This window comes from Pleurodeles waltl, chromosome 2_1 (genome assembly GCF_031143425.1).
Source record: "Pleurodeles waltl isolate 20211129_DDA chromosome 2_1, aPleWal1.hap1.20221129, whole genome shotgun sequence".
In the NCBI taxonomy this organism is placed as follows: domain Eukaryota; kingdom Metazoa; phylum Chordata; class Amphibia; order Caudata; family Salamandridae; genus Pleurodeles; species Pleurodeles waltl.
In genome coordinates, this window is record NC_090438.1 from 495,157,898 (window position 1) to 495,302,076 (window position 144,179).

The following is a 144,179-nucleotide window of genomic DNA, read 5'->3' on the forward strand; positions in this document are numbered from 1 at the left end:
GTAATGGCCTACAAAATGAATGCAAATCTCTATTGAAGGCAGCATTCAACCAAAGAAGGATACAGACTTGCAGGCAAGCGGTGATTGCCTGTTTTAAACCCTCTGACGTTGTTTTAAATGCTAAATTCACCAAGTTTTAACGTTTAGCAATACAGTTAAAAAAAAAAAACTAATCTTAATTAGTACATATGTATTAGTTTTTATAGAATTATAAAAAATGTAAACCCTCTTAAAAAAATAAAAAAAGATCACTGTACAGTATTCATGAAATCATTCTTAAGCATAGTTAAGTAAGGTATAAGACATATTTGGGTAGTCTACACTGACCTCGGAAAAGGAGGTGCCTATTAGGAAATTCATATATAAAATTATTTTTGTGCATATTAGGGGTTACAGATTGATATTTAAAATGATATATATTATGATTTAGATATATTTTTGTATTAGATAGAAAGATGTGATGTATTGGTTTTGTTAACTATGCATTGAATAAATAAACTTGAACTTGAACTATGTGTGGTTCATAATACCCGTAACGGTATACCGCTGTGGTACTGGTATGTTGGAGGCGGTCAGCACGGGGGTAGGCGGCATTTACCGCCAATGTTGTAATGAGGGCCTATGTTTTCACGGTGTTTGACTCTACACTTGTTGTTCAGAAATGTTGTTGCTGCTAGATTTGTTATTGTCTTTAGATGTAATAATGCAGACTTCAGTAATACTAGCAGACCTTGCTGAGGAAAGTGCATCTGTACATATTTGAATCAGCTTCAGAAAGGCAGCCCAACCATAATCCTCTCTTACCTGTATGGGACAATACCCTACTCACCGGCCATCTAATCTCATTTCATCAAATGGCTGACAAAGTAGGAGTGTTTTCTACTCCCTGAAGAACAATGCATCCTCTTCAAGCTTCAAGGCCTGCTGCATCACCATCATGAATCAAGAACTGTTAGTCCTGCATGTTTGGCTTAACAGCTATTTGCTTTATGTAGCCTGTGCAACCCAAGGGACCCTGCTACAGCTCGATGTCAAGAAATAAAAAAAAGGGAAGTTAGGCAAGCAGCTTCTCTCTTTGTGCACCTACGATCTGGACTAAAGTCCTTGCATGTTAATCCTCCAATTCAGAAAGTATTTTAATACTGCATGTTAAAGTAGTGTCTTATTAATCACTGTTCTGGGACACTAGTTCATCTTGTGTCCATTCCTCCACTGATATCACAATATTACTCCTGTTCATTAGAGTATACAATTCTACACTGTTATCCTTGCCTGTGCCCTGGTTTGTCCCTTTTGTTATGCACATTGCTCTCCTGCTCCTCAGTTATGTGTCTACATATAAATATGATTTGTGGAATACATACTTAGGTCCATTTGTCATACTGAGATGTGTGCAAAACAAAGTCTGGAAAAGGTAGTTAAGATATTGAAAGGTAAATTAATAAGTGAAAGGTTGTGCTATAGAGGTAGATGTAAATTAGGATTAGCAGCCTTAGCTGTCAGAGAATCCAACACTGGAGGAAGACGTTGATTTAAATTATTGGAAAAGGAAGTTGAATAATGAAATGAGAGTGCAATAATGAAATGAGAGTATAACTACCTAGTGACGATTGCCACTAGGTAGTTATAGTCAGGACCTAGGTCCATATTTATACTCTGTTTGCTCCAGGTTTGCATTATTTTTTTAACGCAAATCCAGTGCAAACTTAACTCCATATTTACATTTTGACACCATCTAGCATCAAAAATATGGAGTTAACGTTTAGGATGCGTGTAACTGCCTTGCGTCCTTGAGCTGCAAGGTAGGCGTTCCAGTCCTAAAAATGACTCAAACACCTTAGCGCCATATTTATCCAACAGGGCAAAAATGACGCACAGGTTGGAGGAGGACCCGAAAATTGATGCAACGCTCGATTTATGTCTTAATGTAACACCTGGGTCAGAGAAGGCATTAAAAGGAGGCAAAGTCACCACTGCTTAAGGGAAACAGGCACAAGCAACAGGCCAGACCAACAGGACAACATGGAGGTGCTAGTAATGCAGCTTGCAAGATGACGCAGAGCACAGGACCAACGGCAGCAGCCACCACTACCCCAACGTGGCCCACAAAGGGAACGCAGGAGGCAGGAGAGGGTCTTCAGGAACAGGACGACTGCCCATGGCCTCAGGGAACAGGACATCATCCGGAGGTATCGACTGAACTGGAAAGCCATACAGCAACTGCTTCGCCATATTGAGCCGCAACTAACAGCTAACCTGCAGACACCACACAACATACCACCGGTGACCAAGCTGCTAGCTGTCCTGCATATGATGGCAAGTGGCTCCTTCCAGACAATTGGTGCCCTGGTCACTGGGGTATCACAGCCCTCATTTTCGGCCTTCCTGTCCAAGGTCTTAGATGCCATAATCTCTCTCACACCTCACCACATCAGCTTCCCCAACACCCAGCTCAAGTAGCAGGAGATAAAACAGGGCTTCTACCAAATCAATGGCTTCCCACATGTGATTGGTGTAATTGACTACACCCATGTCCGGATCGTACCACCAGCAGCAAGAGAGCACCTATTCCAGAACAGAAAGCACACACATTCCATCAATATGCAGGTCATAGTTGACCACCAGGGATTGTTCACTAACATCTCAGCAAAGTATATTGGGAGTGTACATGATTCATTCATATTCCGCCACAGCACGATCAATCAGCACTTCCAGGATGGACAACATGGCAATGGCCTTCTTGTCGGTAAGTTCATAAACCTAGCAATAGAAACACAGCACAAAAACCCTGTAGGACACACAAAACATACACCACTACATTGACATGTGGGCAGGGTGACATTGAGGTGTGACACTGATAGTTATTTTGTACACCCTGACACAATGGGATACACAACTCTGGACAAATGACAGCTGCCACAAACATTAGCTGCCACTCTAGAGCAACAAGGGACCAATGTCAAAGCCCACAGTGACAATGGCATGGGCTGCCCTGGAAGTGCAACTTGGAAAATGTAACATTTACAATTACATAAGGCCACATAGTCAATCCGACACACTCCCAAGCAGTATTTAGCGTGGAAGGGGGGTACAATGTGTGTTGCAGCAAGTCTAACACTATTAGACACAGCATGATGATGCTGACTCACATGTAGGTTACACGGAAATACTGAGGCAGTCCCAACATCATACATCACTCCTGGGGTGCCATTGCCAGGTAGCAATAAGGATGTAGACTGTAATATGAACACATATTGATGTGGTACGAATGCAAACTGCACACTGCTGCACACACTGAAAGAGCCAATTGTCCATTAAAATAGCATATGTACATGGAAATGGCCCTTCCTGCACAGATACATCCACCTCCACAAGGCAGTTAGCCAGGATCCCTGGAGCAAGTTTGGTAGTGTAGGTGCACGGTTGCACATGAGCTACTGGCAGAGCGAACAACAAAGGTTTGCCTAGAACCATGTCACAAATGGGACAATTGTGCATTGTCAATACTGAACACCTCAGTGCTGTCAACTTACGGAGATGTGTTGTGCATTGTCACCTAGCCAAATCAAAGGGCCTCACTGTTGCATTTCATATGTCTACATGGATGGGATGTCCAGGCCACGTAGTGCAAACATGTTACCACAACATCGGATTCTATTGTGTGTGTGGAAGTATCATGTTCCCTCCAGTGAAAGCTCACTTAAACATGTTGGACACTACACAACACACAGTACATACATATTGACCAACAGTTTGGAAACAAAATGATAGATCCCAGGTCAATGAGCCAATCACAAGTTGTCAAGTCAAACAGCCCACTGCAGAAAAAAACCTTACAGAAGCCCAGGATCTCACACAATACCACAAACACATGTGAGTCACAGACGACACAAGATATCAACTGCCATGCTACATGACATTCCTGTTTCAAGCACTAACAAAATACTCACTGCTATTATCTTTTGCAGTGGATCAGGGTTACAGGATCCAGCCATGGATCATGACCCCATTTCCCAACCCAAGGACAGCAGCAGAGCGTGCTTATAATGAGGCATATTGGAGGACACTCGCCATTGTGGAAAGGACCTTTGGCATCCTGAAGTCCAGATTCAGGTGACAGGACATCACAGGAGGCAGCCTCCTATATGCCCCACACATTGTGTGCAAAATTATACTTACCTGTGCTATCCTGCACAACATTTGTGTGAGGAGGAACATCCCTCTATATAAGCCAGAACAAGAACTGCCTGAGGAGGAGGAGGAGGAGGATGGTAGCTGGGAAAAATGAGGTCGAACAACAGAACGCAGCTGCAGGAATGCACGGTAGACAGCTAATTGTCCAGAACTTTTTCAACCAATAGTCACTCTACACACCCTGTTAAGATATAAAAATAAACACCTTACTTGATCACACAATCCTGCTCTGGTTTCTTCATTCTCCATCACATGTTCCTTAGGAATGTGATTATTACCTCAGAGAGCATGTTACAAAGACAAATCTGACTACTTATGATGCAACATTACATGTGATGCATATGATTGTACAGCAAACATCACACACATATTCAAAATACTGATCTTTTGAATTTCACATATGAAGGACACAATCAATGGACCACAGCATATGAATCAGATCCACGTTGCCAACATGGTCTACTGTAGCACATGACACACAACTATAGAATCTCCAATCATAAGGTAAAATACGCGCCTCATACATGAGGCAGTGGATGTGAAATATCAGTGGAAACAGGAATTTATGAACAGACCCCTGACATTAGTAAGTGTGACATTTGCAATCTCTGCAAGGAGCTTGTGTGACAAGAAGGGCATCTTTTGTAAAAATGGATAGCATGAGTGTCCCAGGTATGACAGGCAATGTTCACAACACATGCCCTGCACAGTCCATCCCTGGAAATAAGATCTGCTGCTACCATGTGTTACCTCTCTGCCCTCCCATCTCTAGGTGTCTCTGTAAACAAACTATCTGTACCCTGGTAATCATCATTAACACTCACCCAGACTCCTTTTCTGACTCCTGTTTGCTTCCCTTTTCCATATGGAATCCTATAGAAGAACTACATTAGCTTGCTTGGACTTCAGGTCCCATAATGCACTGCCCGGTAGACGGTAAGACCTGTGATCTTCTGTCCATTGCTTCCTATGGGAAAAGACCAGTTGTCCCTCTATACTGGATTCTCTCCTCCAGGACTTGTGAGAGACTGAAGCTGCACACACCTGTGACCTCTCTTGTGCAGGCCAGCCATGTGACTCTGCCCTGGCCTTGCTGCTGCCTGGAACTTCTTTGGAGCTGCCATTCCCTGAAGCTCCTCATTGTGCACTGGAGTACAATTCCTTTGTGTTCCAGACCTCTTGTTGGATTGTGTTACTGTCCTGATTCAGCCTGAACCTGCTCTCTGTTTACCCAGTCCTGTTCCTGCTTGTTACAGTCAGAGTCTGCTCCCTGTTTCTCAGCCTTGTTCATGTTTTTTTCTGCCAGATCCTGCTTTCTGTTTCCAGGCCTGATCCAGCCTTTGCGTCAGCCTGAGTGTTTTCCCTCTGCCTGGCTTTGCCTCCTAGATGGTTACTTCACTTTCTGTTTCCTCTTGGGTTATCATGTCTGGTAAGTGTCCTATCAGTCCTCACGTGTGTAGAAGTGTTTTCCTTTGTAGTTGGGTTGGCACCTGATTTCCAGGAGGCAAATCCAGCCCCATTCTTTGTCTAGTGTTGCATGTAGTCTTTAGTGCCTAACAGTGACAGTGAGCTATGGCTGTATTACAGGAATTGCCTCTGTGTCTCCAGCCGGACCCATAAGGGCTAGTCTTGTGTATGTAAGTACAATCCTTGTTTTGCCCTAAGGGTTCAGACACAGAATCACTTCTGCTGCCTCCTTTCTATGGGGCTTGTGTGGTGACTATCTGTAAGATTAATCTGCACAGAGGCACTGGCATTCTCTGTTGCTGTGGAAAGTTCTGAGCCCTACCCTATGTACAACCTTAGTGATAACCCCAACGTGTTTGTCCATTACTGTCCCATTCTATATTTGTTCAGACTAAGGTTGCTCTGCCTTCACATTTCTGTTTTCTCTGCCTTACCATAGTTGGCCCTTTCCCTTGTATGCCTTTTGCTGATTTTCTGCTTTGGTACACCACCTCCTTGCGAAATACTCTATGAACTCAAGGGGTGCCCCTAGGAGAGTCCTGACTAGACCCACCCGAAACCATAACACCATGGAGCCCAATCCTGACACAGGGTACATATGCCCACACACTTGAACTGGACACTTCTTTGGAATCCACATCTGAACATATGTGAAAGAATGCAGCCAGGGCAGCAGGTCCACCACAGCAAAACAAGTAACATAGGTAATTGTTAAGTGACAAACTGTCGTGTACCAAACATTTGATGGTACACGTCAGTTTAGGCACAGTGTCTTAAACACAGTACGTACCAAACATGGACTCATGTCCGATATTTGTGTAGTTCACACACAAGTCACAGAAGTCACCAGGAAGTCATAACCACCAATTAATGACAAATGAGGGGTAACATATCCTACATAGCACTCATCAGCCATCCTCAATCATCCCTGAGTTTTGTTTGTAGTGTGAAGTGTAATGTCCCCAAAGTCAAACAATCACACACATCAAATGAATCAACACATATTACAAACACATAAAATGACTGTTGCCATCAGATGTAGATACCCATTTGGAACACATTCATACATTAACATTATGTCCAATGTATTGCATGCCGTTCCTTCAGAAACACACATATTGTTGTTACAGATCATTCACACCCAAAACACACAGTTGCATGCTCTTCCACATGTAGCTAACCACTATACCACACATTGCACGCCATACCATCCTATCTTCATGTTGATACAGGCTGCATGCATGTTAAATATTTGAAAATCACGCAATCACAAATTGAGTAAAAAATGTTGACGCAAATGTGTCAAAAAATCACACAAACGCTAACTAACAATACATGGGCCCTTAGAGTGAATTCCACCTGCGCACCACACGCGTGCGGATATCCATTGAAATTGAAGCCTCAGGTAATGGGTGGTATTTTGCCGCACATATAGGTTATGTGTCGAAAATTTCACGTAAACATTGTATGCAGCAAAAAAATACACACATGATGGAAAAGGACCGAAAAGGGAGACAGGAAGTGATGTAATAGGAAAACCTGTTTACCGGCATGGTACAGTGGGTGTACTTTCACTTTCACTTTACAGTCTGTGCTTTTACTTGACTGTGTGGCTGTGTCTCGATGTTGCTGTTGTCTCGATTGCGTTTCTTGTATCTTGTGGTGACTCTCTTGTGTCTTTTGTGAATTCTGTTTGTTTATTGTACCTTTGTATGTGCTTTTGTGTAGCTTAGTGTCTTTCAGATTGTATTTGTACTGTCAGGTGTCTGTCTGGGGTTAGATTAGTTGGGTTAGTTGGGGTTCTTAGGTTTTGGGCTGTAAGTTTCCCTTATTTACATTTTTTCAGTTTTGATTTGTTGTTCAAGGACAAGTCGGGAAGGTTTGTTGAGTCATGTATGACTATCACTTAGTTCCACATGTACCAAGCTAATGGCCTCAGAATTTGAGTGTTTACGTCAAGAAAAAATATTTATTCCAATGCACATACCCAATTTTGCCATTCTGCAATCACATTGCCGAATCACAAAACAGGATTTTCTAGTGGCATTAGGAAGGGGCGTTCCCTTCCTATTTGCGAGTCGCAGTCCACTGATTGATTGTTTGGTGACCGTGAATGCCGTCACAAAACAATTGCAGTTACCACCAGTTTCAAGTTGGTGCTAACCCATTCCCAAAAGTGAAGGGGTCCCCATGGGATTACTTCCCATTTGTGAATGCATGCCAAAACATAGTTGCAGAGCAGGCAGTGGTTTAAAAAAGAATATTAAAGTTATAATATTTGTTTTTGACATGATTTCTGTTTACCCTTAATGAAATTAGGCTGCATTTTAACAATGAAATTACATCTTTGTTTGACAGCAGTCACAGACATGGTGGTCTGCTGAGCCCAGCAGTCCAGCATCCCTGTGAGTGCCACCATTCTTAAGAGGTTTGCAAAATGAGACCTTCCTCATTAATAGTCATGAGGCTACCCCATTTGTGATTTGCAAACAGTGTCATTGACAGTGTTGTACATCAGATTATCCTACTCACAAATTGCAAGTTGCTAAGTCTTGCAATGTGTAACTCACAAAACCTGATATTCGTACATGTGGACCTTAGTCACACATTTCAGGTGCAATGACAACACCTGTGCCCATGCATTCTGTTAATGATGATCAGGTAAGACACTGTCAGCATACCACATCTCACTGTATCAGGACAGCAAAGTGGCCAATCCATGTTTAGCGCTACATTCTCATCATCACACACACATGATCCCTGCCATTATGTTGGCAAAGAGGGCATACACGGCTTAGGGGACACTGCCAATGGGGCATTTGTTACCTACATACAGGTGTGCCACATCTGTCATGGACCACTGAATGCATGAAAATTGCAGACGAAAATAGAGCCACATGTCCATCACCCTGTAACTCAGTGTTCCTTGATGCACAAGCCACAATACCTAAGTCACTTGTATTACAGTGCACCAGGGAAGTGCCATTGAAATTGTCACCAAAATACAAATCATGCCATGGAGTACCAACTGAAATGGATTAGCCACAAATGGTTGTAGTCGGGTTTAGCACCACATGATTATTAGGCCCAGTGCATGTGTGCAGATGTGTGGCTATCACTCAGTGTCAATGTGAGTTTGCAGTGGTATGTCTGTTGTACTGTCTACATGCAGGATCACCAGCTCACTCATGTAAAATGTTACACACTGTGTTATGTTGTCCACACGTTTGTACAGTGTTCTGACATTGAGCGTATATTTCCTTTCCATGTCTTACAGGTGTACCTGCCCCGTATACCATTGTGGAAGTGGCTCGATTTCAGGATCCAGACGTATCCAGTAAGTGTGATCATATCTGTCCTGTGTAGTGATTGCAGCTGTTGTGTGAGTGACTCTTGTGTGTTGCACTCATTTCAAGACATGATGAGCTGCCACGTGATCTGATATATAACTTGGCTGGATGTTGACATAGTCTTCCGTGCAAGGGTTAGACATTCACAGGCAGAGAGTTATATCTTGGGAGTCTTGTGCTGTGCAATAGGCAGCAGAGTGTGAACAAGGTGATTACTAGCCACATACAGGCCCACATGTGACTTGGAAGTGCTCTAGTGTCAGTATATTGGCACTGGGTCATACCCTCATTCTCACAACATAGTGATGCATCAGTTTTCCACACAAAATTGTGCATCCCTGTATTGTAATATACATGTAGGACTGTATGGGTAACTGTCCCCCAGCATCTAGCCTCATAAGTTGTACTCCATTTATGTGACAATTATGTGGTATGTGTTAGGCGTGCATGCATGTCAAGGCCAGATGTGTGCTGGCATCAGTTGTGATGATGTATTGCATGCCCATCCACCGTGATGCACAGGGGTAGGGGAACAACATATATGTAGGTAGATGTGATGGTCACAGTGTAGATGACAGTCATCTCATTCAAGCATGCATGTGTCCAAACAACACTGACCCCTTATGATTAGCAACTGCATACCATCCTGCCAGTTACATCTACATTTCACTGGTCTTGTGTGCTTTGAAGTTGACACAAATGATAAAGATTAGTCAGGCTGGCCCATGTGAAGTAGCTGCTGCCTTTGCAATGTGACACATTGAACTATATCAATGCACAGATCACATTATTTGGTCCAACTCTTGTTGTGCTTTTATGTGGTTTAAAAGACATGATGGGTAGGCAGCGTTGCCATTACATTCATCAGGGACATTGTATTATCTGGACGGTGATTTGGACTGCATGTGCAAATTGAGGCAGAGTGTTAGATTATCATCTGTACATGCATCACATGTAAGTAAGCTTAGTATAGGGTAGTTAGGGCCAGTTGTGGGTAATGTATAGTAAGGATAGATTAGGTTAGTATAGGTGTGTCACATAGTTTTAACTTCTGTTCCGTACATAGTTATTAAACATTTAGGTACTCCCTTACTTCATGTGACATATGCTTGGGGCTCAGGGTCTTTGCTTGAGTGTGCAGTGCTGATAGTCTTTTGGCCTGTGAATTCCATCCTGCATCAACATCCCTCTCTTGACATGTTAATTCCCACTTCCAACTGAGCTGTCACATTGGCAGCTACAACAAATCTAAATCTCAATGCATCTGCCTTCTATTGTACCCACCACTCAACGTGACTATGGTTCCCCTGCACTGGGCAGATAGGTGTGCTTTTTAAGCTGTACTCGTTTTGATCCTGTGTTATGATGTTGGGCGCTGTGGGACGTCTGCCTGCAGCCTGAAGTTCATATGAACACTTCTAAAATGAGTGATGCCAATTTCAGATGAGGTCAAGTATACAAATGTCACGCCAATGTATTTTCCTTGTACTCCCAACTGACATTATTGGCCGAACACTCTTACACAGCCATTCCTGCTGTATGTTGTGGGTGAGGCATGTATGTTTTAAAGCAAATGTCACATACACAGTGACTTGCTTGTAGGGGATGTGGCCAGCATTGACGTTCATCTTGTAGATACCTTGTGCATATCTGTCCACATTATTTCTGCACTCTGGTATTGACACTCTTTGACCATAGACATGTAACATGCATCACAAATCTCCAGCAAAGTAGATGTGTTACATTACACAGAGGCAAAGTGGGTGTGTAGGTGCTGTTTATTTTCAAGTGCTGTAGTGCAATACATACATATTCCAGGTCTGTGACTCCATTAGTGTAAAGCCTTCTATTGTGACGCAACACAAGTGCAAGGTTGAGGGACATGTCATTGGACATGCTTGAGAGAAGAGTTGTTCAGTGCGGGGGAACATGAATTGCCAATTGAGTAGTGAGAGACAATTGCAGTCCATAGTGAAAAGCTTAACAGGGTGTCAGTGAAAAGTACATGTGACCAACTGTAGCAACACTGGCATGTTGTTAAGATCAGGACAAATGAAAATCAGTGCTCATGTGGCATGGGCTGGTGCTAGCGCGCACTCCTTCGGGTAAAGACGATCTGTTCCACATCGTCATCCTCTGATGTGTGTGTTGTCTCCTCTGCATTTGATTGTGTTGGGTTAGAGGGGGACACGCACACTTTAGTGGTTGGAGAAGTGGACACCAAATTCCTGGTAGCTGCCATCTTTGGAACTACATATGGCATCACTGCAGCAAGGAGGAGCTGCTGATTATAGACTATGGCAGCAACATCCCTGTGGTAGGCAGCCATGTCTGCCCTGTGGGAGGCCAGTTCGCGATACATGGAGTCCTGCTTGTTGTCATGCATGCAGCAGCAAGATTGGGAAGGCAGGTGTTGTGGCAACTCCCTCAAGGCAGTGGTTAGGTTCCTCCCACACTTTTGGACTCCTTGCAGTGGTGATTGTGTGACTTGTTTGGCTGCTGTCTGTTCTGCGGACGTCATCATTCACATGCACATCCCATCAAGGCTGGCTGCCATAGCTTGCATCCCCACCCGCACCTCCTTGGCCAGCTCCCACTGTACTCCCACTACTGTCCTCTCAAAGGTGGTCCCTGTGTCATCAGAGTCCTCAGCTGTGTTTGAGCTGGCAGGTCGTACTATTGGGGTGGTGGGTGGGACCACTGGGATGGCTGCTACATGAATACTCCTCCTTGCGACTGGAGGTGGTGTCTGGAGGGTTACCAGGACATCTTGGAGGGTTTCCTGGCTGATGGTTGTCAGCTGGTCATCCAGGTCATCAGGGTAGTCAAGGACAGGCAGATCCACAGGAGAGCCATTGTCCTTTGCAATGAGATATTGTACAATTAGTGTGTCTGTGTTGTGCCAGTTGCAATGTGATGTCACTGACTTGCTATTGGTGGTACATTATCATCTTGGTTCCAATGAATTGTTCCTGTCATTAATGTTTGCAGTCTCTCTGCCCTATGCCCCACCTGCATGTCACATGTAGTGTGGGCAGTTTGGGCAATTGTTTGAGTCACATCTTCTAGGTGTGGGTGTTGTCCAAATTGTGGCTTGCCACCTTCTTGTCCTCATCAACCTCCCCTTTGCTTCCATTTCCATGGTGAGGCCTTGCAATGATTGTTGGTGTGCTGATGCCACAGCACCACACATAACAATATGGCCCTGTCCCAGTCTATCATTTTTCACATACACCTATCCGGTGCTGGGACCTAGCACCACACCATTCATTACATTTCCATGAGACAATGCATGTGTTACCATTGGTAGTTTCTCATGTTTATGTTTGTGTCTGTGTGCTACATTGCATTTCACTGATGGACCTGGCAGAGTTCCATTTCCTCTTGTGACTGTGGGGGTGTGTTTGCCTTCCTACACACATATCTCCTCCCTCAAATGTAGTTGTCTTAGCACTACGATACCTGAGATGTTGCATAGTGGCATTGCAGCTATTGTGACACAGGCACAGGGGTGAACCCAGGGACTTGCAGCATGGGTATGAGATTACTGTTCTGTACATCATTATGTATGTGACAGTGCCTGATGGTTATTGAGTCTATGGACATGACCAGTTGACAGGAGTTGCACTTCAATAGGGATTGATGGGGATTGATCATGTAGTTATACTGAACCCTCATTTCGAGTGCATTTGTCCCATGAGCACCTTACTGTCATTTCCTAATGGACCAGCGCACACAGCACAGGTAGTTGTGGCAAATGATGTCAATAGGGAATGCCACTTGAGCCAATGGCCCGAGACTGGGCATTGTCCTCTAGTTTACATTCTGACAATACCAGCTGTCCTATGACACCAGACCAGTTTTACTTTGTACCCTACCCTCCTGGTCTGCTTCTGCATTTCCAGCAGCCTTGGCATGGTGATGTATCCTCATGCAAAGATTGTTCGTGTTGTGTTGTGCTGTGCCCCTGGATGCCTCAGCATAGCCCATGCACCTGACATGGGCAGTGCAGGGAGTCCCGCGCCATGCCCGTTGCAATTTCCACTGCCTGATTTGCAGGGCTGACATGCACTGTGTAGTAGGTATGTGCCTCCCACTTCTTGCACTAGATATTTACGCATTTAGGTCCCTCATGCAACTTACCTTGCATATGTGTTGTTTCCTGGTAGTCTGCGCTGTCCTGTCCTGCAATACCAGTGACGATTTCCTCCGGGATGAAGGCTGCAATCATCTCCTCCACCGAGTTCAAGTCCTCTTGCGGTGCTGGACTCCCACCTCCAGTCTGCAGTGCTGCCTTCCTGTTCCTTGCCATTTTTTCCTTTGTCCTCCGCTTGCAGTCATGCCAGCGTTTCTTGCACTCAGTGACAGTTCTCCTGACCTCTGCCACGCTGTTAATCTTGTCCACAGTCTGTTGTCAAATTGCCTCTCTCCTCCCAATTGTCAATATAGAGATGATGAAGAGTTGATGCTTGTGCTCCGTCACCTCTCTCACCAGTATTTTATGCTCCTTTGTGCTGAAGCAATACTTCCTCTGCTCATGTCTCTCCCCTGGGTCTTGTCTGTGTCCTCCTGGCTGGTTTGTCTCCCTGTGGTCTATCCTGGCTTCTGGGAACCATTTTGGTGCTCTTTAGCACTGTATGCTCCATTTGCGTAGCTTTTTGACGATATTGCAGCGAAAAATGAGGCGTATCCATTTTGCGACTTGTTTACATGTCGTAAACCAGATTAGAGTAATTTTTCTTGCGTTAACATCATTTTGCCTTACGACAAGGTACAATGGTTAGCGTCAGGAAAAATTACTCTAAACTATTCTTAGCTCCACCCAGCGTCTAAGTATAAATATGACGCACAGGTGAAATTAAGAAATGGTGCTACCCAGCTCTTAGGTGGTCATTACAACCCTGGCGGACGGTGTTAAAGCGACGGCAAAACCGCCAACAGGCCGGCGGTAAAAAAATTGGAATTATGACCAAGGCAGAAACCGCCAACAAAGACAGCCACTTTAACACTCCGACCGCCACGGCCGTACAAACAAACAGCGCGGCGGTCACCGCCAACAGACAGGCGGAGAACAATGTACCGCCCACAGTATCACAACCTACCAATCCGCCACCTTTTCCGGGGCGGATTCACTGCGGATAAAAACACAGCGGAAACAGCCATTTCAAAGGGAAAACGCTCACCTCTACACACTCCACGAGGAACAACGACACCATGGAGCCGGAACTCCATATTCTTCCAGCGATAGTCTTCCTGCTCCTATACGAGGATCATCAATGCCGGCGGCGAAGACCATGGTGAGTACTGCACCTACGACATAGGGGAGGCAAAAACACAGGGACATGCACAACCAACATCCCAACCCCCACCTCGACCCTCACCCACTACAACACACACACCAATGCATATCTATACATCACAGTAACACCCCCCAATTCCCCCGGAAGAATGCAAAGACAAAAGGAAATGAGTTGAACCATTGTAATATATCAAAATACAGTAAGCAAATATATACATATATATATACACATTAAACAAAATATACACCACAATTAGTAGAGCAGGTAATGCACCATTCATTGTCAGTGGACCACTGGGCCAAAAATGCATGGGCGAGGCCCACACAAGATACCTGATCAAAACGGAGAGAACACTGCAGGGGCATCAGATAGAAATACAACAGGCACCTCAGGGGGAAGGGAAGGGGGGGCACCTGAGCCGGATGAGTGCACCACTCCAGATCCACGAGGGGGCTCCATGCCCATTGATGTATCCTGGGGAGTGCAAAGCCACAGTCTCTCAAGGTTCTGCAGTGGGTGGGTTGCCCACTGTTCAATCCTGGGGAGTGCAAAGCCACAGTCTCTCAAGTCTCTACAGTGGGTAGTTTGCCCACTGTACCATCCTGGGGAGTGCAAAGCCACAGTCTTTCAAGTGGATAACAGTCTCCACTGGTTCTGGAGAGGGACTGGTGCCCAGAGTGCAGCAGACACCCCGTGACGGTCCCAGTTGCGTCACTGCCCCTGCCGCAAATGGGCTAGCGGTTCATTCCATGGCAGTCTTTGCCCTGTTCAGCGGTCCCCGGCCTGTTCAGCGGTGCTTGCGTTGCCAGTGTCAGACCTGTTCAGCGGTGCATTCCATGGCGGTCTTTGCCCTGTTCAGCGGTCCCTGGCCTGTTCAGCGTTGCTTGCGTTGCCAGTGTCAGACCTGTTCAGCGGTGCATTCCATGGCGGTCTTTGCCTAGTTCAGCGGTCCCTGGCCTGTTCAGCGGTGCTTGTGAAGGCGGTCCTTCATTTCCCAGCAGGGCTGTGGCTGGCGGTCCTTCATGGGTCAGCTGGGCTGTGGCTTGCGGGGCCCTCCTGGCCAGCTGGGCTGTGGCTGGCGGTGGCCTCCTGGCCAGTGACTCTGGGGCTGGCGGTGGCCTCCTGGACAGTGACTCTGGGGCTGGCGGTGGCCTCCTGGGTAGTGACGATGGGGCTGGCCTCCTGGGCAGTGACTCTGGCGGTGGCCTCCTGGCCAGTGACGATGGGGCTGGCCTCCTGGGCAGTGACTCTGGCGGTGGCCTCCTGGCCAGTGACGATGGGGCTGGCGGTGGCCTCCTGGGCAGCGGGGATGATGGCGGTCCTCTCCGCCGTGCTGCTCCTCCCAGACTTTGGAGATTTCTTCTGCCCCTTCCCCACCTTGGGAGGAGTCACAGCTGAGTCGACACTCCCCCAGGGACCCTTGTGAGCGGCTTTGCTGGCTGGAGTCTTCCCCCTCTCCCACCGGGCACTGTCCAACTTCTGGTGCTTCACAGGGGGGGGACTGGCTGTGCTGTGGCTCCGTGACACACTGGCATTCCTGGTGGTCGGTGCACTCCACATACCTGTAACAACAGGCACCTCTGGTCCCGGAGATTTTTTGGCTGAGGTGCTAGTACGGGACCTATCAGTTGGACGGGTGGGGGGTGGTGGGAAATAGGTTAAGGGGGGCCAGGAAAAAGTGGAGACACTGGGACGGGTGGATGGAGGGGTTTTGGGAGTGGAGGAAGAGGTGGTTGTAGGAGGTGTAAGTTTTGTGGATTTGGGTGCAGGTGCATGGGCTGGAGGTTGTCGTGAGGTGGATGGCTGTTGGGTGGGTGTGTGCCTGCGTTTGTGTATCTTCGGAGGGGGCATCACAGACACACTCGGAGAGGACACAGGGGACGTGTAAATGGGAGTGGGGGTGGTGAGTGCACGTGAGCGGGTTGTGGTGGTGGGTGTGCTGGTGTGGGACGTAATGGCTGTAGTGGTAGTGCATGCAGGTGTGAGTGTAGACGAGACTGGGAGGGAGGAGGGAGACAACGAGGAGGGGGACACAGTGGAGGCAGTGGATGTTGGTGTGTCTGTATGTGTGTGATGCTTGCGTGAGTGCCTGTGGGATGTGTGGTGCTTATGTTTGCTTGAGCTTCCCTTGTGTGTTGATGTGTGTGCATGCTGGTCTGTAGGTGTGCTTGGGATAGGCTGAGGCACAGGGGATTGGGTCGGGGTGGAGGAATTTGGAGGGGGGAGGCTAGACACAGGGACAATGGCTGCCATCAGTGCTGAGGCCAGAGTTTGCAGGGTTCGATGAAGGGTAGCCTGACCAGAATGAATGCCCTCCAGGAATGCATTTGTGTGTTGCAATTCCCTTTCTACACCCTGGATGGCATTCAAAATGGTAGACTGCCCAACAGTGAGGGACCTGAGGAGGGCAATGGCCTCCTCACTGAGGGCAGCAGAGGTGACAGGGGCAGGGGCTGAGGTGCCTGCGGCGAAGGTGATGCCCACCCTCCTGGGTAAGTGGGCACGGGGCGAAGGCTGAGGGGCTGCTGGGAGGGCGGTGCTGGTAGGGGGGGTGGTGGCTGTACCTGTAGAAGTGGGGGGCACAGATTTTGCCGCCACCACAAGGGAGCTCCCATCAGAGGACGAGTCCGTGTTGCTGGTTCCAGATCCTGTGACCGCTGTGGTGCTCCTCTCGCCCTATGTCCCACTGGTGTATTCCGAGTCCGTGGTGTGGGCCTCCATGGCCATGTGGGATGCAGCTCCCTCGTGCTCTGGTGCCACAGTACATCCGCCTGATGATGCTGATGCACACAAGAACTGGTAGGCCACAAAAATTGGGGGACGACAGAAGAAAGACAGGTTGAGTGCATGGCTTACCGCTACCGGACAATACAGACACAGCAGCCCTCTGCACTACGTCGCGCTGTTGGGCTCTACAGATGCAATTCCTGGGATATGGCCTACATGGCTATGGTCGACATATGCACACATAGATGACACAGGGGCATGAATACTTGTACTTGGCACTCTACAGAGGTGGGGTGGGGTGCCACATGGCCTGCATTACGGAGGGGCCTAGCCTACGGAACTCGCCCTGGCCTAGGGAAACCCACAGCCCTCCTCCCCACCCAGACACCTTCACTGCACGCAAAGTCCGCTGAATGATGTTGTACTCACCCCCTTGTGTCTGCTGTGATGCCCTCAAGCGCCCATCCAACTCTGGGTAGGCCACCGCCAGGATCCGGAACATCAGGGGGGTCATGGTTCGACGGGCACCCCTCCCACGTTGGGAGGCCATCCCCAGCTGAGCCTCCACCGTCTTCTTGCTCTAGCGGCGAATGTCCTCCCATCTTTTACGGCAGTGGGTGCTCCGTCTATGGTGGACCCCCAGGGTCCTGACGTCCTTGGCAATGGCACGCTAAATATCCTTCTTCTGGTGGGCGCTGACCTACATGACATGTACAGGGGAAGAAGAGAAGTCATTAACAACTGCACCGTCTAAGTGAGTGGCCCACATCCCTCACAGTCCTTCATGCACGCAGAACTGTGCCTCCTTCATTCTTACAACCAGCCCTCTCCACACAGGCATAGCCCATACAACATGCTCCCTGTGTACTTACCTGTTGGTCTGGAGGACCGTAGAGTAGCGTGTACTGGGGGAGGACCCCGTCCTCGAGCTTCTCCAACTCCTCTGCAGTGAAGGCAGGGACCCTTTCCCCAGACGCACGAGCCATTGTCTCTTCCCCGAGTTCACAGCAGCACTTGCAGTGTATGTCCTTTCCTGTCGAAGATCAGGTATCAAGTGATTGAACAGATAGAAAATGGCGGTCACGTCCGCGGAGGTCACGTCCGCGGCGGTCACGTCCTCGGCGGTGCATACCATCACCGCCGGCGTACATCGTCATTGGCTCCTGGGGCCCATAGGATCCAATGTTAACCAATGCAGCATTGCGCCGCGGTCTTCGACCACCTACCGCGACGGTGTACAAAGCCAGCGCAGTTACCTCACATCCCATTGTCCCACTTTAGAGGTCAGGCACCCGCCATTTCAGGAGCCCACATGCCCTAATTACCAACTGCGTCACACAGACCTAGGCCTTGTCGCACAACACAAATACAGGCCACATTTTGGGTATGAATGGTGTTCTGTGTAGACTGTGGGTACATACCTCTGAGTTGTTTGACTCTGTGGTCGCTGTTGTCATTCCTAGGCACCGTCTGCTGGGACATGTGAGGAGATGGCAGAATCCTCCGGTGTACCGACCGCTGGTGGACCTGTCGACAATAGAGCAAAGACATTTGATCATCACCTACAGGTTTGACCATGCCACAATCCAGGAACTGTGTGCCCAGTTGGAGCCTGACCTGATGTCAGCAATCCGCCATCCCACAGGGATCCCCCCTCAAGTGCAGGTGCTATCAGTGCTCCATTTCCTTGCAAGTGGGTCATTTCAAACAACAGTGGCCATGGCATCAGGGATGTCCCAGCCTATGTTTTCCAACATGTTGTCCAGAGTGTTGTCTGCCCTGCTGAAACACATGCGGAGCTACATCGTTTTCCCTCAGGTGGAGGATTTGCCTACAGTTAAAGGTGACTTCTATGCCCTGGGAAATATCCCCAACATCATAGGTGCCATTGATGGGACCCATGTAGCTCTGGAACCCCCCACAGGAGTGAACAGGTGAACAGGAACCGGAAGAGTTATCATTCGATGAATGTCCAGATGGTATGTTTGGCAGACCAGTACATCTCCCAGGTAAATGCTATGTTCCCTGGCTCTGTGCATGACGCCTACATCCTGCGGAATAGCAGCATCCCTTATGTGATGGGTCAACTCCAGAGGCACCGGGTGTGGCTATTAGGGGACTCTGGTTACCCCAACCTGTCATGGCTACTGACCCCAGTGAGGAATCCCAGGACCAGGGCAGACGAACGCTACATTGAGGCCCATGGGCGGACTAGGAGGGTGATCGAATGCACCTTTGGCCTCCTGAAGGCCAGGTTCATGTGCCTGCATATGACAGGTGGATCCCTATTCTTTTCACCAAAGAAGGTGTGCCAGATCATCGTGGCCTGCTGTATGCTTCACAACTTGGCTTTGCGACGACAGGTGCCTTTTCTGCAGGAGGATGGTCCAGATGACGGTGTTGTGGCAGCTGTGGAGCCTGTGGACAGTGATGAGGAGGAAGCAGAGGAAGAAGACATTGACAACAGCAATATTACCAGTGACACACACAAGTGAGAACACATTCCTGCCTACCACAAGTACTTTCACACTTCTACCCTTCTACCTCTATCCTGTCTGTCGATTTCAACCAGTATATGGTAACTGAGTTGTACATTTCCCTTACGGTTTCACAGGTGTGGTTTCCAACGTGTGTCATCTGCTTGGACTCCTCATGGACTTGAGATGTGTGACATAGGTATGTTGACATTACATTTGAAAACACATTTTGTCACTGTCATTGCTAAAACACATTTTCGAAATCACAGACTGACTCCAGATTGTTTTGTGCTTCAAGGGTGTTTATTGAAGTGCTAAATATTGGAGGGGGGTTGTAACATGGTGAAGGGTGATGGTGGAGGAATGTCCATGTCAGAGTCCAGTCTATTAGTTCCACAGTTGCATTGCCCATTAGGGCATAGGAAGTGGAGCTGGGGTAGTTGAAATATGGACTGGGTGACAAAGTGGGATGACAATCAGGGTAGTCTCATTTCTTGGCGGGGGTCTTGGCATCGTGCCCTGTCTTGTTCCTGGATCTCAAGGACCGCTTGCGGGGTGGTTCTCCATCTGCAGGGGGTGGGGTACTGGTGTGGTGGTCCTGTGGCGGTGCCTCCTGTCCACTAGCGCCGGCGGAAGCGGTGGGCAGTTCATCGTCCAGGCTAGTGTCAGGGGCCCCTTGTAGTGCCACAGTGTCCCTCCTGGTGTTGAGTATTTCCTTCAGCACCCCTACGATGGTACCCAGGGCGGAGCTGATGGTTCTGAGTTCCTCCCTGAACCCCAAATACTGTTCCTCCTGCATGCGCTGGGTCTCCTGAAACTTGGCCAGTACCGTTGCCATCGTCTCCTGGGAGTGGTGGTATGCTCCCATGATGGAGGAGAGGGCCTCTTGGAGAGTGGGTTCCCTAGGCCTGTCTGCCCCCTGTCGCACAGCAGCCCTCCCAGTTCCCCTGTGTTCCTGGGCCTCCATCCCCTGGACCATGTGCCCACTACCACTGCCCCCAGGTCCCTGTTGTTGTTGGGGTGGTGGGTTATCCTGGGGTACCTGTAGTGGTGGACACACAGCTGATTGACGTGTCCTGGGGACGGAGGTATGGGCCCGCTGGGTGGGTGCTGTGCTGGTGTTACCAGAGGGTGGAAGCTCTGTGGTGGCCTGTGACTGGGTGTGGGGAACCGACTGTCCCGAGGCCCACGATGGTCCGGGCTGGTCATTTGGATCCAGTTGGACAGAGCTGCTGTCATCACTGTGGGCCTCTTCTGTGGGTGGGGTGGAGATGTCTGGACCGTCCTGTCTGGTGACGTTGGATAGGGGTCCTGCAGGGGTGTAAAAGCATGATTATTGCATCTGTGTGTGTCATGGTGTGCAATGGGTGGGTGACCGTGTACCCCAGTGAGTGCTAGCATTCCTGTGTGGGGGCTTGTGTGATGATGGTTGAGGGGGGTGTTAAGGGTATGTGCAGTGGGCATGCTTTAGAGATGGGTGTCCATGCTTTGTTGTGTCATGCAGGGCTTGGTGTTGGGATGTGTGGTTTGTGTTATTAGTACATTTGTGAGGAGTTGGAGTGATAGGGGAGGGGGTGAGGGTGGGGGTGTGTGATAGCATGCAGGTAGGGTGGGGGATATGACAGTTAAGATTTGACTTACCAGAGTCCATTCCTCCACCGACTCCTGCGAGGCCCTCACGATGCAGAATCGCCAAGACCTGCTCCTCCCATGTTGTTAGTTGTGGGGGAGGAGGTGGGGGTCCGCCGCCAGTCCACTGTACCGCGATTTGGTGTCTTGAGACCACGGAACGCACCTTCCCCCATAGGTAGTTCCACCTCTTCCTGATGTTGTCCCAATTTCTTGGGTGCTGTCCCACTGCGTTGACCCTGTCGACTATTCTTCGCCATAGCTCCATCTTCCTTGCAATTGAGGTGTGCTGCACCTGTGCTCCAAATAGCTGTGGCTCTACCCGGATGATTTCCTCCACCATGACCCTGTGCTCCTCCTCCGAGAACCTGGGGTGTCTTTGCCGTGCCATGGGGTGGTGTAGGTGTTGTGTGTGGTGGTGTATGTGGTGATAAGTGTGGTGATATGTAGTGGTGTGTGGTGTTTTGTGCGTGGAAGTAGCCTGGTGTGCCTGTGGATGCTTGGTAGTAGTTTGTAGTGTCTCTCTCCGGCCTTCTTTCTGTGTTTTTGTTGTAGGGGTTTGTGGGTGATGTGGGTGTGTGTTTTATATTGTATTGGGTGTGTGGGAGTGGTGTGTGTATGTGTATCAGGTGTGTGTATTTTGAATTGTCCAATGTGGTTGTGTTTTGTAAATGTGTGTGTATTTTGAGCGCGGCGGTGTGTACCGCCAATGGAATACCGCGGTTGAAAGACCGCTGCGTGGATTCGTGGGTCATGATAGTGTGGGCGTATTTCTGTTGGTGGAGGTTTTCTTTTCGCCAGTTTATCACTGACCTTTGGTGTGGCGGACTTGTGTGGGTGTCTGGATTTTGTCAGATTTCAAGATGTGGGTCGTAATACCTGTGGCGGAATTCCACGGCTGCAGCGGTGTGTTGGCGGTCTTCTGCATGGCAGTAAGCGGCTTTTACCGCCAATGTTGTAATGACCCCCTAAATCTTTTGACGCAAAACTCTGTTAGTGCAGTTTTGTGTCAAAAAGTATAAATCTGGCCCCTAGTTTCCATGAAAGAAGTGTTTTTTTGTTTTGCAAATAACTTTGGCGACGTTTGAAAGAATCTTCACAAACTTTTCCAAAAAAACGTTCATGCTCAGCTGCTGTATGGAAAGTTTCAGGGTGATCTGTCAAGCGAGAGTAGAGAAAAAGAGGGTGTTTCAAAACGCATTTCCCCATTCATTTTTCCATAGGGATTTTGACCAATGATAGCACCAAAACCAATGGATAGATTTACACCAAATTTGCAGAAAGGAAGCTTTTGTTCCAGAAAGAGGCCTTTTTGTTCATTGGTGAAAATCCATTCAGTAGTTTCTCTAGTTATTAAATGAAAACCAAATCTGTAAACATAAGGACGCTCATCATCCTAGGATTCTCCATGGATTCAGAGGAAAAGCAAGGGCTTGATTGGCTGGCCGCAACCTCACAGAAAATTTGTGGCTGCCATTTTGTTTCTCACATTGCCTTGGGTGGGGGGCAGTGCAAAAAAACATAAGGGGTCAGGATACAGGTATATTGACCCCATAAGACACTATGGGGGGTCCCTTAGGGATCCCTCATTGGCAAAATAAGTGCCCTTTTTTTGGCCAATCCACAGATTCAAGAATCCTCCTTGGGTTCTTCTTGGGTTCTCCTAGGATCCTCTTTGGATCCTCCTCATATCCTGGAGAAAAGCAAGACCCTGACTGGCTTGCTGCAACCTGACACAAATATTAACATGTGTGTTAAAAAAACATAGAATAAACTGTAGCTTTATGCCACAAGTTATAGTTTTTTAACATAAGCATAACTATTAGTATAACTATAACTGCTGAATTTCAATGGTTTTGTAAGGGTCAACCATCGACCTAACTATAACGCCCCTATAACCTTTCGTTTTATCAGTGAATATAGAGTAATGGTGCGGATGAAAATGTGGGCAAGATCATTCACAACAAGCAAGGTGCTAAAGAGAAAGGATTAGAAATTGTGGATGAAGAAAAAATGAATTTAGAAACATGAAGGAGCTCTGATTTTGGAATCCAGAGAAATGAGAGAAATACTTGATTATAGGGCAACAAATTCCCAAAGGAATATGCTGAGGAGTGAAAGATATGAGTTTAAATCTAGACATGCCAAGATATGGGAGTTTTAGAATAGGATACACAGACCAATTTATATAGGCCTCAGAAACAAAACAATGAGCTGACATGGGATGTTCAGCAGAAAGTGCATTTGCACTGTGGTCAATAGCACTCACTAGGCTACAACCCAATTTTTAAAATATATTTATTGTGGATTTCCTCCTATGATTTCTATGGATTTCAGACTTTTAGGAATCTACAAAAGTCCCTAAGAGAGTTCAAATAGAGTCAGAGCTTTCCAGGAGATGTGTCCTACTTTACCATTTTGTGCACCTTGAGCAAAAAGTGTGACAGAAATGTACATAAGCCATGCTTTTGTTTTTTCCCCTACACCAGAATGCTGGCCTGCAAGGGACCTTGGGTCATTATCCATGTGTTTGCATTTCCAAGCACAAAACCTTTTTTTCTTAAACAGCTTGAGTTCCGTAAAGGAGCCGGTGCTGCTTTAAAAAGAATAAAGTTTTCTGATTGGGAGTCCCTCAGGGGAGCACACATTAATTCATTGATCCAGTACCCAGGTCCTCCTGAGGCTGCAAACACAATTCCCAAGGGGGAAGGTGTCCCAATGGAATCCCTGCCCTTTTTCAAATCAATTCAAATCTTTGATGAGTCAATAACTGGTCAATGGTTTGTGACCAGAATTACAGTTGCAAACCAATAGCACATACCATACTGAATTGCAATTTGCAAAGAACATAATTTCCGTGCCCCCACCAAATTTGGTATGAAATGTAAAGCCTATTTTACTAGTGGTAAAATCTTTCCTGACTACTATTATGGGTATTGTACATTAGAAATAGTTATTTTGTAGTTTCAAACTATGTGATCTTTTGTTACTTGCAGGGCTTACAGTTGCAAACTAACTTAATACATCTAGGCTCAAGTGTAAGAATGTCAGGTGGATATAGAAAACAATGTGCAATGTTGCAAATGGTCACTAACTTCCTAAAGGCTAACTGACTAGTTGTCCCTTGAAGATGCCTCTTATTTTAGCAATTTTGAGAGTATGACAATGGAATTTTGATTTAGGAATTATGCACCTATGTTGAAATTAAGCATGTTGTGAAAGACATGTAGCTCTGTTAATATCAGGAAAGGTTGTCAGAGATCAAAAAGGAAAAGACAGGCTTAAATACAAAGGCTCATTAAAGAGATAAGTGGCATGAGGGGCCAACTGATCTTTCTGAATAATCAGATTGAGACCAAGGTTCCGTGCAAGACCTGGAGAAGAGCTGAGATACGACAAATGGTCTATCATCAGATGATGGAAGACAAGAATTTAGTGACGAGATTGCAGGGCCTGTAGTGTATGGTTGAGATCAGAGACAAAAATGTATACTGGACGCCAGATACAGTTAATGTAAGAAAGGTTGTTGGGGCCGAAAAGTCCCTCGCATGGTGATGGACATGCATCTCTGCCCTGAAATCTGCATATGGTCATATGTGTGCATGTGAATGGTACAAGAATGTAGTGCTTTGCAGTGCATGTATGCTATGGGCATGTTATGGGTGTATGCGTACCTGTGGAGACTTTGATTTCCATTTTAGGAGGCCCAGGACTGACTGGAGGAACATGAGGAAAGTAGATAGAGTAATCCCCCACATAGTTTATGTATTGCTACATTCCTGTAAGTTAAATGGGACGCAATGGAGAAATTAAGAGACAGACTCTTCAGTGCACTTTATACGGTGCGCTTTGATTCAGAGAGAGTTCACTGGGAAGGGGCCTGGACACATCTCAGGAAGGAGATGGGGGTTTCAAAACAATTATAAAGAGGAGAACTGAGGCCCTGGATTAACCTTTAGATACACACAGCACTTTGACATGCTGGTTTGAACCTCTGGTCACTCCCATGGCCTATGTTGTGGGGTCAATTTTGCAGTTCTTTCTGCTGTGACAGACTGCTTTCTGGAGGAAGGGCAGAGAAGAGGGCACTTCAAAAGGAAGCAGATCCCCTAACATAAACATCAAAGACGCAAATGACTCAGACTCTAAATCACATTTGGTGTTTGGAAATGGACTATAAGAACAGGAGTTCAAGACCCCCAAAATTGGCACCCAGTCAATCAGTGCAAGAAGGAGAAGCTCTGCAAGAGTCTGCTAGTCTCCCTGCCAGGGAAGGGGATCTCAACCAAGGAATTTAAGATCACCTGCTTGTGGAGCCTGGAGCACTAGCGTCCACCTGGTTGCCAAGACCAGCACTGCCATATGAAGGAGAGGAGAGTGTTGGTGGGAACTGGTTCCAGTATGGGATCTTGGTGATCAGATCCCCATAGCGAGGTGTGAGGAGATGACTGGTGCAAGGATCAGGTTGTAGCCTGTGTGCATGGAAAAGTCGGTGACCCCTATATGCCACAGGAAGGCTGCCATAAAGTTAGCTGTGACCATTGTTGCTTTGATCGGGTCATTGCCCATGGGCAGGTACCAGGTCAATGACCCCATATGCAAGACTTGGCTGCTGTGAAGATTGTTGTTGTGCCGATTCAATAGTAACCAGTGTGATGGGCCAAGTCACCAAACCCATATGACAGAAATGGCCAATGTAAAAATTGCTGCTGTGCCACTTGGGCCATAGCTGATGCATAGAGGAGGAGCAGTGATCATGTATGCCAGGGACAACCGGGATCAGACAGTCTGGTCAAGACAGTCATTGGAGAAAGGAAACCACCATGATGACCCAAGCAGGCCTAAGCCATGATTGAGTACTAGCACCAGGAGCATCACATGCCCCCATCAGTGCAAAGTAACTCAGGAAACTTATCAGCAGCAGAGGAGCATCGAGAACCCAGCGCCCTCTGCAGGACTGTGTGTGAGTAACTGAAGTACATCTGACCTCAGCCCTCCCAGGCTCTGTGTGTGTAAGACATACTGAGAGCAGACTCTGCAACTTCAGCACCCTTGAAGGGGACACACTCAGAGCCTCTAGTTGCTCGGATCCAACTAGTGTGGGTAAGACTCATTGTTGGGCCAAACTGCCCAGTTGGAACTTGCCTGTTAGATAGAACTTCGGAGTAGAACACTTTTGACTTTAAAAAGAGTCAGAGTGGTACTCATGAGACTCAGACTACTACTGGGCTGAACCTGAAAGATGCTAACAGTGAAAGGGGGATAACCACTACCACTAGACAAAGGGGAGGAAACTGTGTGTGTTATTTGTGAATGCTGTATTTCACTGTGTGTCCATTTATAAATACTCCTTTTTTCATAAAAGCAAGTATTTGATCAGTGTTAGCCTTGGCATCCTTGGCGTAGTCTCCTCTAACTTTTTGCCTCTGTTTCCCAGGTTGTTGATGTGTGCTGTTTTTGTTACTCTGGGCACTTTACCACTGCTATCCAGTGCTGAAGTGCAAGTGTTCCTATGTAAAATGTATGTGTAATTGGATTTCCATCATTGGCATATTTGATTTACTGGTAAGTCCCTAGTACAGTGTACTAGAGGTGCCAAGGGCCTGTAAATCAAATGCTACTAGTGGGCCTGCAGCACTGGTTGTGCCACCCACATTAGTAGCTCTGTAAACATGGCTCAGACCTGCCACTGCAGTGTCTGTGTGTGCAGTTTTAAACTGCCAATTTGACTTGACAAATGTACCCACTTGCCAGGCCTAAACCTTCTCTTTTCTTACATGTCAGACACCCCTAAGGTAGGCCCTAGGTAGCCCCATGGGCAGAGTGCAGTGTATGTTTAAGATAGGACATATACTAATGTGTTTTATATGTCCTGATAGTGAAATACTGCAAAGGGTGTTTTTTCACTGTTGCAAGGCCTGTATCTCTCATAGGCTAACATGGGGGCTACCTTTAGATATGATTAAAACATAGATTCCATTTGGGAGCAGATAGACATGTGGAGTTTGGGGTCTCTGAGCTCACAATTTAAAAATACACATTTTAGTAAAGTTGGTTTTGAGATTGTGTTTGAAAATGCCACTTTTAGAAAGTAGGCATTTTCTTGCTTAAACCATTCTGTGACACTGCCTGTTTGTGGATTCCCTGTCTGGGTTAGTTTGACAGTTGGGCTGTTTGCACCTCTCGCTAGACAGTGACACCAAAGGAGCTGGGGTGTAGCCTGCATATCCTGATGAGCCATCTGTGCTAGGAGGGAGGGGAGGAGTGGTCACTCACACCTGAAAGAACTGTGCCTGCCCTAGCACAATGTAGTCTCCAACCCCCTGGTGTGTGTCTGGGGCCTGGCCTGGGCAAAGCAGGATCTCACAAACATGGGAGACTTTCCTTTGAAGTAAGCCTACTTCAAAGGCAGAAATGGGTATAAGAAGAGCACCCAACCCCCTGGAAATTAGATCACTTCTGGAATCAAGAGGCACCTCTGTCAGGAGAAGAGCTGAAGAGCTGAGAAGTGCTGCCCTGCCTGTGATTGTGCTTTGTGGAGCTATCTTGGAGTTGCTGATTCTGCCTGTGAAAGAGAACAAAGGCTGGACTTTTTTGTGCATTCCTGCTTGTGAAGAATCTCCAAGGGCTTGAACTGAGTTTGCCTCCTGTTGTTGAAGTCGCAGGGCCATCAAAGACTTCCCCTACCAGCAGCTGAACTCCCTGTTGAGACTCCTGCCCTGCCAAGTAGTGCCCTATCCAGTTCCTGGGCCCTTGAAAGGTGAAGCTGGCAGTCCAAGACTGAAAATCCACACACAGACCACCGTGGGGGGACATTTTTGATGCACCTTCTGAGACGCGGCTGAGAAATGACGCTTCCTGGCTTTGTGGCTGAAATTTATGCTCCACCTGCATCTTGGCTGGAAGATCGACACAACCCGCTGGAGAAACGATGTGCAACACCGCTAATGGAGGCAAATAATGACGCAAACCCCACGCAGCGTGGTTTTGTGATACTGTGGGAATGGATTTTCCACGCAACATCGCTGGGCACGGAAAACCAACCCAAAGCCTGCCCGGACCTGAGGTGCCTGTCCGGATCGACACATCACTCTCTTGCAGAAGAGGAAAAATAACGCACGCCGACTCAACTGGAGAATGAACGACGCACTGTCTTGCTTGCAAGTGAGAAATCCACGAATCACTGGCCTTTGCAGATGCGCACTCGCCCATGCAGTGTTATTTTGATGCTACCCAGGTACTTTTGAACGCCAACAAAGTTCTCACTGTTTTCAAAAGGATTTAAGACTCTTTTTGGTTTTTAAATTCATAACTTGACAGGATTTTTGTTGTTTTGGTCTTGTTTTGTTTAGATAAATATTACCTATTTTTATAAACCTGTGTTTACAATTGCTTCTGCAGTTAAGCCTGCCTGCTTGTGCCAAGATGCCAAGGTGGTGAGTGTGAGCGGGGTTAACTGAGGGTGATTCTCCTTTACCCTGACTAGAGTGAGCGTCCTTGCTTGGACAGGGAGTAACCTGACTTCCAACCAAGGACCCCATTTCTAACAATCAGACAATCATTTATTGCTGTTGCTGAGTGTGTTTTGAATTGTGAGACTATGTTCTCCCCCCTGTGTCTACATCCCCACCAAGAAGCCTTGGGCTGCTCGACACACATTCAAGTGGTGAAGAAATACTTGTCCAGTTGCTCAGAATTCATAGTAGGTTAGACTCTGGGAGATCAGGAGTAAAAGGCCTCAACTCCCACTGTTGAACACATTGGCTCTTGCTTTCCCCCTGGACCTCTGAACAGAGCTCTGACAGAAGTGCAGTGAAGAGAAAAGTGTACTATAAAAAGATTATGCATAAAATGTGCTATTGTGACACAAATATGTGAAATACACCTTATGTCAAAAGTGAACAATGCATTCAAAAGCACACCATCAATGTGAGTACCAGTGGATGATTTGTGGTTACTTTAGTATTTACACAGGCACATTATTTAGCCCTGGGTCTCAGGCTTGTGCCCTCTCAACTAGTTACATTTTGCTTGTATTCCTTTTATTATTTTAGCAAAGCTTCATTTTAGTGGAGATATTTTTCATTCTTTTATCAGTTACCCTTCCACACATAACTTGTAATAAATTTCTTTGCACAACATTTTCTCTTGTGCTCAACCAAAGGCTGAACACAATATTTGCCGGGCATTGCCAGTCCAAAGAGTACATTGTCTATCCTACACAGAAAAAATATGGTTTTCCACTTCAGGGCAATTTAACAGATGTGTTATTATAAACATCACACTGCCCACACAGGATCAAGTGGACATTCCAGCTAGCTTGCCATCTCATTCTACACCTCACCACAGTTTCTGCTGAAACCTTTTGGTTCCTCTTTGTCTGTGTGAGAGGACTCCCAGCCAACTAACAGATCTATTCTTCACCTCGGAGCACAGGTATGAGGATTGGGTTACCTTCTCCGAACCAAACAGGCAGATTAAGGCTATAGATTCTACTTACTCCAGTGTAGAAACTGTGTAGTATAGGTAGGGATGTTAGACATGCTTCTATGACAACAAGGTGGACTCTTCTTGTGTTTCACTTTCATGGTCACTGCTGTAATAACCCTATGTTTCATTATCATTATAATTGTAATCCATGCCTTTTAATGTGGAATGCAGTTGCCTCAATAAAATATATATTGAGCCAAGATCCTGCTTCTGTTTGTCATTGCATGTATTAGGCTTGTGTAACTGAGAGAGAGAGATACTTTCTGTTCCAGTATGGCTTCCATGAGGAGTCTGAGTGTCATGCGATAGGGTGCCACTAATCAGTCTTACCTTTGGTATTGGTGAGGTGCTGCTAGCAAGCTGGAAGGGTTAGGCCGACAGCTGTCACACTGTGTGGGATAAGACTCAGTCCCTCATACTCTGTGGTGCTTCTGCCCAAAAACCAGCAGTCTGGTTACTACAGCGGGAGTCTCTGACATGGAAAACCAAGAAATTATGAGAGATAGAGTAACATTACAAAAGAATTTAGGCAAAAAACACCAAACTATCAGTGTTTGAGGAAGACTGGAACAAATGAAATACTGACATTCTGTAAACTAGTGGAGCAATGTTGAAATACATTAAGCGAAGAAGTATCAGTTTTTAGCCAAAGTATGCAGACACTTGAATCACAAATGTATTAGGTAGAAAGCATTTATATCCTTTAAGACTTGCCACTTGTCCTTCACTGCCCTCAGTTCAGCAATCAAAACAAGGAGGCAATTTCAGTGATGGCTTGTGTACAGCGAGGCATACATTAAGTTTACAGATTGAAAGAGCTGGGAATAGATAAGGGAGTGGTTGGACAAGCGATGCCAAGCAACGCTGCTGTTCGTCTTATTGAGAAAATACACATTTATAAACTTCAAAATCCTGTTTCCAGGTACAAATGAGATAGATCTTTGCAATATTTCTAATCACCACTTTTGGAGGACAGCAATAAGGAGAGGACTGTGATGTGATTGATGCATCGGTAGCTTGGAGATGTGAAACGAAATTTTATGAGAGAGGGGAAGGAGACGAAGAAAGGAAGGGAAGTGAAGGAAAAGAGACATGAGAGCAGAGGGGTCGAGGGAGTAGGGGAGAGGGGAGGGAAGTGGAGGGGGGAGGAAAGGGAAGAGAAAGGAAAGGAAAGGGACAGGTAAAGGGAAAAGAGAAATGAAATGATGAATTTAGGGAGGGGTCTGGGATCCAAAATATGACTTGGGGAAACGTCTTCTAATACCTAAGCCATTGAGGCTGGTGATTGGCGGGTGCTTCTTTTACGACTGGGTAGCTTAGAGAGTACCAAAAAAGGGAAAGTTAATAGATCGAAGAAACGGGTATAGCAAAAATGAAAACATTTAGAGGAAGATAATGCTCAATCCAGGCAGCCATGGCTAACTTCTCATGTATGTTTATATGAAGGACTAATCTTGGTGCTTTATGCACACATGTCTGGAATCCTTAGAATGGTTTTCACCTTTCATGCAGGCATGGCCACTAGGGGGGCAGGCAAATAGATTATCAGAACGTCAACCTCGCCCCCGGGTACCATGAAGCAAATAGATAGCATGCAACTTCACCTCCAGGAAAAACTGCATAAAGGTCCATGCAGTCTGAGTTGATGTAGGTCTTCGGGGATCCAGCTTTTATTTACAGTGTGTGGATTTAGGATGCAGTCTTCTGCCAGTGCATCTATAGTTCGCTATGCCAATCTTGTTAGAGAAGGCTTTATATTCTGAAGAGCTATACTTGAATAAGTGTTAGATCTCTATTCCCAGACTGCATAGTGTTTAAAAGTGCAATGTGGCACCACTCTTGTACTTCTGCTCTCAGAAGGAATTATTTGTAATCTCTTTAGACAGGGCATCGAGACAAAAAAATAAGAAGATATGAAGAAAACAGGCGGCATTAGGCTAATCCTTACAAACATTTACATTAGTTTCGTTAGACAAACAACGCGTAAAATCCTCGTTTCCTGCATTGAGTGGACGAACTTTATACAGGAATTATCCCTGCCAGTAGTTACTGCACGCCGACAACCGCACAATGATTATCCCACCCTGGACACAGGCAAATGGGTTAAAGAGGTTAGACGGTCGAGACTGCCGAGCTTGGAGACCATGTTCATGTTTTTCTCTAATCTGTGCTCCACCAAGGTGCTGGAATTTAAGAGCCCCTCAAACCTGAGCAAAAATGCAACCATACAGATTAACCTCAGTGACAAAAATAGAATGACAAGGATAGGCCAGCTTCTCAATCAACTGTGAATTATTGTATTTGCAGGTAGGTTCACAGCTAAATATTTTATCAATTCCTGTTACTATTTATTTGGCCATAGAGCTACAGTTTTGTGGGTAGCTTTCGGTTAAGTCGCCACCGCCATTATACCAAAGGTCATTAAATGGGTCTTGTACTTTCGGATACTATAAAAAATGCTTTACTTAGGAGTCCAGACTTAAACAGACAACCCATCATATTTGGTTTTCAGGACCCTCTAGAATTCCAGGGAGCCGTTTCGTTTTTCTCAGTGTGTATTTTGACCTAGGATTTTGTCACTGTATATCTTTTGTCCGGAATAATACTCAATGACCCTGGTGTATGCTGTACGTCTGGATTGTGATTTGAGTTTTAGTGAATGTTCAGTTTAGTTAGCTATTTGTGCATTGAAGTTAAGAATTTCTTTGGGTTGTGCAGCATGTTTTAATGATTTCTGTTTTAGGTCCATTGAGACTGAGTCAGTGGCGGCTGGCAGTTTTAGGACGGAGGGGCACTGGCGGGAAGCACACTCACACTCATTCTTTCACACACACAGGCATGCATGCACATCCATTAACAACACTCATCAACATTCAAACATGCACGCATGCACCAAACATTCATTTAAAAAGATCACACACAGACACACACGCACACACTTACCTTCATCCTCGGAGGTACCAGGAGTGTTAGGACTGCCGCAGGGCTTCAACCTGAAGCACCCAGGTCGAAGTCAATGGGTGGTGCTTCCCTCGTCACCCGGGAGAGGGCCTTGAGGCACCTTTGCTGAGCCGAGGAGGTTACACCCACAGGAGCTGTGACCTCTTCAGCAAAGCAAAGTTCAGCTTAGGCAGCCAGGAGTCTGCGCAAATCGTGCATGTCTGCTCCTGGCTGCCTGACCTGAACATGAAGAGTGTCTGTCAGGCTGGCCTTTGTTCAGCCTGACAGCCACTCTTCATGAGGGGCAAAAGGTGGGAAGGTGTGTGGCCCCTCCGCCCTAAAGGACGGGCCATGCCTGGACTGAATGAAGTGACTTAAGAATTGTAATTTGCCCTGATATTTTCAGGCCTAGAATAAGTCTTGCAGCATGATATTGAAACATCTGAATTTGCATTTTGGTATTCTGGTGAGGTCATGGTATATGTTAGTATTGCAACCCCGGTAGGATTCGGCCAAGCCATTAATTATATCCATTGTGTTGGCTAAGCTAAGCAAAGGCGTGACTGTGGTAGGAATCAGATGAATAGCGTGGTAGTTTTCTTTTGTTTACCTTTCTATAGGGTAACACATCAGTCTTCAACCCACTAAGACGTTGTTGGTCACAAATTACCAGACACACTCAAAATATTAGCCCAACTTAAGTTTTATGATCCAAACAGTAAGGATGCGTAGAAACCCAATGGAGTCTAAGGCCCTCATTACAACCCTGGAGGTCAGTGACAAAGTGGCGGTAATACCGCCAACAGGCCGGCAGTAAAAAAAAATTGAATTATGACCATGGCGGAAACCGCTCACACAGACAGCCACTATAACACACCGACCACCACGGCGGTAGCAACAAGCACCACGGCGGTAACCGCCATCAGCCAGGCGGAAGACAATGTACCGCCCACACTATTACAACAGGCCTATCTGCCACCTTTTCCAGGGGAAGAACCAATAACATAAAAAGCACTGTAGAAACAGTGCACAGAAGGGAAACGACTCACCCCTGGAGACTTAAGGAAGAACCACGCCGCCATGGAGCCCGAGTTGCAGGTGTTCTCCATACTCGTTTATCTCCTTCTTCACCATGAATACCAATGCCGGCGAAGACAACCACAGTGAGTACTGCTGCCTAGCACACATGGAAGGGGGAAGGAAAAAGAGAGTGACACTCACACGCCACAAGCAACACCCCCACTCCCAACACCATGCACACAAACAGATGAAGTAACATTACATATTCACCCCGTACCCCTCAGGAATAATGCAAGGACAAAAGGAATTGATTAAAGTGAGTGTAGTAAGATAAAATACGCGAAATACATCCTTCAAAATCAAAACAGTATATACATAAATACAAATGGAGGGACACAGCCCAGTCCACAATGTCCGTGGGCCACAGGGCCACATCACATGTGCCAAGGCCCCACTTGAACCTTGCAACAACACGGAGAGAACACTGCACAGGCATCAGGTCGAAAATACACAGGCACCTCAGGGCGACGGGGAACGGGTGGTCACCTCAGCCGGAAGATGGAACAACATCACTGGTCCTGGAGGGGCCTACATGCCGATCCCACTGTCCTGTGGAGTGCAAAGCCACAGTCTCTCAAGTGAGTGGTCTTCCCACTGCTTGGTCCTGTGGAGTGCAAAACCACAGTCTCTCAAGTGGGTGGTCTGCCCACTGATTGGTCCTGGGGAGTGAAAAGCCACAGTCTCTCAAGTGGGTGGTCTGCCCACTGCTTGGCCCTGGGGAGTGCAAGGCCACAGTCTCCCAAGTGGATGGCTTCTCCACTGATTCTGGAGGGGGCTTTGTGCCCAGTGTGCTTCATCCTGGCAAAGAGGGGGTGAGTGGATGCCTTCTTCCACTGGTTCTGGAGGTGGCTTTGTGCCCTGTGATGCAGCATTTGGGGAGTTCAAGGTCACAGTCTCTCACCTGGGTGTCACACCCACAGTATGTGCATGGGCCAGGACGCACCACAGTCCATGGAGGCAGGTCTACACACTGCCCACTGGCGGTGATGGCTGCTCAGTGATGGCAGTGGCGTGGCTGGTGTCGGGGATGCCAGTGGTGGGGGGGAGGCTCCTCCCTGACCCCTACATCCTCGGACACCTGCCCACTGGGTTTGCTGGCGGTGCTGGCAGTGGTGGGGGAGGCTCCAGCCCGTCCCCTGCGGCCTCGGATGGATGCCCACTCGGGCTGCTGCTGCTGGCACTGCTGCAGGCAGTGATGCTGGTGTTGGTGCTGGTGGCGGTGCTGGTGTCGGGAATGCCCGTGGTATGGAAGGCTCCAGCACGTCCCCTGCAGCCTTGGACTGCTGCCCACTCAGGCTGCTGCTGCTGGCACTGCTGCAGACAATGATGCTGGTCGCGGTGCTGGTGTTGGGAATGCCCGTGGTGGGGGGAGGCTTCAGCCCGGCCCCTGCAGTCTCGGACGGCTGCCCACTCGGGCTGCTGCTGCTGGCACTAATGCAGGCAGTGATGCTGGTGGCAGTGCTGGTGGCGGTGCTGGTGGCGGTGTTGGTGTTGGGAATGCCTGTGGTGGGGGAAGGATCCAGCCCGTCCCCTGCAGCCTCGGACGGCTGAACCGCGATGGTTGGTGGTGGGGGCTCAGATTCAGTCCCTGCACCAGGCCTCCTGACCTTCCTGCCCGCAGGGGCAGGCCCCTTGCCTTTCCCAGCTTGTGGTACCTCTTTGTCCTTCACCTTGGCAATCGGTGGTGCCTCCTTGCCCTTGTCCTTCACAGCTGGTGGTACTTCCTTGCCCTTGCCCTTCACAGCTGGTGGTGCCTCCTTTTCCTTCCCTTTGGCAGCTGGTGCAGGCACACTGTCAGTGGTTATGGCTGGTTTCCTGGAGCCTCTCCCACCTGCAGTAGATGCCGACACTACTGTGGCCGTGGACTAGGTTGCTGAGGTGCTAGCCTGGGTTCTGACCACCCTTGTCCGACATGAAGGACGGGGAGAGAGGGGTAGGGAAGAGGTCAATGGCGGAGAGAAAAAGCTTCTTAGGGACACTGGGGTGGGAAGAGGGTGAAGGTCTGGGAGTGGAGGAAGAGGGAGTGGTTGTAGGAAGGGTCAGTCTGCTGTGTTTGGGTGCAGGTGCATCGGCTGGATGCTGTTGTGACTTGGATGGCTGTTAGGTGGGTGGGTGCTTGCGGTTGTGTACTTTGGGAGGAGGGGGCACAGACACAGTGGGAGAAGACACAGGGGACGTGTGCATGGATGTGGGGTTGGTTACTGCCAGTGAGGCGTGTGTAGTGATAGTCGTGATGGTGATGGAGGTAGTACATGAAGATGTATTGCACACAGGTGTGAGTGGAGACGCTACTGGGAGGGTGGTGGATGATGAGGAGGAGGGGGACATAGTGGACACAGTGGATGTTGGTATGTCTGATTCTGGAAGGTTTTTGTGTGAGTGCATGTGGGATAATGTGTGGTGCTTGTGTTTGCCTGAGCCACTCCTGTGTGTTGTCTTAGGTGCATGCTGGTCTGAATGTGTGCTTGGGATAGCTTGGGGTTCAGGGGAATGGGACTGGGTAGAGGAAGTTGGAGGGGGAGTCTAGAGACAGGGACAATGGCTGCCATCAGGGAGGAGGCCAGAGCCTGGATTGATCTCTGTTGGGCCGCCATGCCAGAGTGAATGCCCTCCAGGAATGCATTTGTTTGTTGCATTTGGGCTGCCAGCCCCTGGATGGCATTCACTATGGTTGACTGCCCAACAGAGATGGATTGCAGGAGGTCAATAGCCTCCTCAATCAGGGCAGCAGGGCTAACTGGGGCAGGGCCTGAGGTGCCTGGGGCGAAGGAGATACCCACCCTCCTGGGTGAGCAGGCATGGAAAACTCACAGAGGGGCTGCTGGGAGGGCGGTGCTGGTACGGAGGTGGCGGCTGTACCTGTAGTTGGGTTGGGCACAGAGGTGTCTGCCCCCAGCAGGGAACTTCCATCGGAGGAGGTATCACTGTCAGAACTGTCCCCTCCTGTCTCCGCTGTGGTGCTCCCCTCGCCCTCCATCCCACTGGTGCCCTCACCGTTGGTGGATTCGGCCTCCTTGGCCATGTGGGATGCAGCTCCCTCCGGTGCCTCTGCTCCTCCGCCAGATGATTCTTGTGCACACAAGGACAGGGTGACAAAACAAAAAGGGGCGGAGACAAAGGATACACTTGGTCAATGGCTGCCCCAACACCACGTTTGGCATACAAAGCACACTCACACAGGAAACAGGCCTAGCACTATGCAATGCACTACAAGTCACAGTGCTAGTCACCAGCCCTAGGACAGGCATACCTAAGGCCAATAGCAGCATACCTGAGACCTACAAACCCCTGCCAGTATTGGAGACCTACTAGATTGGTTGGAGGACTTTCACATCAGAACCCTGCCCAACATGATACCTACCATGCAATGTCCTGCCTGGCCTAGGGGCACCCATAGGCCCACATCCCTCACCCGGAGACCACCCCAACAAGCGCAATTTGTAGATTTAGAAATTGTACTCTTGTGGCTGCTGTGATGCTGCCTCAAGCGTCAATACAGCTCCGGATAGGCCAATAGGGGGGTCAGGGTTTGTTGGGCACCCTTTCCTCATTGGGAGGCTGGACCTCCGCTGTCTTCCGTGCCCAGCGTCTCAGGTCCTCCCACCATTTCCAAAAGTGTGTGCTCTGCCTGCCGTAGACCCCCAGGGTCTGCACCTCCTTGGCGATGGCACGCCATATACCCTTTCTCTGATGGGCGCTGAGCTGCAGACAAATAAACAGACAAAAAGGTATCAGCTATTTTGTCCGGCCTTTACACTCATGGCCCACCATATCCCTCACATCCCCTTACGCACAGACATTGCCCACCATACATGCAGCACGCTGCCCAGGACCCTTCCACCCAGCTTACACGAGGCCCTCACACACAGCACTCCATGCATTAATGCCCCATGCATCGCACTCACAGTGTACTCACATGTTGGTCTGGAGGCCCATACAGCATTCAGTACTGGGGTAGGACCCCATCCACCAGTCTTTCCAACTTCGCAGCAGTGAAGGCAGGGCCCTTTCCCCAGTGACACGAGCCATGGTCAGAAGCTGACTTCTATGCAATGGGACATATGCCTATTATTATTGGGGCAATTGATGGTACACATATTGCCTTTGTCCCCCCCTGAAGAAATGAACAGGTGTTCAGAAAATGAAAGAATTTTCACTCAATGAGTGTTCAGATAGGGTGCCTGATGGACCAATACATCTCCCATGTCAATGCAAAATACCCTGGCTCTGTGCATGATGCCTATATCCTGAGGAATAGCAGCATCCCTTATGTGATGGCTCTACTCCAGAGACACCAGGTGTGGCTAATAGGTGAGCCCATGGTTCCCACCCAGTATATATTGGTGTATGGGTATGGGGTAGGCCCTAAGAATTAGTATGTGTCTAACAGGTATCCCTCTATAGTTGCAGGTGACTCTGTTTACCCCAACCTCTCATGGCTACTGACCCCAGTGAGGAATCCCAGAACAAGGGCAGAGGAACGTTACAATGAGGCACATGGGCAAACAAGAAGGATTATAAAGAGGACATTCGGCCTCCTGAAGGCCAGGTTTCGGTGCCTCCATCTAACAGTGGTTCCCTGTGCTACTCACCCAATAAGGTCTGCCAAATCATCGTGGCATGTTGTATGTTGCACAACCTTGCCTTACGTCATCAGGTGCCTTTTATGCAGGAGGATGAGGCTGGAGATAGGCGTGTGGCAGCAGTGGACCCTGTTGACAGTGACAAAGAGGAGGCAGAGGATGAGGATGAGGACAACAGGACATCAATCATACGACAGTACTTCCAGTGACACACAGGTAAGACACTGTAACTTCACCTTCCATTGACAGTTATGTGTTTGATATTGTCACTGGCAGGCTGATTTTCCCACTTCTATGGCCACTTACTGTACCCTTTGGCATTTCTATTTTCAGATATCTGTGCCCCCACTCTGGCTCCTGGTGTGTTGACTGCAGCCAACTACAGGTCATACCTATTTATACATTACTGTACAGTTGAATTGCAATGTTTACAGCTTGTTAAACAAATACATAGTTCAATCAAGTGTAATTTTAACAAGGGTATTTATTTATGTGCTAATAAGTGGAGGGGGTATTGCAATGGGCTGGGGTGGTGGTGGAGGAGAGTCCAGGGTAAAGTTCCAGTCTATTTGTATCAGAGGTGCACTGTCAAAGGGGGCATAGGAAGTGGACCAATGGCAGTTCAAGGTGGACAAGGTGACAGAGTGGGACACAAGGGTGACATTCAAAATTCTCTGGCTTCTGCCCGGATTGTAACGACTGTTCGCTGGGTGGTTCTCCTTCTGCAGGGGGAGGGGTGCTGATGGCCTGTTGTTCCTGTGGTGGGCCTCCCGTCCACTAGCGTCAGCAGAGGTGCAAGGCTGTTCATCAGTTTGGCTAGAGTCAGGGGCCCGTTGGTGTGCCACTGCCTCCCTCATGGTGTTGGCCATGTCTGTCAGCACCCCTGCAATGGTGATCAGGTTAGTGTGGATGTCCCTCAGGTCCTCCATGATCCACAGGTACTGTCCCTTCTGCAGCTGCTGGGTCTCCTGCAACTTGGCCAGTATCTGGCCCATCGTCTCCTGGGAATGGTGGTATGCTCCCAGGATGTTGGTGAGTGCCTTGTGGAGAGTCGTTTCCCAGTGTCCTCCCACTGTCGCACAGCAGTCCTCCCAGCTTCCTTGTTGTCCTGTGCCTCTGTCCCATGGACTGTATGCCCACTGCCACTAACACCAGGTCTCTGATCGTCCTGTGTTTGTGGGGTGGCCTGGGGTCCCTTCAGTGGTGGACACACTGCTGATTGACGTGTCCTGGGGACAGTGGTATGGGCCCGCTTGGTGGGTGCTGTGCTGGTGTTTCCTGAGGGTGGAGGCTATGTGGTGGTATGGGACCGTGGCAGGGTAACCGACTGTCTGGAGGTCCCTGATGGGCCAGGTTGGTCATCCTGATCCAGGTGTGCAGAGATGCTATCATCACTGTGGGCCTCTTCTGTGGGGGGACTAGATGTTGCTGGCACCTCCTCTCCGGTGACATTGTGTGGGGGACCTGTGGGGATGTAAATGCAGTGTTATTGTTTCTGCTTATGCCATCTTGTGCATGGGTGTGTTGCCCTCTATGGTTGTTATTGCCCTGGCAGCTTAGGCTTGTGTGAGTGGTGATTTGGTGGGCTAGGTGATTGTCTCCAGTGTGCATGCTTTGGTGATGGGTGTCCATGCAGGTCTGTGATGGGTGTCCATGCATTGGTGTTGCATGCAGGGCTTGGTTGTGGGAGGGGTGAGTTGTGATGGTGGGGTGTGTGGGAAGTGTTAGAGTGATGGGAGTGAGGGTGGGAGTATTGGGATGGCATGCAGGTAGGGGGGTGAAAATAGTAAAGATTTTAGTTACCAGATTCCAGGCCTCCTGCTACTCCTGCCAGGCCCTCAGGCTGCAGTATTGCCAAGACTTGCTCCTCCCATGTTGTTAGATATGGGGAAGGAGGTGGGGAATCACTGACAGTCCTCTGTAATGCTATCTGGTGTCTTTCTACCACGGAACGTACCTTCCCCTGTAGGTCGTTCCACCTCTTCCTGATGTCATCCCTTGTTCTTGGGTGCTGTCCCACGGTGTTGACCCTGTCCATGATCCTCCACCATAGCTCTATCTTCCTGGCAATGAATGTCTGCTGCACCTGTGATCCGAATAGCTGTGGCTCTACTCTGGATGATTTCCTCCACCATGACCCTTAGCTCCTCCTCTGAGAACATGGGGTGTCTTTGTGGTGCCATGGGTGTAGTGTGTGTGGTGAGTGTTGTTGGGGTGATGTGTTGTGGTGTGTGCTGTAAGGTACGTGGATAGTGTATGGGTGATGGTGTTTTGTGGCTCTGGTTCTGTGGGTGCTGTTGGTCTGTCTCTCTCAGTTGGCAATATTTTTGAGTCGTAAGGGGTTGTGGGTAGTGTGAGTGTGTGTTTTATAGTGGGCTGGGTGTGTGGGTGTGGTATGTGTATGTGTGTGTCAGGTGTTATTCGAATTGTCCAATATAGTGTTGTTTTGTTAGGTTGTGTGTATTTTGAGCGCAGCAGTATGTACCGCAAATGGTTTACCATGGTTGAATGTCCGTCACGGTGATTCGTTTGTCATAATGCTGTGGGTGTAGTTCTGTTGGCATAACAGTGTGGGTTTGGATACCGCCAATTTAGCAATGACCTTTGGGCTGGCGGACTTGTGTGTGTGGCTGTAGAGTGATGGATTGTTATGTGTGGGTCATAATATGAATAACGGTAAACCGCTGTGGTGGAGGTATGTTGGCGGCAGCCGGCATGGCGGTAAGCGGTCCTTACCACCAATGTCATAATGAGGGCCTAAATCTTTTGTTGGCATGTGGCAAAATCCATTCTTCCAAATATACACATTCTTTCCTCTCCAGCTGACAAGTGTTTCTTCACACCTGTGACTTTTTCAAGGCTAATGAAATTTCAAGACCGGTCGTTTCCTAAATCGCATAGAAGAAGGTGAAATTGAGCAACTCCAGTTATACTTTACCACAATGGTAAGAATACATGTCCTCACCTCTTTGCATGAGTTAGTGTGGAGACAAAAAAACTGGAAACAAGCCGAAGTCAACGCCCTGCTCAAAAAACCCAAGGCAGACCTACCGGCCCATTTCCCTCCTCCCCTTCCCAGCCAAGGTCATCGAGAAGATAGTCAACAGCCAATTATCCCGCTTCCTGGAGGACAACAGCATGCTCGACATCTCCCAATCCAGCTTCCGCAAGAACCACAGCACCGAGACTGCTCGACAAAGGTGAAACCATGGCCCTCATCCTCCTTGACCTCTTCTCAGCCTTCTATACCATCTGTCACCACACACTCCCTGATCGCCTCTACGATGCCGGGATCTGCCACAAAGCCCTGGACTGGATCACATCCTTCCTCTCCGGTAGAACTCAGAGAGTCCGCCTCCCTCCGTTCCTGTAGAAAGCCACCAAGACCATCTGCGGAGTCCCCCAAGAATCCTCTCTCAGCCCAACCCTTTTTAGTGTCTACATGGCGCCACTCGCCAACATCGTCCGATCACACGGCCTCAACCTCGTCACCTACGCGGACGACACCCAACTGATCCTCTCACTCAATAAGGACCCCGCCACCGCCAAAATCAATCTCCACAACGGACTTCATGCCATCGCCAACTGGATGAAGATAAGCTGCCTCAAACTGAACTCGGATAAGACTGATATCCTCATCCTCGGCTCCAACAGCTCAGCATGTGATGACTCCTGGTGGCCTGCCACACTAGGAACCACACCAACTCTCACCACCCAAGCATGCAATGTCGGCTTCATACTGGATTAATCGCTCACCATGACCCAGCAAGTCAACGCTGTCTCATCCTCATGTTTCAACACTCTCCGCATGCTTCGCAAGACCTTCAGATGGATCCCCATCGAAACCAGAAGAACGGTCACCCACGCCCTCATCAGCAGCAGACTGGACTATGGCAACGCACTCTACGCGGAAACAACAGCCAAGCTCCAGAGGAAACTTCAGTGTATTCAGAACACCTCCTCACGCCTCATCCTCCACCTCCCACGCCACGAACACATCTCCACCCACCTCAGAGACCTTCACTGGCTCCCCGTCAACAAGAGGATCACCTTCAAACTCCTCACCCACGCTCACAAGGCTTTCCACGATGCAGGCCCTGCCTACCTCAACGAGCATCTCAGCTTCCACGTCCCCACCTGCCAGCTCCGCTCTGCCAACCTCGTCCTCGCCACCGACCCCCGCATCTATCGTATCACAACCGACGGCAGATCCTTCTCCCACCTCGCCCCAAAAACCTGGAACTCCCTCCCCATCAACCTACGTCTGACCCAGGACCTCCTGACCTTCAGGAAACAACTCATGACCTGGCTATTCGAACAGCAGCAGACCCCCCCCGCGCCTTGAGACTGTAACGGATGAGTAGCGTGCTTAACAAGTAATTGATTGATTGATTGATTGAATGTATTATCCTTAGGTTTACACTACTGAATTTCTGGACCTATTTTAGGGGAAAGTCTGCCACAGGTCATTCCATATATAAGACTTCTGCCTATGGTATGTAGAACTCTAAATTGAAAACAATGGGGAAACAGTTGGAATAGGAATGTCCTCTGCATGGATCTGTGTGCATCTCAGCCATATGTTACCCTACTGCAGGCCTCTAGTGTGCTTTTCACTTTTCTAGCATCAGTGCACATGATAAACAATTATGTCTATGAGGACCGTATAGTGAATGTGGTAAATGATCCACAGAGAGAGAATCTGTGGAATGGAGGACCACAGCAAATGTGGCTTCTTTATGAAGAGTGAGTAGTGTCCTTTTCCGCAGTAACATGAGCTTAGCAGTGGTAGATTCATGTGTTTTTAAACATAGTCAAAGATCATGCCTTTTTCTTGGATCTCTGACCTGGGCAAGTGCCTTTTAAGCTCTGCCTAAATCTTATGTGGTTGGGTCCCTCACTATATCCTGTGCCCCTGCATAGTATATGTGTTGGACTTGACTCTATCTGCAGGGTCACCTCCCCACATTTTGCCTTCACCCTCCTGTTTTGTGAACCTGTTTTTGTGGCTTTAGGACTCTGTATACTTCACCACTGTTCGTCAGTACTAAAGTGCTTGTGCTCTCTCCTCTAAGCATGGTGAGGCTGGCTTATACCCCTTTGGCATATTTGATTTACTTTTTTACTTTTTAATTTGTCTTAGTAAAGTGGTACTATGGCCCTCATTACAACCCTGGCAGTCGGTGTTAGAGCACCGGTAATACCGCCAATAGGCCGGCAGTAAAAAAAAAAACATGGAATCACAACCACGGCGGAAACCGCCAACACAGACAGCCACTTTAACTCTCCAACCCCCACCGCGGTAGCAACAAACACCACGGTTACAGACAGGCAGAAGACAATGAACCACCCACCCCATCACAACCCGCCCATCCGCCAGCTTTTCCGGGGCAGTACCAACGCCATCAAAAGCACAGCAGAAACAGTACTTGGAAGGGAAACCACTCACCTCTCGACACTCAACGAAGAACCAGGATGCCATGGATCCCGAGCTGCAGGTCTTCCCCATGCTGGTCTACCTCCTCATCTACCAGGAGTACGAACGGCAGCGACGACGACCACGGTGAGTACTGCCCCTAGTACAAAAGGGAGGGGGGAAGGAAAAAGAGAGTGACACACACCCGCAACACACAACACCCCCACCCTAACCCACAACACCATACACACAAACGCATGCATCAACATTACATTCACACCCCGTAACCCCCTGGAAGAACGCAAGGACAAAAGGAATAGAGTTAAATCAGTGATATTTTAAAAATAGTCAGATATGTGTAATAATTTGAAAAACAGTGTTTACTAAAAATATACAAAATGTACATAAGGCGGTACATGTCCACTCAAAATGTCCATGGGCCACTGCCCCAAAACATATAGGCCAAGCCCACACTCGACTTCTGCCTCAATACGGAGAGAACACTTCAGGGGCATCAGGTTGAAAACACACAGGCACCTCAGGGGGACAGGGAAGAGGGGGCACCTCAGCCGGAAGATGGAATAGCCCCAATGCTCCTGGAGGGGGCTACATGCCCACAGTGATGTCCTGGGTAGTGCAAAGCCACAGTCTCTCTAGTGGGTGGGTTGCCCACTGCTTGCTCCTGGGGAGTGCAAAGCCACAATCTCTCTAGTAGGTGGAATGCCCACTGCTTGGTTTTGGGGAGTGGACAGCCACATTCTCCCTAGAGGGTGGGTTGCCCACTGCTTGGTCATGGGGAGTGCAAGGCCACAGTCTCTCAATTGGATGGCTTCTAAACTGGTTCTAGAGGGGGATTTGTGCCCAGTATGCTTCATCCTGTCAAGGATAGGGTGAGTGGATGCATTTCTCCACTGGTTCTGGAGGGGGCCTGTGCCCAGTCTGCTTCATCCTGCCAAGGATAGGGTGAGTGGATGCATTTCTCCACTGGTTCTGGAGGGGGCTTTGTGCCCAGTGATGCAACACTTGGGGTGTGGCAGTTCACAGTCCCTCACCTGGGTGTTTGAGGCATGGGATTTGCAGGGACCAGGTTGCATGATAGTTCATGGAGGCAGGCTAAACTCCATCCGGCGGCGGCTACGGCTGCAAACTGTTGGTAGTGCCGGTGCTGGTGGGGGTGCTGGCAGTGGTGGAGGGAGGCTCCAGCCCTTCTCCTGCAGACTTGGATGGCTGCCCACTAAGGCTGTGCTGCTGGTAGTGGTGCTACTGTCAGCGGTGCAGGTGGCGGTGCTTGCGGCGGTGCTAGCGGCAGGGCAGGTGGCGGTGCAGATGGCGGTGCAGGTGGGGGTGCTGGCTGTGGTGCAGGTGCTGCCAGTGGTGGAGGGAGGCTCCATCCCTTCTTCTGCAGCCTCGGACGGCTGCAAACTGGGGCTGCTGCTGCTGACAGTAGTGGTGCTTGCGACAGTGCTAGCGGCGGGGCTGCTGTCAATGCTGGCCGCGGTACAGGTGGCGGTGCTGGTGGTTGTGCTGGTAGCCACTAGGCCTTCACCTGCAGCCTCGGACTACTAAAGTGCCTTGCCTGGTGTTTTGTGCCCCTTCGTCACCTTGGCAGATGGTGGTGTGACCTTGGGTCTGGCAGCTGGAGTCTTTGAGGTGGACTTGCTGCGAGGTTGTGGCTCCTTCCCCTTGCTGGATGATGTCCCCCTCTTCACCTTGCCAGGTGGGGGAATGGTTTTGGCCCTGGCAGGGGTTGGTGGCACTCTGGCTGGTCTGACGGGTGCCCCCTTTGAGCCTTTGATAGCTGCAGGAACCAAAGCAGACGACAATTTTGTGGCTGAGGTGCTGGGCTGGGTTCTGGCCACCCTGGCCCGAGGGGAAGGATGTGGGTGAGGCGTAGGGAAGAGGTCAATGTTTGCCAGGAAAAGCTTCTTAGACACACTGGGGCGGGAAGAGGGAGAGGGTTTGGGAGTGGAGGAAGAGGGAGTGGTTGTAAGAGGTGTCTTTCTGCTGAGTTTAGGTGCAGGTGCATGGGCTGGATGCTGTTGTGACATGGATTGCTGTTAGGTGGGTGGGTGCATGTGTACTTTGGGAGGAGGGGTCACAGACACAGTGGGAGAGGACACAGGGTACGTGTGTATGGATGTGGGGGTGGTGACTGAGGTGTCCCCTCCAGTCCCCGTCGTGGTGCTCCCCTCGCCCTCCGTCCCATGGTGCCCTCACCGTCGGTGGATTCGGCCTCCAGGCCCATGTTGGATGCAGCACCCTCTGTCAACTGTGCCTCTGCTCCTCCGCCAGATGATGCTAATGCACACAAGGACAGGGTGAGAAAACAAAAAGGGGGAGAGAAACAGAGGATACACTTGGTCAATGCCAGCAACACCACTACCGTTGGCATACACAACACACAGGGAGAAGCCCTATGCACTAGGCCATGCACTACCAGTTCCTAAGATAGTCACCAGCCCATGGGGTACAATGCCTAACGCCAATAGTTGCACACCTGAAACCCACATGACCCTCCCCAGTAGTAGATGCCCACTAAGACTATTGGGGTAGGAGTGCTTCAGAGCCTGCCCAACAAGGGTCCTACCCTGCCATGTTCGCCCTGGCTTAGGGGCATCCACAGCCCACATCCCCCACCCAGGTAAACCTTAAAGCACGCACAATCATGATTCAGATTCTGTACTCACCCCCTTGTAGCTGCTGTGATGCCTTTAAGCGCCCATCCAACTCCGGATAGGCCACTGCCAGGAGGGGGAACATCAGGGGGGTCAAGGTACGACAGGCACCCCTTACTCTTTGGGAGGCCAGCCCCAGCTGAGCCTCTGCCGTCTTCCTTGCCCAGTGGTGCAGGTCCTCCCACTGTTTGCGGCAGTGGGAGCTCTGCCTGTCAAAGACCCCCAGGGTCTGCACCTCCTTGGGGATGGCACACCAAATATCCTTTTTCTGGTGGGCGCTGACCTGCATGGAAAAGACAGCAGAAAAGGGAATTAGTCAACCATCCGTACCGTCACACTAATGGCCCACCAGATCCCTCCCATCCCCTGATGCACATACATTGACCACCATACATGCAGCACTCTGGCCAGGATGTCTCGGCCCCCCTACATGTGGCTTACACACACAGCACTCCATACATTCATGGGCCATGTATCATGCTCACAGTGTACTCACCTGTTTGTCTGGAGGACCGTAGAGTAATGTGTACTGGGGTAGGACCCCATCCTCCGGTTTCTCCAACTCCTCCGCATTGAATGCAGGGGCCCTTTCCCCAGACACATGAGCCATTGTCGCTTCCAGACACAGGTCACAGGAGCACTTCTGGTGTAGGTCCTCTCCTGTTGAAGGTCAGGTAGCAAGTGAGTGAATAGATAGAAAATGGTGGTCATGTCAGCGGCGGTGAGTACCATCACCGCCGGCGTACATCGCCATTGGCTCCTGGAACTCATAGGGCCCAATGATAACCAAAGCGAAGTTGCAGGGCAGTTGTCGACCGCCTACCGCAACGGCGCACAACGCCAGCGCAAATACTTCATTTCCACTTGTCCTTCTTCACAGGTCAGGCATTTCAGGGGGCACAGGGCATGGCACCTAACTGCATTACAACAGACTTTGGCACAGCAACTGACTCTCGGATTCACATACTGGTTCTGTAATGGAAAAGATGTATCATTATTGCTATAGATGTGTGAATATGACCCTCTGCTCACCATTTTCCTCCATAGGCTTCAACCGCTGAGGATGAATATGAGATGGCGACATCCTCCGGTGTACAGACCTCTGGTGGACCTTGCGACAATGGAGGACAGACATATTATCATTACATACAGACTTGATTGGGCCACAATCCAAGCACTGTGTGCCCAATTGGAGCCAGACCTGATGTCAGCTATCCGCCAGCCCACAGGTATCCCCCATCTAGTGCAGGTCCTGTCAGTGCTCCATTTCCTGGCAAGTGGTTCCTTCAAAACAACAGTGGCCATGGCATTAGGGATGTCTCAGCCAATGTTCTCCAAGGTGTTGACCAGAGTGTTGTCTGCCCTGCTGAAACACATGCTCAGCTACATTGCATTCCCCCAGGTGGAGTATTTGGCCACAGTGAAAGCTGACTTCTATGCCCTGGGACATATCCCCAACATCATTGGTGCCATTGATGGTACACATGTGTCATTTGCCCCCCGAAGAAATGAACAAGTGTTCAGGAATATAAAAAGCTATCACTCTATGAATGTGCAGATGGTGTGTTTCAGTACATCTCCCATGTGAATGGCAAGTATCCTGGCTCTGTGCATGATGCCTTTATCTTGAGGAATAGCAGCATCCGATATGTGATGGCTCAACTCCAGAGGCACTGGGTGTGGCTAATAGGTGAGCCCAAGGAGCCCACCGAGTATATATTGGTGTATGGGTATGGGGTTGTCCCTAAGGGTGAGTGTGTGGCTAACTGGCATTCCTCAATATTTGCAGGTGACTCTCGTTACCCCAACCTCTCATGGCTACTTACCCTAGTGAGGAATGCCAGAACAAGGGCAGATAAACGTTACAATGAGACACATGGGCGAACAAGGTGGATTATTGAAAGAACCTTCAGCCTCCTGAAGGCCAGGTTGAGGTGCCTCCATTTAACTGGTGGATCCCTGAACTACTCACCCAAGAAGGTGTGCCAGATCATTGTTGCATGTTGCATATGCACAACCTGCCCTTGAGACACCAGATGCCTTTTCTGAAGGGGGATGATCCTGGAGAGGGTCTTATGGCAGTGGTGGAGCCTGTGGACAGTGAGGAAGAGGAGGCAGAGGAAGAAGATGTGGACAACAGAAGTAATATAATATAGCAGTACTTCCAGTGACACACAGGTAAGACACTGTATCTTCACTTTACTTTTCAAGTTTTCTGTTGGACATTGTACATGGCAGCCTGATTTCCCTGTGTCTGTGGCCACTTACTGTATCCTTTGGCATCTCTAATTTCAGATCTCTCTGGTGCACTCTGGCTCCTGGTGTGTTTACTGCTGCCCACTAAAGGTCATTTCAATGTTAATTTAACTGTACATATGATTTGTAATGTTTTGATAATGTTGTACTAATGCATATGTGAATCATTTGACCGACTCCAGATTTGTATTTGTTCCAAGGGTATTTATTTAAGTGCTCATAAGTAGAGGGGGATGTGCAATGGGCTGGGGTGATGTTGGAGGAAAGTTCAGGGTAGAGTCCAGTCTCTTTGTATCACAGGTGCATTGTCCAAGGGGGCATAGGAAGTGGAGCAATGGCAGTTCAAGGTGGACAGGGTTATCGAGTGGGACAGAATGGTGACAATCAGGAGAGTCTTATTTTCTGGCAGGGGTCTTGGCAATGTTCTCTGGCTTCTGCCTGGATCGCAGGGACTGTTTGTGTGGTGGTTCTCCTTCTGCAGGGGGTGGGGTTCTGGTGGCCTGTTGTTCCTGTGGCGGGCCTCCTGTCCACTAGCGCCGGCGGAGGTGGAGGGCTCTTCTTTGGTGTGGCTAGTGTCAGGGGCCCGTTGGTGCCACTACCTCCCTCATTGTGTTGGCCATGTCACCCAGCACCCCTGCAATGGTGACCAGGATGGTGTAGATGTGTTTGATGTCCTCCCTGATCCCCAGGTACTGTCCCTCCTGCAGCCACTGGGTCTCCTGCAACTTGGCCAGTATCTGGCCCATCGTCTCCTGGGAATGGTGGTATGCTCCCAGGATGTTTGTGAGTGCCTTCTGGAGAGTGGGTTCCCTGGGCCTGTCCTCCCCCTGTCGCACAGAAGTCCTCCCAGCTTCCCTGTTGTCCTGTGCCTCTGTCCCTTGAACCATGTGCCCACTGCCACTGACCCCAGGTCCCTGATTATCCTGGGTTTGTGGGGTTGCCTGGGGTCCCTGTAGTGGTGGCCACACTGCTGATTGATGTGTCCTGGGGACAGTGGCATGGGCCCGCTGCGTGAGTGCTGTGCTGGTGTTTCCTAAGGGGAGAGGCTCTGTGGTGGGTTGGGACTTTGGCAGGGTAACCAACTGTCCGGAGGTTCCTGATGGGCCAGGTTGGTCATCGTGATCCAGGCGTGCAGTGCTGCTGTCATCACTGTGGGCCTCTTCTGGGTGGGGACTGGATGTTGCTGTCAAGTCCTCTCCGGTGACGTTGAGTAGGGGTCCTGTGAGGATGCAAATGCAGTGCTATTGTATCTGCGTGTGCCATCTTGTGCATGGGTGTGTTTCCCTGTATGGTTGTAATTTCCCTGTCAGCTTTGCCTTGCGTGTGTGGTGATTTTGTGGGCTAGGTGATTCTACTGGGCATACTGTGGAGATGGGTGTCCATGCAGGTCCGTGATGGAGGTCCATGAATTGTTGTGGCATGCAGGGCTTGGTATGAGGATGGGTGGGTGGTGATGGTGGGGTATGTGTGAGGTGGTGGAGTAATGGGAGTGAGGGTAAGGGTAGGGGTATGTGATGGCATGCAGGTTGGGGGGATGATAGTAGTAAAAATTAGACTAACCAGAGTCTAGTCCTCCTGCTACTCCTGCGAGGCCCTCAGGATGCATTATTGCCAAGACTTGCTCCTCCCATGTTGTTAGCTGTGGGGGAGGAGGTGTAGGCCCACCGCCAGTTCTCTGTACTGCTACCTGGTGTCTTGCAACCATGGAACGCACCTTCCCTCGTAGATCGTTCCACCTCTTCCTGATGTCATCCCTTGCGCCGGGGTGTTGTCCCACTGCATTGACCCTGTCCACGATTCTCCACCACAGCTCCATCTTCCTAACAGTGGACACCTGTGATCGGAATAGCTATGGCCCTACCCGGATGACTTCCTCCACCATGACCATTAGCTCCTCCTCAGAGAACCTGAGGTGTCTTTGGGGTGCCATGGATGTGGTGTGAGTGATATGTGTGAGGGTGTGTGGGGTGCTGTGTTGGGGTGTGTGGTGTGAGGTGCGTGGATGGTGTATGGGTGATGATGTTTTGTTGCTCTGATTGAGTGGGTGCTCCTGGCTTGTCTCTCTCTGTTTGCTATCTTTTTTTTTTGCTGTAAGGGGTTGTGGGTAATGTGGGTGTGTGTTTTATAGTGGTGTGAGTGTGTGGGTGTGGTGTATGTATGTGGGTCAGGTGTGTGTAGTTTAAATTGTCCAATGTGGTGTAGTTTTGTTAGTGTGTGTAATTTGAGCACGGCGGTGTGTACCGCCAATGGTTTACTGTGGTTGAAAGACCGCCTCAGTGATTCATGGGTCGTGATACTGTGGGGGTATTCCTGTTGGTGTAATGGTGTAGGTTTTGCTATTGCCAATTTATCACTGACCTTTGGGCTGGCAGACTTGTTTGGGTGTCTGCATAGTGGCAGATTTCTTAGTGTGGGTCTTAATAGCCGTAGCGGAATACCGCCGCAGTCACGGTACGTTGGCGGCCGTCAGCACAGCGGTAGGCGGCATTTACTGCCATGGTTCTAATGATGGCCTATGTGTACATTACGCCTGCAAACTGAATGCTATCAGTGGGCCTGCAGCACTGATTTTGCCACCGACCTAAGTACCTCTTTCAAACATGTCTCATGTCTGTCATTACATCCTGTGTGTACAGATTAAAACTGCCAGTTCAACCTTGCAAAACAGAATTTTTTCCAGGCCCAAACAATCCTCATTATTAACATATGACAACTGAAGGTTAGGCCCTACACAGCCTGAACTGAAGGAAGTACCACATTTAAAATGTTGGACATGTAGTTTTAAGTTTCAAATGTCCTGGTAGTGAAAAACTCCTAAAGAAGTTTTTTTCATTTCTGCAAGGCCATCCTCTCCCATTTCGTAACATTGGAATTAACTTATTACATTTAATAAGCTGAAGTTTCCAAATGGGAGCATTAAGATAGATCGAGTTTGGTGTCTACAGAATTGTAATTAAAATCCCTCTTTTAATGGTAAGTCGGACTTTTGATCACAGTTCTGAAGATGGCAATTTTAAAATTTTGCATTTTCTTGTCATAATTTGGTGCCTGCAGAGTGTTCCTGGTCATGGGGCTAGCTGTAGTTGACAGTTGGTCTTTGTATATTGCTTCCAGACAGGAGGTAAATGAAAGAAACGTGTTGGCAGGATGGACTACCCTATGTTAACACGAGAAATGAGCTGTCATCTAACACACTTGCACATCACAAAGGTTCTGCTTGAGCACTCTCAGAAAGAGTTTGACACTGTCTTTTGTGAAACCTAGACAAGCTGGGGCCGGGGCACAGAAGAATAGGATGTCTGACACCTCAGGGGGGTGTAAACCTCTAGAAGCTTCTGCCACTTCAACGTGGGCACCAGGTATAAAGCTTGAACCTCAGAGACCAACTCTTCAGCACACTTGTGGATCTGTAGACCTTACCAAGAAGAATGACTGATGTGCTGCTGAAAGAACTGCCACTGTGGTGGACTGCCGCTCTGAAGGACCGATGCTCTGCTGTGCTGGCCTGATGCCCTGCTGCCTTCTTGGTAAGAAAGATTGGATCTACATCTCTAAACCCAGGACCCCAGAGTGACTCCAAGGGATAGTTGACTGGCCTTCTGATCAGAAGCCTTATGGAAACATCAGGCTTCAAACAACCTTGAACCCAGCAGCTGGGCTCTGCCATCTGTGAGTCCTTCGCTCCCAAGTGAGTGATTCCACCATAGTCCTGGATGTGCCAGAAGGTGCCCTGTCAAGCCTACCTGTTGCCCCCCTCTGAATGGACACAAAGTGATGGGAAGCCCGCAAGGTCTTGCCACACAGCTGCCAGCCTCAAGGGAATCTATGCCCAATAACAGAAAGCCATACAAAGTCTCACTGCACAGCTGGCAACTCCATCAGAAATGGCACAAAGCCCAGCTAACCTATGCATAACCATGAGAAATGCAAATTTGTAATTACATGCTATATTTTGGAGCAAATATGTGTCCTTGCATCCATTTATTTTGTGGGGAGACAATTAAACAATGCTTCACAAACAACAGCTTTGCATGTTCTACTGTTCCAATACATTTGTGGAAGCCTTATAGTTGATGGGGCTATACATTGCAACCTTTTACTGCGAATTGTATGTAAATACACAATGTGAAGTAATAGCATAATTTTGATAATTTTGAGTAACTCCTTTTCAAAGTTAAACAGATTTTGTACATTGCTTGAAAAAGATTGGAACTTGTCCATTGACCCCATACTAGACAGATCAGATCACTCAGACCTTCACAGTAGTAACAATTATAATCTGTTCAGAGATTTGCCAGACCACATGTTGTTGGGCCCCTGGTATATCTTTCACCTAACCATTTGTGCCCTTATGGGATGGAAAGAAGTATTGATTCAGTCTTGTCAAACATGCTCTCTAATATGCTCCATAAACCTGTGGGTGTGAAATCAAACCAGAGGGAATATCAGATCATGCCCTGATCAAATCTCTACTGAATCACCACATTATTGTCTCTAAAACAAATATCCGGAGAATTAACACTTTGAATTATAGACAACCTGCGAAATTAATGAACATACATGCCATGTATAGGAATATCTGGAGCTAAACAAATGATATATGAATTTCATGAAAAATGCAAAGCATCCAACACAAGGCAGAAGTCAGCCAGTTTCGAACGAGACACCAAGGTGATCTCATAAAAACACCCTATTACTCTTAACGGTGAAGAAATATGAGTTTAATACATTGATTCCACCTATTTTAGAAAACATCCTGCACAAAACCAAGGAGAAACATTATGAGCAAGGTGAAAAAGCAGGTACAGTACTTGAACTGCAATCCAAACAAAGAGAAGTGAAATCTGCCATTCTGGTTATGCTGCGTAATTGGACTCAAAAAATTCTCTCCTAACTGGTCTTTTAGCAATAGTAATTAGTTTCCTTTTACAAATTTTTTTAAACTACAGCAGCAAGGGTAATAGGCCAACAGGAAAAATAATTTATGGACCATCTATCCATGGTAAAGTTGCCAGCAGCCCTGAGGCATGACCTTGACCAAGAAATAATGGATGAAGAAATAGAAGATGCAATCAAGTCAACGACTTCATGGAAATCACTTGAGGAAGATGCTTTCCTGAAAATCACCACTAAGATAACAACAATACTGGCACACGTTTTCTTTGAAGCAATAGAAAAGACCTGTCCTAGCAAGCAATTTAACAAGGCATATACCTCAATGATATTGAAAACCTGCAAAGACTCTCTTTATTGCACAAACTACATGCCTATCGCACTCCTGAACTATAGTAATGAAATCTTAGTAAAGATACTTGCCAAGAGAGTGAGAGTGATCTCACTTGTTACACATAAGAATCAAGTCCATTAGAGTGTTGAGAAACCTGTGGCTCAACCTAACCCACCTACTATCACGGACCAGTAATGATAGTGATGAACAGGTTTTCTTGTGGGGCTACCTATTTTGGGTCATGCATAGAATAGATTTTGGCTGAAGATTTGTAGAATTGGTTTACCGCTTGTGAGAAATTAGCTACAATCCTTTGCAGGGTGAAACACAAAAAGTCACTAATTTAAACTGTATCTAACCCTGGGTAGCTTGGCACAAAAACAGTCAGGCTAAATGTAGAGGCAATGTGTTAAGTATTTCTGCAGCATACAAACAGCAGTATAGTGATAACACAACACAATTCAGATCCCATGCCAATTTGGAGATATAGAGGAAATTGTAATAACTTATTTCACATCAAAACAATCACAATTCAATTAGTAGAACCAGAGGTATGAACTTTTAATGTCTAAGGTTCAAAATAGCAAGTCCTTAGTTTTAGAAAATGGCATCTGGGCACTTTAACACCAGAACCAATGGTGCAGAAGTGGATGCAGACCACTTGGGAGATCAAGGCTCACTTAGACTGGGTCCAGCTAAAGGTTCAAGATAATGAGAGCCTGTTATGTCCCTGTGGCTCTGAACAGGAGGCCAGCTAAACAAGCCCTTGGAGTCACTTCTGAAGTCCTGGGTACTAGTGAAAATACAGGGGTCCACAACATGGCTGGTCTCTGAAGGTTCAAGCAAGGCAGGCTCTGGGCAGCAAAGGAGTCCTTCCAGATACAACAGCAGTCTGGTAGAATAAACAGCAGTCAGTACTCTGAGAATCCTTCTGCAGGTCCAGAAGTGAACTGAAGAGTGGGTCTGAGAGCCCTATTTTGATACCCTAGTGCCGTGCTCCTAGCAGTTGTGAGAAGTTTTCAGAAGGGATCTCTGAAGTTCCACAGGACCTTCCTGCCTCCCCTGCCCTGGTTCATAGCTGGCTGTACTGGCAATAGCAGGTTGTCAAGCCTATTGTGTGGTGGCAGAGCCCAGCCTATTTCGATGCAAATGGGGCTGCGCTTAGCTCTGCCCCCCTATCAAGTCAGTTAATGGCCCATTCAATCTCTCTTAGTCCTACTATTGTGCGACTGTCCCGGGTGAATTCACAAAGCCACAACTGTCAGTTACACCCAGTCATGTAACCTAAGGTGGGCTGCATGCACAGAGAGCTAAGGGCAGGAAAATGGCAACATTCTGAAAGTGGCATTTTCAAACCTTTAGTGATACATTCAACTTTGATGAGGCTTTATCATTACAGGTTCATAGGTACCATACATACCATCTTCTCGAGTTGAAAAATTACATCTTATTAAATATGATAAGGAATTCTCAATGTTATCCTATGAGAGGTGTAGGACTCACAGTAGTAAATACGAATTTGGAAGTTATTCACTACTAAGACATGTAAAACTTAAAAGTACTTGTCCTTCCATTTGATTGCACAGCACCCTGCCTATGGGCTACCTAGGGCCAACCTTATGAGTGACATATATGTAATAAAGGGGGGGTTTAAGGCTTGGCAAGTAGTTTTAAATGCCAAGTTGAAGTGGCAGTAAGCTGCATACATAAGCCCTGCAATGGCAGGCCTGCGACATGGTTAAGGAGCTACTTATGTGGGTGGCACAATCAGTGTTGCAGACCCACTAGTAGCATTTAAAGTTGGAGGCCCTGGGCACATGTAGTGCACTTTACTAGGTACTTACAAGTAAATGGAAATGCCAATGGGGAATGAGCCAATATTACCATGTTTTAGGGAGAAAGCAACAAGCAAAAATCCAGCAAAAAGTAGGGGGAGGAAGGCAAACTGTTTGGGATGACCCTGTAGTAGGGGTCATTTCCAACACTGCTATATAAAGATCACACAGTGAGAGTAATTTGTATAAATTTATCTCTGACAAGATCCCAATCAGCCGAGGGACTAAGCAGAATTGTTCCCTGTCTACACTGCTACTCTTGAAAGCACTAGAGTATTTAGCAATAGCAAATAAAAAACAAATCCTGCCATGAAAGACAATCAATCAATCAATCAGGAATTTGTAAAGCGCACTACTCACCCATGAGCATCTCAAGGCGCTGGGGAGGGGGGATGGAAGAAGTGGGGGGAGGTGCTGCTACTGCTCAAACAGCCAGGTCTTGAGAAGTTTCCTGAAGGTAAGGAGGTCTTTGGTCCAGCGCAGGTGGGTGGGAAGAGTTTTCCACGTTTTAGAGGCGAGGTGCAAGAATGATCTACCGCCAGTTGTAGTTCTGTGGACAGGTGGAACGGTTGCGAGGGTGAGGTCGGCGGAGCAGAGATGCCGGATAGGGGTGTAGAAGGAGAGTTGTCTGTTGAGTTATTCTGGTCCGGTGTTGTACAGTGCTTTGTGAACGTGGGTGAGGAGAATGAAGGTGATTCTCTTGTTGACTGGGAGCCAGTGAAGGTTTTTCAGGTGGTCTGTGATGTAGCAGTGGCAGGGGAAGTCCAGGATGAGGCCTGTGGAGGCATTCTGGAGCCTCTTCTGGAGTTTGGCTGTGGTTCCTGTGTAGAGGGCATTGCCGTAGTCCAGCTCGCTGCTTATGAGGGCCTGGGTGACTGTTCTTGTGGTTTCGGTGGGTATTCATTTATAGATCTTTCGGAGCATACGGAAGGTGTTGAAGCAGGAGGAGGAGATGGCGTTGACTTGCTAGGTCATGGATAGTGAGGGGTCCAAGATGAATCCTAGGTTGCGTGCGTGGTCGGTGGGAGTCAGAATGGTTCTGAGAGTGGCAGGCCACCAGGAGTGGAGGGGGTGGAGACGAATGTGAGGACGTCCGTCTTGTCGGAATTGAGTTTGAGGCAGCTGCGCTTAATCTCTTCGGCGATGGCCTTCATTCCTTCATGGAGGTAGGTCTTGGTGGAGTCCTTGGTGAGGGAGAGGATCAGCTGGGTGTTGTGGGTGTTGTGGGATCGGGCGATATTAGCGAGCGGGCCATGTATACGTTGAAGAAGGTCGGGCTAAGGGACGAACCCTGGGGTACGCCGCACATGATCTCGGTGGCCTCTGAGCAGAATGGGGGGAGGCGGACTCTCTGGGTTCTGCCTGTGAGAAAGGAGGTGACCCAGTCCAGTGCTCTGTTGCAGATTCCAGCATTGCTGAGGCTTAAGTGTAGGGTGTAGTGTCAGACAGTGTGTAATGAGGTCGAGAGGTCCAGGAGGATGAGGGCCACGGTTTCACCGCTGTCCAGTATGGTTCCGATGTCGTGGGTGGCGGCGATGAGGGCAGTTTCGGTGCTGTGGTTGCTGCGGAATCCTGATTGGGAACGGTCCAGGGTGCGGTCTCCTCGAAGAAGTGGGTCAGTTTTCTGTTGACAGCCTTCTCAATGACTTTTGCCGGGAAGGGAAGCAGGGAGATAGGCCGGAAGTTCTTGAGGTCCTTTGGGTCCACCTTGTGTTTTTTGAGGAGGGCATTGATATCAGCATGTTTCCAGCTCTTCGGGAAGGTGGCGGACTCGAAGGAGCTGTTGATGATCTTCTATAGTTGGGGTGCGATGATGGAGCTTGCTTTGTTGAGGATGTGGTGAGGGCAGGGCTCAGATGGAGAACCAGAGTGGATGGTGTTCATGATTTAGATTTGTTGTCGTTGACTGGGGTTCAGGAGAGCAGGAGGTTGGTCGGAGGTGAATCTGAGGTGTTGGTGGTTGCCAGGGGGTCTGGGTGCTGAAGGTGTCATGGATGTCTGCAATCTTGCAGTGGAAGTAGGAGGCTAGGGAGTCGCAGAGGTCTTGGGATGGCGGGATGTCATTGGCATTGGAGCTGAGCTTGGAGAGTTCCTTCACGACGTTGAAGAGCTCCCTGTGGCTGTGTGCGTTGTTCATTTAGTCTTTGAAGGCGGTTCTCTTGGTGGCTTGGCTGAGTTGGTGATGTCTGCGGATTGCGTTTTTAAAGGCTGTGAGGTTGTCCAGAGTCTGATCTTGGCGCCACTTTCTTTCAAGTCTTCGGCAGCTTTGCTTAGATTTGTGGAGGTTGGCAGCAAACCAGAAGGCCTTTCTGTTGGTGAATCTGTTGGAGGGAATCTTGATTAGGGTGAGAGTATTGGCACAGGTGCTGGCCCATTGCCTGAAGTTGCAGGCAGCTGCATCAGTGTCAGTGGTGTCGATGGATGGGGACTGGGTGAGGGTTGCGATACGTTGGTCTTCGGTGACCTTGTTCCAACTGCGGTGGTGGAATCCACTGTGGGTGGTGGTGTGTTGTGGGTTTCTTAAAGGAGAAGTGGATGCAGCGGTGGTCTATCCAGTGGAGTTCAGAGGTGTGGCTGAAAGAGATGTGATTGCTGATGGAGAAAATAGGGTCGAGTGGGTGTCCTGCGCAGTGGGTTGGTGTTGTGATGAGCTGTTTGAGGCCAAGGTTGGAAAGGCTGTGGAGCAGGGTGGTGGTGTTGTTGTCGTTGGTTTTCTCAAGGTGGAAGTTTAGGTCTCCGAGGAGTATGTAGTCAGTGGATGCGAGAGCGTGCGTGCTAATGATGTCAGTAATGGAGCCGATGAATGGTCTGTTGTGGGTTGGGGATCTGTAGACGAGGGTCCCTTGGAGGGTGGTGTTTGGGTCAGTGTGGATTTGGAAGTGCAGGTGTTCAGTAGTGCTGAGGGTGCCTTCGGTGTTGGTCGTGATCCTGAGGGTGTTCTTGTGGATGATGGCGATGCCTCCTCCTAGTTTGTTGGGGGGGGTCCCTGAAGGTGATCTTGTAGCTGTCCAGGATGGCTATGGCGATGTTAGGCACTGAGGAGCGGTTCATCCAGGTCTCTGTCAGGAAGGCAACGTCTAGGAAGGCTGAGTCGAGTAGATTTCACAGCTGTACTGCATGCTTGTGGACAGAGCGGGTGTTGAGGAGGATACATCTGAGATGGTTGCGTCCTACCTTGGTGGGTGTGTAGTTGGTGTGGAGGCTGGTGAAGGTGCAGTTCCGACAGGTGAAGGGTCCGCGGGGCAGCTTGAAGGCAGGCGGGAGAGCGGCCGGTGTTGAGTGCACAGAGGGTGGCGGCGTCATGGTGAAGATGTGCGTGGTGGCAGTGGGGGGGACAGGAGCCAGGGGTTCTGGCGCTGGGCACGGACTGCGCCTTTGGCCACCAGTGGCGTGCCTGCTGCAAGGCCACGCAACGGCTGCCATTAAGTAGGAAGGTGGAGGGGGAGGAGACGACCGCTGGGAGGTGGCAGGGGGATGAAAAACAGACCAAGAAAGGGGGTGGAGCTGAAAAAGGAGGCAGGGCTACAGGGGCAGCAGCAGCAGGGGAGAGAGAGAGTGGGAGAGTGAAAGTGAGAGAGAGCGGAGTGAGAGAGAAACAAGGAAAAGGAGCACTAAGGGAAAGTAGAGAGCAAAGCAAAAGGAAGGGAGAGGCAGAAGGTAGCCTAGTAGGAGAGCAGAGCTCTCCAACTAGACACCAGGGATGAGGCGCAGGCAGAAGCCTGCGGGTGGAGGAGGACCTCGAACTCCAGACAGGGAGTTCAGAGGAGCCAGGGAAAGGGCTTTACTTACAGGGTGGAGCCATGGGAGGCAGAGCAATGCACTGAGCAGATCAGTGGTATTGCTCAGCCTACCACGCAGCAAATGCTATTAAGTAGGGAGGTGGAGGGGAGGAGAGGACAGCTGGGAGGTGGGAGGGGGATAAAAACGGCACGAAAAAGGGGGCGGAGCTGAAAAGGGGCGGGCCGTCGGGACAGCAGCAGCGGGGGAGAGAGAGAGCAAAAGTGAGAGAGAGAGCGGAGTGAGAGAGAAACAAGGAAAAGGAGCACTAAGGGACAGTAGAGAGCAAAGCAAAGCAAAAGGAGGAGAGAGGTAGAAGGTAGCCTAGTAGGAGAGCTGAGCTCTCCCACTAGACACCAGGGATGAGGCGCAGGCAGAAGCCTGAGGGTGGAGGAGGGCCTCAAACTCCTGACAGAGGTCAGGGTTCAGAGGAGCCAGGGAAAGGGCTCTACTTACAGGGTGGAGCCACAGGAGGCAGAAGAGTGCACTGACCAGGTCAGTGGTATTGCTCAGCCTACCACACAGAAGGCGCCATTAAGTAGGGAGGTGGGTGGGAGGAGGAGAGGAGAGCTGGGAGGCGGGTGGGAGACGAAAAATGGCGCAAAGAAGGGGCAGAGCTGAAAAAAGGGCGAGGGCCGTGGGGGCAGCAGCGGTGGGGGAGAGTGAGAGGGAGAGAGCGAAAGTGAGAGAGAGAGAGCGGAGTGAGAGAGAAACGAGGAAAAAGAGCACTAAGGGACAGTTGAGAGTAAAGCAAAGCAAAAGGAGGAAAGAGGCAGAAGGTAGCCTAGTAGGAGAGCTGAGCTCTCCCACTAGACACCAGGGATGAGGCGCAGGCAGAAGCCTGCGGGTGGAGGAGGGTCTTGAACTCCAGGCAGGGAGTTCAGAGGAGTCAGGGAAAGGGCTCTACTTACAGGGTGGAGCCATGGGAGGCAAATCAATGCACTGACCAGGTCAACCTACCACGCAGCGACTGCCATTAAGTAGGGAGGTGGAGGGGAGAGGACAGCTGGGAGGCGGGAGGGGGATGAAAAACAGTGTAAAAAAGGGGGCGGGCTGCGGGGGCAGCAGCAGTGGGGGAGAGGGAGAGACGGAGAACAAAAGTGAGAGAGAGAGCAGAGTGAGAGAGAAGCATGGAAAAGGAGCACTAAAGGACAGTAGAGAGCAAAGCAAAGCAAAAGGAGGAGAGAGGCAGAAGGTAGCCTAGTAGGAAAGCAGAGCTCTCCCACTAGACAGCAGGGATGAGGCGCAGGCAGAAGCCTGTGGGTGGAGGAGGACCTCGAACTACTGACAGGGGTCAGGAGTTCAGAGGAGCCAGGGAAAGGGTGCTACTTACAGGGTGGAACCATGGGGGGAAGACCAATGCACTGACCAGGTACATACACAACTGGTGGATTGAAGCATATGCTACATAAAACAACATCTTTTTGACACTAACATAACCCAATTCTTCCCAAATTGATGGATGCAACAGCATTCTCATATTTTTTGGGTTATAATTGAACTAGACTAAAAGTGCTGCTATGCCTATGATATGTACCAAAAAAATAACTATCACTTCTAGGTCTACTATTCAAACCGATAGATCCCTAATGCACTGAAATATCTAGATTTCTCAGTCAATGGAGAAATACATTGAATGGTACAAGACAATATGTGAGCACTAGGGAATCAAATACACTTGGACTTTTCTAAAATAGAAAGGCCTTCCACACTCTGGGGTAGAATACAGACCTTTAAATTTCATTTATATATTTAGCAAGTTACCAATCACCATTCTACAAGTGCTGCTGCACTCCATAGCTAACAAATTAAAAACTACATGTGGGCACAAAAAAGCCATCAAACAAAACAGGTTGAGGTACCACCCGATGTGGCCAAGGGTAAGTCCAGACTTAGGTCCCTTGCTCACTGTACCACTGGAACCAACCCACACCTGACTAAAGAGCCTAAAACAGAGTGAAACCTGTATTGGGTTGCTTGTGCTTTAGGTTTGAAAAGGACTTGGATTGGCAGTTCAAGCTGGACTGTCGCAGCAGGGTCGAGAATGATTTGCATATGGCTGGGTCTAATCTGTGGAGGCATGGTGGGCAAAATAGCAGTGGGTTGTAATGCTACGTGAGCATAAGCCAGTGGTTAGGTTTGTTGCAAGCACTCTCCTATCACCTTTTGTGTGTTCAATGCACTGCCTGAAGTGGCCAAGGGAATGCCCAGATGATGGTCCCTTGCTCATTGTGCCACAATAACTAAGATACAGCTGACTGAAGGGCCCCAATCTAGGTAAAATTGATCTTGAGTCTCTTGCATTCCCATTCACGCAGGACCTGACTTGGCAGTTTGGGCTGGACTGATCCTATTGGAGCACGGTTAAGGCTGTTTTGCATATGGCTAGGTCTAATCTGAGATGGTATGGTGGGCTAAAGGACAATGGTTTGGAATGCTACCACAAGTGTAGGAGGCAGGTCTGGCTTGTAGTGGGTACCAATGGTACTTGCACCTTATACCAGGTCCAGTTATCCCTTATTAGTAGATTGTAGTAGTGTTCTAGCAGCTTAGGCTGATAGAGGTAGCTGTAGCAGAGCAGCCAAGGCTGAACTAGGAGACATGCAAGCTCATGCAACACCACTTATATCATATAGGTACTATATCATAAGAAAGACAGTACTCATAGTTACTAAAAATAAAGGGACTTTATTTTAGTGACAATGTGCCAAAAATATCTCAGAGGATATACTCCCTTAGGAGGTAAGTAACATACACAACTAACCAAATCAGGTAAGTAAAACAGTGAGAAAGTAGTGCAAACACTGTAAAACACAATAGGATGCAATAGGCCTAGGGGCAACACAAACCATATACTAAGAAAGTGGAATGCGAACCACAAATGGACCCCTAGGCTAGTGTAGTCTGTAGCACTGAAACCATGCCTCACCCAACAAAAGAGACCCAGGAAACACAAACCCAAGCCTTGGCTTGCTTGCGCTCTAGTTCAGAGAGGACATTTAGGCAGGGATGTTCCCATGAGGAGCAGGGTCAAGTATGATTTGCTTATAGCTGGTTCTAATTTGAGGTGTTATGGTAGGATAAAGACCAATGGGTTGGAATGCTACCCCAAGCAAAGGCCAGTGGTTAGGGTTAATGCAAGCATCCTCCCATCAACTTTTGTATGTTTGATTTACCACCTTATGTGGGCAAGGGTATTGTATGAAAGTACCATCTTGCCTGGCATGTTACCCCCATTTTTACATGTATGTAAGTTTGTTTTTGCCTGTCTCACTGGGATCCTGCTAGCCAGGACCCCCGTGCTCATAGTTTATGGCCTGAATGTGTGTACCTGTGTAGTGACTTACTGTGTCACTGAGGCTCTGCTAATCAGAACCTCAGAGCATATGCTCTCTCTGCCTTTAAAATTGTCACTATAGGCTAGTGACCATTTTCACCAATTCTGACTAGCACACTGGAACACTCTAATAATTCCCTAGTATATGGCACCTAGGTACCCACGGTATTGGGGTTCCAGGAGATCCCTATGGGCTGCAGCATTTCTTTTGCCACCGATAGGGAGCTCAGACAAATCTTACACAGGACTGCCACTGCAGCCTGAGTGAAATGTTGCACACGTTATTCTCACAGCCTTTTTACACTGCACTTAAGTAACTTATAAGTCACCTATATGTCTAACCTTCACTTAGTGAAGGTTCGGTGCAAAGTTACTAAGTGTGAGGGCGCCCTGGCACTAGCCAAGGTGCCCCCACATAGTTCAGGGCCATTTCCCCGGACGTTGTGAGTGTGGAGACACCATTACACGCGTGCACTACATATAGGTCAATACCCATATGTAGCTTCACAATGGTAACTCCGAATATGGCCATGTAACATGTCTAAGATCATGGAATTGTCCTCCCCATGCCAAATCTGGTATTGGGGTCCCAATCCCATGCATCCCGAGGCACCACTATGGACACCGGATTCTGCCAAACCAGCTCTCTGGGGTTTTCTATGCAGCTACCCTTGCTGTCAACCCACAGACAGGGTTCTGCCCTCCTGGGGTCTGGGCAGCCCAGTCGCAGGAAGGCAGAACAAAGAATTTCCTCTGAGAGAGGGTGTTACACCCTCTCCCTTTGGAAATAGGTGTTAAGGGCTAGGGAGGAGTAGCCACCCCAGCCTCTGGAAATGCTTTGAAAGGCACAGATGGTGCCCTCCTTGCATAAGCCAGTCTACACCGGTTCAGGGAACCCCCAGTCCCTGCTCTGGCACAAAACTGGACAAAGGAAAGGGAAGTGACCACTCCCCTGCCCATCACCACCCCAAGGGTGGTGCCCAGAGCTCCTCCAGTGAGTCCCAGACCTCTGCCATCTTGGATCCAGATGTGTGAGGGCACTCTGGAGGCCTCTGAGTAGCCAGTGCCAACAGGTGATGTCAGAGACCCCTCCTGATAGGTGTTTACCTGACTAGGTGGCCAATCCTCCTCTGAGAGCTATTTAGGGTCTCTCCAGTCGGCTTTTCCTCAGATAACAACTTGCAAGAATTCACCAGAGTTCCTCTGCACCTCTCTCTTCGACTTCTGAAAAGGATCGACTGCTGACTGCTCCAGGATGCCTGCAAAACTGCAACAAAGTAGCAAGAAGACTACCAGCACCATTGTAGCGCCTAATCCTGCCAGCTTTCTCCACTGTTTCCTGGTGGTGCATACTTTGGGGGCTGCCTGACTTCATCCTGCACTGGAAGCCACAAAGAAATCTCCTGTGGGTCGACGGAATCTTCCCCCTGCTCCAGCAGGCGCCAAACTTCAGCGTCACTGGTACTCTGGGTCCCCTCTCATCCTGACGAGCGTGGTCCCCGGAACACAGGTGATGGACCCTAGCGACACCGAATGTCCAGAGGTCCAACTGTCCGAATTTGGAGGAGGTAAGTCCTTGCCTCCCCTCCCCGGACAGTACCACTGTGCATCGTGTGATCTGCAGCTACAAGGGCTCTTTGCACATTCCTAAGAAATCCTGCATGCACAGCTGAGCCTAGGTCCCCAGCACTCCGTTCTGCGATGCTCAGCTCCCTGAGTTGATCTCCGGCATTGTGGGACCTCTTTGTGCAGTGTTGAGATGACTGCCGTGTTCAGTCTTCTTGAACCTGTGTTCAAGGACTCCTGTGGGTGCTTCACTTTTTCTATTGGGCTCTCTACATTGCTTAGGGTCCTCTATGTCTTCCAATCCTGAGTGGTGACATCCTGGTCATCCTGGGCCCAGGCAGCACCCTTTTTCTTAAACCGCAAATCTTGCATGTAGCAAGGCTTGTTTGACGTACTTCGCCAAGGACGCCACCCTGCATCTGCCAGCACGTCATAGGACATCTTCTGAACAAAGCAGACCCTCCTACCTCACTCCGTTGGTACAGAACCAGCATCTTCTTCCAACCGGAGGCAGCCATTTTGCACCTTCATCCGGGGTTTAGTGGGCTCCTGCTCCCCCTGGACACTTTAGCGACTGTTGGACATGGTTGCCTTCCTTTACAGGTCTTCAGGTCCAGGAATCCATCTTCAGTGATTTGCAGTCTTGTGTAGTCCTTGCAAAATCCTTTATCACGACTTAAGTGTGTTTAGGGGGAAATAGTAGTACTTTACTCCTGCTTTCCTGAGTCCTGGGGTGGGGTCTCCTATATACCCTTGGTATTTTCCGACACTCCCAGCGACCCTCTATATAGTACACTTGCCTAGGGGTGCATTTGTGGTACGCATTCCACTTACTTAGTATTTGGTTTGTGTTGCCCGTAGGCCTATTGCATTCTATTGTATTCTACAGTGTTAGCACTATTTTCTGACTGTTTTACTTACCTGATTTGGTTATTTGTGTATATTTTGTGTATGTTACTTACCTATCAAGGGAGTATATCCACTGCAATATTTTTGGCACATTGTCACTAAAATAAAGTACCTTTTTTTTTAGTAACTCTGAGGATTGTCTTTCTTATGGTATTGTACCTATATGATATAGTGGTATTTCAGGAGCTTTGCATGTCTCCTAGCTCAGCATTGGCTGCTCTGCTATAGCTACCTCTATCAGCCTAAGCTGCTAGAACACTTCTACACTCTACTAATAAGGGATAACTGGGCCTGGTATAAGGTGTAAGTACCATTGGTACCCACTACAAACCAGGCCAGCTTCCTACACTACTTCATTGGGACAATCTTGAAAAAGCACTGTGGCAGTTTCATGTGCGCCGGATGTTACAGACAAAGAAGAGATGTCTTCAAAATCAAAGTTATCAAGATCAGCAATTGAAAATCCTTTCCTGCTAAAGTGACTTGGAAGTGGTGTGCTGTCAGATTACAGCATGAGCTGCTATCAAGCGTGTGCTCTGTACTATGTCATTAGAACTTGTTGACACACCAATCCTATTCATTGAAATGATTATCTCTCTACTTTTGCACTTGTAATAGATTGAGTGGGCAGTCATAATATGTAGCAGAGTTTGTTTTCTTTTTGCTGTGATTTAATTCATATAACTTGATTTGGAAAAGACAGTAAATTTGCACAGCAACTGCCTGTCAGTTCATGGGAGGGTCTTCCACTTCTTTTATTATATCTTCATAGCCATCATCAATGTTGTCTGCTTCTGTTCCGAACTCAAGAATTTTAGGGCCATATTTATACTTTTTGACGCACAACTGCGCCAACGCAGTTGTGCGTCAAAAATTTTAACGCCGGCTAACGCCATTCCAAAGCGCCATGCGGGCGCCTTATTTATTGAATGACGTTAGCCGGCGCTGCGGACTGGTGTGCGTCAAAAAAAATGACTCACACCAGGCAGCGCCGGAGTAGGGGAAAATGGAGCTTGGGCGTCAAAAAATGGGGCAAGTCAGGTCTGAGGCAAAATTTTGGCCTCAACCCGATTTGCGCCATTTTATTTTTACGCCCAACCCCCATTGAAATGACTCCTGTCTTAGCACAGGCAGGAGTCATGCCCCCTTGGCCAATGGCCATGCCCAGGGGACTTATGTCCCCTGGGCATGGTCATTGGGCATAGTGGCATGTAGGGGGGCACAAATCAGGCCCCCCTATGCCACAAAAAAATAACGAAAAAAATACTTACCTGAACTTACCTTAAGTTCCCTGGGATGGGTCCCTCCCTCCTTGGGCGTCCTCCTGGGGTGGGCAAGGGTGGCAGGGGGTGTCCCTGGGGGCATGGGAGGGCACCTCTGGGCTCCTTCTGAGCCCACAGGTCCCTTAATGCCTGCCCTGACCAGGCATTAAAAAATTATGCAAAAGCGGATGGACGTCATTTTTTAAGGCCCGCCCACTCCCGTGCGTAATTTTTGCGCAGGAGTTTAAATAAGGAGGACATGCCTTAGAGTCATTTTTTAGAAGGGAACTCCTACCTTGCATATCATTAACGCAAGGTAGGTGTCCACGCTAAAAAATGACGCAAACTCCAAGATCTTTGACGCTAGACGGGTCTAACGCCAAAGTATAAATATGGAGTTAGCTTTGCGTCGGATTTGCGTAAAAAAAACGACGCAAATCCGGCACAAACAGAGTATAAATATGCCCCTTAGTTTGTAACAGTTTTGCTTTGCTGATATTAAACAATGATGTAAAGAATGTTAAGACATCATCAGGGATTTTTGTTGACTCCCATGATTTGTGGAGCTCTGGGGCATCACAAAATTTGTCTTTAAGCCCAAAATCTAAATCTTTCAGGACATTTCTTAAAATGGATCCTGCTGATTTTACTGCATCCTGTGATCTTATTTTGTTTGCAAGAACTTCAGAAGCCAAATCATCTGAGAACACCATAAGCATCTCATTTCTTCTGTTTGACTGACAAAATTGAATTCTGTTATTGTACATTCTCACCAGAAACATTGTAATTACATTATCATGGTCAATACAGTTACATCAATGTTGGCCATTATTTCTCTAATCTTCTGTGAACCTGTAGCAGGCACTCAAGAGTGGCTTTAAAATGTCACTTGCTTTTTCAAACAGTACAAACTTAACTGAAGGCTGGCGGTTAGGTTCCTGCTGGGAGCTCATTATACATTCATATTTTCAAATGTATGCAGTTCGGGTAGCCATAAAAATCCGCTGCTAATACATTCACCTCGCAGTTTAGATCAACTACTTGGCCAAAAACTTTATCTTTGAAGAAACTAGCTGCAGAAAAAAACATGTTTGCCCTTCGAGACTCACATGCACTGTACTTTGTTCTTTTGTCTATCCTTTTGGCCCTCTTTCTGGCTAAACCACAGATAACACATTAAAGATCCTCTGCTTTCTGACCAGTTGTTGAAGGTGGATGAGGGATAGCCATCAATCTTCTAACTGGATGGGCATTGGGTTTGACTGTTGTTCCTTTCTCAGAAGACTTGAATTCTTGTGATTCCCTTGTATCAACTACTTTTTGGCAAATTGTATACGACTTGTAGCACTTGTTGTTACAATGATAAAATATTTGATCCTCTTCACCTATCAGTTTCTGTTTTTTGTGAACTTCGCCTTGCCGTATTACTGCAGCATCTCAAACTCTCTTCTGTCCATCCACAGTTGAGGTTAACTTTTCTTTAGGATTAGTTTGGTGAACAACACATTTTTCTTTGTTTAAGGAGTCCTCAGGTTTTGTTGTACGCAACAGCCTGTCAGGAGGTAAAGATCCTCTGCTACCACCTACTTCACTCATGCTTACAAATTTGAATCAATGGAAAACCTGAAACAAAAACAATATTAAAATAAATTACCAATATGATGGCTAAAAAACATCATTATAGAGCCACCATTTTGAAAAATGGCAGAAGGGTTGCTCTGAGGAGTTACTTTCTATCTCAATAAGACTACTTGGCACTCAAACCTATGTGTTGACACCAAAATGAAGTATATAGGTCTCAAGGTTCCTGAAATATTACATCATTACTGCAACACATCTGCCATGTTTAAAAATGTCATTCAGAAAAAATGGCCTGGATTAGCAATGTCTACACAAGCTAAATTACTTCTCTAATGATACAAAAATACAAATCAAAAATGAAAATCTCTGGACATTTTTTTTTACAGAGGTAAATCAAGTGGCCATGACAATTGACTACCTGTAACACACATTTTGAGATTACTTTTTTGACCTGTCTTTAGTAGCTCAGCTTCTACTGGTCAAGTGAATGTATAACCATCTTTCCATTCCTTTCTGAAATATTTAAAGATTCAATTCAATTTTTACTTCGGTGCACACTGACCAATTTCAGTGCACACTGACCATCTCTTCTGCACCCTGTTCCTTATCCTCTGCTGCAGATGGGAGTGATAAGGATGTGTTGTTTTGTTATACATTCTTAATTCCAGAGTACTTCTTAACCTCTGGAACTAGGTAAGGTGATATACAAAATTTGTAGCAAAAGCTTATCCAAGAGGAGGATCCATTTAAAACATTCTGGTGAAGGCACAAGCCTCCGATTGTTGATGGATTTGTGAATAGGTACATTCACTTAAAACTCAATCTTATTACATAGTCAGCCAATTCCCATAGACTAGGGCAGATGTGATGTGGTCTTGTTGGGACAAACAACACCTGCGCTGTAGCCAATGCAATTACAGGTAGACTACAATAAGGTAGTCATCATGGGGAGATATTAAGGTATTCATTATCAAATTATGTGAGGAATTAAAAGTGATGCAAGATTCATATTTTACTTTTGAAATGGAAGAAACAAGAACTAGCAATAGAATTTATTTTTAATTGAATTAGTTTTTCATATCAGCATTTTGAGTACAGGAGACTCTTTTAGGAGGATCACCCAGGAATTGTGATTAAAAGGGAACATGCTAAAAGGAGGTGATAATCAGGAGCAATAGTATATCTCTTTTGCAACTATTAATATGGCATATTCAGCTAGAAATTTCTAACACACAATCACAGTTGGAGAGATTCTAGAGAAGAAGTGACCATTATTACACATATGTTAAAAAACGAGTGAACTGAGAAAAACTTAAATCTGAAACAAATGGCAATCTGAGATGTAAGCCTGATTCACAGCCAGTTAGTGATTATTCTGTCCCATTTTCTCCACTGATATAAGTATTTGTGAGGGAGGAAGACAAGACAGCAGGCCCTGTTTTGGAGTACATGTAGCAAGCAGGAACTACTGGAACAAAGCCATTGTTGCTGGGAACGTTTTCCCCTGATGAGGAGAGGTAGATCGTGGGCCAAGTATACCTCATTTACAGCTTGACTCTCAGTGGTAGCTAAGTTGAGAAATCAGAGGCTTCTTAGAAAGGTTGGTGTGTATAACAAGGCTCAGCACTGAACTGGAACAACTTGATTGTCTAGGCCAGTGCTTATCTTTATAAAAAGATTTTAAGAAGTACTTTCCTACATAATAAACCTCAATACTACTACTACTCAAAAAGTATAAGGCACTGAAAGTATCTGGTATTGAACTACTGTATTCATTCCCCCTTCCTCCTACCTTATTCTAAGGGTCACCCAGTGTAGGTTTCACCACAATTGCAGCACTCTCTCCTTTAGTCTGGGAGGCACTAGCAGTGACTCAGTCTCTCAGTGTTTGGCACAGAGTAAGCCTCCGTCTGGCATTCCCTTGCTTCAGTTTGGGTTCTCCCACAGTAGGAGGAAGACAGCAGATGCAGGTTCATCAAGCAGGTGATCCACTCCTTCCAAGTAGATGTGGACCATTAGAAGTGTCTTGTGAGGCTTGCGGCTGTCTTCACTTGATGGCATTCTGTTGGGCACAAGGTTAAGTGTTAGAGAGGCCTGCAAGTGACAACAGAGCCTCCCTAATCCTGTACTAGGTGATTCTCTGAGTCAGTTGTTTGGTCCTCCATGGGTTGAGACAGCTTTGTAGTTCTCAAGTCCAGGGATGGCAGCTGAATCGCTTCAACACGTTTTACTGCAGCAGTGGCAGCAGGGTCTGATTGGATTCAGTTCCAGGCAGTGCCTCTGTGATTGTGTATTCACTAGGCATACAGTTGCAAGTACCTCAATGAATGCAGCAGCTTCACTTCTGGTAATGTATTTCACAGAGGCACAAGTCAGGTTAGAGCCAGGGTGACTAAGAGCAATAAAAGCCTATTCAAGCACACTTAGTGCAAGTGGCACAGACTTACACATCAACTGTGTAAACTGCTTGGCCACACTTGGGACAAGGGCCATGTTTGATCAGAAAAGAAACTAATTTAGGGTGTATCACAGGGTACTGATAATTTCTTGTTCAGTGGCTTAGTCCACACTTTAGGGCAAGTACAATGGCTAGGAAAACAAGGTTGATGGATGCATATCTCCAGCTTCTGAGATAGTAACATACTTCAAGCGTAGACCCTGCCAATCACTCTTCCATAGGTTTTTGTCAGACGGAGCCACAGCACAAGGCTGAATCGCTCTTGTCCACAAAGGTAGTTTGCTCTTTTTTATTCACTCTTCCTTCAGGCAGAAACCTCCAGTCATTTGAGGAAGGAACAGCTATTCCTTCATGTTAGATGTCAGATGATGCCCCTTAGGCTCTGGGGATTTGGCTGTTATGTAAACACCAGCTCTGGCTGTGCAGGAGTCCTATGGCCACTCCGTGGAGCACAGCCTTCTGAACAGCACTAGCTGAGGTGGCCTGGCATTGTCATGCAATGTAACGAGGGTGCATACCAACCATTCCTTGAGAAACGATCTCAGGTGCAGAGTGCAGTGAGGCCTATCTGCAGTGTCCCTAGACAGTTGCATGCTAAAATGGGGAAAACAGACAAAACGCAAGTGTGCCTAAACTTTGAGGTGCGTAAAAGGACCAGGGCACCAACAGACATGCCTGTGGAGCATGAAATGGACACCCCTAGCCTTGGTGTCACAGCTTTGGAAAGTACTTTGGTGGCAATTCAATAGAGCCTGCAATCAATAGATGGGAAACTCAATACCTTACACATATGACCACTAAACTAGATAAACAAGCTCCATGATTTACAATAGCGGAACAACACATCTCCACGACAGAAGATTATGTAAAATCCCTGAACATGAACTGTCATATGGACCAAAATTTAAGATTTAGAGGCACACCCCCTCCCAAACAACCCGCGAATAGTCAGAGTGCTGGAGTCCACAAATACTGGTAAGATGGAACTCTACGTGAAAACAATGACCAAAGACATCTTAGAAACCGAGCATTTATCATAATTGCTGGTGGTGAGTGGGACCCCTGCACCCCCTCCAAGGTTGATCACCACCAAACCACTAAATTAACAAGACCGCAATACAGTGCTGTGACTGGCAAGAGAAAAAAGAGACAATCAATACCAGGGTAATAGTGTGGCATTTTTCCTAGATTTTACTGCAACTGTGTAGGCTGCTGAGAAAGAATTTGTGCCCATAAAAAAAACTGCAAAAAGTGGATATAACATATGTGATGCTCCATCTGGCCCAACTAAGAATGGATCACCAAGGGACCTTGAACACTTTTGCAACACCCAGGGCGTTGATGGACTTTTTCAGGAGCACCTTTACCCTGAAAGAGATGACGGGAGCAACTGAATACGTGACAACTTTGAAACTAGTAATGCAACTTTCCCACAACTCTTTCACCAACCTAGGGCATGTGATACTGTGGGGTAATTGAAGATTACACCTGAATGGACACTTGTAGGCATCAGGAGGAATAAGGGACCACAGAAATGGGTAAATAGGCTTCATCTCAGACTTGAGAAACTTCAATGCACTACCCCCATCTAGCTTGCTGTAGTCTGCCTTGGCTTAATTGTCTGAACCTGACCCTTCTCTAATAGGACCTACCACCCGCCAGTATCTGAATTTAGCAGGCAGGCACTTAACGTACCTCATTGCAACCCCTGTGCACAGAGTGGGTTATTGGACCTCTAGCTGCTGCAACGAGGGTACGCTCCACGTGATTTCTCAATATGATCCACCAGATGACACTGGTGTATGTTGCTCCATATTTCTTGTTTTGGTTCTTTTTGTTTGTCAGTTATGGGGAGGCATTTTGTATCATTGAGATGCATAAGTGGGATGGGGTAAGGGGAATTGCTATGCACTATTATTGCCCTCACAAATAGATGCTGCATACTCCTACACATGCTGCAGTTTACAACCTGCCATGCCACATAGTCTGTCCTGCAATCACACTACACCAATATGACCCAGCCGACTGGATGCATCTCCCTGGTCACCTGGAATGCATAGGGGCTAAATAACTCTCGCGAGATGCGCCAGGCATCTGGACTGGCATATCTGGACAGACACCATATATAGGTTGCTCTCCTTCAAGAGACACATTTAACAAGCTGGAGGAAAAATGTTGCTGGAGCTCACTGGGCGTCAGCCTGCCTGGCCTCATCTTACTCCCCATACTCTAGGGTTTTTTAATACTAATCAGAAAGGGAGTGCCCTTCACTACCACTCAAACTATAACAGATGACAAAGGCAGGTATTCTATCATGCAAGGTTTTCTCTGTGGCACAAGGATCACTCTAGTGAACACACATGGGCCTAATACAGACGATTCAGAATTCTACACAGAAAACTGGAATAAATCACAATCCATGCCACAGTTGGCGGTCATATGGGGTGGAGACCTGAACATGTACCTCAACCTGATGCTGGATCACTTGACGTGAGTGATATGACACAGGAGGCCATCTGCTAGGGTATTATGGGAGGGCATGGAATACTATGGATTGGTAGACCTATGGAGACTGTGAAATTCTAAGACACAGGAGAGCACTTTCACCTCCTCAGTGTACAGCTGATGGTCAGTGCTTGATTACTGGCTTACAATTAGAGAGGTGTGCGCCTCGACTATAGACATACCACATCTTACCTGAACACTCTCAGACCACAAACCAGTCAAGCTGGACATATCAATCTGCCCACATGTTACCAAACAATGTGCGTGGAGTTTTAATGCAACCTCTCTTTTGGATCAATTGTACAGAGAGGGCCTGAGGACAGCCAAAACACAGGTTCTGTGAGTGGTAAGGGCATTCTTTGGGAAGCTTTTCAAGTTCCAATATGTGGGATCTGCATAAGTACACAGGCTGGGGTCCTAAAAGACTACACAACATAGAGACAACGTTGTGGATGCTGGAACACAACTACAAACACCCACCATGACTTGAAACACCAGCCAACATTAGAGAACACATTACAAACTATAATGACATGGAGGAAAGGGAGTTGTTCTACTTGTCTCAGTGAGACGTGGCAAGAACGTATGAGGGGGGAGGCTGTCTAGGTTGTAGCTTGATCACAAGCCACATGGTCAAAATCATTGACCTGAGCAGGTAGATAGATATGACACGACAGCAATTTTATCTGCTTTCTCCCATTTTTATATACTGCTCTATGTTACTTGCCACAGGGGACGAAACGGCAAAGTATCTAGATGATATCGCCCTAGTGTGTCTGTCCCTGGGACAGTGCAAACCCTTGTCATGACGCTATTCAGGCTCCTCCCAATGACGTGGCACCAGGTCAAGTTGGCCTAACAGGACCTGCTTACACCTCACCTTCATACATTATACAAAGAGGCATACACTAAATAGGTGCTTCACCCAATGCTTTACCCAATGCTTCACGAAGTATTAACTATTGCACTACTAAAACCTGTTAAGCAGACTGAGCACTGTAAATGCTAATGCCCACTTTCGTTAATAAAGACAAATGCAAAAATAATAACAACAATGTTATCTCTCAGACTACAGCTACTGCTGGCAAACCTGGTTCGTTTGAATCAATCAGGATTCATCCCGACATGGTCCACTGCATACAACATACATACATTATTCCCGCTATTGCACCAACTTGATCACAGCACAGAGGCAGCAGGGATGTTGCTACATGCTGCCAAAGCCTTTGGCTCCATTGAGTGGACGTTTATGTTCACTATTCTGAGCAGCATGGAAATGCCTGAGGCTTTCCTAAGGTGGGTACTTCTGATGTATATTGACCCAGTGGCCAGAGTCTGAATCAACGGGAACACATTGGAGTTGCCACCTATTCACCGAGGCACGCCACTGGAACGCCCCTGTCCCAAATCCTATTTACACTCGATCTAGAACCGTTGGTGTGTGTGATCTGCCAAAGGTATGCCGGCTCTGAATTATGATTCCAACTGCAACCAATTGGTATATTTAGTTACATGGATGATAGGGTCCTATATGTCCACAGTCCCAAATTGCACCTATATCCGATAATATATATATTTTTAACGTTACTCTAGCCTGGGTATAAACTGGGCAAAACCAATCAATCAAATATTTATAGAGCGTTTCAAATCACTTGCGAGGGTCTAGAGGCACTGGAGCTTTATGCTGCTGCATGGAGGAATGATCATTCAAACATCCAGGTCTTTAGTTCTCTTCTGAATCACTGGAGTGAAGGTGTTGTCCTGTGGTGCGGGGGAGGTTGTTCCAAGCATTGGCTGCCAGGTACGAGAAGGAGTGTCATCCGCTGCTGGCTCAACTAATCCGTGGGGAATCTGTGAGGGAAAGGGAAGGTGATCGGAGGTCTCTAGTCAGTTGGTGGAAGGTCAGGCATTTGCTGATGTATGCTGGTCCTTCATTGAGCAGGCCCTTGTAGGCATGGGTCAGCATCTTGAACTGGCATCTCTTCTGAATCGACAGCCAGTGTAGCAAAACCAGTTGTGCGTCCCCTAACCCTCATTACACAACTGCACAACTGAGAATATTCACTAGAATTAAACTCAGACCCTATCAAATACTTAGGGATTCAGATCCATAGAAACCCAGAATTGGTGAATGGCAAGAATTATGGGAGAGCATTGTTAAAGTTGGAAGAACTGGTGACAAGATGGTCCAAGATGCTGTTGTCGCTAGCTGATAGGGTGGTGATCATGAAATTGATTGTTCTCCCTCATTTTCTCTACCTCTTTAATAACATTCCCATTGTGCTGCCAGCAACCCACTTCGCACACACATGATACCACTGGTGTGGGCAGGGAAGCAACCGCGTATTAGCTGTACTATTATGACCCTGCCATATGTGCAGGGAAGATTCAGCGCGCCGGACATACACTTATCCTCCATGGGCACTCAAGCACACTTCACACATTATTGGTACAATCCCCATCCATACATGACCAACCTGGCAGTTGAGGCAGATGATGTGCACCCTATCCCACTCAGGGCTATCCTGCGGCACAGACAGACATTAACAGAATACACTGTACTACGACAGCCTGGCAGAAACTAGGGGCAGCAGCCCAAAATATGCCCCTTTATGCTCCCATGCTCCCCCTAGATCACCATCCACCCATCTTGGTCACTCAGGAGGCAGGAACACTTGCTCTTCTCAAAACAGCAGTGTTGAGTATAATGGGAGACATATATCTTGAAGGGAAATGTCTCAATTTCGCCGACCTTATATCCATGCAGCAGGAGACACCACTTTTGACATTTACATTTTATTTTGCCTGAGCTGCTGTTGGGGAACTACACCACTCATTCCCGGAGGAACCCCTTACACTGAACACCCTTCAAATCCTTCTCACTAATCCCACACGATGACAATTAGTCACCAAATTATACATTGCGATTCAAGGAGACAGTTTGCCAACCACAAACCCAGTGCTGTAGTGCTGGAACACCCTTGATTTACCACAAACACTAGAAAACTGGCGATTCTGTTGTATACTGATAGGGATGGTCACACTTAACTGCAACCTGATAATAATTCACTTCAAATACTTGCAGCAAATGTATATACTTCCACCAAATTGCATAGACATAGGTTGAGGGATGATGCATGCTGCACACATTGCGGCGCATTAGACACAAACTTTATAAATTTATTCTTGCCCATCAATTCTGGAAAAATGTGGCAAAACACCTGTCCTCTATGAAACTAGAGCCAGTGGACTGTACTCCCCAGATGTGCTTGCTGGGCCTGGTCAAGAGGCTACAACCTTCACACCGTAGATTTGTGGTGGTAGCGCCATTACCAGCTAAACAACAACTGACCATACACTGGGCAAAAGATCTTTGTACCCAAATGCAAACAATGGCTATGTGACATGACCTATTGTAAAGACCAATTAGAGACATTTCCAGAGGAGTTGTTGATATCATTACGACCCAGAGACATTTGGAGTTCACACACAGTTTATCTACTGTTCAATACTAACATGGATTAGTATACTTCTTCTTTGAAGACTTTCTGATTTGTTATAAATTCACCATATTTCCCTGCTTGCTTTCCCAATGATATTGATAGCCTTCATATTTCTAGTATTCTATGAGGTTTAAATATGATATGGATCATTGCTAACAATACTTCTGTTTGTGTTTATTGCTTGAGGAAAAATCTCAGAATTATCTGGCCTCCCCTCCCCCACTGGCTTGCCGAAAAGTAAGAACGTCAGATGATCAATACGGTCCTTTTTCATTTCTATTTTGCAGCCCTGACCGCGAAGGGAAGTGAGGCATTAAATAAGGAATCACATCAAGTCAGTTCAGTCCACAAATAAAGCAACAATATTAATGAAAATAAGTTAAATACAAATGCAATAGAAATAAAAATAACACCAGATAGAAAAACAAAAAATTCAAGCTTGCGAAAAAAAAACAGAAAAGCTGTAAGATTGCATCCCTCGAAAACGTGTATGATACAAATGATTTTTTAGTGCTTTGTGAAAGGATTAGTGAAAGGAAGACACACATCTTATCAGTATAGATAACTACTCCGGCTTCATGAGGAAGCAAAAATGCTTATTTGGAAATTTGGATTTACAGAAGTGATGTCTAAAGACAACCTCGCTTCCCACAGCTTACGGTTATTTGTGCAGTGGTTACTAGTGGGAGTCATGACACTTATTTCTTAGAACTGGGGGGCATTTTTACAAGTAATTAGCATAGGGCAGCGGCTCAAGCCTTTCTGTTGAGCTGGCTTTGCAAAATTGAAAGGGCAGAAATGCACCATATTTACAAGATACTGTACATTTCTGCCCTTTCCCCCTGTGCTGGCACTGATAGCTATAAAGTCTATTGGGAAGATAACCTCCTCTACACTGAGTCAAGGGACCCTAAACCTTGAGCTGCCAGGAGATTGGTCATCCCTTTGCAGTATATGTAGTTTCTTCTGACTTTGGCTCATGATATTCCTTTGGCTGGGCATTTGGGCCAGAGCAAAACTTGGGACAGACGTGTTCCATTGTTTCACTGGCCTCATATGTCAGAGGACACCAAGGAGTTTTGTCGCTCCTGTGTGACCTGCCACGCCATTGGTAAGACTGGTGGAACACCTAAGGCCCCCTTACTTCCACTTCCAGTGTAGGGATTGACATAGTTGCCCCCCTTGACCCTCCAACAGCTTCGGGCAACAGGTTTATCCTTGTGGTAGTGGACCATGCCACTAGGTATCCTGAAGCTATACCCTTAAGGACCACAGCTCCTGCAGTGGCAAAAGCCCTCCTGGGAATATTTTCCAGAGTGGGTTTCCCTAAGGAAGTGGTGTCAGACAGAGGTAGTAACTTCATGTCTGCATACCTCAAAGCTATGTGGAAGGAGTGTGGTGTAACTTACAAGTTCACTACTCCTTATCATCCACAGACAAATTGTCTGGTTGAGACGTTTAATAAAACTCTCAAAGGCATGATCATGGGACTCCCTGAAAAACTAGGAAGGAGATGGGATGTCATGTTGTCATGCCCCCTTTTTGCTTATAGAGAGGTACCCCAAAAAGGAATGGGCATCAGCCCCTTTTAACTCCTCTTTGGACACCCTGTAAGAGGTCCCCTTGCTCTTGTAAAGGAGGGTTGGGAACAACCTTTAAAAGCTCCTAAAGCAAGACATTGTAGACTCTGTACTTGGCCTAAAATCTAGAATGGCAGAGTACATGAAAAAGGCCAGTAAAAACCTTCATGCTAGCCAAGAGCTCCAAAAGCAATGGCATGACCAGAAGGCTGTCCTGACTCAGTACCACCGAGCACACAAATTGCCGCCTAGCACCAATACAAGCACGCTTACACCATGGTGCCAGGGTGTTTACCTTGTTGGCAAGATTGTTTTTGCGCTCGATGATCCGTTTATGAATGTTTACAATACCAAAAAGCGTCTGAATTTCTCATATTGTACAGAGCTGGCCATAGTGGCCTAGTCCCTATTTTATACTTTGTGCACATAAACGTAATGAATCAATACAAACATGACCTGTAGGTTGTAATATCAAGTGAACGCGGAGCAGATCTTCTTTCAATGAAAAGTATAAGTTAATTTTGATTTTTATTCGTGTTACTGCTGTCATAGATTACTTTTATTCTAATTCAGATGTAAAGTTCTAGTTCTCGTGTAATCTTTTCTCAGCTCATGGCACAAATACAGTTAATACTACAACAGAAGTTTCAATCCCGTTTAGAGATTTCTAGCTGTAGGTTATAAGGTTGTAAGTCAAATGTATCTCCTATCTTGTTTTACTTAAAATTTCGAAATAGAAAAGTGCCCTTGACCCAAAGGAATCAGATTGAATGTTATCTTCATTTAAAGACTGCATCGGCTCATTTTCCAAGCTGCTGGAAGAGTAAGAAGGGTACCATGCTCAGTATGTGATGAAGGACGTGTCACATTCTCATTTCAACAAATGATTTACCCTGTACGCCACCGATCGGTCTCTAGCCTCAAAATGTGTTACTTGGACGCCATGTTGGCACCATGAGAAACCCCGTAACTGTATACATTGGTGAATAATTAATTGTTGGCTAGTGTAAGTGAATGTAACATCATAAGAGATAATTAAACTGGAATGTTTACTATTAACATCTGTACATACTTCTACATATGTTTTGATAACTCACCCCTCACAACCTACGTATTCTGGCATTTCCCAGGGAAAAAAGTGCAGGTTAAGATATAGATTCAAAGCAAATACATTATGGCTGTATGACAGCTTAACGTTCTTGCTAAAAGGGATGGCTCTTCTTTCAGAATCCCACTGAAACTTTTACATACCTGGGGCATCATAAAACTCAACTATTTAGCAACCATATTTGTTAAGTTTTATAATGCGTTTGAATATCAAAATGGTGTCCTGGCGCCCTTATTCATTGACAGATATTTTTATATTGAATGGTTGTAGGCAGTCACAACCATTGGAGTGGCGTTGAGATGTATTGATTTTGAGAAACTTGACCTGTGCAGCCTGTGCACTCACAACTGCTTATCTGGGAATTGTTCTTTGTGAATCTGGATTTGCATTAAAACTACATTGGTGGATGCATGAAAACTCCCATACTCCACCCATGTAACGCCTACCTGGCTCAAAGAAACGCAGTGCAGTGCCATGCGCTGCATAGTGTGACTTTGTATTTATTGAACCACACAATGCCACACAAAATGGCTCTGCGTGCTTAGTAAATGCTAAAGATGAATTTGGTTTAGAGTTGCACGGCAAAATCATAGTAAATCCACCCCTATGTTTTGCTAATGACATTTCACTTTTGAATGTCGATTATAAGAAGAGAGAGGTTACCAAGTTGGCCTTCTCTGTGAGATCGACCATAGTAGTCTCCTAGATTTCTTTGAAATGTAAACAAATGTACTCTGTTGGAAAATATACTATTCACACTATGATCTGTGGTGTGGGATTAAGGTTGGGTGTTGCTGTGGACCTCAATTGATGGAGATACTTGGGAACTAAATTCATGTTCTCTTTAATATTATTTCATGGCAAGATGTGGAAAGTGATGGGGCAAGAAGGAAATACAAATATGGTATCCTTGTTTACCATTCAGAGTATGGCATTTGATAGTGGCACTTTTATGGTAATGTGCATTTTCATATTTTGTCTATATCAACGTATTCTCTCAGATGTATAGATGCTAAGAATTAATCGTGGGCATAATGTTAGGTAGTCTAGTTGCATTCCCTGTTCCAAGGTTAATATAGACATTGCAGCCACGATTTACTAACATTTAATACAGCAATGCAGCAAGACAACCTGCTGCTGTGCGTCAAAGGGACAGTGCAGCACTGCACCAAAATTACTAACATGTTATGCATTCCTGCTCTATCACTGCACTGGTGCACCTGAGGCAGCCATGCACCAATGCAGGACCTCTTGTGCCTTGGGGCAAGGGTGCCTACATTACAGCCAGAATTGTTGAATGCAGCATAAGTAGAAGGAGGAAATAGAGAGGAGGGATACACATAGTTGTCTTTGTTACACCTTAGGTGTTTAATGCATTACCAGGTTGACTAATTATAGTAAATCTGGGAATGTGCCAAAAACCATAGGCGGATGCATGGGAATGCCCACACTTCACCCAAGGAATGCCTTCCTCATGCAAGTAGGCTCAGCGTGACATAGGAAATCTAACCTATTGCTTCTGTTGCCTTGCATTGCCTTGTGTGAATCAAGGATAATGCAAGCCCTTGATGAACTTGGGCCTGAAGCAGATTTATATGTGCATGTGCTGTGTTGCAATTTTGTCTTATTAATGTAAAATATTGCAGTCTTATATATACAGATTACATGCTGTTATGCTCTGACACTGAAAATAAATATGTCCCAATAACATATTATGTATGTACATATTTATGTAATTTAAGTATTTATTATTTATTTGTTTTCTTCATTTTTTTTTATAGTGCAGACCAGACTGATAAGGGTGACACAGTGCTTTACACAGTACAATTAGAGCTATACTAGCCAGAAGCGAAATTCCCACGAATGACACAATTTATGTGAAAGCAGCGTGCGGAACAAGAACAGCACTTTGGGGGAGGCAAGCACATTTAGAGCCTGATTTAAATTTCAGCAGAGGGGTTACTCCGTCAAAACTGTGCTATACAGTATAACCCATCAGCAAAAATCGAATTCCCATTGTTTCCTATGGTATTTAGGTTTCAGCAGAAGGGACATCCATCACTGCTGGGAAAGAGTAACCCCATCGCCGAAATCTAAATCAGGCCCTTAATGTCTCAAGAATATGATAATGGGTTTGCATAAGGTAACATATGCGAAGTACAATTTCAATTTAAATAAAGTACAAAAAGCAGTAAGAGAACACGAAAGTGAGAATAGTTAATCATCAAAGTTGTGTCTGAACAGTAGGCTTGTTAACTCATGTTTTTAAGTCTTCATGCTAGGGATTTATTCTGATATCAGAAAGTATGAAGTTCCATAATCAGGGTATAAAAAACAGAAAATGAGAGAGTCTTCTTTTCTTTTTGCAAGTAGGCGATTCAAGCATTAGGCTGTCAGAGCTCCATGGCTGAACCTGACCACAGGAGATTGTCAGTTTTACAGCTAGGTACCATGATGTTCCAGTGTGTATGACTCTGTGGATGGTGCATGCCAACTTTAATGTACACCTGGCCTCGACTGGGAGCCACTTTAGAGATCTCAACATTGAGTAACAAGATCAAGCTTTCCAGCGACAGTGACCGGTCGGGATGCTGTATTTATGGCTTTTTGTGAGGGTTGGGTTGAAAATTTTGATCGCAGTGTGGAAAGCATAGTGACAGTGTAGTCTTCTTAGACCTTGGGACACATTTATAAGCCCATAGCGCCCCTTGTACCACATTTGCATAATTTTTGTTTGCATTAATGTGGCCCAACAAGGCCAAAATCCTAGCACCATATTTACAAAGTGGCACAATGTATGCATTGCGCTACTTTGTAACCCTTTGAGCTACATTATGCCTGTGCCAAGCATAATCTATGCAAAGGCGGTATTCCCCTGTTAGGGTGGGCTGAAAAAATGGAGCAAAGAAATCTAGGAGATTTTATATGCCACTTTTATTGCCTGCTTGGAGCAGGCGTTAAAAGGGGGTTTCCATTACTTATAATGAGCCCCTATGTGCTCTGCAAGAGTAGCGCCAATCTTTTGGCGCTACTCCTGCAGAGTACATCAATAACATCATGAAAAATGACTCTATTTTCCCCTACATTGCGCCATGCTGCGCCATATTTTAAATACGGCGCACACATGGTGGCGGTAAGGGGCATTTAGGGGTCCAGGGAAAGTGACGCTGCACTCAGTGCAGCACCACTTTCTATAAATCTGGAACCATGAGTACAAATACTTTTTCTAGAAGAAAGGGTGAAATCTCTCTGACCAGTCCAGCTTGGAAACTGCACCCTTTTGAGTATGGTGTTGATTTGGGCTTGGATGGTGAGGTTTCTGTACAGGAAGGAATTCAAGGGCTTTCCCAACCTATCTAAAGGGTTTAGCCAGCTTTGAAGTGTAATAAATTCATGTTCACACATTTATTTCTACATTGTAATGTCCATGTTAATTTCACAGTACAGTGTAACCAACATTAAAAATTATTACTTACTGTCTCACAGAATATGTCGTTAACCTTTTTCGAGAGGGAGCCACCTGGCATTGACGAGAGTGGCAATAAATAGCATTTTATATTCTGCTCATCTACATATCTGTTACATGCTCCCTAACATATTATAAATACATATATTAAATAATCAACCAAGCACCCACTTTCTGGCATAGTTTGTACAAAAGAAGAATGCTGATCCATTAGCTTTAACATCACATATAAAAAAAATCGGTAGCCAATAAGACAATCCAATTCCAAATGAACTTATATGGGAAGTGACTTACATCTGAGACATAAAAGTAATTGATAAAATACAGATGAAGACGGGCCGCTAATAATGAAGTCAACACTACTGCAAGACGTCTACCTTTGCTTAGTGCCTTCCGGTAAATTCATTGCAGGGAAGTAGCATGGTAGCTGTTTTAAAAAACAAAGGTAGCAATAAAAATGTAAAACCCTGCTGAGAATTGTAAAAATGAACATCAACTGCAGAAAAGTAACTAAAACCAATGTTAATGAAGCACAGTGCTGTCACATAATTATTTTAATGACTAAGGCCCTCATTGCAACCCTGGCGGTCGATGTTAAAGTGGCGGTAATAACACCAACAGGCCGGTGGTAAAAAAAAAATTTAATCACGCGCACAGCGGAAACCACCAACACAACCAGCCACTTTAACACTCCGACCGCCACGGCGGTAGCAACAAACACCAAAGCAGTAACCGCCAACAGCCAGGCAGAAGACAATGTACCGCCCACCCCATCACAACCCGCCATTCCTCCAGCTTTTCCGGGGTGGTACCAACACCATCAAAAGCACGGCGGAAACAGTATTTGGAAGGGAAACCACTCACCTCTCAACACTCAATTAAAAACGAGGATGCCATGGAGCCCAAGCTGCAGGTTCCGACAATGCCCATCCTCATCTACCAGGAGTACGAACCCTGGCGGCAACATCCACGGTGAGTACTGCACCTATCACTCAGGGGAGTGGGGAGGAAAAAGAGAGTGACTCACACATGCAACATGCAACACCCCCACCCACACACCATACATACAAACGCATGCATCAACATTACATTTACACCCCGTAACCCCCTGGAAGAATGCAAGGAAAAAAGGAATTTAATCAAATCAGTGATATTTTAGAAATAGTCAGATATACGTAATAATCAGAAAAACAGTGTTTATAAAAATATACAATATGTACTTAAGATGGTACATTGTCCACTCAAAATGTCCGTGGGCCACTGGCCAAAATGCATAGGCCAAGCCCACACTTGACTCCTGCCTAATTACGGAGAGAACACTGCGAGGGGATCAGGTCAAAAACACACAGGCACCTCAGGGGAAGGGGAAGGGGGGCACCTCAGCCAGAATATGGGACAACGCCACTGCTCCTAGAGGGTGCTCCATGCCCATAGCGATGTCATGGGGAGTGCAAGGCCACAGTCTCTCAATTGGGCGGTTTGCCCACTGCTTGATCCTGGGGACTGCAAAGCCACAGTCTCTCAAGTCTCTCAAGCTGGTGGTTTTCCCACTGCTTGGTCCTGGGGAGTGAAAAGCCACAGTCTCTCAAGTCTCTCAAGTGGGTGGTTTGCCCACTGCTTGGTCCTGGGGAGTGCAAGGCCACAGTCTCTCAAGTGGATGGCTTCTCCACTGGTTCTGGAGGGGGCTTTGTGCCCAGTCTGCTTCATCCTGCCAAGGATAGGGTGAGTGGATGCCTTTCTCCACTGGTTCTGGAGGGGGCTGGTGCTGGCGCTGCCAGTGGTAGATGGAGACTCCAACCCTTCTCCTGTAGCCTCAGATGGCTGCCCACTGGGGCTGCTGCTGCTGACAGTAGTGGTGCTTGCAGCAGGGCAGGTGGCGGTGCAGGTGGTGGTGCTAGCAGCGGGGCTCTTGCCGGTGCTGGCCGCGGTGCACTTGGCGGTGCAGGTAGTTGTGCTGGTATCCACCAGGCCTTCACCTGCAGCCTCGTACAGTTGAAGTGCCTTGACTGGTGTTTTTTAATCTTTCCTCACCTTGGCAGATGGTGGTGTCACCTTGGGTCTGGCAGCTGGGGTCTTTGAGGTGGCCTTGCTGGGTGGTTGAGGCTCCTTCCTATTGCTGGATCCTGTCCCCCCTTCACATTACCAGGTGGCGGAATGGTTTTGGCCTTGGTAGGGGTTGGTGGCACACTGGCTGGGCTGACGGGTGCCCCTTTGAGCCTTTGATAGATGCAGGAACCACAGCGGAAAATGATTTGGTGGCTGAGGTGCTGGGCTTGGTTCTGGCCACCCTGGCCGGAGGGGAAAGATGGGGGGAGAGGTGGGAAAGAGGTCAAAGTTAGCTAGGAAAAGCTTCTTAGGGACGGGAAGAGGGAGAGGGTTTGGGAGTGGCTGTAGGAGGTGTCTGTCTGCTGAGTTTAGGTGCAGGTGTGTGGGGGTGGTGACTGCCAGTGAGGGGTGTGTTGTGATGGGCGTGCTGGTGATGGAGGTAGTGGATGAGAATGTAGTGCATGCAGGTATGAATGGAGACGCTACTGGGAGGGAGGTGGAAGACAAGGAGGAGGGGGAGACACAGTGGAGACAGTGGATGTTGGTGTGTCTGCATGGGGATGGTGCTTGTGTGAGTACCAGTGTGATGAAGTGTGGTGCTTGTGTTTGCCTGAGCCACTTTTGTCTGTTGATTTGGGTGAATGCTGGTCTGAGGGTTCCTTGGGATAGGCTGGGGTTGAGGGGATTAGGACTGGGTAGAGGAAGTTGGAGGGGGGGGGGGCTGGAGACAGGGACAAGGGCTGCCACAAGTACTGAGGCCAGAGCCTGAAATGCTCTCTGTTGGGCCACCACGCCAGAGTGAATGCCCTCCAGGTATGCATTTGTTTGTTGCAAATGCCTCTTGACACCCTGGATGGCATTCAGAATAGTTGACTGCCCAACAGTGAGGGATCTTGGGAGGTCAATAGCCTCCTCACTGAGGGGAGCAGGGCTGACTGGGGCAGGGCCTGAGGTGCCTCGGGTGAAGGAGATGCTCACCCTCCTGGGTGAGCGGGCACGGGAAACATGCTGAGGGGCTGCTGGGAGGGCGGTGCTGGTAGAGGGGGTGGAGGCGGTACCTGTTGTTGGAGTGGGTACAGAGGTGTCGGCCACCGCCAGGGAACTTCCATCGGAAGAGGAGTCGCTGTCTGTGGTCTCCCCTCTGTCCCACTGGTGCCCTCACCATCGGTGGATTCGGCCTCCAGGCCCATGTGGGATGCAGCTCCCTCCGTCACCGGTGCCTCTGCTCCTCCGCCAGATGATGCTAATGCACACAAGGACAGGTGACAAAACAAAAAGGGGGGGGAGACAGAGGATACACTTGGTCAATGCCAGAAACACCACTACCATTGGCGTACAAAACACACAGGGAGCAGCCCTGTGCACTAGGCCATGCACTACCAGTTACTAAGATAGTCACCAGCCCATGGGGTACAATGCCTAACGTCATTAGCTGCACACCTGAAACCCACAGGACCCTGCCCAGTAGTAGATGCCCACTAACACTGTTGGGGTAGGAGTGCTACAGAGCCTGCCTAACAAGGGACCTACCCTGCCAGTTCATCCTGGCCTAGGGGAACCCACAGCCCACATTCCCGACCCAGGCACAACCTTAACGCACACAAAGTAATGATTCAGAATCTGTACTCACCCCCTTGCGGCTGCTGTGATGCTTTCAAGTGTCCTCCAACTCCGGATAGGCCACCGCCAGAATGCAGAACATCAGTGGGGTCATGGTACGACAGGCACCCCTTCCTCATTGGGAGGCCAACCCCAGCTGGGCCTCCTCCGTGTTCCTTTCCCAGCGGAGCAGGTCCTCTCACCGTTTGTGGCAGTGGGTGCTCCGCCTGTCAAAGACTCGCAGGGTCCTCACCTCCTTGGCGATGGCATGCCAAATATCCTTTTTCTTGTGGGCGCTGACGTGCATGGAAAAGACAGCAGAAAAGAGAATTAGTCAACCATCCGGACCATCTCACTCATGGCCCACCAGATCCCTCCCATCCCCTGACACACATACATTGACCACCATACATGCAGCACACTGGCCAGGACCCCCTCAGCCCCCCTACATGTGGCTTACACACACAGCACTCCATACATTCATGGGCCACGCATCATGCTCACATTGTACTCACCTGTTTGTCTGGAGGACTGTAGAGTAACGTGTACTAGGGTAGGACCCCATCCACCAGTTTCTCCAACTCCTCCGCAGTGAAGGCAGGGACCCTTTCCCCAGATACATGAGCCATTATCGCTTCCAGACTGAGGTCACAGCAGCACTTGCAGTGTAGGTCCTCGTCTGTTGATGGTCAAGTAGAAAGTGAGTGAATAGATAGAAAATGACGGTGACGTCTGTGGTGATGCGTACCGTCACCGCCGGTGTACATCACCATTGGCTCCTGAAACCCATAGGGCCCAGTGAGAGCCAATGAGAAGTTGCGCAGCGGCCATCGACCGCCTACTGCAACAGCGCACAACGCCAGTGGAATTATCTCATTTCCACTTGTCCTTCCGCACTGGTCAGGCAGCCACCATTTCAGGGGGGCACAGGGCATGGTACCTAACTTCGTCACAGCAGACATTGGCACAGCAACTGACTCTCTGATTCACATACTGGTTCTGTAAATGTAGAAATGCATCATTACTGCAATAGATGTGTGATTATGACCCTCTGCTCACCGTTTTCCTCTATAGGCTTCATCCGCTGAGGATGAATATGAGATGGAGACATCCTCCAGTGTACAGACCCCTGGTGGACCTTGCGACAATGGAGGACAGACATATTATCATTACACACAGACTTGATCGGGCCACAATCCAAGAACTGTGTGCCCAATTGGAGCAAGACCTGATGTCAGCTATCCGCCAGCCCACAGGTATCCATCCTCTAGTGTAGGTCCTGTCAGTGCTCCTTTTCCTGGCAAGTGGTTCCTTCCAAACTACAGTGGCCATGGCATCAGGGATGTCACAACCAATGTTCTCCAACATGTTGACCAGAGTGTTGTCTGCCCTGCTGAAACACATGCGCAGCTACATCATATTCCCCTACGTGGAGGATTTGGAGACAGGGAAGGCTGACTTTTTTGCCCTGGGACATATCCCCAACATTATTGCTGCCATTGATGGTACACATGTGGCATTTCCCCCCCCCCAGAGAAATGAACAAGTGTTCAGGAATAGAAAAAGCTATCACTCTATGAAAGTGCAGATGGTGTGTTTGGCTGACTAGTACATCTCCCATGAGAATGCCAAGAATCCTGGCTCTGTGCATGACGCCTTTATCTTGAGGAATAGCAGCATCCCATATGTGATGGCTTAACTCCAGAGGCACCGGGTGTGGCTAATATGTGGGCCCAAGGTCCCCACCCAGTATTAATTGGTGTATGGGTATGGGGTTATCCCTAAGGGTGAGTGTGTGGCTAACAAGTATCCCTTGAATATTTGCAGGTTACTCTGGTTACCCCAACCTCTCATGGCTACTGACCCCAGTGAGGAATGCCAGGACAAGGGCAGAGAAACGTTACAATGACGCACATGGGCGAACAAGGCCAATAACTGAAAGAACCTTTGGCCTTCTGATGGCCAGGTTCAGGTTCCTCCATCTGACTGGTAGATCCCTGTACTACTCACCCAAGAAGGTGTGCCAGATCATCGTTGCATGTTGCATGTTGCACAACCTGGCCTTGAGACATCAGCTGCCTTTTCTGCAGGGGGATGAGCCTGGGGATGGTCTTGTGGCAGTGGTAGAGCCTGTGGACAGTGAGGAAGAGGAGGCAGAGGAAGAAGATGTGGACAACAGAAGTAATGTAATATAGCAGTACTTCCAGTGACACACAGCTAAGACACTGTAATTTCACTTTACTTTTCAGTTTTCTGTTGGACATTGTACATGGCAGCCTGATTTCCCTATGTCTATGGCTACTTACTGTACCCTTTGGCATATCTATTTTAAGATCTCTGTGGCCAACTCTGGCTCCTGGTGTGCTTACTGTGGCCCATTAAAGGTCATTCCAAAGTAAATTTAACTGTACATATGACTTGCAATGCTTTGATAATGTTGTACTAATACATACTTGAATCATTTGACAGACTCCAGACTTGTATTTGTTCCAAGGGTGTTTATTTAAGTGTTCATAAGTAGAGGGGGGTGTGCAATGGGCTGGGGTGATGGTGGAGGAAAGTCCAGGGTAGAGTCCAGTCTCTTGGTATCACAGGTGCATTGTCCAAGGGGGCATAGAAAGTGGAGCGATGGTAGTTCAAGGTGGACAGGGTGAGCAAGTTGGACACAAGAGAGTCTTATTTCCTGGTGGGGGTCTTGGCAATGTTCTCTGGCTTCTGCCTGGATTGCAGGGACTGTTTGTGAGGTGGTTCTCCTTCTGGAGGGGGTGGGGTGCTGGTGATCTGTTGTTCCTGTGGTGGGGACTCCTGACCACTAGCGTTGGCAGAGGTAGAGGGCTGTTCTTCGGTGTGGCTAGTGTCAGGGGCTCGTTAGTGTTCCACTGCCTCCCTCATGGTATTGGCCATGTCACCCAGCACCCCTGCAATGGTGACCAGGATGATGTAGATGAGTTTGAGGTCCTCCCTGATCCCCAGGTACTCTCCCTCCTGCAGCCACTGGGCCTCCTGCAACATGGCCAGTATCTGGCCCATGGTCTCCTGGGAATGGTGGTATGCTCCCAGGATGTTTGTGAGTGCCTCCTGGAGAGTGGGTTCCCTGGGCCTGTCCTCCCCCTGTCGCACAGCAGTCCTCCTAGCTTCTCTGTTGTCCTGTGCCTCTGTCCCCTGAACTGTGTGCCCACTGCCACTGACCCCAGGTCCCTGATCATCCTGGGTTTGTGGGGTTGGCTGGGGTCCCTGTAGTGGTGGACACACTGCTGACTGACGTGTCCTGGGGACAGTGGCATGGGCCTTCTGGGTGGGTGCTGTGCTGCTGTTTCCTGAGGGTGAAGGCTCTGTGGTGGTATGGGACTGTGGCAGGGTAACTGACTGAAAAAATAATACTTTCCCTCCCAGCACTCTCATGCATTGCAACCGCGTTGGCAGCACAAGACCCTTCCTAGAGATCACCCCAATTCAAGTATCAAACAGTTATAGGATGCATCCCAGTTTCCAACGATAACAGCAATGTGTACAGACAGACAATCTCAGCACGCTCAAAATAGCTATGCGGCCTAGGCCGCACAGGTAAACTTCAAAATTAACCATAATAGTAAACAATGCGCATGGCACCCCCTGCAGTGTGGTGTAGTCAATCCAAGGCAATCACTCCCACACACTCACTCTGCATCACCTTCAGTGTCACATATATCAGGCAGGCTAGTATTTATGCACTTGCAAACACTTGCTTCCAGCACCCTAATGTGGTGCTCTGACATTCAGCAGGTGAATTGTCAATGAGTACACAGACCCCTCTTGGAGCCTAATCTTCCTCCACCCACTAACCAATTCCCACCCGAAGAGCTAGAAATGTAGTAACCCTTTCCAATATACCAGGCCATTCCCGGTCCGTGGTTACACTTAGTCAGGCTCCGGGATCCAAGGAAAGAGGGAAGAAAGAGAGAATGGCTGATCAGGCAACAACCAACAAATGGAGGTTTGGCTACAACCTGTGAAATTCACTCAGGGGTCTCCGAACTGGCCATCTGGCACAGGCCCCGGTCTGCAAAGCATGAGGAAGGGCCGCCTTGGGACACACGCTGTTCACAGTAGTGCTGAGCCAAGCCAGCCATTCCAATCCAGAAATAGCTCTCAATTCCATGCATCTCAGGAACGGAGGCACCACACTGGGGTATGATGACTTGGGCCGTCCCAGGTGTACCGGTTGTTAATGAAGAGTTACCAATTCTGCACCTCACTGAAAAGAAGCACTATGTCGGGTGCACAATGACACCCACGAAGAGTTACCAATTTTCATGCCCTCCTAGTATGGGCACGATGGGGGTCATTACAACATTGGCGGCAAAAGCCGTTTACCGCCGTGCAGAAGACCGCCAACACACCACTGCGGCAGCGGAATTCCGCCACGGTCATTATGACCCACTGCTCGGAATCCGCCAAAATTCAGACACCCACACAAGTCCGCCACACCAAAGGTCAGTGATAAACTGGCAAAAACAAAACCTTCACCGTCACGCCAACAGAAATATGCCCACACTATCACGACAAACGAATCCACGCGGCAGTCATTCAACCACGGTATTCCATTGGCGGTACATACTGCCGTGCTCAAAATACACACACACATACAAAACACCACTGCATTGGACAATTCGAAATACACACACCTGATACACATACACACACACCTCCCACACACCCATTACAATATAAAACACACAGACAAAATTACCGAGAGAAGGCCAGAGAGAGACACTACAAACAACTACCAAGCATCCACAGACACACAATACCATCACCCACATAACTTTCACGCACCTCACACAACACACCACTAAATATCACCCCACTTATCACTACACACACCACCCCACACATCACCCACACCACCCCATGGCACGGCAAAGACACCCCAGGTTCTCTGAGGAGGAGCTCAGGGTCATGGTGGAGGAAATCGTTCGGGTAGAGCCACAGCTATTCGGATCACAAGTGCAGCACACCTCCATAGTTAGGAAGATGGAGCTATGGCGCAGAATAGTGGACAGGGTCAACACAGTGGGACAGCACCCAAGAAATAGGGATGACATCAGGAAGAGGTGGAACGACCTACGGGGAAGGTGCGTTCCGTGGTCTAAAGACACCACATCATGGTACAGAGGACTGGCGGTGGACCCCCACCTCCTCCCCCACAACTAACAACATGGGAGGAACAAGTCTTGGCGATTCTGCATCCTGAGGGCCTCGCAGGAGTAGATGGAGGATAGGACTCTGGTAAGTCAAATCTTAACTATTACATCCCCCACCCTACTTGCATGCTATCACATACCCCTGCCCTCACCCCCAGCACTCCAACTCCTCACAAATATCCCAACATCACAAACCACACATCCTAACACCAAGCCCTGCATGCAACAAAAAAGCATGGACACCCATCACCAAAGCATGGCCACTGCACATACCCATACACCCCCCTAAACCACCATCACACCAGGTCCCACACAGGAATGCAAGCACTGGGGTACAGGGTCACCCACCCGTTGCACACTATGGCACACACAGATGTATTAAACATCGTTTTGTACCCCTGCAGGACCCCTACCCAACGTGACCGGACAGGAGGGTCCACACATGTCCACACCACCAACAGAAGAGGCCCACAGTGATGACAGCAGCTCTGTCCAACTGGATCTAGATGACCAGCCCAGCCCATCTGGGACCTCTGGACAGTCGGATCCCCTCACACTTGCACAGGCCACCACAGAGCTTCCCTCCTCTGGAAACACCAGGACAGCACCCACCCAGCGGGCCTATACCTCTGTCCCCAGGACACGTCAAGCAGCAGTGTGTCCACCACTACAGGGAACCCAGGCTAACCCATCACCCCAACAACAACAGGGACCTGGGGGCAGTGGCACACGGTCCAGGGGACAGAGGCCCAGGAACACAGGGGAACTGGGAGGGCTGCTGTGCGACAAGGGGAGGACAGGCCAAGGGAACCCACTCTCCACGAGGCCCTCTCCAACATCATGGGAGCCTACCACCATTCCCAGGAGACAATGGCAACGGTACTGGCCAAGTTTCAGGAGACCCTGTACCTGCAGGAGGAACAGTATTTGGGCTTCAGGGAGGAACTCAGATCCATCAATTCCAGCCTGGGCACCACCGTAGGGGTGCTGAAGGAAGTCCTCAACACCAGGAGGGACACTTTGGCACAACAAGGGGCCCATGACAGTAGCCTGGACGATGAACTGCCCACCACCTCCGCCGGCGCTAGTGGACAGGAAGCACCGCCACAGGACCACCACACCAGCACCCCACCCCCTGCAGATGGAGAACCACCCCACAAACGGTCCCTGAGATCCAGGACAAAGACAGAGAACGATGCCAAGACCCCCGCCAAGAAACGAGACCACCCTGAATGTCATCCTTCTGTCCCACCTTGTCACCCTGTCCATTCTCAAACTGCCCCAGCTCCACTCCCTATGCCCATTTGGGCAATGCACCTGTGAGACTAATAGACTGGACTCTGCCATGGACATTCCTCCACCATCAGCCCTCACCATTTTACAACCCCCTCCAATATTGAGCACAGAAATAAACACCCTTAAAGCACAAAACAATCAGTAATCTGTCTGTGACTTTGAAATAGTGTATTAGCAATTACAGTGACAAAATGCTCTTACAATTGTAATGTCAACATACCTATGTCACACAGCTCTAGTCCATGAGGAAACAAAGCAGATGTCACACAGTGGGACCCACATCTGTGAAATCGTAAGGGAAAGTGACAACTCAGTGACCATACACTGGGTGAAAACGACAGACAGTAGAGAGATAGTAGTGTTAAAGTACATGTAGTAGGCAGGTTTGTATTCTTACCTGTGTCTCACTGGAAGTACTGCAGGATCACAGAGTTCCTGTTGTCGATGTCCTCTTCTTCTGCTTCCTCGTCTTCACTGTCCACAGCTCCACTGCTGCCACAACACCGCCATCTGGACCATCCTCCTGCAGAAAAGGCACCTGTCGTCACAAAGATAAGTTGTGAAGCATACAGCAGGCCAGGATGATCTGGCACACCTTCTTCGGTGAGTAGAATAGGGATCCACCTATCATATGGAGGCACCGGAACCTGGCCTTCAGGAGGCCGAAGGTCCGCTCTATAATCCTCCTAGTTCACCCATGGGCCTCATTGTAGCGTTACTCTGCCCTTGTCCTGGGATTCCTCACTGGGGTCAGTAGCCATGACAGGTTGGGGTAACCAGCGTCACCTGCAAATGGCGAGGGCAACTGTTAGACACACACTAACCTGTAGGGATATCCTCAGACCCAGACAACCATTCCCACTGACTTACTTCCAGGTGCTCACCTAATAGCCACACACAGTGCCTCTGGAGTTGACCCATCACATAAGGGATGCTGCTATTCCACAGGATGTAAGCGTCATGCACTGAGCCAGGGAATTTGGGATTCACATGGGAGATGTACTGGTCTGCCAAACACACCATCTGCTCATTCATGGAATGATAACTCTTCCGGTTTCTGTACACCTGTTCACTCCTGCGGGGGGTACCAAAACTCATGTGTCCCACCAATGGCACCCATAATGTTGGGGATATGTCCCAGGGCATAGAAGTCACCTTTCACTGTAGGCAAATCCTCCACCTGAGGGAAAACGATGTAGCTCTGCATGTGTTTCAGCAGGGCAGACAACACTCTAGACTACACGTTGGAAAACATAGGCTGGGACATCCCTGATGCTATGGCCACTCTTGTTTGAAATGACCCACTTTCAAAGAAATGGAGTACTGACAGCACCTGCACTAGAGGGGGGATTCCTGTGGGATGGCAGATAGCTGACATCAGGTCTGGCTCCAGCTGGGCACACAGTTCCAGGATTGTGGCACGATCAAGCCTGTAGGTGATGATCACATGTCTTTCCTCCATTGTCGACAGGTCCACCAGCGGTCTGTACACCAGAGGTTGCCGCCATCTTCTCACATGTCCCAGCGGACGGTGCCTATGAAGGACAACAGTGAGCACAGAGTCGACCAACTCAGAGGTACGTACCCACAGCTTACACAGAACACAAATCATAATCCGAAATTTGGCCTGTATGAGTGTTGAGGCAAGGCCTAGGTATGTGTGACACAGTTAAAAATTAAGCCATGTGGGCCCCTGAAATGGCGGCTGCCTGACCTGTAAAGTGGGACAATGGGATGTGAGGTAACTGCGCTGGCGTTGTACACCATCGCGGTAGGCGGTCAAAGACCGCAGCACAATTTTGCATTGGTTAACATTGGACCCTATGGGTCCCAGGAGCCAATGACGATGTACGCCGGCGGTGACGGTACGCACCCCCGCGGACGTGACCGCCATTTTCTATCTGTTTAATCACTCGATACCTGATCTTCGACAGGAGAGGACCTACACTGCAAGTGCTGCTGTGACCTCGGTCTGGAAGAGACAACGGCTTGTGCGTCTGGGGAAAGGGCCCCTGCTTTACATCGGAGGAGTTGGAAAAACTCGTGGATGGGGTCCTCCCCCAGTACAAGCTACTCTACGGTCCTCCGGACAAACAGTTAAGTACACTGGGAACATGCTGTATGAGCTATGCCTGTGTGGAGTGGGGTGGATGAAAGATGGGTGGGGATATTGAGGCATACATGAATCAATGGTGAGTGCATGTGCCACATGGCAAGGGTAGGGATGGGAGCCAATGACTGTGACGGTGCAGTTGGTAATAACTTTTATTTTTCCCTTTACAATTCATGTAGGTCAGCGTCCACCAGAAGAAGGATATATCGCCAAGGAAGTCTGCACCGTGGGGGTCTACCACAGACGGAGCACCCACTGCCGTAAGAGATGGGAGGACATTCGCCGCTGGAGCAAGAAGACGGCGGAGGCCCAGCTGGGGATGGCCTCCCAACGTGGGAGGGGTGCCCGTCGCACCATGACCCCCCTGATGTTCAGGATCTTGGTGGTGGTATACCCGGAGTTGGATGGGTGCTTGAGGGCATCACAGCAGCCACAAGTGGGTGAGTACACTCTCATTCTGCTGATTTTGCGCGCAGTGGAGGTGACTGGATGGGGGAGGTGGGCTGTGGGTTTCCCTAGGCCAGGGCGAGTGTGCTAGTTAGGTTCCCCTGGTTCTGGCAGACCCTGTGGCACCCCACCCCACCTGTGTACAGTGCCAAGTCCACCTAGTCAGGCTCCTGTGACATCCATATGTGCAGATGCCGGCCATAGCCTTCTAGGCCATGTCCCACGGATTGAACAGTGGACCCCAAGTGTGCGGCGTAGTGCAGGGGGCGTCTGTGTCTGTCGTGTCCGCCAACGGTAGCGGTAATGCATGCACTCAACATGTCTTTCTTCTGTCGTTCCCCCCCTTTTTGTGGTCTCCCTGTTCTTGTGTGCATTAGCATCATCAGGTGGAGGAGCAGTGGCACCGGAGCAGGAGGGAGCTGCATCCCACATGGCCCTGGAGGGCAACACTACGGCCTCGGAATTCACCAGTGGAACGGAGGGCGAGGGGAGCTCCACGGTGGGGACAAGAACTGACACCAGTGATACGGACTCGTCCTCTGATGGGAGCTCCCTTGTGGTGGCGGCCACATCTGTGCCCCCCGCATCTACAGGTACAGCCACCACCCTCCCTACCAGCACTGCCCTCCCAGCAGCCCCTCAGCCTTTGCCCCGTGCCCGCTCACCCAGGAGGGTGGGCATCACCTTCGCCCCAGGCACCTCAGGCCCTGCCCCAGTCACCCCTGCTGCCCTCAGTGAGGAGGCCATTGAACTCCTCAGGTCCCTCACTGTTGGGCAGTCTACCACTTTGAATGCCATCCAGGGTGTAGAAAGGCAGTTGCAACAAACAAATGCATTCCTGGAGGGCATTCATTCTGGTCAGGCGGCACTTCAGCGAGCTTTTCAGACTCTGGCCTCAGCACTGATGCCAGCTATTGTCCCTGTCTCCAGCCTCCCCCCTCCAACTTCCTCCACCCAGACCCAATCCCCTCTACCTCAGCCTATCCCAAGCACACCTTCAGACCAGCATGCACACACGTCAACACACAAGGGAAGTTCAGGCAAACATAAGCACCACACATCCCACAGGCACTCACACAAGCATCACACACATGCAGACAGACCAACATCCACTGCCTCCACTGTGTCCCCCTCCTCCTCGTCTCCTTCCTCCCTCCCAGTCTCGTCTCCACTCACACCTTCATGCACTACATCTACAGCCACTACTTTCATCACCAGCACACACACCACCACACCCCGCTCACGTGCAGTCACCACCCTCACTACCATTCAAACATCCCCTGTGTCCTCTCCCAGTGTGTCTATGACGCCACCTCCCAAGATACACAAACGCAGGTACACACCCACCCAACAGCCATCCATCTCACGACAGCCTACAGCGCAGGCACCTTCACCCAAAGTCACCAAACAAACACCTCCTACAACCACAACCTCTTCCTCCACTCTCAAACCCCTTCCAGCTACCTGTCCCAGTGTTCCCAAGAAACTTTTCCTGTCCAACCTTGACCTCTTTCTCTCACCTCCCCCACCCCATCAGTCTCCTAGGGCCCGACTCTCCAGGTCCCAACCTAGCACCTCAGCCACAACATCTCCGGGACCAGTGGTGGTTGTAGTCACCGGAATCAGGAGTGCCCCAGGCAGCAGGGCAGCCAGTGTGGCACGGAGCCACAGCACAGACAGTCCCCCACCTGTCAAGCATCAAAAGTTGGCCAGTGCCCGGCGGGAGAGGGGGAAGACTCCAGCCACCAAAGCTGCTCCCAGGGGTACAGGTGGGAGTGTGGAGTGAGCTGTGACACCTTCCAAGGTGGGGAAGGGCCACAAGAAACTCAGCAAGTCTGGGAAGAGCAGCACGGTGGAGAAGAACGCCATCATCCACGCTGCCCAGGAGGCCACCGCCATCATCCCCGCTGCCCAGGAGGCCACTGCCATCATCCCCGCTGCCCAGGAGGCCACCGCCAGCACCAGCCCTGCTGCCCAGGAGGCCACCGCCAGCACCAGCCCTGCTGCCCAGGAGGCCACCGCCATCATCCCCGCTGCCCAGGAGGCCACAGCCAGCACCAGCCCTGCTGCCCAGGAGGCCACCGCCAGCAACAGCCCAGCTGCCCAGCTGCCCAGGACACGACCGCCAGCACCAGCCCAGCTGCCCAGTATGCCACCGCCAGCACCAGCCCAGCTGCCCAAGACAGGACCCCCAGCAGCAGCCCAGCTGCCTAGGAGGCCACCGCCAGCACCAGCCCAGCTGCCCAGGACAGGACCGCCAGCACCAGCCCAGCTTCCCAGGACAGGACCGCCAGCACCAGCCCAGCTGCCCAGGACAGGACCGCCAGCACCAGCTCTGCTGGGCCATAAGGGACTGCCAGAACCAGCCCAGCTGGGCAATAAAGGACCACCAGCACCAGCCCCGCTGGGCCAGACAGGACCGCCAGCAGCTGAATCACTGCCAAGGACCCCGCTGCCACAAGCACCGCTGAACAGGACACTGCCGCCACAAGCACCGCTGAACAGGACACCGCTGCCACAAGCACCGCTGAACAGGACACTGCCGCCACAAGCACCGCTGCCAAGGAAATCACTGCAACAAGCACCGCTGGCCCATGAGTGCCAAGGGCACTGACGCTACTGAGTCCGTCAAGAGCACCATGAAGCACTCTGGGCACAAGGCCCCCTCCAGAACCAGTGGAGAGATACATCCACTACCTCAGTCCTTGGCAGGTTGAAGCACTCTGGGCACAAGGTCCCCACCAGAACCAGTGGAGAGATACATCCACTACGTCAGTCCTTGGCAGGATGAAGCACTTTGGGCACAAAGCCCCCTCCAGAACCAGTAGAGAAAGGCATCCACTACCTCAGTCCTTGGCAGGATGAAGCACTCTGGGCACAAAGCCCCCTCCAGAACCAGTGGAGAGATACATCCAATAGCTCTGTCCTTGGCAGGATGAAGCACTCTGGGCGCCAAGCCCCCTCCAGAACCAGTGGAGAGATACATCCACTACCTCAGTCCTTGGCAGGATGAAGCACTCTGGGCACCAAGCCCCCTCCAGAACCAGTGAAGAAAGGCATCCACTACCTCAGTCCTTCGCAGGATGAACCACTCTGGGCAAAAAGCCCCCTCCAGAACGAGTCAAGACTGTTATCCACTTGAGAGACTGTGGCTTTTCACTCCCCAGGATTGAACAGTGGGCAAACCACCCACTGTAGAGACTTGAGAGACTGTGGCTTTGCACTCCCCACAATGGTAAAATGGGAAACCCACCCACTGTAGAGACTTGAGAGAATGTGGCTTTGCACTCACCAGGATGGTACGGTGGGCAACCCACCCACTGTAGAGACTTGAGAGACTGTGGCTTTGCACTCCCCCAGGATTGAACAGTGGGCATGTGGCCCCCTTGTGGATTTGGCGTCGTGCACTCAACCGGCTGAGGTGCCCCGCCTTTCCCTTCCTCCTGAGGTGCCTGTTTTATTGCTATCTGATGCCCCTGCAGTGTTCTTTCCGTCATGTTCGGGGATTGAGTGTGGGCCTCACCCATGCCGTGTGGGCCCAGTGTTCCACGGACGTCAATGGAGCACTACCTGGACTACTATTCTTGGTGTATATATTTGTTTATAGTGTGTATATATTTTAGCGTACTGGATTTTAATATATTACAATGGTTACACTCATTTCCTTTTGTTTTTGCATTCTTCCGGGTGCTTTGGGGGTGTAACTGCAATGTATCATGCTGTATTAGTGTGTGTGTTGTAGGGGGTGAGGGTGGGGGTGTTGCGTGTGTGTGTCCCTGTTTTTCCCTCCCCCTCCCCTGTGTTGCAGGTGGTCTTACCGCTGCTTTAACACCGACCGCCAGGGCTGTAATGACCACCAATGTCTGGTGCACGATGACCTGCTTTGCACCAGATGATTCCGATTGCAAACGCAAAGTGACCAATGCAGTGTGTCCCTGGAATGCGGCACGACATTTGGTGAGTGTTGACTTGAGTCGTACCACAAAATTCTGTTTGCCCATGAAAAGGTACCAATGCAGCGTCTCCCTGGAATGAGGCAAAACATGTGGCGGGCAATGATTTGAGTCGCACCAGACAATTCCACTCACACATGAAAAGTTATCAATACAATGCCTTCCTGGAATGAGGTACAATGTCAGACATATGATGACCTGAGTTGCACAAGACACTTCTGAACACACAACTAGTTCTAATCCTGTACCTCCATGGAATGAGGCACAATGTCTGGTGCACGATGACTTGAGCCACACCAGACAAATCTGGTCACACACTCACATAGACGCAGGTTCAGCGGTGCTGCATGAGGTAGAATGCGGCACTGTTCTTGGTACGCCCCCATCTCCGAGGGTCACAACCAGTAACTCAAACACCGCCTACGATGAGCAAGAAGTCAGGTGTTGCATAAGAGAAATGTGGCACGCTCGACAAAAGCAGGCCATGTGGGGTCCCGCAACCAGTGAATCTGCTCAAAACCAACTAGACGCTTATGCATGTTGTGGCCCCACGATGAAGGGCCACACTCCTTGAATGTGGGCAGTACTTTGAAAGTTCCACACCAGCTAAATCTGATCTACAGGCACACTTACTTAGTTATACGCTCACATCGCTGCTACCTGGTGGAATCCAGCAGACAACATAGGCACGTAAGAGGCCACAGCTCTCCAGGTGACAGAGGTAGAAGGTGTAGGTCCCTTGTAGGAGGTCGTTGATGTCTCTGAGACCTCCACAAAGAACGGGGGCAAGCCAACAAGCCTTTGGATAGCACACTTCAGAGTGCCACCTTACAGCAAACCATATTCCCAGGCCAGCCACGAGGCAGAAAAGATGTGCCGTGCCTTCCCAGGGCAGTAAATACTCCTATGCACAACAGGTTCCCTGGCAGTGTGCACCACACAGTTGAGGGTCTCCATCCTGTGTTCCTGCAAGTGCATCTCTGAGTTTCTGAAAAGTGGTACCCTAGTTTTACTGAAGTGTTCCCTTGAAGTTGGGGGTGGCTCAAAGGATAACCATTCTGCCATGGGGCAATGAAATGCATATCTTAGTCTTCAATGGAGCCATGATCTGGCTTCGAGAGGCGAAGTGTGAAAACCGCTCCCTCCAATCTACCCAGCAGGCCCACAAATAGCAGCGGTCTGTCGTTCCAGTTAGCCAAGTTTTATAGCTGTCGCTGGGGAATGCAGAGATGTGTTTTCCCAAGCCTCCAGAGGAATGACGCTGAATTAAAAAGGCACACAAAAGAAGCTTTAGAACATGGAAATGCCCACTTTATAGAAGAGTGTCAGGTTTTGCCAAAACCACACTGCAAGATCCCTGCAGGGCATTTGTGCTATTAATAACTGGGCAATGTCAAGGTGCTTCGCAGCTACAAAACGCAGAACCTTACAGATTTGGTCCTCCAAGTGACATCAGTGAATACTTAAAATAGTGACTGCATCTAGTGAAGGTTTTCAGTAAAGTTTTTCTCTCGCAGAGTTCCCATGAGACTACAAGGAAGTCAGTGAAGTGCACTCGCCAGTGATGCACTTCACCACAGTTAGATCAAGGAAGCGTTGTTTCTTTACCGTATGTGCTGTTAGATTTCTAGCCAGTTAGTGCCTTTCTCTACCTTGTGTGTGTCAGGAAGTCAGTGTTTCATCTTTATGTCTGTCCTCATCGTTTAAAAAGCGAAAACTCAAGGCTTTTGGCAGAAGCAAATTACACTGAAGAAAAAATTCAAATCATGTGAACAATTACTTATCCGCAAGCAGCGGACCTGGACTCAGGAAGAAAAGCAGAAGTCAGCTGTCCCTCTGAGTCACGCAAGTGTTATATCTACAAAAGAAAAAGAGTGTATTATTAGAAGTACTAAATGTGTTTACCATTTATATTACATGCACTATACAAAGAAGAATACAGAGCTTGTTTTGAAGATTAAACAACATAAAAAGGTAAGATAAGCATAGAAAAGAAATATGCAAGGAAGAATAGAAGTCTAAAACAAGGCAGGATAGAAATTAGAATAAACAAGAAAAAGCATTTAAATATATCATTCTACAAGACATACTTTTTTTTTTTTACAAAGAAGAGAGGCTAACAACCTTAGTCTAGAAAGTAAGATATATCAAATATAAAGCACAATAGTTTTAGATTAGGGAAGAGTGTAAGAATATTAATGATGTTGTTTTATTTGACAGTTCACACAGAATTACCAGAACATGAGAAGGCAATAAAAGCAGGCTGAGGTGAAAAACAAGCACAAATTGTGAATCTAAATGAAGGCAGTCCCTGCTCTATCCCCCTCCCCTCCGCCTCATAAATATAGTGAGAGTTTTGAAGAATCCTAGGAGGGGAGATGGGAACTGCACAACATTTTGCTCCTGTGCAGTAGTGGTAACCACTTTTGCAAGTGTGAAGCCATGCCAAAGTGACATTTCCATGGCATTACTGAGAAAGACTCAATTACCACTGGAAAAGAGTTTGTCATTGTGAAACCAATGATAGTAATCATCATAAGGCCGCCCAACTGCAATTCACTATTGCAGCTAGAATTAACTCTAAATGTCCCCTTATATTAACCAATGGGCACAGCAGCTCTCAATGGTAGTGCAAACACACATGGGTATTCTTCACTCCTTGGGCACATGTGCCTTGGCAAACGAGCAAGCCTGCATGGGCAGGCTGGACACAGGTTTTAGGAACACCACAAAGGTACAAGTGCACCCAAACAGGCCTGGTGTGACAGGCTCATTATGTAGATGAAGACCTTACTGTGCAAGGGTGCACATACTGACAAGCTATGCCATGCTCAGCAGATATATGAAAACAGCCTTGTGCACATGCTGGCAAGCTGTGTCAGCTCAATATATACATGAAAACAATATTGTACAAATGTGCACATGCTGGCAAGCTGTGTCGGGCTCAGTATGTATGAACCCACCATTGTGCAAGGTTGCACATACTGGTAGGAGCTACGTCCTAACATATGTACGAAGGGCACGCACACTTTCCCACTTTAATTTCAGTGAGAAAGGGCCCAGGGCACAAAAGCCACTCAAAGAGAATCAATAAAGCCTCCTAGAGAAAGAAAAAAAAGTTTGGGAAACCACTACCTCAGCGTGTCAGGTCTAACAACTAGATAAATATATAAAATGACATGCCAATACATTTGTAGGCTAGTTTGGTCTTGGATAAACGAGACATAACACAGAAATGGCAAGCAGCCGATGGCGCTTGTTTTGCCAAATGGAAAGCAGGGCTTGATTACTGCAGAATCTTGGAGAAGATAGATATATGAAACACAAAGTGTCCTCAAAAACATGACTGAATTTGGTGTGTGTGGGTGGAACAGGATAAAGCCTTAAATAAGGAAACTTCCCCACAACCACAAGGCCACTGATGGAAATGAAAATGTCATTTTACCTTCTACCTTGATGACACCAAAGGGCAGATTTAAGAAAATTGGCACCACTTTCCTTCTGCCTCTCAGCGCCCCCGTACCGCCACCATGTGTGCTCTGTATTTAAAATACGGTGCAACATGGTGCAGGGTAGGGGGCAATAGTGTCATTTTCGTTTACACTATTGATGTACTCTGGAGGAGTAGCACCAAAGGTTTGGTGCTACTCCTGCAGGGTACATAGGGGTCCATTATAAATAATAAAATCCCCCTTTTAACACCAGCTCTGAGCAGGTGTTAAAAGTGACAAAATCTAAGAGATTTCCTTGTGCCATTTTTTCACCCCTCGAATGGAGGAATGCCCCCCTTTCATGCCTGGCGCAGGCATAATGTAGGGTAAGGGTGTACAATGTGACACAATGCATGCACAGGGAAAATGTAACTTTAGTGGCACCTTAGCATAAAAAAATGACGCTATGGTGGCACTATGGTGGCACTAGGGGCTCTTAAATCTGCCCCCAAGTTTCTAATATGTACAAAAGGCTAGATGTGACTCTGACGTATTGTTTTTATGTTTTGTTGCACGGTATTAAGATGCCAACAGAATGGATTTAAAAAACAGAGAGAAGTTGTATTCACCAGAAGATAAAACAAAATGATTGAAATGTCATAATTATTAAAGAAAGGAATGCATGATCAATTTCTTTGGAAAGCCAAGATTGATCTCTGCTGAAGACATTTCATAGGTGGGTGCAAAGATAAGTAAAAATGTGCACATGGTTGTAGTCCCCAAACAGAAGATCTAAAATCAATAGGATCCGATGAAGTCCCCAAGAGTGGAGCTGCACCATGTACTGGCACATTCTTTTTTAGTAATCAATGCTTTAACTTAAGGCCTTTCCACAGACAGCTTTAGGTTTTGCAATAGACAACACATAAACCCTTTCCCACAATATGGTGGCTTTCTTGTATATTTCATTTCCCTGTTTCTGATTTGACAGTTTTCCTCCCTATTCTTGTGTTTGTCCAATCCATGCAGTCTTTTGGTTTTATCATGTTTTTGAATGGGATGGTACCACTTTTGGAATCAGGGAAGTACTTTTTCTTTAGACAGTTGGGCCCTGATTTATACTTTTTGGTACAAAACTGTACTAACTCAGTTTTGCACCAAACTGTTTAGCACTGGCTTGCACCATTTCTGTGCACCAGCTGGGCACAATATTCATGCAATGGTGCAAGCAGGTGCAAAGGGTAGGCTAGCATAAAAAAATGACGTTAGCCGGGTGGGGCTGGTGGTATGGAAGAAGGGGGTTTTGACCAAAAAATTATGTTAGGCAGGTTAGAGTTCAAAAGTAAAATGACTCTAACGAGCCTAGTGTCATTTTCTGACACAAAACCATCCATACCACATGACTCCTGTCTTAGAAAAGACAGGAGTCATGCCCACCACTCAATGGCCAGCACAGGGCACAGGGTCCCCTGGGCATGGCCATTGCACCCAGTGCCATATAGGGGGGCACATTTCAGAGCCCCCAATAGCACTTAAAAAAAATTATTACCTATACTTACCTGGGATGGGGTCCCCCATCCTCGCTGTCCCTCTGGTGTGGAAGTGGGTGTCCCTGGGGCCCAGGGAGGGCACCTGTGGGCAATTGCTACTGTGTTCCACCATGGACATAGGCTCATAGGTCCCCTAACGCCTGCCCTGACCCAGCTTTGCACCATTATTTGACCCCTCCTCCTCTGTGCATGATTTTAGCACAGGGGAATAAATATGGTGCTAAGGCCATAGAGTCATTATTTGCACGGGTACACCTACTTTGCATCTCATTGACACAAAGTAGGTTTCCATGTCCAAAGAATGACTTTAACTCCATAAATATGGAGTTAGTTTTGCACCGAATTTGCACCAGATAAAATGACGCAAATTCAGTGCAAAACAAGTATAAATATGCCTCTTGGTTTTCAGCACTCAAGGGGAGTCCATGTCCTGTTGCTTTCTTCTGTTCCTTTGTCTCCCCCCTGAATGTCTGCTTCCACTCTTTTCCTGCCCTTCCGTCTTCACCATTACTCCAGTGTTGTGTCTTCTAGTCTCCTGTTCACAATTGTGGTGTAGGTTGGTGTATTCTTCTTCTATGGATTGCAGATTCACAATACAACTCTGAATATAGTACTTTTAGCAATTAAAAGCATATGAATGTTTATTCCATCTTTAGCTTTTAAAAGTGCGTTTTTACATTTAGTGCTACTTTTGCTAGTTCCTGGTGTTCTACTGTTTTGTTTTGTAAACAGGTTACTTGGGGAAAAAGACATTGTTGACTCTGCTCTTAGGAAAGGATAAGTGCTCACTGCTCTTTTGTGTGCCTGTGATTTATTGGGCCATTGAATAGCTGCATCACTGGCTTTAACATTGCCAAAAAACAATGAGAGATGTTTGTGGAAAATCTTACCTCTGAAGATGTGATCCCACACTTCTCCCTATAAAAACTGTACCCTACAAGTAATTGTGCCTGGTGGCATGAAGACTGTGGGGCTCATTAGGGGTTGAGGTTTTCTCCTATGCCAGGGTGGGCAATCCCAACCTAATATTATTTTTTGTAAAAAGAGAAATTTTGTCTAGTTGGCTTTCTGCCTGCCTTTTGGGTTGTATTATGGAGGTGAACACCCAAAATCACCCATGGGCAAAAATTATTTTGAGCCCATTATGAGTTATTGATGGGGGGGTCAGCGCCTGAGTGGGTGGCCTCTCGCCTTCTTTTTTACCATTTTCCTTGTAGCCTAGGGGGCTTTCTCCTTCACTTGGAGGGCATATTGTGTCTATACCCACAATCTGTTCCTTGGGACTGGTTTGGCAGAAAGTCTGTGGTTGAGAGGGTCAATCTTGGAATGAGGTCATATCCAAATGCTGGGATTAGCCACCCCTAATTTTGTTTCTATTCCATGGTATCTAGTAGGGTTTTTACCTCCATGCAGATGTTATAATGAGGGGGGAATCTCCCAAATCTGTATGCAGTTTGGTGACCAAATATAATCATTTCCAAGAAGAGTGGTAAGATTTACCTTCATGTTCGGATTTTTTTTTTATGTGAAAATCCTTCTGGTGCAAGCACAGGATGGAAGGATTTTCTTTGGGAATGTAGAGGATATAACATTCACATCATTGCATTCAAGAGGTAATAATGCGGAAGATGTGAACATCATGTCCTCTGCATTATAGGGGTTAAAAGTGGTGTTATGTTGATACTTCTTGTATGAGAACCAATATGCTAAATTTAGATTTTGTCCTTTTTGCTCTGCCCACTGGTATCTCTCCACTACACCTTCTCCATGCCTCCAAATTTGCTACGAGCAAGACCAGTTGACTTTCAATATATTTGTTTTTATAGTATTTAATACTTCAACATACTTGACTTGGCAGGCGAGAAGACGCCCCGGGACAGAATGGGCTTCCACCTGCAGTCTTTAAGCACAACAGACCCTTCTGGAAAAAGATTTTCGAACCTCTCTACCTGGAAATAGGTCTGACAGGAATGATCCCACAGTCCTGAAAAGGGGCCATAATTTCTCCCATCTTTAAAACTGTGGACATATCGCTTCCCGATAGCTATCGTCTGATTGTCTTAATTGACAATGTACTTTGCAGGTCTATTATTGGACCATCTGCTTGCGTGGTCTACTGAAAAGGGAATAATCCCCACGACCAAAACAGGATTCTCCAAACAAGAAAGATGTAACACTGAAACGTCAGCTCCAACTATGCTTTGTAGACTTCAAGGCTCTATTTGACAAGGTGGACAGAAGTTTGCTGTGGAAGAAGTTTTGAAACCTGGGGGCTTCAACATCCACTTCTATGCCTGATAATAGTCCTTCATTCAGACACATCGGTCCAGATAAAATTAGGTACAGGCACTCATCTTTCAAGGCAGATCCCCACTACCAAGGGTCTAAAACAGCGTTGTGTTTTGGCTCCCACACTGTTCAATCTATACTTAGCAGATTTAGCTGGTTCACTCACCCTCACAAACTCTCACCCCCCAAAAATCGGGGCCCAGAACTACCATGCCTCATGTAGGCTAATGACCTTGTACTGATCAGCCATACAGAAATAGGCCTTCAGAGACTATTAAACGCCACTCAACACTACTCAGCCACTAATGCCTTGACAGCAAATTATGGTAAGACATGTACACTGTCAATTAGGTCAAAGGCCCCCTCGAGAGCTTTGTTTTGGGGTAAGACATGACTTCCTCAAACAGACAATTACAAATACCTTGGAGTCATTATTGACAAATCGGGGAACCTTGTGCATCAAAGGAAAAGTCTAAAGGGAAAAAGCCTAGCCATAGCTCTATCTCTAAAAAGAATAAAAACTTATCTGAATGGGCCTTCTTACACCCCCCTATTGAAAGTGTTAAAAGCCAAGCTTCTGCCCACAATAACATATGGAAGCGAAGTACAAAGAGGCAGAGATTTAGATATCCTAAACCACGCAGTAAGCAAAGTTTATCGGATGATCTTTAACATCCCCAGATTCACCTCCCCCGCCCAACTGAGACTGGAGTTCGGTCTAATGAACCAATCCCTGGCGTGACGTGTTGTCTACATAAACTTCTGTAGCAAAGCCCATGTTGCCTCCCTGGGCACTCTTAACTACCATATGTGGCAAGAGCTTGAACGTAAGAACACGTCCCTGTTCAAAATCCACTTAGATGATTCACTTAAGAAGACCGGGCTCATCGATCTTTGGAGGAGCCCAATCCTGCACAACGCCTGCAAAAAAGCAGCTGGGAAATCGATTAGGCTTAAGTCGCTACTGGAGGACAAAGCATCCTTCTCACGGAGATCTCATGCATGGATGACTTTGCACACTTACACGTCTTTGACACCACAGTCATACCTAGGCCAGGGTTTCTCGAGATGAATAAAGGATCTATTCTTAAAGTATAGACTTAGCCTCTTACCACTTGCTTTAAATGTGGCCCCCTGGCTGAGGGGCCTAACCAACTCTACCTGTCACCTGTGTGGTGAGGACACAGAAGACCTCCTCCATGTCCTCTGCTCATGTAACAATCTTGCACTAGAACACAAAGCCCTGCTAAAGAACAAATTTAACGAAAGATGCATACGGACATGGAGATAAGCAGTGATGGCGTGCTTTGCACCTGGGGACCTGCATCTGAACTGTGCTTTAGTGAAGTTTCTAATGCAGGTGACACAAAAGCAACATTTAATAAGTCATTCACAGGAGGATAATTCACAGCCCAACGCCTGACAATGGACTCTAATGGCATTAACCAATCCTCTACTCTCACTGAAGCAAGCAAAGTTTTAAGTAGCAAAATTTTATTATATTTGAAAAAAGCTCCCATGGAGCGCATATAGAAATGACTGGAAAATGCACTGGGTATGGAGGGTGAGGGCGGACACCAAGTGGAAAGTTGCTCATATAAATCAAGACAGCAGCCATTGATGGTATCCCAGGAATCTGCTGATCTTCATAAAGAGAGCAGGGAGACCATGAGTAATGAGGATGTATTATCTGACACTGCAGACCCCTCAGTACCTGTGTTAACAGAAAGTGAGGTATCAGTCATGTCTACCTCCCTGTCTTTAGCCCCCACCCCAGGTTCTGTCTTAATGGAAAACAATACAGACTCTTCTATTGAGAAGGCATTTCTGTCCTTGTCTAAAGACATTGAAAGGGGGTTTGTGATTTCCGAAAATAATCGAGGAGAAATTAGGGAGGCTTGTGGAGCCTTGGAAAAAAGCTGGACCTCCTGGTATTAAGAACGCAAGCATTAGAAGATTTGGTGGAAGTAATGAAGGACGAAATTAGAGTACACAAAGAAGAAATTAACACATTAAAGGAAAATGAGCAGACTTTGCCAAAAAAGCTGGAACAGTTAGAAAACAACTCTAGGAGGAGTCATTTGAGAGTTTTGAATGTTCCAGAAGGGAAAAACCTTAAAATGTTTTTGAGCTCTCTTTTAAAAGCTTTGCTCTCGCTGGAGGAAAACCCGGAAGAAATAGTGAAAGATATTCAGAGGATTCATAGGGATCCTTTTAAGAAACAACCTGATAGTGTCAAACCTCGGAGGATTCTAATAAATTTTCAGACATACTTATTGAAAGAAAAAATTCTGACCTTGGCGCTTAGGCAGAAAACTTTAAAGGAAGATCATTTTACATTTGAGGTAAGGTCAGGTCTGTGTAGTGTAACTATAAATAAGCAGTGGGAGCTTGGGAGGCGGATGGATGAGTTAAAAAAAATTGGGTGCATCTGTACAGCTGAGATTGCCAGCGGCCCTTAGAATTATGTATAATAATGAAATGTATAATATAAGAGAGGTTAAAGCAGCGGATGAGCAATTGGAGGCGATTAAAAACAGAGATATTGAGAAATAGTCTAGGGTACCGCGCCCACTGAGGAAGACCTAAAGGTGCTTCAGAATTGGGCCAACATCGGTCCTTATGAAGGGAGGGAAGGGGGGTAAGGTGCAGTTAGGAGGGGTTGGGGAGCACTTGGTGGAGAGCAAATGGGAGAAAATATGGGAAAGAAAGTCCTGTGCACCTCAGAAATCACTAAATTAACCACAACAGATGGATAATAAGGGGATGGCCCAGGGGACCAGTGGTAAACAAGGTATTCAAATTCTGTCTTGGAATGTGAACGGTTTAAGGGTGAGATGAAGAAGGGACAGAATTCTACAGTATGTGGGGGCCTATCCTGCTCAGGTTTTGAAATGAGTCCGTCACTGTGTATGTACTGAACACGATTTGAATACTAAGGAGGTGGCAATATTGTTTAAACACCAGATTGATGCAGTAATATTAAAGGTTAATACAGATAATGCAGGTAGGTGGGCATTAGTTAAAGTACAGTAATTCAGACGATCTATTACGTTGGTTGGCTCTTATAGCCCCAATTGTGATGATATAGAATCACTTAGAAAGTTATTTTGCCAGCTTCTGGAATTCCCTGATCAGGTTTAATGGCAGGAGATTTTAATGTGGTTTTAGATAGTAAACTCGATAGATCGACAAAAAGCTGATTGGCAGAAATCTCAGCAATTTTTTAGAAGGATGATGAGGGAGAGGGCTTTGTGTGATTTGTGGAGGGAGAGAGCTGGTCGGAAGCAGGTCTTTTCATATAATAATAAAAAATACAACCATTCTTTACGTATTGATTATTTTTTGGTGGACCAGGTGTGGTGTGATGTGGTAGAAGGTATGGCGTATTTTCCTCCCAACCTACCATGGGGCTGTAGTATTAAAAATGAATTTACCAAAAGAGTTAGAGATAAAAACCGGTGAACCTTAGATCGTACTTTATTGTTAAACAAAGAAGTTGTAACTAAGCTGCATGTAGAGGCTGAGGAGTTTTTGAAGGAGAATCTAGGCTCAGCTTCACTCAATGTGGTCTGGGATGCTTATAAAGCAGTGATACAAGGGGTAATTATGAACATTGCTAGTTACAAGAATAAGCAGTATAGGGCTGAAATAGTGAATTTGGAAACAGAGATGAGGGGGTGTAAAGAGCGGTTATTGAAGAGTACAGATGAGGAGAATGTGATGTGGCAACAAAAGCTAAGCACTATAAAACAGCAATTTGAAGGCCTTTTACAATTAAGAGTTGCAAAGTGATGGGAGGTAAGCAGGTTGGCATATTTTTGAATATGGGGAAAGTCCAGGGAAGCTATTGGCGTGGAAAGCTAAAAAGGATCAAGTGAGGAATTACGTTAAGGAAGTTGAGTCAGATCAAAGGGAAAGGACCACAGAGGGTGAACAAATAAATAGTGCCTTTCTGCAATTTTTTTCCCAACTCTGTACTGAAGAGGCAAGGGTTGGGGAAACAGAGTTTCGAACTTGGTTAGGGAAGGATACACTTCCCACTTTAACGCCAAAGCATCAGCTCTGGTTGAATAGACCAATTACATTAAGTGAAATAACAGCTGCTTCAAGGGGTAGCAGAGGAGGGAAAGCCCCAGGCCCAGATGGTCTCCTGTTGGAATTGTATAAAGCACTGGAGGAGGTATTAACACCATTTTTGTTAAAACTATTCACTGAGGTTTTTGGGAATGACTCTTTCATGCCAGCTTCCTGGAATGAGGCAATTATTTCATTTATTTTAAAACCAGGCAAAAACCCAGCTAGGTGCGAATCATATAGACCCATATCTTTGCTGAATTGTGATTATAATCTATTTGCAAAGATATTAGCAGATAGATTAAATGCAGTAGTAAAAGGCTTGATTAATGTAGATCAGAAGGGTTTTATCAAGGGTAGGTATTTACATGAGCTTACGCACACTCTAATTGGGGCAATAGATCTGGCAACCACTTATAAGATCCCTTTAGACATTATAACTTTGGATGCTACGAAAGCCTTTGATAGGGTCAGCTGGGATTATTTAACTCTGATTTTGTGATATTTTAATTTAGGCGATAGTTTTTATAGGGTCATAAGACGGATTTATTATGTTCCTTCAGCTCGAATTCTGATTGATGGGAAACCAACAAAGCCCTTTAGGGGGTACCAGGCAGGGTTGCCCTCTATCTTCACTACTGTTTGATCTGTACATTGAACCTTTTGCCAGGAAAAAAAGACAGGATCCTGAAATAGTTTATTTTCAGTGGGAGCATTGGAGGAGGAAAGTAGCACTCTATGCAGACGATTTAATGGTGTATACCACAAGTTTGTCAACCGCACTTCCAGCATTGCTGAGGTTAGTTGAGGATTTTGGTTCTGTCTCTGGGTATCAGGTAAATTCCGACAAGACAGAAATAATGGCATGGAATCAAGAAGGGGAGGTATGGCAGGTAAGGTGGAACTAAGGTACTTAGGTTTAGTTATAACCCTGGACATTGAGAAACTTGTAGTGAATAATCAGGAAAAGCTTTTAGAGGATTGTACTAACTTAATGAAGGGATGGGTTCATCTCCCTCTGGCAAAACTGAGGAGAGTAACTTGGTTAAGATGATAATCTTGCTCAAAATAAACTTTATTCAGAACGCTATTCTGCTACAAATGAATGACAGGCATTTGGGCATGCAAGGTTGCCAGAATTGCATGGAAAAAGCTGCGAAGGAGGAGAGAGAAGGGAGGCCTATCATTGCCGGATCTACAACTGTATGCATGGGCCTTCCAACTGAGGAACTTAAGGATGTTATTTGCCTCACCAGATGCTACAGTGATGGGCGTTATGTTTAGGGCTATAACACAAACAATCCCTGGAGCTGCAAAACATTTTCTTTTCAAGTTTGGTGACCCAAAATGTTTCAAGAAAATAAAACTAAAAATATTGACGGATGCAGCAATGTGCTGGCACCAGGTTAAAACTATCACCAAGAAAGCTTATTACAACCAGCAGGCTCCGACATGGGACTCCCCTGGTACACCAGAAGGTTTGAAAGATGTCTTGGCCAAACCAATAAGGGAAGCCGGTTTGGAATTTTGGGGCGAACTTTTAAGGGAAGCGGTGTTACTCCCCTGGGAAGAATTAGGAGATGAAACTGGGGGCGCTCTGACCAGGTTTAAATACATTGATGTGGAAGCCTGGGCACAGTCCATTCGATGAAGTCGGAGGGGGGAAAATACCTTAGCATAAAAACTTTTTAATGGCTCCTCTAATAGCACTAAGGTCTTAACTTAGTTTTGGGAGATTCTGGAGCGACTGATGGTGACTTCCAATTGCCTGAGCAGCTGTGGGAAGGCACTATGATGAGGGAACTGATACAGACAGGATGGCAAGAATTAATGAGAATATGTTTTGAGGTAGTAAAATCTGCCACGCTAAGGAAAAATCATTTGTACGTGATACATGAAGCCTACATCACCCCTGCAAAGCTCACTAAAATAAAGAAAGGGGAAGTTGTTAAATATGCCAAATGTGGGGTCCCAAATGCCACTGAAATCCACATGTTTATTGAGTGTCCAACAATTGACTCCTTTTGGATTGAGGTGGTGGGAACATTGTCAGAGGTATTGGGGAGGTAAATAGCAGTAAATCTCCCCCTCATTATTTTCGGGAAACCACAGGATTTGAAGGGTTGGACTAAAGAGAAGAGGAACTTGCTGTTTTATGCTATTCTTTTGTCAAGAAGGGATATATGCTTGAAATGGGTTACGATGTTCCCTCCCACGTACAGCAGTTGGCTTGAAGCTCTTCTGTATACAGCTAAATTAGACACAAAGGTGAGTGGCCCCAAACAGAGATGGAAGAATAAGCTATGGGCTCCCCTTCTGGAGTGGGTCCAATCCTTTCCCCTCCACTCCCCCTTCTCCCTTATCTCTCCTTAAACTAGAATATTATGACATGGAGACCATGATGAGCCACACAAGGAAGGCAATTGATGGGATTAAAGTCTAATGATTAAAACCTTTTTCATCCGTGCCAGCAACAAGGGTAGCTCCCAGGAAAGCTGAGTTGGTGAGATTGGTCTCCTTGGGGTTATTGTCCACCTTCATTCCTTTTGTTATGGAACCTGAGAAAGTTGCGGTCTGAAGGTGTGATTGGAGTCTGAGGTGTATGAAGAAAAAAAAATGGTTAGAACCTAGATTGTGAGAGGGTGTAGGGCATCCATGCTACACATCAGTCTCACATAACTCATGCTCATGTGGCTCTCAAAGGTCTAGATCCATGCACCAGAAAAAACTAAGTGGCGTTAAGTAGTCATAGAGCAAATTCCTACCCCTTTCCCCACATCATGCAAGATATGTGCAAGGGGGCATACATACGGAAGGGCCTGTTTCCAAATGGTGTAAATGAAAATAAGGGACTAAACTGTGTCACATCTCAGGCAGGTAGCTGCACTGAGCACATGTGACAAGGGGGGACGCCATTTGTATCAATGAACTTTTATGGATTGTCCAGGATTAGGAACAAAAGTTTGAGCTGAACCCTGCACCGTATATCAATGTCATTACTTACCATCACCGCAATTGGCCCCAACCCTGCCACATGGTATACTCTACCGCTAATATAGCACACACATGTTGGGTGTGGAGTGCACTAAGGGTTGCTAGGCAAGTGATGCAGCAATGGGTGCTGATCCACTCTCGACACAGATGCCCCATAGCCAGGAATTAACAATAAAATGGGAGAATGCATTACCATATGAATGTGTGGGTTGAACTTAGGTAGAGTCTGTAAGACACATGCACTCAGATTGCCATAGGTTACATGAAATCAACCCAGCCATAGTCCACTGCAACCTCAGAGACCAAATTGTCAAGGGTACCACATGTATTGGACCTGGTCCTTTTGGCAGGTTCATCCCCTGACATTTGGCCTCCTTCCTCCTATTTTTTCAGACCTCTCGCTGTTGGCTCTAGGACTCTAAGCACTTTCTCACTGCTGATCAGTGCTAAAGTGCAGGTGCTCTCCCTTCTAAAGTTTATATGATTGGCTTATACTTAATTGGCATATTTAATTTACCTGTAAGTCTGTTGTACAGTGCTATCTCCATACCAAGGGCCTTTAAATGATATGCTACAAGTGGGCCTGCAGCGCTGTTTGTGCCACCCACTGAAGTAGCCTTTCAAACCTGTCTCAGGCCTGCTAGCAGAGGGCCTGCTGCACAGTTCACTGCCATAGGGACCTGGCATCTAAATTTACTTGCCAGGCCCAGAACTCCTATTTCACTACATGTAAGTCGTCACCTCTAAGGTAGGCCCTAGCTAGCTATGACAGCGTGCTCTATATGTAGAAGGCAAGACATTTGCTTAGTAAACGTGGCCTGTCCTGGTAGTGACAAACAACCTATTTGGTTCCTCACTGCTGTGAATACTTCTCATAGGATTGCATTGGAAATGCCCTACTTCATGTCTAGGGGATATTGTCTGATTTATGAGGAGTAGTGCAGGCATGTTTGGTATGGTTGTAATGGTAGTGAGAAATGCTGCTTACTGGTGTAGGTGGATTTTATTATTACTATTACAGAAATGCCACTTCTAGAAAGTGAGCATTTCTCTGTGCTTATGACTCTGGTGTTTTGCAGCTTGACTCCAATCCACGTCTGGGCTGATTGACAGATGGGCTTTGTGCATACTTTTCAGACAACCTATACACAGGGAGGGTGGAGGTGTCAGAGAGGTGCATCTGCATTTGAATAGTCTTCCTGGGCTGAGTGAAGGGAGGGGAGAGGCACCCATACATTTGTATAGGCTGTGCCCCGGCCTCTCACAAAAGGATCGTTTACCCCCAACTGATGTTTGGAGCCTGTGCTGGAGGAGAGAGGAGGCACTCCCAGAACCAGTTGTAAGTGGTTGAAACCTCCTCTCCCCTTCTTTGTAACCCACTTGCAAAACTGAGTATAAGTACAGGGGAGTTTCCCTCACAATGGGGTGACATTTTGGAACTGGACACAGAATGCTGCTGGAGGGACTCACCAGGAACCGCCATGGACTACTGCGGCTGTGTTGACCAGTGACCTGAATGGTCATGTGGAGGAACTGCCTGCATTCACCTTGTGTTGGCCTACTGCTGGGTCCTGCTGCCCTATACGTTCTTTGAACTTTGTATCCCAGGTGCAGGGTGCTGTGGCCCCTGGCCCTTAAAAAGGCATGAAGCATCCAGAGTGCTTCCTTTCATCATGTAGTGCCAGGAGAGCGCTTTGCAGTGATTGTTTGGAACGCTTGAGGAACGCTCTGCAGAAATTAGCACAAGCGCCTTAAGAGCGCTTTCTTCCGGAGGGTGTTGCATTTGGAAGCACTGTAATAGCCCACCATTGCGTGCTCTGGGAAGTGTGTTGTTCCTGGCTGATCACACCAATGCGACCAGGCTTTGTGTGCGAGTATGCTGGAGTCACGATGTCCCCTGTGCCCCCAGGGCACCACTCAAAGTAAGTAAAGGAGCGAGTACGCTCCTACTGTGCCCCAGGCGTGGAGCATGCTTCAAGGAACATCCCCCGGGGCCCAACTAGGCATTTACTCTGGTGTCTGCCCTCTGCTGCAGCTAGGCTGTCTCTGTGCTGCAAGAGAAGGAGACGGGCAGGGGGAAGGAAGCCTCATTGGAGGCTTCCCCTGCCCCAGTGTTGCCCCAAAGAGTTGTGGAAGGACGCACCGTGTGGTCCTTCCTTGTTGTTTGGGGTCTCCCGCGAGAATCTGGTGAGGCCTGTCCTGCTCCCCAATCATTGTTACTGGCTCTGGTCCCCTTTGTGGAGGGCCAGTTGTGGCCTGGGGGGCCCCCATAGATTGTGGGCCCCAGCAGGGGCCCATTATAAAAGCAGGAGGGTGTGCGTGCCACCCCCTTCTCCCAAAATTACCAAAAGGCCCACGTTTGGCACAGAGGAATGCCAGGAGCCCCTTTCTTGATCTTCCTGGCACTGGAAGTGCCCCACCATCATCACTACAGGTACTTTGCTTTCTAAATGTTCCTAATATGGACATTGTAGGCTTATATGTTTTCCTGGACTTTTGATGATGTGTCATATATGTTTGCTAATGTTCCTTTTATGGACATTCTACGCTGGTTTTCATGACTTTACATACTTTTTATAATGTTCCTGATATGGACGTTCATGATATTTCTATGACAAGTGCATTTATTTAGTAATGTGATTTCTGACTAATGCTTATGCTGCAGAAAAATAAGTAACCTGTGTATTATGAGCGGCTACTGCTGGTTCTGCACAGTAACTATTGAGTAATGTTCTGACAACTGCTTGAGTAGCAGGATATTACTTACATATTACGTTTGGTCTAATAATTACGTTGTGTACAATACAGTTTATCTTTATATAACTTGGTGTTGTGTTTTCTTTGTGGTGGGGATGGTGTGTCATGTGTGTTGTGCAAATGCTCTACACATTGCCTCTGGGATAGGCCTGACTGATCATGCCAAGCTACCAAGGGGGTGAGCAGGGATTATCTTGGACGTGTAACTCCCTTGGTCTGACTAGATTGGGTGAGTTCTGCCTGGTTTAGGTGCATACCCTAGCCAACCAGAAACCCCATTTCTAAAAGCATGCATGAACATGTATTAGACATAGCCCATCTTACCTATTGTGATGTTGTCAAATGTGTATTTGGAAATCAGACATGACAATGCGGTAGACCCACAAATAAGTGTAAAATCGCATATGTACACTCCTAGTACACATGTGGAAACATGTATGTTGACAAAGTCTACCAACACGTGCGCCAACACCTGCAGTCATCGCATGCATCACACACACACATACCAATGTTACTGTTACAACAAGAACACACATGAACACACAACTAGCCATACTATAATGAATACATACATGTATAGCCCCTGTGACATGGTATGCGACTCTGGGTGCCTTTCCAACAAAATCCACGCATTCCTGTTATGCATCAAAAATGTTGACGCAAATTGCAATATTCGATACAGCGCTATTCCAAACAATTACACCTGGCCCCTGTGCGCCTATCGAACGTCCACAGGCCTAGACAGCCCTCATGGGATTGAATACCACGCCTGACCGTCATGTGTCAAATTTTGTGACCAAACGCCAATACTTCATACTTAGCTAGTCAAAAAAAGTATGCCTGGCAAATGTGTGTAAATCGCAAGTCCACAGGGCTTGTCAGCTTCAATGGGAAAATACTTGCACATGACGTCATGCATCAAAAAAACCAACGCATATCAGTAAATGTGACCACATGACCAGGAAGTGATGAAACAGGACTTCCTTGCTTCATACAAGGCACATTGATTTCACATTCACTTTCACTTTACAATCTCTTTGTCTGTGATAGTGAGAGGGTGTGTGAAGCTGGTGCTGGTCGTGGAGTGGTGGTTTTGGGGAGCTTTGTTCTGTGTCCTGTTGCTGTTCTGTGCTTTTTGTCTTTTTCGTTAGTCTTGTGTAGTGTTTTTGTACTGTTATTGTAATTGTATTGTGGGTTGGTCGTTTAGGGGTAAGATAGTCTGTTGGGGTATTTGGGGTTAGGTGTGGTAGTTATTTATAATTCTTTGTGGCTCTTTCGTTGCAGTTAAGTTAAACTGCAAAATGTCTAGGAAAGGGAGAGCAACTAGAATAAGTTGAGACGAACTGGGAGGGTTAATCTGGCTGATGAGAAATTACCTCCCCATGATGTTTACTTTGGGTGTTCGGGTCATAAAGAGCTACCCAACACAGGCAAGCTGTGGTGGGGCAAGGTGCTTCACCACCTACGCAGGATTTACTGAGTTGTGCCCACCGACTACCAGATTAAACACCATTGGGCAGACCTCACTACACAGGGGCAAGAGCTACTCGATCACCTGGGGATCCAGATTGGTGGACTAGTTGGTAAGTACCCCATTTGCATTGCAACATCCTCATTTGCATGTGCATGACAGGTAGACATAAGGTTGATTACAGCATGTTTCTTCACGGGCCCGGACAGGAAGTTTTGGGGCTGATTTAAAAGACTCTAGCGCCACCTGAGAGCCGCTATAGTGAAATAATTTTTTATGCTAAGGCAGCGCTTACGTGGTAATTTCCCCTTGCCATTTTTACAAAGTGATGCAATGGATGCATAGCACCACTTTGTTAACCATTGCACAACATTATGCCTCCACCATACATAAGGTATGCAAGGGGGTGTGCTCCCATTAGGGGGGGCCACAAAAATGAGGCAGGGAAATCTTAAAGATTTCCTTGTGCCATAATTTTTGGCACTTTTAACACCTGTTCATAGCAGACGTTAAAAGGGGGCTTACGATTAAATACAATGGGCCCCTATGTACTCTGCAGGAGTTGCACCAATATTTTGGATCTACTCCTGCAGAGTACATCAATAACGTCAAAATAAAGTGATGCCATTGCCCATACCCTGTGCCAAGCTGTGCAATATTTTGAATATGGCGCACAGATGGTGCGGGTAAAGGGGCGCTAAGGGGTGCCAGGAAAGTGGCATTCCACTAAGTGCAGCACAACCTTTCTTAAATTTGCCCCTTTGTGTCTTTAGGCAGCAGCACTTAAGGGAGCTTAGCTATGCACCAGGTCCAGACTACTTGCACATTCCTCTTTGTATACATTATGTATCACGTTCACCCCATAAAGTGTCAAATAGCAGACACATGTGCTGATTTTGTAACACAGGCCTGCCCCATATTATTAAGAGTATGGGGCAGGCTGGCATCTGTGCCGGCACTGGCAGATTACTCAGGCATACTTGGACCATAGTGCAAGTGTGTCTGTGTTGAGGGGAGTGTCTATGTGCAGGTTGGTACCCCTTGCTGGATATAAACAGTCTATGAATGTGACAATGGCTGTCCACATAGTAGTGGCAAGACATCAGTAATGTTTTTCTGGTATTGTGCAGGAAGGGACAACTACATGCACATAAGGAGACATCCATGTCATTTTAGCTCTACGTTGTGTGTCTCAAATGGTACACACATATAAGAAGCAAGAAACAAGGATGTATCAATGCATTCCTCAACACTTTGCTATGCTCTCACCACCCTTGGGTAGTTGTTAGCTTTTTGGAGCTGATCATGAGTAATATGTCTTCAACATCTTGGGAAGTGTATAAAGTAATGGATGTTAAAATTAGACGGCCACTGCAACTACCATTGGATGCCCCTCTGATGCAAAACACTGTGTCATGCTGCCCCATATGTACATGGAGGTTTTATGCTACAAAAAGCTGCATAACAAATTGTGTGTCAGAGCAACCCATCCGCCTAACTCTAAATCAGGTCCTCTGCTGCAAAATAATTCCATGCTTCTTGTGGGACATGGAGGCAAATAGCTATGTTGGCTAGCAGGTATGTTCTCAAATATACTCTAGCAATGATTCCCAATAATCAGTGATAGAAAAGAACACATGGGGTATTGCTACAAACAGTTGCAAAATTCCTAGAAACTCCAAGGCAACAAAAAACAGGAAGCATTGACAAAGGAAACAGGTCTGGCATTGGTCACCAGATTTTTGAAAATTCTTGTTTTGTCTTGGTTTTTACAAAACCTTTTTGTGTTCATGAAGTTGCTGGGTGTTCCTCAATCAAAAAAAAAAAAATTTGACTAAAAGGAGCAATGTTTTTGGTCTAAAAAAAGCACCCATTACCAATGAACTCCCTAGCACTGAAGGGAACTACTTTGTGTGTGGAGTGCTCATTGTGAAAGTGCAGCATAGTGTGGTCAGCCAATGGCTGAAGTGGTTGACACATTGCTCCCTGATGCATACATCAGTGGGTTGGAGGACAAATGTGGATAGCAACACTACAGACAAATGGATGAAGTGTAGCTGAGACCCCTTAGAGTAAGTATGTAACACACATAATTGTATTAAAAACCAAAAGGTCTTGGCTAAAACAGACCTAAAATAGCAATCATTCTGCTATTGGCAGTCAGTCTCACAAAAGAAAAAAAGAAGGAAGGAAGAAAGAAAAAAGAAGCAAGAAGGAAAGAAAGAAAGAAAGGAAGAAAGAAAGAAAGAAAGAAAGAAAGAAAGAAAGAAAGAAAGAAAGAAAGAAAGAAAGAAAGAAAGAAAGAAAGAAAGAACTGCAATACATAAAAAACTGAAGGGAACTGCCTTGTGGGTGGATGTTGTCATTGTGAAAGTGTAAAATGCAGTGAATTAAATCAAAGAAGGCTGGCCCATTGCCCTATGCTCTATTTTGTAGTGAGGGAAAGCAAACTGTGATACACCGACAGACCACTGGATGAAGAGAGGTGGCACAAGCCACTTTAAGTCATTATATTATTATTTTAGTAAAATTAAAAGGTATTAGCTAACACCAGAACTAAAAAGAAGTTGCAGAGTGTCATTCATTTCTGGAACCCGTTCATCACCAGCCACCTCTTCTTAATCTGTGAAACTACAAAATACAGTAACAATCATGCTTTTAATGTTACAAATTTAACAGTATAATTTGCACCATTTTTCTATTTTCTATCCTTTGAATCATGCTACATCAATCCTAAAACATGTGAAGACATTTAATTAGTATCCATCATGCTACTATATTTAGGTCTCAAATTGTTTTTACCATGATCACTCACAGGGTTTAAGGATTAACAGTATTGTAAATTGTAACAAGTACACAGGAGAAGCATGTGTGAACTTCAAAGGAGCATTGTTTTGGGTGCTGTGAAATTTGATTTGAACAAGTATCAGAATCTCTCACTCACTTTCTCGCTCTCGCTCTTTTTTCTCACACCCTCTTCGGTGCCTAACCACAACCATGCCTTTCTATATTTTGTGTCTGCCCCTCCTCAAAATCCATGACACCAGATTTATACATTTATTTTAGCCTTCGTTCAAATCAGTCACAATATGATGATGCAATACTTTGAGATGGATGAGGGTCATGTCAACCATGTCTGGGTTGGAGTAAATATTATACACACACCTTAATTACAACATAAATGGATGTTGAGATAATGTGTATAAAATGCATAGGTTTTGTACGAAAGCTAAGATTTAAAATACAATTACTTCTGATATCTGTGTTTCAGATATCAAGGCCACTAATCTGAATCCTGGGTGGTGCACTTGAAAATAGTTAAATGTATATTTACATTGCTAGGACGTGGCAAAAAGCATAGTGCATATTTAAGTCAATAGTTAGAAAACTATTACTCAGAATACAATATGTATTGCTGAAGTTTAAAAAGTTTGTTACACACAGCATAGGATAGGCTACACATCACAAAATGTGTAACACGATGCAGTGCCAAATTACTAAGTTGTCTAACAATGCATCACAGCAGCCATAGATGCTTTGTTGTGCTGTGTTGTATGAAAGAGAGCAGAACAGCACGATTTCTACTAAGAAATGCATCTGTTTCTCTCTCCCCAGTGCCTGTGCACTTAAGGCTGCCTTATGCCAGTGCACACACAGTTACACCTCTGTGCATGGATATGTGCATGATGCCAAGTTTTGCACTGAAAGGAGAGCCTTACAGTACTAAATTCTACACTTTGACAAAACACTTTTCCTGTTTTGTATGTGTGCTGCAGCACACAGGCAAAGTTAGAAACGTTTTTAGGAAGGAATTGTTTTTTTTTTTAGACTTTACGCCTGCTTCAAGGGGATGTAAATTTGTGAAGCAAATCCCTGTCTACAAGTGTTAGTAGTCATGGATTTGCATCAAAACCCATTCGTGGCTGTATGGGAATGCCCATGTTCCATCCATGGGATGCCTCATGCAAAGTAGCCCAAACCCGCCTTTACCACTACTTTGCGTTATTTTAAACTACTTCCTAATGCAAATCAGGATTTTAGTTGGAAAGTAAATCCCAGTACAAGACTATGTGAATGGTTTGCATCACCTTTGTGGAGAAACTGTACATTTCACGCTCTCGATGTTAAGTGTTTACTATACTTTCAAAAGTTATATTTTCAGTACTAGCAATCAGATTGTAGCTAATGCTAATCGCTTTTTTTAGGTTTCTAGGAAAAGGATGCATTTCAGAAGTAGTAACACCTTTATAGCACCTCTCAAATGGAATACATTTTTGTCCCCATGAAGCGGCAAGAGACAACATCAATACAAGCCCTTACTGGCTGTCCAGCACAATTTAGATTTGCTGATTAACCAATTACCTAAATCTATATTTTTTTCAGGTAGCAGGCACTCTGGAGAAAAAGCTTGTTCCTTCTTTAACTTTGTTTGCCTTTTCATGCTTTACAGTGGACCAGGCACCATTCCTTGGAGCTGTTTTGTTAAAATTAAAAAAACGTGAAAACATAGCAATAGATCTTACCCACTTCGACCACTGGCTCTAAACTATCAATGTCTGGCTGGTAGTCATCCAGATGTCTCTTTCATTTTCTTTGATGGTGCTGACTACACTGACATTACATAGGTCATGTGTTCTGGCCTTGTTTAATACACATGGTGAACACTGGCCAGCTGCAGCATGCACTACCACCTGCCCTTCCTGTCACTACCTGCCCATGCCTATGGTACAACAAGCTCACAGGTCCCCAGCAGGAAAAGCATAGATCTCAGAAGCATGGGCACTACTGCACAAATTTGCACCTACGTCTTGAGCACCACTGGACAGAGGCTGCTGCTGTCAGGAATGCCCATAGCTGCCAGGGTTTCAGTTTGATTAGATGTGTAAATGTGTGGTATTTTAGTGCCTTGTTTGTGATTGTGTGAGTGACACTGAACTGTTAGTAGATAACAGCAGTTTTGCTTATATATGAGATGACTAACATAAATGACTCAATTTTGTGAAAACACAATGTATAATAATGGCTTCAAAATAGTGTGGAATGCAAAGGGATCTTATAAAATATCAATGACTGGCTGAAGATATAAGCCACAGTTGGAGTTGTACGGCAGGTATACACAGGATATACAAGTAGTGAAATAACCATAGAAGTGTCATATGAAGATATGGGAGCTACAGTAAAGAACAACTTAATTACCTTCAGTAACACCATATCTGGTAGAGACTCTATCTTGCTGCAGATACCTTGCCTTAGATTATTCCTTAGCTATAAGCCTGCTATTTGGACACATTTGTGGCATGGTTTGCATCAAAGGCTATTGATCCTCTTTCTGTGTCCTTATCACAATTTCTATTGTTTGTACTTTCTTTGGCCCAGCAGGGCACTGTTAAAGGTTACTTTTCTGCCTTTTTGGCATTCTTTTGAATGTCAAACCAGCCTTCTTTGTTCAGGTTACCTGTTGTGACTAGATTCACAAAGGTCTCTTCCGAGCCACTGCACAACTGCCCACTTCATCTGCTTACCATCAAGACACTTTTACTAATGGCCATAACATCATCCAGGAGTGTCTGCAAACTGCAGGCTTTCTCTGTGCACTCTCCGTATACCACCTTTTACCCAGACATGCTGGTTCTGTTGACTCGTGCTTTCTTTCTTTTAAAGGTTATGACACCTTGTCATGTAAATGAAAAACATTACTGTCTCTACCTTCTTTGTTCTGACATACCATTCTAAAGATGATGAAAGGATCCATCATCTGGACCCAAAAAGACCATTTATGTTTTATTTAGATCACACAAAAGAGTTCCAGATGGACCATCAACTCCTTGTAGGGTATGTGGGGGCTATTAAAGGAAAGCTGTGCATGAAAGAGCATGGCACAATGGATAGTCTCTTCATAAAGACCTGCTACACATTGGCAAAGAAGCATCCCCCTGAGGGCTTGCATAATCATTCTACCAGAGCTAATGCTGCGACCACTGCATTACTGCATGGAGTCTCTGTCCTGGACAGTTGTCAGGTAGAAACGTTGAAATCTTTGCACGCATTCACCAAACATTACTGTCTGGATGGCCGGTTCCATCATGACAGGCACTATGGGCCGTATTTATTGGGCCCTAGCGCCACAGGAGCATCACTTTTTGTGACACTCCTGTGACGCTAAGCACATCGCCGTATTTACAAGGTGGCATTAAGCCACTTTTTGTGGCTTAATGCCACCTTGTAAATACGGCCCCTTCCCATGCAGCACTGTGCATGGAAGAGGCATGCAATGGGTGTTGCTGTGGGCATGCCAGAGTGACATCCATTGCATTTTGATGCTGCCTCAGATTTATGAAATTTCATAAACTTGAGGCAGCGCCAAAATCTAACGCCACCCTCAGGGGTGGCATTAGCAGGGCGCAATGAGGAATAATATTTTTATTCCTCCTCATTTTTTGCTATGTGTGCTGCATTCTCCAGCATGCATAGAAAGAGCAAAATGCCAGAAATGATTGTTTATGTGCGGGAAGGTGTCCCTTACTGCACATAAACACTCATTTGAAAATGATGCTTTGGCACTTCTGTGTGTGCTACATTGTGTAGCACACACAGAAGTGCCAGCTCACCATTAGTGATTGTTTATGTGCAGGAAGGGACACATTTCTGCACATAATCAATCAAACCCCTCGACACAGACATCCTTGCATGATGGTCTAGTCTTTGTCTGGTCGGTCCTGCACGACTTCTTGTTTTAAAATCTTTTGCAGACCCGCCTGACGAGGAATTGATTAAGCATCCATTCTAAGTAAAGGAATATGCTGCTAGAATTACCTATCAGATGAACAAGTTACTTACCTTCTGTAATGCCTTTCTCTGGTAGGGATTCTAGCTAGCCACAGTTTCCTTACCGACTCTCCTCTCCTCCTTGCTCTGGAAAATTATTTCATAGGGTCAGCAAAACACACCAGTTGTTCAGCATTCTTCGTGGCTCCATGATTCTGGTGCGGAAAGTTGTGAAAGGAAACTGATGTCCGGATGCTAGGGTGGTACCTACATAGGCACCACACATGTCACTTCCAGCAAAGTTGATGTGGATGACGCAAACGCAGAGTTGAATGACTCCATCTACTCTGGTGTGCAGGGGTACTGCTTGAAAATTTCCTAATCCAATCTGATGCCTGGGGCATATTCTAAGGTAATGAATCTGCAATTAGAAGTCTCTATCAGATCCTGTACTTCATGTGAACAAAGACTGCATTACTGAGTGCACACCATGAGTGAAATGATGAGTCCAGACCATACAATACAAAATGAATGAATGGACCATGTATTTTGCAGTGATACAGGGTTATAACCCATTGTGAATGGTAGCCACTCTTTACTTCATTCAGATGATGAGCGGAGGAGCCCCTGTTCATATTTGAACCTTTGCCTTTGTATTACAATCATCTCTGTTATTGCAAATGGACACCACATGTTTCAAACAGATCACCATGACCCCAGCCTATCCTTGGATCTAACTCAAGCGGCTAATCTTACAGCATGCTGTAATAGCATGCTTCAGCACCCACTATGTAACTATTTCATTTTGGTTGATACTATTTGATGCTAAAGATTTGGTCACAGTTGACATGAAACTTCATTCTTGATGGCACAAATAAGTAACATTTGAGTGGGAGTGGGTCCAAGAGACAGTGCTTACTTGTAGGCCACTCCCAGTTTATTGGAGGTCTGAAGACTGTGTCTTTTGAAGGGAGAAATGCCCCCCCTAGCACTGCCAGGCTAGGAGTGCTGTTGAACACACATAGATTGAACAGATTACCGCAGTCTGGTGTGCATCGCAGGAATTTTCTGCAGGGGCTTGTTCTATCTTGTGAGCAGCATGTAATGACTGCCATGGGTGCCATGTGACCACTAGAGCCTGGATATAGTGTCAGTGCTTTAGTATCCTAGCACCATGGATGTGGGCCTAGGTTTGTACTGCCTGAGGAGGTTTGTCAGTGGATGGATTGCTCCTGCATGGACTGTGAGATACTACCCAGTCAGACTGTTTGGAATGCCTCCTGATCATTCAGATCTGGCATGAGTCAGTTCTCAAACAAGATGAATTGTGATTGCTCTCAGTAAACTTCCATGGGTTTACAGTTATATTCCATTGAACTCAGATTGTTGCTCTATAAACAAGCTCTAGGCATTAGCAGGTCCTGCCTACATCCTCACGTGTTTGCAAATGTTAATTAAAAAACACATCAAACCATCTGCTGAAACAAATATGAGGGACTGAGCAAGCCTAACTTTCTGTATGGCAACACTCTCTTCTTTTGAACCTCATCAACTGTGTGTTGTAGAGGCGAAGGAATAGAAGAGAAAGGAGTCTTCAGTGCCTTTATTGTGTATAGGACTTCTTCCAACTGTAGATCTGACGTTCATAATTTGCTAAAAAACACAGATATATATAAGCATTAGAAGAGTGGGAATAACTAAAAAAATCTGTCCTTTGTCCTCTGTGTGATGTATTTTTGAAGTTATAATGTGATGTGCAGTCTCTTATTTTTCACTCTTTTTGAGTAACATGATGTTACGTGGATATATATGGCAATATGTTTACAGTCTTTATGTCATTCTTTTATGTTATTGGTGTGACAATTTGGTCAGTTCATTGAGGAGCCACCCGAGTACAGGGTTTTGAACGTCTATTTAAAAATGTCATTAATTTTCTTTAGTGATTAAATGTACCAATATAACATGTTTATTTGATGTTCTCACTGTGTGGTTGTTTCATTTGATAATTTGTTTCCACATAATACCCTTCCATTTAATTTCTAATACTGTTTCCTCATTAGCAGCAGCCTGGTGAATGTCAGAAGGCTTGGGAGACAAAGCCACGTGCCCTTGCTGTCAATTTCTCATAAGCCTTTACCAGGAGGGTGCGCTTGGTGACCCCTCTATACTCTCCATTTCTGGGGCTGCCCTCTAAACTCAAAGCTAGCTTGCATTTGTACTGGCAGTATGGGTGGGCAGAACTCACAGAGTTTCACTGTGTGGAATTCTGCTGAGTTACCTAAAAACTCTGCTAAATTCCATGGAGTTCTGCAAGCGGCAGGATTCGTTACGTCGCACTGCTTGTGCTGATTTTTAGCCATGGAAGCTTGTCACATGCTTTAACATCAGTGTGAAAGGCACCATATGGTATGCCAGAGGGTTCTTATTCTTTGTGCCTTTTGAGTAGATTTTCTACTTGAGCATCAGTTTTCTCAACACAATCGGCAGCTTTCTCAAAGTCGAGCAGTACCGACGTGCTGCGACTGCCCACATCGAGAAATCTTGCCGATAGGCGAACTTGCGCTCAATTTTCTCACTCACCAACTTAACGTTGGCAAGCTGCTTGTGAGAAAAAACTCTGCCATGCATCAGTTGGCTGAGTTTTTATGGAATTAAGCACTCCAAGGGGAGCGGAGAGTAGGCAAAACTTTGCGAACTCTGCCTGGAGGAGCGGAGTTTAAGGCCCACCCCTAATTGACAGGCATCACAAAGAAAAACCCAGGTTTAGCAGAAGCTGGCCCTTGTGACCCTTAAATGACACCTCTGGCCTTCCTCCTATTAACGCCTCTCATATTAAGGCTATCTTTCTTTTATTTGTGAATGGCTTAGTGAGTGAATAGTTTGATAGCTTTGACTATTGTTCTGTAATATTGTGACTTCTATATTTCATACCCTCTCGTTCTTTTCAGTTTCCATTTCATTTTTTTGCTATTATAATGGAATATGCAGTCGAGAAAATAATTTGGAATTTCATTCTACATTTTCCCACTCTCACCTTTAGGGAGGAAGCATTATCCAGGGAAAATATGAATATGGGGTTAACGATTGGAATGGTCTGTGGGAAGCACTGTTCTCCAACTGTCTAAAATACGTAGTGTTCCTCAAAAGTACACTGCATCTATTGTAGGTCCAACAGGTACCTTTTTTGTGTAAGGCAAGACGTGATAGTTTCTCTACATAGCACCTCTGTGCTTCTTTCGATCTATATGCCTGCAATGTCGTTAAAGGTGTAGGTATTTTCTTTTGATAGTGGTAGTAGAAGTGTTTTTATTGCTTTCAAACACTTAAAATTGTAACAATCCATTAATAGTGTAGGTATTTTCTTTTGATAGTGGTAGTAAAATCGTCACAATCAATACAACCCAAAGCTAAAATGAAAAAACAATGAAAAATCCATAGTGTTATAAAATGGAAGTTACAAAAAGTAGTTGTAATTCATAAAATCAAAATTAGAACATTTTCCCTTTGGTGGAAGTTTAGTTTGACATCACTGTCTTCCAATGTCAGTGTATTTAGGGCCAGATTTACAAGGCCTAGCGAACGTGACGCCATACTGGCGCTTTTCACTGCACCATATTTACAGGGAGGCGTTAAGCCACTTTTTGTAGCTTAACAACGTCTTGTAAATATGGGCCCCTCTAAGGCAGTTTTCTGCATTGGGGGTGTTCAATTTGTGTTGCTGTGGGCGATCCACAGCAACACCCATTGCTTTTGACGCTGCCCCATATTTACAAGAAGGCATACATCTGAGGTAACGCCAAAAACTAACGCCACCCCAGGGGTGTCGTTAGCATGAAATAACGAGGAGGAATACTTTTATTGCTCCTTGTTTTTTGCTCTTTCTATGTGTGCTGCACTCTGCAGCACACATAGAAGCAAAAGGCCATAAATTATGGTTTATGTGCAGGAAGTTGTGCCTTCCTGCACATAAACAATCATTCCAAAATGACACTTTGGTACTTCTATGTGTGCTGCACCCATAGAAGTGCCAAATCGCCATTGTAGATTGTTTATGTACATAAAGGGACGCCTTCCTGCACATAAACAATCTATCCCCTCAACACAGACACACTTGCACTATGGTGCAAGTATTTCTGTGTTGGCACAGGTAGCTTAATTCAGCATCGGTACAGAGGGTAACACAAGGGTGCACTGTATTCCTGTAAATATGGCGCAACCCTGTGTTTCAAAAGTTGAGCACCGTGGCACTGTTATTTTTGGCACAGCACCGAACTGAGACACTTTGTTGTGTATCCGGGCCTTAGTCCTTTAAAATAATGTTATCCATGAATTATTCTAATTCTAATAAAAGCGTCAAAAAGGTGGCTGCTTCTTCTGCTACACCTTCTCCTGTCTTGTATTTATAGCTGCCTCAAGGATTACATAGAGTTAGTAAGTTTATTCAGAGATCTAATTCTGTTAAATATTTTATTTAGATACTTTCTAAACCGTGCTAGCTCTGATATGTTGCAGGTGTTAGTGCAGAATTTTAAGGTCTCAATGCAAGTCAGTCAGTATAGCATTTTTAGAAACATTGCTTTTGAGTACAGCATGACGTGCTCATATGAATTCTGGGTAGAGGCAGAGCAGACGTAAAATAGATTATTATATGTAGTTGCAGAATCAGCAATGCATATTAACACCAGCCTATTCCTCCAGTTCGGTCTATTGTCGTTGATAGGTAGGACCATGAATTTTCCTCGCAAGATGTAATTCATGCTGGCCCTGCTTAGTGTTCCTTTAATTAAAACGGTATTCAGCTTGTTTGATGTATGATGGGCAGATTGGATTGAAGTGGGCATAAGGTTATGGTTTTTAGGTTGAGCGTTAGCGTTCGGCCTGCTGTATACTAAAGTTTACAATAGAGTAAGTTCCAGCATTCTGATTTGTTAGTTGCAGTGTCCTTCAAAAATCCTTGCTTGCTAGTGGTCAGTATGCCTCTTTGTCCTGCCTTTTTTCACTTTGGGGGCAGCACAAAGTACTGTGTAATTACGCTATGTCCTGTTTATCTCTTCATTAAGGGACTTTTTTTTGGCATTTGCCGGTTTCACCTCAACAGTGTGGGTGCTTGTTCAGTCCCTCCTCCCCACGAGCTCCCTCTGTAAACATAAACCAACATCAGAGGGGCTTTTCCAGGGCCAGCTCGCTCTCGCTCTCTTCCTCTTGCTATTTTCCGTCTGTGTGGCAATAAAATTCCAGTGAGTAATTTACAACGCTCTGAGCTCTAACTCGAGCAAACACGAGATTATTGCATTCCAAATGGTTGTTTGTTTTTTGGCAGATTCTGCTTCCCCTCATCGCTTGGGGAGCCGCATTTTCCTGCCCAGAGGCTGCAGCAGCGGAAGCAACAGCGCTAGAGATACGGGCGCCCGCCTTTACATTTGCTATTTCATCTTACAAGGATTGTAAATTTCAACTCTTATGTGGTGCTAAGAAAGTAGAATGACATTGCAATGCTGAGAAAGAAGTGGGGCTGCCTCTGGAACTGGTGCTGTAGTCACCCCTTCCCACCCCCCTCAGCACGGAAGGGAAGCCAAGGACTGCGGCAAAAGTGGAAGCTCCCTGTGGCTGCTTGCCTTAAGTCCTGATAGCGAAGATCCAACGTCATTGTTTTTCTTTGTACAAACAGCATGCTCACCGTACCCTCGGTTGCCGTCTTTCTACAGATCTTAACTTATTAAACCAAGGCTGGTTTTCTGTAATGTAGCTGACCATGGGGGGTGATTCTGACCTCGGAGGTAAAAGGCGCTTACCGCCGGTCAGAAGACCGCCATAACACCGCCGCGGCCGCGGAAAGCCGCCACGGTCATTCTGACCCACAACGGCCAAACCTCCAAAAATCCGACCTCCACTGCAGGCCGCCACATCAGCGGGCAGCGATAAACTGGAGATGACCAAAGCTCCACCGTCACGCCAACAGAAAAACGCCCATGCCATTACGACCCACGAATCAACGCGGCGGGCTTTCCAACACGGTATTCCATTGGCGGTACACACCGCCGCGGTCAAAATACACACACAGCACCAAAACACAGGCACATTGGACAATTACAAATACACACACCTGATACACATACACAACCCACTCCCACACAATCAATCAACTATAAAACACACCCCCACGTCACCCACAAACCCCTACGACCACAATTACTGAGAGAAGGAGAGAGAGACACAGCAGACAATCCATAGCAATACACACTGAGGCACACTACACCATCACACACACCACATAGTAGCACAAAGCACCACACACCAACATACTCATCATCACATACACCACCCCACACCTCACCCACACCACCCCATGGCACCCCAAAGGCACCCACGCTTTTCGGACCAAGAACTCCGGGTCATGGTGGAGGAAATCCTAAGAGTGGAACCCCAGCTCTTCGGCTCACAGGTGCAGCACACCACTATAGCTAGGAAGGCGAAGCTATGGCAGCGGATCGTGGACAGGGTCAACGCGGTGGGACAGCATCCCAGGAATAGGGAGGACATCCGCAAACGATGGAACGACCTACGGGGGAAGGTCCGATCGATGGTCTCCAGGCACAACATCGCGGTCCAGAAGACTGGCGGCGGACCCCCACCCACCCCTCCCGAATTTACATCATGGGAGCAAGAGGTCTTCAACATCCTGCATCCTCAGGGCCTCGCAGGAGTAGCCGGAGGAATGGACTCTGGTAAGTCCAATCTCAACTACTAGATCCCCCCCACCCCACCAGCATGCCAACCCACACCCCCACCCTCACCCCCAACCCCCCAGCACACATCCTCCCTGACAATGTCTCACCAGCACAACCCACCCATCCCAACACCAACTCCTGCATGCCAACACAATCCATGGACACCCATCACCCAAGCATGACCACCGCACTTACCCCCCCCCCACTAAATACCCTCACAACACCTCCCTCAAGGGAATGCCTGCACTGGGGGACGAGGGCACCCATAACACGCACGCTATTGCACACACAGAAACAATAACCAAACTCTCTTACCAACGCCAAAACACCAGCCAGGAGGGTCCAGAAATGTCCATCCCACCCCCGGAACAGGCCCACAGTGAGGACAGCAGCTCTGTCGACACTGAACCTGATGACCAGCCCGGACCATCGGGGACCTCTGGGCAGTCGGTTCCCCTCACCCAGACACAGGCCACACCAGACCCGACCCCCTCTGCCAACACCAGCACAGCTCCCACCCAGCGGGCCCATGCCTCTGTCTCTAGGACACGTCAATCAGCGGTGTGTCTGCCACTACAGGGCACCCAGGCTAACCCAACACCCCAACAACAACAGGGACCTGGGGGAAGTGGGAGCGGGCACACCGTCCAGGAGACAGAGGCCGGGGGAAACCGGCCAGCTCGGAGGGCTGCTGTGCGACAGGGGGGGGAGGAGAGGCCCAGGGAACCCACTCTCCAAGAGGCCCTCACCACCATCATGGGGGCCTACCACCACTCCCAAGAGACGATGGCGACGGTACTGGCCAGGTTCACGGAGATCCAGGCACAGCAGGTGGAACGCTACATGGGGTTCAGGGAGGAGCTGAGAATCATCGGGACCGCAATGGGGACCATCGCCCTGGCCCTCAACAGGATAGAAGACGCGTTGCGGGACCATGTGGCACCACACAGGGCCCCTGTCACTAGCCCGGACCAGGAACAGCCTACCACCTCCGCCGGCGCTAGTGGACAGGAGGCCCCAACACCACGGCAGGCCACCAGAACCCCCCTCCTGCTGAAGAACAACCACCCCGTAAGAGGAGCCTGAGATCCAAAAAAAAGACAGAGTAGGATGTCAAGACCCCCGCCAGCAGGACATACCCCCTGAACTCTTCCCACTGTCCCACATTGCCACCCTGTCCAACCATGAACTGCCTCTGCTCCATCCTTCCACAGGCAAAAGGACAATGCACCTGTGAGACTGAGAACTGGACTCTGCCATGGACATTACTCCACCCCCACCCATCACCCTTAGAATCACATGTACCAATATCTAGCCCTGTAAATAAAACACATATTGCACACAAATCAGTTTGGAGTCATGCTGTATTATTAGCAAATGTATTACATATTACTGTTCAATATCTGTTCTGTCAATTAGTGATGACAACATACCAATGTCAATACGCTGTAGTTCATGGGCAAACCAAGCAGAAGTCAGGCACTGCGTCATACAGCACTGAGAAGGGAAGGGAAAATCAAAAATTACCCAAAAATATCTGGTGGGAACTACAGAAAGTACAGATGCAGGAGGCTAGAAGCAATTGTGAAATGGCGTGGGTGATTCTTACCTGGGTGTTACTGGAAATACTGTTGTATCACTCTGTCCCTATTGTCTGTGTCGTCCTCTGAGTCCTCCTCCTCTTCACTCTCCACAGGCTCCACGGCTTCTACAACACCACCATCTGGACCATCCTCCTGCAGGAAAGGCACCTGGCGTCGCAAAGCCAGGTTGTGAAGCATACAGCACGCCACGATGATATGGCACACCTTCTTTGGTGAGTACATTAGGGATCCACCTGTCATATGCAGGCACCTAAACCTGGCCTTCAGGAGGCCAAAGGTTCGCTCAATCACCCTCCTAGTACGCCCATGGGCCTCATTGTAGCGTTCCTCTGCCCTTGTCCGGGGATTCCTCACTGGGGTCAGTAGCCACGGCAGGTTGGGGTAACCAGAGTCACCTATTAGCCACACACGTTGTCTCTGTAGCGGCTCCATCACATAGGGGATGCTGCTATTTCGCATCACATTCCCGTCATGCACTGACCCTGGGAACTTGGCATTTACATGAGAGATGTACTGGTCAGCCAAACAGACCACCTGGACATTCATCGAATGATAATTTTTTCTGTTTCGGTACACCTGCTCATCGTCTTTTGGGGGTACCAAAGCCACATGGGTCCCATCAATGGCACCAATGATGTTGGGGATATGTCCAAGGGCATAGAAATCACCCTTCACTGTAGGCAAGTCACCCTCCTCTGGGAAAATGATGTAGCTCCGCATGAGTTTCATCAGGGCAGACAACACTCTGCTCAAAATCTTAGAAAACATAGGCTGAGACATTCCAGAGGACATGGCCACTGTGGTCTGGAATGACCCACTGGCCAAAAAATGGAGGACTGACAAAACCTGCACCAGAAGGGGAATCCCTGTGGGTTGGCGGATGGGGGACATCAGGTCTGGCTCCAGCTGGGCACACAGTTCATGGATAGTGGCACGGTCAAGTCTGTATCGAAGTATTATATGGCGTTCTTCCATTGTCGACAGGTCCACCAGCGGTCGGTACACGCGAGGATTCCTCCTTCTCATCGCAAGTCCCAGCGGACGGTGCCTAGGAAGGACAACATGGAGCACAGAGTCAGCCAAACCACAGGTACGTACAGACAGCTTGCACAGTTAAAGAATGGCAATGGGTTGAAAGGCGTGTATGTGTGGCAATGCAAGGCCTAGGCCTGTGTGTCGCAGTCAAAATTAAGCCATGTAGGCCCTTGAAATGGCGGCTGCCTGACCTGTGAAGTGGGACAATGGGATGTGAGGTCAATGCGCTGGCGGGGCACACTGGGGCGGTAGGCGGTCGAAGACCGCGGCGCAAAGCTGCATTGGTTAACATTGAAGCCTATGGGTTTCAGGAGCCAATTACGAAGTGCGCCGGCGGTCGCGGTACGCACCGCCGCGGTACGCACCGCCGCGGGCGTGACTGCCATTTTCTATCTGCTTAATCACTCGAGACCTGATCATCCACAGGAGAGGACCTATACTGCAAGTGCTGCTGTGACCTCGGTCTGGAAGATACAATGGCTGCTGCGACTGGGGAAAGGGCCCCTGCCTTCACGTCTGAAGAGTTGGAGAAGCTCGTGGATGGGGTCCTCTCCCAGTATGCGCTACTCTACGGTCCTCCAGACCAACAAGTGAGTACACCGGGTGCACATGGAATGAGCTATGCCTGTGTGGATTGGGGTGGATGTAAGTTGGTGGGGTGGGGGGCGAATGAGGAGTGCAACGCCCGACAGATGAGAGCATGTGCCATATGGCAAAGTTGGTGGGGGGGGCCAATCACATCTAACATGCAGGTCATTCATGATTTCCTCCTTTCCACCCTGTACATGTCAAATAGGTCAGCGCCCATCAGAAGATCGAGATTTGGCGTGCCATCGCCAAGGAAGTCCGGAACTTGGGGGTCCACAACAGACGGGGCACCCACTGCCGCAAGAGGTGGGAGGACATCCGCCGCAGAACAAGGAAGACCGCAGAAACACTGCTGGGGATGGCCTCCCAACCTAGAAGGGGTGCCAGTCGCACCATGACCCCCCTGATGTCCCGGATCCTGGCGGTGGCCTACCCTGAATTGGATGGGCGCTTTAAGACATCACAGCAGACACAAGGGGGTGAGTATCAGCACATTCTCCTATCTTTCTGCGCAGTGGAGGCGTCTCGGTGGGGGAGGAGGGCTGTGGGTGACATTAGGCCAGGGCGCTTTCTGTAGTGTAGTCCTCTCCCTTAGGCATGGCCCTGTGCCCCCGGCCCCCACCTCGGTAGGGTGACAAGTACAGCCATTGAAGGTCCAGCATCTCCCATGTGCGCGTTTGACGTCTCTTGGCCTGTTGTCTTAGTCAGTAGTACTGAGTAGTGTACCCCGAATGCGCGGCTTAGTGCATTAGGCACCTGTGTCTGTCCTCTCCGCCAACGGTGTTGACATTGCATGCACTCAACCTGGTCTTCTTTATTCTCCCCCCACCCTTTCTCTTCATCTTCTTGTGCATGTGTGCATTAGCATCATCAGGCGGAGGAGATTTGGCATCGGAGCACGAGGGAGCTGCAGGACACAAGGCCCCGGTGGGCCCAGGAACAGACACCGAGGGCACCAGTGATCCGGAGGGCGAGGGGAGCACCACGACGGGGACCGCTGGTGAGAGCAGCGAAAGCGACACGTCCTCGGATGGGAGCTCCCTAGGGGTGGCGGCAACATCTGTGCCCCCCGCCTCTACAGGTACATCCGCCACCCAGCGCACCAGCCCCGCCCTCCCAGCAGCCCCTCAGTCTTCGCTCCGTGCCGGTTCGCCCAGGAAGGCGCGCGTCTCCTTCGCCCCAGGCACCTCAGCCCCTGCCCCTGTTGCCCCTGCTGCCCTCAGTGCGGAGCTCATTGACCTGGTAAGGACGCTCATTGTTGGGCAGACGACCCTTTTGAATGCCATCCAGGGTGTGCAAAGGGAGGTGCAACTGAGCAATGCGTACCTGGAGGGCATTCATTCGGGTCAGGTTGCCCATCAACGAGCGTTCACTGCTCTGGCCTCAGCACTGACGGCAGCCACTGTCCCTGTTTCCAGCCTCCCTCTTCTTACTGCCTCCAGCCTTTCTCTGTCTCCTGTTCCTCAGCCTATCCCTTCCACACCATCAGACCAGCCTGCACACACCTCAACACCCAAGAGCAGCTCATCCAAAGACAAGCACCACAGATCCCACAAACACTCACCCAAGCAACACCCAGATGCAGACATGCCAACAGCCACTGCCACCCCTGTGTCCCCCTCCTCCTCGTCTCCCTCCTCCCTCCCTGTGACGTCTACACTCACACCTGCATGCACCCCAACATCAGCCAGTGCTTCCATCACCACCTCACCCTCCAGGACAGTCCACACTCGTGCAGTCACCACCCCCACTGCCATTTACACATCCCCTGTGTCCTCTCCCACTGTGTCTGTAACCCCATCTTCCAAGACACACAAACGCAGGCAGACACCCACCCAACAGCCATCCACCTCACGACAGCACCAGCACCTTCACCCAATGACAGCACACCTGACTCTCCTACAACCACCTCCTCTACCTCCACTTCCATCTCCACTTCTCCTAACCTTTACCTTGGCCCTAAAAAACTTTTCCTGGCTAACCTTAACCTCTTTCCCCCCGATTAGCTCCCCCATCCATCTTCAAAGAGTCCCAAGAGCACCGCAGCCACCACCAGCCCAGCTTCGGGTGTCACTGTTGTGCCTGGGTTCTGGAGCCCACCCTTTGCCAGCAGTGACACATCGATCAGCAGCAAGGACACGTCCAGCCCCCCCCCCGGCAAGAGGACCCGCAAAAACAAGGGCCGCCGTGCGAGGACCGACAGGGCTGCCCCCAAGGAGCAATGTGCGGCCACTTCACCACCCACACCATCTAGGGGAGGCAAGGGCCCGAGAGCCCCATCAAAGGAGCGGAAGGGCAGCAGGAGCGCGGAGAAGGTGGACCCCACATGCCACATCCCAGCTGGGAAGGAGGACACTAAGGAGGCCAGGAGTCCGTCCCCGAAGGGTCCAGAAACGTCACGGTCCGAGGGCGACTGAGCAGGGAGTCCAGGCCAGGTCTGGCTCCCTTGACCTGCTGGATGAGCACCGCTGAACAGGGCCCGCGGTGCAGAAGAGCACCGCTGAACAGGGCCCGCCGTGGAGTAGAGCACCGCTGAACAGGGCCCGCCGTGGAGTAGAGCACCGCTGAACAGGGCCCGCGGTGCAGAAGAGCACCGCTGAACAGGGCCCGCCGTGGAGATAGGCACCGCTGAACAGGGCCCCGCCGTGGAGAAGAGCACCGCTGAACAGGGCCCGCGGTGCAGAAGAGCACCGCTGAACAGGGCCCGCCGTGGAGATAGGCACCGCTGAACAGGGCCCGCGGTGCAGAAGAGCACCGCTGAACAGGGCCCGCCGTGGAGATAGGCACCGCTGAACAGGGCCCGCGGTGCAGAAGAGCACCGCTGAACAGGGCCCGCCGTGGAGAAGAGCACCGCTGAACAGGGCCCCGCCGTGGAGTAGAGCACCGCTGAACAGGGCCCGCGGTGCAGAAGAGCACCGCTGAACAGGGCCCGCCGTGGAGATAGGCACTGCTGAACAGGGCCCGCGGTGCAGAAGAGCACCGCTGAACAGGGCCCGCCGTGGAGAAGAGCACTGCTGAACAGGGCCCGCCGTGGAGAAGAGCACCGCTGAACAGGGCCCCGCCGTGGAGAAGAGCACCGCTGAACAGGGCCCGTGGTGCAGAAGAGCACCGCTGAACAGGGCCCGCCGTGGAGATAGGCACCGCTGAACAGGGCCCGCGGTGCAGAAGAGCACCGCTGAACAGGGCCCGCCGTGGAGAGGAGCACCGCTGAACAGGGCCCCGCCGTGGAGTAGAGCACCGCTGAACAGGGCCCGCGGTGCAGAAGAGCACCGCTGAACAGGGCCCGCCGTGGAGAAGAGCACCGCTGAACAGGGCCCCGCCGTGGAGAAGAGCACCGCTGAACAGGGCCCCGCCATCTCAACCACCGCTCCGCTGGGCCCTTCCTCTCAAGCACCGCTCCGCTGGGCCCTTCATCTCAAGCACCGCTACGCTGGGCACCGCCGTCTCAAGCACCGCTCCGCTGGGCACCGCCGTATCAAGCACCGCTCCGCTGGGCCCTTCCTGTCAAGCACTGCTATGCTGGGCACTGCCGTCTCAAGCACCGCTCCGCTCCGCTGGGCCCTTCCTCTCAAGCACCGCTCCGCTGGGCCCTTCCTCTCAAGCACCGCTCCGCTGGGCCCTTCCTCTCAAGCACCGCTACGCTGGGCACCGCCGTCTCAAGCACCGCTCCGCTGGGCCCTTCCTCTCAAGCACCGCTCCTCTGGGCCCTTCCTCTCAAGTACCGCTCCGCTGGGCCCTTCCTCTCAAGCACCGCTCCGCTGGGCACCGCTGTCTCAAGCACCGCTCCGCTGGGCACCGCCGTCTCAAGCACCGCTCCGCTGGGCCCTTCCTCTCAAGCACCGCTACGCTGGGCACCGCCGTCTCAAGCACCGCTCCGCTGGGCCCTTCCTTTCAAGCACTGCTCCGCTGGGCCCTTCCTCTCAAGCACCCCTACGCTGGGCACCGCCGTCTCAAGCACCGCTCCGCTGGGCCCTTCCTCTCAAGCACCGCTCCGCTGGGCCCTTCCTCTCAAGCACCGCTACGCTGGGCACCGCCGTCTCAAGCACCGCTCCGCTGGGTCCTTCCTCTCAAGCACCGCTCCGCTGGGCCCTTCCTCTCAAGCACCGCTCCGCTGGGCCCTTCCTCTCAAGCACCGCTCCGCTGGGCACCGCCGTCTCAAGCACCGCTCCGCTGGGCACCGCCGTCTCAAGCACCGCTCCGCTGGGCACCGCCGTCTCAAGCACCGCTCCGCTGGGCCCTTCCTCTCAAGCACCGCTACGCTGGGCACCGCCGTCTCAAGCACCGCTCCGCTGGGCACCGCCGTCTCAAGCACCGCTCTGCTGGGCACCGCCGTCTCAAGCACCGCTCCGCTGGGCCCTTCCTGTCAAGCACCGCTACGCTGGGCACCGCCGTCTCAAGCACCGCTCCGCTGGGCACCGCCGTCTCAAGCACCGCTCCGCTGGGCCCTTCCTGTCAAGCACCGCTACGCTGGGCACCGCCGTCTCAAGCACCGCTCCGCTGGGCCCTTCCTCTCAAGCACCGCTCCGCTGGGCCCTTCCTCTCAAGCACCGCTACGCTGGGCACCGCCGTCTCAAGCAGCGCTCCGCTGGGCCCTTCCTCTCAAGCACCGCTCCGCTGGGCCCTTCCTCTCAAGCACCGCTCCGCTGGGCACCGCCATCTCAAGCACCGCTCCACTGGGCACCGCCGTCTCAAGCACCGTTTATGGTTCACTGTGCCCACCATGCCTCCTCCTTGACCAGTGGAGACTGTCATCCACCTGATGGACTGTGGCTTTGCACTCCCCAGGATGGTCCAGTGGGCAGCCCACCCACTGTAGAGACATTGAGAGACTGTGGCTTTGCACTCCCCAGGATGGTCCAGTGGGCATGGTGGCTCCTCGTGGATCTGGCGTCGTGGACTCATGTGGCTGTGGTGCCCCCCCCCTTCCCTTCCCCCTGAGGTGCCTGTAATTTTTACATCTGATGCCCCTGCAGTGTTCTCTCCAAAGGACTCAGGTCTCCTGTGTGGGCTTTGCCCTTATTTCTCAAGACTTTGGCCCACGGACATGCTGAATTCGTAGGATGTGCAGGACTTGGTACTTCAGTTATACACTGATGTGTATGTCATTAGTTTTGTTGTGATTATCTTTCATGGTTGTACGATAATTTTCTGGAGCTTTTTGGTACATAAATATTTATTCCAAATATGATTATGTCCTAGCATTTTTCAGGGGTGTTTGGGTGGTGTCACTGTGACTTGGTGCTCTGCATTGGTGAGTACATAGTTGGGAGGGGGGGGTCGCATATGTGTGTGCCCGTAACCTTTCGTCCTCCCCCTCCCGTGTGTCGTAGGTGCAGTACTCACCGTTGTCGTCTGCGCCGGACTTCGTATTCGTGGTAGATGAGAAGGTAGACGAGAGCAGGTAGGATGATTAATTCGGGTTCCATGCTGTCCTCCTTCCTCCTGGAGTGCGTAGTGGTGAGCGTTTTCCCGTCAGTAGTCTGTTTCCGCCGTGTTTTTATCGGCGGTGCTCCCGCCCCGGAAAAGGTGGCGTATTGGTGAGTTGGAATAGTGTGGGCGGTACATTGTCTGCCGCCTGTCTGTTGGCGGTGACCGCCGCGCTGTTTGTTTGTACCGCCGTGGCGGTCGGAGTGTTAAGGTGGCTGTCTGTGTTGGCGGTTCCCGCCAGGCTCAGAATCCCATTTTTTTTACCGCCAGCCTGTTGGCGGGTTGGCCGCCTTTTTAACACCGACCGCCAGGGTTAGAATCACCCCCCATGTTGTCTAAGTTCCTTCTCTCTGAAGTCCAGCTCATAGTAGGACCTGAATGCAGGATTGTACTCGTAAAGAGCAGAACCATTTGAGTCACCTGCTGGTGGCCCATGAAAGCAAGGAGTGCGTTTGAGGGGTCTTTTGAGTCTCACCTGACACTTACTGCATCCATTTCTTACGATAATGGCATTACTCCTAGTCCTACTCCCTCGCCTTCCTTTTAACCAATGAGGCTTCCTGCCTCCCTCTAGACCCTCCCTTCCCCTTTTAAACTCCCCCCCCACCCCCACCACCTCCTGTACAAAAAACAAGCCCAAGCAGCAACTCAGACAGTCCGTACTGGGGGGGTGGGAGGGAACGGAAAGGAAGGCGAGGGAGTAGGACTAGGAGTAATGCCATTATCGTAAGAAATGGACGCATTACCTCCCGTCCCTCCCTTGCCTTCCTTTTAACCAATGAGACATAGCAAGAAAAACACAGGAGACGGACACTGAGCTGCAAGAAGTTTATTACGATGCACACAGACCACCGAGACCCTACCCCTATTACCGCATAGAGGATAAGACCCGGTGACCCAACACCGACTCCAAATTACCCAAGTCCGTCAGCCTATAATGCCTGACAAATGTTGAGGGAGAGGCCCAAGTGGCGGCCCTGCAAATCTCCACCACTGAACTCCCCTGAAGCTCAGCCACTGTAGCCGCCATACCCCTGGTAGAACGGCCCTGAATCCCCTGGGGAGGAACCACCCCTTTCAACGAATACGCCAACAGAATCAGAGATCTCACCCACGACTCAACGAAGTCGTGGAAGGCTTCTCACCCTTTCGGGCCGGACCGAAATTCACAAAAAGCAAATCACCTTTACGGAAAGGAGCCACCACACGCAAATACTCCAACAATGCCCTGCGCACATCCAAAGAATGCAACCGCACCTCCTCATCCCAGGAGGGATTCGGACAAAACGAAGGAAGGATGACCTCCTGGTGAGTATGGAAAGAAGAATTAACCTTCGGAACAAAAGAAGGAACCGGAACCAGCACCACACGATCTGGAAAAACTTTACAAAAAGGAAAAGAACAGGCCAAGGCCCCCAATTCCCCTAAACGGCGGGCCGAAGTAATGGGCACCAAAAAGAACGTCTTCAAAGAAAGATGGCGCAAGTCACAGTCCCCCAGAGGTTCAAAAGGGGCAGCAGTCAACACATTCAAAACTAAAGAAAGATCCCAAGAAGGAAAAGAGCGCACAGGGCGAGGAAACAAATTAAGAAGCCCCTGAAAAAATCTAGGAATCAAATGACCATCATCTGACAGATTACGCCAAGGACCCCTAAACGCCTGAATAGCCGCCCACTGCACCTGCAGAGAAGCCACTGACAACCCCAATTGTGCACCATCCTGTAAAAATTGCATCACATCAAATATCGAAGCGAAGGTAGGATCCAAAGAATGACGGACGCAACAGGAAGAAAAAACTTTCCATTGCCTACCATACGAAATCAAAGTGGAACGCCGCCTTGACGCCAGTAAAGTAGAACTCAAACCTACAGGCACCCACAGCCCCGTCAAACCCCGCCGTTCAACTTCCAGGCCGTCAAGTGTAACCTCCTCAATGACCCCTGTGAGAGGCAAGGAAACTCCAGGGGAGACGGACAAAGAGGAAGAGGCCACACCCGACCGGATGCCATCAGCTGCAACAATGGAAACCAATTCGCCCTCGGCCAATGGAGCGCAACCAAGATAACCCTGGCTCCCAGATGCCTCACTCTCAGCAGAAAGGACCAGATCAGCTGAAACGGCGGGAAGGCGTACAAAAGGCCCTGAGGCCAAGGACACGACATCCCGTCCACCTCCCAAGCCTGAGGACACCAAAACCGGGAGCAGAAGCGACTGAGTTTCGCATTCTCTGGGGATGCAAACACATCCAACACCGGAACCCCCCAGAGACGAACAAGATGAAGAAACAGCGACCTCCGGAGGGAGAAAAGTTGAGAGGAAGGAATCACCCTGCTTAGCAGATCCGCCCGAACATTGACCACCCCCCGAATGTAGGTAGCCCGGATCGAAGGAACCCATTCCTGAGCCACACAAAAATCTTCCTGGCCAGAATGAACAAAGCCCTCAACCTGGTCCCCCCCTGACGGTTGACATAAGCCTTGGCCACTAAGTTGTCTGTCCGAATAAGAACCACAACTCCCTTCAGGGACACCTGAAAATGAATTAGGGCCAATAACACTGCCTTCAACTAGCGCCAATTCAACGACCGATTGGCCTCCAGTGGGGACCAAAATCCCTGAATCTGTGCTGACCCCATCCAAGCACCCCAACCTGAGAGGCTGGCATCCGTTGTTACCACCACTGGGCTCAGAGGAGACAAAGACACCCCTATCCGAAGATGATTGGACTCCAACCACCACCTAAACTCCCTGCGAATCAACCCTGTCCCCGGAATTCGGGTCATCAGAGAACCAGACCTTGGCGCCCACCTTCTCAGGAACCAGTTCATCAAGCAAAGAAGATGGAATCGCGCCCACGGAACCAGAAATATGACGGACGCCAAATGACCTTGCAGACGTAACCAAAGAAGCACACGGGGAGCAGACTGCGACACGACCTCCTTCACTAGGGACTGGAGAACCCCTAACCTCTTTTCCGACACCGTTACCAAACCGAGAAGAGTCCGAAACTGAGCCCCTAGAAAAACCAGATCTTGGGAAGGAACTAAATCTGACTTCCCCCAGTTGATCAAAAACCTGTGGTTTTGCAGGACCACCAGAACCCGGGCCACCTGCCTCCTCAACAGGCCTTGTGAGGGTGCATGTATTAGGATGTCGTCTAGATAAGGATGAATAAACACTCCTTCTGCATGTAGCAAAGCCACCAGGGGGGCCAGCACCTTTGTAAAAATCCGGGGAGAAGACTTGAGTCCGAAAGGCAGTACACAAAACTGATAATGCTCCAGGCCCACAGCAAACCGTAGGAACCGCTGAGAAGTCTTTGCCACAGGCACATGTAGGTATGCATCCTGCAGATCCAGCGACACCAGAAAATCCCCCTGACTGACCATCGGAAAAATAGTCTGAATTGACAGCATGCGGAAATGTACCGTCCTAATCCAGGCATTCACTCCCTTTAGATTGAGAACAGGCCGAAAAACCCCTGACACCTTCTGAACTAGAAACAAGACAGAATAAGTGCCCCGACCCCTCTCCTCCAGAGGAACGCGGGAAATGGCCCCTTTGACAAATAAGTCCCGGACTCCGTCCAACAACGCCTCCCTCCGTGCCCCGACCGCAGGCAGAGGAGTGGGACGCACCCCTGAATCGGGAGGCATCACATCGAAATCTATGACGTAACCATTGGCCACAATGTCCAGGACCCAATGATCGCTGACACTCTCCCGCCAAGCAGAAAGAAAGAGCCTCAGCCTTCCCCCAACCTGCCCTATGCCAGGCCCACAGTGATTGTCAGGACCCCTTCTTGAACACACCCCGGTTCGAAGGAGCAGTTTTCTTAGGGGAAAAACGGGGCTGAAAACGACGTTTCCTGAAAGAAAAAGACTTTTCATCCATCTTGGAAGAAGAACAGGAATGTTTCTTCCACCCTTTGCCTGAAGCAGATCCCCCTTTATAAGGTAAGGCATGCTTCCGTTCCTTAAATGCCTTGGAAAGCATTGAAGGCAATTGATCTCCAAACAAGCTACGACTTTCAAAGGGCAGTCTTAGGAGAGCAGACTTCTCCCCAGGATCCGCCTTCCATGACCGCAACCAGAGGGACCTACGGGCCCCAATCAAAGCCCCCGATGCC